Genomic DNA, 142,014 nt, shown 5'->3' with positions numbered 1-142,014 from the left:
TTTTTTTCTAACTTCTATTTATGTTTTCATTTCCTTGGAGTAATGCTATTCTAGGTTGTTCCAAATATAATGTGGGTTTCACTTTTTTTTCCCCACAAAAACAGAGAGTAGTGAACTTATAAAGTCAATTACATTAGGACAGTGTGTTTCTTACAGAAGCAAACCATAGACTCCTTTTTTTCTTAAAACTACTTAGATAAACTGTATTCGTGAACTGCATGCTGGAAAATGCTACTATTACCCTAAATGATGCTAAGCAACATTAAAAATGTGCAAAACTAATAAAGATTACATTTTTTATTTTATTGTTTGCCCAGTTACTTTTTGTTAACAGCATTTTATAGTAAGACAAAGATATTTTTATTCTAAAAATTGGAGGAGAAGGGGAGCTAAACACACACACACACACGGACCTACCCGGGCTAAGAAGAAAAGCTAGGGTAGAAATGGGATTAGGGGGAATGTAGACCCAGGGGCTACCAGCAGCAAGTGTGATCTCTGTTAGAAAAAAGAACTGGTGCCAGAGCATAAGCTGGTACCTCCACGAGGAAAAGAAGTACAGGAACCAGAGCGATGGTGGATGGACATTTGAGCTACAAAAAGAAGCCCTTCAATCTTCATTAAACAATTCAAAGTTTTCATGTGTGAGTGGGATACTTTGTTTGCTCCTCCAGAATAACCCTCCATGCTTCTCCATCCTGCTGTCCTTACCAGGAGGGTGACTTTTATGCATTGAAATGGGCTCCCTTACCCTTAGCTCCCAATTAGTTTGGCCAGTGGGAAGCACCAGCAGGAAAGCAAAGCTCCAGTGGGAGAAGAGTGAAATAAAAATATTTATTTTGCAGGGTTTTTGTTTTTGTTTTTGTTTTCTGGGTTTCCTGGGCTGTTAGTGGCTACATTCCTAGCCTGAAAGTCATACTTGCAGTCATAATGCCCCTCCTACAACTAGAGCTACTTCCTCAGGGGTCTCCTAATCACTCCCTTGCTCTTTTAGCCAGGTTGCTAGACTGGGTGTGTGTTCCTATTCTTGTAGCTTTCCCCTAACCTTGCTGACACCTTTGTAAATGGTTCCTTCATGAAAGCACTCTCTATGCCTTGTTTCCCACATGCCATCTGTCTCCCACCTGGCTGATACAAAGTGATTAAACAGCTTTTGAGAGTTGGCAAGAGGCAAAAATGTGCCTTACGTCAGCTTAGAGGCTTAATCTAACTGGCTTTGGCAGATAGAGAAACAGAAACTGGGGGGAATCACAAAGAAGTCAAGCACAGAACTCACAGAGATCATGGGAAGGTTACTAGAGTGGTCCAGATAGTACAATTAATAGTCTAAACAAATTTATCTAAATTTCTGAGGAAAGAGAAGTCTTCACTTGTCATCAGAGTTGCACCATCTGAGTCATCAAGCCAGAAGGAGGGCACGGCCTTCACCAGAAAGGAACAGTAACGGCAGTGCTTTTCCCATCCTTCTACAACTTACTGACCTCATCTTTTCATAACATCACCCTACAACAACACGACAATTAATTCTGATTTATTAGTGGCTGAAAGAATTTCCCATTGCTAACCAAAGTAAATAATAATTATAAGATTAATCCCACAGATTTTTTATACTGCACATTCATACCAGTACTCACCAATATCTTTCCAAATACAAAAAGAATTGGAGAAATATAATCATACAAATCTCTATATTCATTGTGGTATTATTTTGCGTAGTATTTGTTCTGTCAACAAGTAATTAATCCTTAAAGAACAATGAAGTCACAGCAATAGGGCACAGGAACCAACTAGAAGAGGCTTCCCACAGCCAAATATGGGGCAACTTGAGCATCAAAATAAATAATAATAAAAGATTATAACCCACTTATAACAATGTAGAAGAAATAATAGAGTTAGAAAATCACCATTTGGCAAACAATAATGACAATTGATTCAAGCAAGAATCATCACTGAACATTAAGACTTATGGGTGAAAGTTTAATGAGGAATAGGAAATCTGCATTGTCTCAAAGTATCTCTTTTCTGTTAATTAAAATATAGAAAGAAAATTTACAGGTGTGAAATACAGCAGACACTACCTTCAGAGATATCGGTTATGGAACCAACTGATACAATGTGCCTCCTAATAAGACAGTAAAAAAGCCATATCACCTCATGGTATACAGTCAAAATTTCATATCCAGAATCTAACCATAGGAAAACTAAATTGAGGACATTCTATAAAATGACTGAACTCTTAAAAAATGTCAATGTCATGAAAAACAAAGAAAAGCTAAGGAACTGCATGAAGTTGAAGATCTGTGACAACTAAACACAACCTATAATTCTGGATTGAGTATAGGACTGGGAAAAAATAATGATAAAGAATATTATTATAAGCTAAGTAAATTTGAATGTGGATTATTGATTAGTTATTAGAATTATAATGGTGTTAATTTTCCTAATTTTCTTAATGTGTGGCTATTACATAAAAATAGAAAATGTCCTTGTTCTCAGAAAATGCTTGCTAAAGTATTTAGGGGTGAAAGCAATGATGTCTGCCACTCATTCTCAAATGGGTTCAAAGAAAAATGAATTACACATATATACGTATGCATGTAGATAGATATAGATACATAGACATAGATAGGTATGTGTGTGTCTTTGGGGAGGGGAGGATTTTTTTGTTGCTGTTGTGTTGTTGAAGTGTCTATGTATGTGTGTTCAAGCTATCATCTATTTCTTTTGTACTGGACTTTGTGATTTCTATCCTCAAAATTAGATCTATTATCTCTAATTACTTCAAAGTTAATTGCTATTTTGTTTCCTGAAAGTTATCTTTCTGAAGAGTCACTTAAAACGATTATATTCCTTGCTTTTCATGATTATCCCTATTTGCTAAAAATAAGAATATTTTAGGAGATGTCTGTGGCATAGTGGTTAATACCCCAGTATTTGAAGCTGAACTGATTTAATTTGGATTTTTGTGATCTACACGCTGGTGCTTCTGTCCGTATGGTAATAGGAGGTGACTTCTTGGCTGGCTAAGCTAGGGCCCAGGCATTGCGTGTGTGAATTAATAACTTCAAGTACAGTTCCACAGAGCAGCACCCTATGGCATGGTCTTCATATGCCTGCAGTTAACCCAGGAAATTAAGAATAATGTTATAAATGTTATAATTCTGAACATATTCAATTTAAAAACCTTCATTCTAAAATTGTGTCTTTTACTCTCAAGACTAATATCATTTAATGTTGAAATATTCTTTAGAAATGATATTGTTTATAAATGATATGGGTTACTTGTTTCAATATTTTATTTGTCCAAGTGAAAAATCGGTAATCCTATTTTGGTCCTCTCATTTGTATTCTACTGGTCCTAGACTTTTGAGTGAAATCCGAAAGCGTAGGACTTGTTGAGATAAACTCAACCACGTAAGTTTGTATGTTTGTATATATGAGTATGTACCACAAAGCTTAGACATTAGAGTTACATAAACTTTTTATATTAAAGGCAACAAATATGTCCTGTAATTGTATATTATGTGTGCACTGGAATTTTATATTATTATGTAAGAAAATAAATGTGTTTCTGAGTCACTGTAAATGTAGTAATATGTTCATAATAAAAAGTATTATTGCTTCAGTAAGGTACAGCTGATGGTACTGTTCTTCCTGGCACAAGGGAGTATTCCATGGAGGTTGTCAATTAGCATTGATTCAATCAGTGCAGCAGCACAGGCACTCCAGGAAATCAAATATAGCTGGAAAAGTTGCATCACCAAGAAATTCTTAAAATCACAAGTAGATAATGTACAGTGTCAACTGATCACTCAATATTGCTCAAGTTCCTTATCATTCCCTCAGAACTTCCCTCATATTTGCAGATAACTCTGCCTCTTACTTCGCCAAGAAGTGAGGACATCATCGTAAACTTCCTCAACTTTCCTATCCAGTGAGAAATATCTAGTCTTCTTTCCCCTCCCTTGTCTTCTCTTTCCTTCCCTTCCCTTCCTGTTTTTTTTCCTTTCTTTACTTCCATTCTTTCTTTTTTTCCTTTGCTTTCTTTCCTTTCCCTCCCCTCCTTTCTTTCCCTTTCTCCCACCCTCAATTGTTCTGTCCTTTCTTCCCTTCCTCTGTCCTTCCCTCTCTGCTTCCCTCCCTCTTTCCACCTCTCTTCCTTCCTTCCGTCTTTTCAGGTATCAGTTTTCAGCATTCATTTCTGCATTCTCCGATACCTTGCTCCATGAGTCGTTCCCTTTCTCTTGTATTTTCATTCTCTCCCTCTTGACTGATCCTTTTTGTCTGTTTTGCACTTTCAAAATCATTTTTTTTTTAATTTTGAGAAATAACTTTGCTCAGCCCTGGTTCATCTCTATCCACTGTTCCATTATCTCATTATTTTAAGGATTACCTTCTAAAACCAGAGCTCTGTACTCATGACCTCCACTCTTGGTTAAAGTTAAAAGAAGTACAGCTCCCAGTAATATTAATGAGAAAATTTGGCTGTGAATAATTTTGTTAATACAAGGATTTTGAGTTTTCATAATGCTATGCTAGCTATTATTCTTCCCAATAACATTAAGAGCAAAGGGCTGGAATATAAAAAAAAAAAAAAAAAAAAGGTGAACATAGGAGCAAAGAATGTTACCCATACCAAGCAAGGCTCGGCATACTTTGTTTCTGGTTATCATGAATTACACTGTATCCAGTGTTTACTTAGAAAGGCATTATGGTCACAGAGCTACCCAATTGTGAACTACAGCAGTTTTTGTTTGTTTGTTTTCTGTCTTAGGAATGTAACCTTTATCTATAAGGATCTTAAAACCAGTAAGTTCTTAAAGTAAAATTATAGAAAATTATATTTTTAAGATAAATACTTCATGAAAAATATATCCTTATAAAAAATTTAATTTCCTCGCTAAGCTATAAAGAACTCACTCTCCCTGTGTTTTTTGTTTGTTTGTTTGTTTTTTACTTTTTTATTTTTATTTTTATTTATTTATTTTTTAACTTTTATTTTGTCGATATACATTGTGGTTGATTATTGTTGCCCCTTACCAAAACCTCCCTCCCTCCTCCTTCTCCTCCCTCCCCCCCAACAATGTCCTTTCTGTTTGCTTGTCGTGTCAACTTCAAGTAATTGTGGTTGTTATATCTTCTCCCCCCCCCCCGGGGTTTTCTGTGTTTGTGTGTGTGTGTGAATTTATATATTAATTTTTAGCTCCCACCAATAAGTGAGAACATGTGGTATTTCTCTTTCTGTGCCTGACTCGTTTCACTTAATATAATTCTCTCAAGGTCCATCCATGTTGTTGCAAATGGCAGTATTTCATTCATTTTTATAGCTGAGTAGTATTCCATTGTGTAGATGTACCACATTTTCCGTATCCACTCATCCGATGATGGACATTTGGGCTGGTTCCAACGCTTGGCTATTGTAAAGAGTGCTGCAATGAACATTGGGCAACAGGTATACCTTCGACTTGATGATTTCCATTCCTCTGGGTATATTCCCAATGGTGGGATAGCTGGGTCGTATGGTAGATCTATCTGCAATTGTTTGAGGAACCTCCATACCATTTTCCATAGAGGCTGCACCATTTTGCAGTCCCACCAACAATGTATGAGAGTTCCTTTTTCTCCGCAACCTCGCTAGCATTTATCGTTCATAGTCTTTTGGATTTTAGCCATCCTAACTCGGGTTGGATGGTATCTCAGTGTGGTTTTGATTTGCATTTCCTGGATGCTGAGTGATGTTGAGCATTTTTTCATGTGTCTGTTAGCCATATGTATATCTTCCTTAGAGAAATGCCTGCTTAGCTCTTTTGCCCATTTTTTAATTGGGTTGCTTGTTTTCTTCTTGTAAAGTTGTTTGAGTTCCTTATATATTCTGGATATTAATCCTTTGTCAGATGTATATTTTGCAAATATTTTCTCCCACTCTGTTGGTTGTCTTTTAACTCTGTTAATTGTTTCTTTTGCTGTGCAGAAGCTTTTTAGTTTGATAAAATCCCATTTGTTTATTTTTCCTTTGGTTGCCCGTGCTTTTGGGGTCGTATTCATGAAGTCTGTGTCCAGTCCTATTTCCTGAAGTGTTTCTCCTATGTTTTCTTTAAGAAGTTTTATTGTTTCAGGGTGTATATTTACATACTTAATCCATTTTGAGTTGATTTTAGTATATGGTGAGAGGTATGGGTCTAGTTTCATTCTCCCTGTGTTAATAATTAAATTTGCCACTGTGCATGTGTGTATTCTGTTGGAAAGCATTAAGATACAGGTCTTATCTTTCTTTTCATGCTGTTTGAAATAAATTATGGCTCTGACAGATTCAAATACCAAACCAATGCTGAATCTTCTTCCAAAACACCTCCTCTCTCTCTTTAATGCTTTCAAATCTGCCTTCTACTCCTACCCATCCACAGTTAGTCAAATTCAATGATCTTTATTCAGTCTTCCTCATATTCGGTAGATTTTTAGAATTTGATGGTGTTGATCATCACCACTTCCACCTTTAAATTGTGTCTTTGTCTTCCATAAAACTAGATTATCCTAGACCTCTTCCTACATCTTTGATTCTTTGCCTTTACCCTTTCTTAGTTTTTCTCTTTTTTTTAAGATTGATACTGCAGCATCAGCCTTTGTGCTGAGCTGGTGCTACTCTTTTAACTGTCTGTTGGTCTTTTACACTTACATATTTGGCTTTCACTTTCAACTTAATATGTTCAAAAATGATCTCTCTATATTCTATTCTTCTCAGTCCCCAACAAAACAAGTCAGCTTGCTTTCCCATTAAGTATAAATTAAAGAGTACATTGAAGAACAGATGAGTAACTCTATGTGAGGATACAGGGAAGGTTATAACTGGATAACTTCTCATCTTGATTTGAAGAATGAGATGGGTAGAACACCCCAAACAGCAAAAATGTCATAGAATAGTGGTCAAAGGCATAGACTCTAGAGTCAGATTGCCTGGATTCAAGTATCAGCTATACTTATATTACTCACTAGCTGAACGACCTTGAAAAGTTCCTTAAACTCTGTTTGTCTCAATTTTATTATCTGTAAATGGTAATAATAATTCTTATGAGGACTAAATGAGTTAATAGAAGTAAAGCTTTCAGATCAACAGTTCCAGGCATGTAATAATTACCATATAGACCTTCGTTCTGATGATAACAATCAACGGCACCTATGAAAATGAGACACAGGCTGGCATATTCTGAGCCTTTGCAACAGCTCAACACTGCTCAAGTGGAACATGAGCATGGTCAGTAACTGGGAGACAAGCAGGGTCCAAATGAAAAAGGGCCTTAAACACATGGTGGGGGCTTTGGTGATGAAGATCCATTTAGAGATCTGTAAAAGAGGTGAAAGTGGGTGTGGTGTGAGTAGATTTTGACTTTAAGGCAAAAGAAACAGGAAGCAGGGAAATAATTTTGGAAGTTACTAGGAGAATTCAGGCAACAATAAGAAATAAATACCTTCTTCATCTCTCTTTCTTCCCAGTGAAACCAAAGCTTTCCTTCAGCACTCAGTGATGGCTTCCTTGTTTCTTATTACTGGAAGAGAATTTTCTCTCCTATAAATTCCTGTGGGATTTTGATGTATATGTCCTAACCAGAACATTTTTGAAGGTGATGGAGGACAACATTAACAATTTTGCCAAAACAGGCATAAACCAGGACTCTCCTAAGCACACCAGGATATAGAGTCACCTTACATATTCTATTTAATGGCACTTAATCTGCCTTTATGTGTGATTTGGATTGCAGCTTTCCTCTCATCACCTTCGTCTTTCCCCCTGCCACAAGAACACACACCACATGGTACCTGACAGGCAGAAACAATTCTCCATAGGGTTTTGCATACATGGGTGCTCAGGAGCTACTTAGTAAATGAGCAAATAAGTTAATTTTTAGCATCACTGTGAGCAGTTCTTTTTTCTTAAAGTTATTTAGCCCCCTAAAATCTTTTTGCCTTTACTTGCAAACTATATAAGAGGGCTGTCATTACATTACATCTTACATATAAAGTAACAAAACATCACAAAAGTTACAAATGAAAATCGACCTTGGTATATTATAGTAATACTGGATATACGTAAAGAATATTTAAATAAACATATATGCATGAGTATATACACTACCTGTTACCTATAAAGAAGTGGGCATAAATGTAAGCATAAGTATAGGTACAGATATGTATCTACATAAATTTTTCCAAAATATGACTCCAGACATTGGTTTTTAACTCTTTAGAACTTGAAGGTTCTATAGTACTCACCTCATTCTTTGCTATGGCGGAACTATCGAGCATGCCATTTTAAATTTATTTATTCCTATCTTCTAAAAGGAATTAGGGCTTCTGGACTTGTTTTCTCTTCAACATCACTTGGCCTGGTTCTTATCTGCATTATTAATGTTCATCTTTTATCAAGGATGGTGAAGAAATGTCTTGCTCAGCGGTATTTCTTGCAGTTATAGAAAACAAACATTTCTATAGGCAAACAAATTGTGCCTTTCATCAGCCTCAGTCACAAGTGCAGCCACTTGCCCTACCTTGGGGGAAATGTCTGTTAGTTATTCTGACTGATAACCTGAAGTAGGTGAAATGCTAGAGCAAAACATAGTAACTATAAGACTGTGATTATATAAATATATAAGGAGGTGGATAGTAGGATTTATGGGGAATAGTTAAAGTACCTCAAAATATTTCTTTCAGAGGAGAATGAGGTATGACACCCTTTGAACACAGCAGAGCTTGTCTTATTTGCTATATGTTATGATTCGCTAAAATAAAACTCACTAGGAATTAATTTAATGAAATTCAGTATAAAGCTAGCCAGGTATGTCTTAGAACTTTATGACACTACCTTTTCCCCACACCAAAATCTAGATATTTCCATGTCCTTCTCTCTGGACCATGCTTTAAATGCCCAAATCATCCCAGGATAACTCCAATATGCTGGGCTCCAAGTTTCTTAACCTAACATGTAATAGTTCTTACTTTTCAATAATCTTGAAATACTTTAAAACAAACAAACAAAAAAACAAACAAATAACGACAACAAAAAAAACCCTCACATAAGTCTAAACATTTACCACAGTGATGTTAAGAATAAGATTCCAAGCCTCACTTCAAATTAAATCAGAATCCCCAGGAAAAAGGGCCTGTATGTCTATTGTGATTTACTAACAGAATGAGATAGGAGAAAGATATAGAAAGCTCTCCAAGAAAATCTTGTGATCAGGCAAGTATGGAAAACCCTGGCTTAGTGGTAGATAGCCTGGTAAGGTTCAAGGCCTTCAGAAACATCATCAATGGATATAGTATGTGATCAAAACAGCACTCAAAAGTTAGAATATGCCAGCATGACTAAGTAGCACCCCTGAGTTACAGAGTTTGATTCAGTGTAACACCATTGTGTGCCCGAAGACTTCTCAGCAACATGGGTTAATTAAACAGAACAAAACTGATTACTCTTGAGCATGTGATTTAGATTTACTAAAAGAAAACATGCCCTAATATCAGAGACACAATGAGCTCATACAGAGCTTTGTAAAAATTAGGGAGAGGTCCCCTTTTCTGCTCTGAAGGAAAGCGCTGTGCACTGGGACAAAGGGTTCAACAAGTGAAACATGGGCTGGGGTTCAGCAAGGCCCTTGTGCAGGACGATCTGAACAACTGCCTCTATTTAGTGATAGAAACTACCAATACCAACAGAGGTCAAAGAGGAAAGATTAACTTTTAAGCCAATGACTATTGTAATATTTCGAGGATATGGAACCCTTTTTTCTACTCAAATAACATTATATGATAAACATAACAGTTATACAATTAGTATAGGGAATGGGTCCAGCAGTCAGGTATTTGCATCAGGTCTGTAAGCTTCATTGACCTTTGCTGTTGTTATTTTGGTTGGACTGTAAAAATAATAAATTTATTATTTAAGGAAAAAGACTAAAGTCGTATAGAAGGGTATAAAATACTATTATCTCACTCTCCATCAAGAAAAGTTTCTTGAAGAACTGCCCATTGTTTAACACATACGCAAATATATTCTTTATTATAAATAATATAATATTTTCCTGCATCTTGACCTTTCAATTAATATATCTTGGACATATTCCCATGTAACATATATAAATCTACTTCATTATTTTTAAATGGTTCATAGTGCTCCATTATATAGATTTAATTAACCAATCACTTATTGATGGACATTTAGATTTTTCCAGTTTTGCTCTATAGCTTGCAAGGCTGTAATGAATATCTTTGTTCCTGTATTTTTGTGCAATCTATGATTATTTCAATAAATTCCTGAAACCGAACTTGCTAAGTCAAAAATATTCACATTTTCCATTTTTTTTGTTTTTGTTTTTTTGTTTGTTTAATTTTATTAATTTTTTTTTTACATTCTATGATGTTGTTGCAGGGCAATTGGGAGGGAGCGGGAGAGGGGAAGGGGGAAGGAAATGTGATGGAAGAAGGAGAAAGGAGAAGGGATGGGATTGAGGTCTGTGGCACCTCCCTCATTCCCACAGAGGAGACAGTGGCGGGGGGTGCTTCAAGTGGTAGCTTGGTCATTGCTGGGCTGGGTACAGATGTTAGGGAGGTGTGGCAAAAGCCCGTGCTCCCCACCACCCCAGCTCAAGAACATGGGGCCCTTCTGGCTGTGGCTCGGTGGTCATCGCTGGGCTGGCTGCAGGTGTCAGGGGGCCATGGCTGAGGCCCAAGGCCCCCACTGCCCTGGCTCAGGAGAGCCTGGGTCACTTCCCGTGGCAACTTAGTGGTTGTTGCTGGGCTGGATGAGAGTATCGGGGGTGCATAGTTGTGGCACTCAGCCTCCGACTGTCCCAGCTGGGGAGAGCCTGAGGTGCTTCCTGCAGCAGCTCGGTGTTCATTGCTGGGCTGGTTGCATGTGATGGAAGGGCATGGCCAATGCCCTCAGCCCCTCCTCTCTGGACTGGTTGTGGGTGTTGGGGGGCATGGCTAATGCCCCGGCCCTCCCCCCTTTCTGGCTTGATAGTCCAGGGGACTTCTAGTCCTTCTAGGTATTACAGGTGTTCTTTGGTGAAATGAGACCTTTACTAGTTAATATCAAACTTGGTCTTTGGTTGTGTGTACTTTGTTTTTTCTTTCAGTTCTGTGTTGGATTATTTGCTGTTCCCCCTACATAAACTCTGTGCTGGAACTAATTTGTTGTCCTTTGCTTACTTCTAAAATGGGGGAATTTCCTGTGGGGACCAGTATTTGAGCTCTGTAGTTGAGCTAAATTGCTGCTTTGCTGCTGATTCCCCAGGGAAGGCTTTTTATGCAGTTCAGGTTTTAATGGTTGACTTCATAGGTACTTCCGGGTCTAGAGAAATCCAGTGGTCTTATGTTGTATAGAAATTCTGGTCTGGGCCTGAGTCCTTTCATCAAACTGCACCTCCTGCAGTTCTGTATTCCTGAACAGTCTCCACTGAGTGGTCCTATGCTGATTGGGGTGCAGATCAGCTGTCATTGCTGTGCCCTAGTGTTCTCCTGGTGAACCTGTCTCCCCACTGCCCAGCATGCAAACACTTCTCATGGGATGATCTGTGCTCCAGTCCCTTGTGATGGCTCACTGGCCTCTGTTGTTGTGGCTCCTTTTTTAGTTGTTGTGGGTCCTCACTCCTATGTGGGTCCACAGGAACCCTATTGTGGTCTTGCTGGCCTGGGGGCTACCTGCTATATGTGCTCAACAGCTCCAGCCTGGAAGTGGCTGGGGCTCGAAATGGTCAGAGCAGTAGTTTATTTCTCTCATCATGGCTTCCGTAGGTCTCTCCTCCTCTTCCCATGGCTGTCATTGTTTTGTAGTTGCAAATTGGTTGATTTGTGGGAGAGACTGAGGCTGGGGACCGTCTCTTCCACCATCTTGACCAGAAGTTCCCACATTTTCCATTTTTAGATGTGTTAAACATAGGTACTTCTCCTTGAAGCAGAGGCCATCACAGGATACTCTTTACTTTTTAATCACCCAACATCTCTTCTAGAACAAATAGTTCTGCAACCATAACATCTGTGATGGCAGGAACCATGTCTGCTTCACATAGCATAGAACAGTGCCAGGCATTGTACTTTTTAAAAAAACTTGAATAACATCTTTTTAAATAAACAATCTACCAACTTGAATAGAAATTGCAAACTGCACTGAAAACATCCTTCACAGTTTCTTGGCATTTAAGAAAACAAAAACAAAAACCCAATTATACCTTTTTTTTGCAATGAATCCAACACAAAGCAGCATGTACAACAACGTAATTTTTTAGATGGGGGGAAGCTGCATGAACATCACATTGTTATTTGAAAAACTGGCTGACTTGAGAATGAAAGTGAAGACAGATTTAAACTGAAGAGTTATGGTATTTTAGACAGGTGGGGCTGCTATTACAGAATACCATAAACTGAGTGGCTTATAAACAACAGAAATTTATTTCTCACTGTTCTGGAGGCTGGAAGTCCATGATCACAGCTCCAGCAGATTCAGTGTCTGGTGAGAGCTACCCTTCTGTATCATAGATGGCACCTTGTCACCGTGTCCTCACATGGCAGATTGGGTGAGAGAGCTCTCCAGGGCCTCTTTTATAATGGCATTAATCCCATTCAAAGGCATAACCCTCATGACATAATCAGCTCCCATCTTCAGATACCATCACATTGGGTATTAGAACTTCAACATATGAATTTTGGGGGGACATCAAAATTCAGTCTACAAACTTTCACCCCTGGGTCTCCCAAAATTTATGTTCTTCTCACATGCAAAATATATTCATTCCATGCCAACAGCCCCAAAACCCTTTACTCATTCTAGTATCAACTTTAAAGTCTAAGTCCAAAGACTCATCTTAAGTATAATCTAAATCAGGTATGGTGAGACTCAAGGTACAATTTATCTTGAGGCAAATTCCTCTCCAGCTGTCAAACTGTGAAGCAAAACGTATGTGCTTCCAAAATACAATGGCAAAACAAGCAAAGGAGAAAAATTCTTATTCCAAAAGGGAGAAATACAAAAGAAGAAAGGAGTGACATGTCCTAAGTAACACAAAACTTAACAGGGCAATCAACATTAAACCTAAAGCCTCTAGAATAACTTTAGTGGGATGCTCTGTCTTCTAGACCCATTAGGATGGAGGTCTCATCTTCTGGACTCACTGGGACAAAAGCCTCATGGCTTTGGTTGGAGGATATCTTGCCTTTTGAGAGCAAGGCAATGGTCACTCATATAGAAATTGAGAAGGCAGCACTGATAATCTCTGAGTTGTCTTCAGGGTCATTCTCTCCTTGTCTTGAATAATAGTGCATTTTTGCAGCTAAGTGGCTCTTTAAACCCTCTGTAAAACACATTCAAACATCATTGGCCATTCAGAATATAGGTGAACTCACAGCACATCACTCTTCCAGAAGACCAGAAATACTGTTCTTCTAATAAAATTTGTAATGCCTTGACATTTCCTAAATGTCAAATGGTTGGTCAGTTGGCCACACCCTTAGTGTTCTCTCCCAAACAGGCTTTCTTATTACTTTCAATATGTACAGTCCAAGAATTTTTGAAATCTTTAAGTTCTAGACTGCTTAAAGTAAAATTTGAGAAGAGTGGGATGACTTAAAGATGGAATTGTTAAGCAGTCAGGAGGAGCCAGGCTGTTTGTTCAACACTAGACTTCAACACTTGGAGATTTTCACAGCCAAATATTCAATTTTGTGGTTTGCAAGTTCTACCTTTCACAAAACACTAGAACACAAACACAATTCAACCAAGTTCTTTGCCACTTTATAACAAGGATCACCCTTCCTCCAGTGTCCAACAGCTTGTTCCTTATTTCTGTCTGAGACCTCATCAGAATAGCTTTCACGTCCATATTCCTACCAATTCTGTTCAGGATTATTCAAATATACTCTAAGAAGAGTGAAGCATTCTCTATAACTCTCCCCTTTTCCTTCTGGGCTCTCACCAGAATTACCCTTAACATTCTGTTCACAGTAATATAGGCTTTTTCTAGCATGCACCTCCAAACTCTTCCAGTCTCTACTCATTATCAAGTTCCAAAGCTGATTCCACATTTTTAGGTATTTATTATAGCAGCGCCCCCACTTCTGGGTACCAATTTCTCTCTTAGTCTATTCAGGTTACTACAACAGAAGACTACAGACTAGGTAAGTTATAAACAACAGAAGTTTATTTCTCACAGTTCTTGAGGCCAGAAGGCTGTGATCAAGCCTCCAGCAGATTCAGTGTCTGGTAAGGGCCTGATTCCTTGTTTATAGACAGTCATTTTCTTACTATGTCCTCACATGGAGGAAGGGGTGAGGAAGCTCTCTAAGTTACTATTACATATGGGCACTAATGTCATTTATGAGGGCTCCACTATTATGTCCTAGTTCCTACCAAAAGCCCCAGATTCAGATATTATCACATTGGGGGTTAGGATTCCAAAATATAAATTTGGGGGAGGTATAAGCATTTGGTGTGTAGCATATAGCAAATACTATTAGCACATTTGATGCTACTCAATTCCCACTTATCCCATGAATTGATAAATAGCAACATAATTTAAATTCATTACTTATTAACAATTTATACTTGAAAGAAGTCAGTCTCATTCAGTGGTAACATTTTATTTTCAAACATTGAAAGAGATTGCAACAGATTTTTCTAAAATATAAATTATCTCTATTTTTTTTCATTACCATAGCAAACATGATTGTTTTAACAAGATCAAGACTCCAGAATTTAGGTAGTAAATAATGAGAAGCCCAAAGATAAATGCTGCTAAAACTTTGTTCATTTTTTTTTTTTCTTGAGTTGTTACTACATGCAACGCTAAATCAAAAACATTTACTCAATCTTTCAAACTCCCTATGTCACTGTTTCTCAATCGCTCTTCTGGAAGACCAGAAATACTGTTCTTCTAATAAAATCTGTTAACACCTTAAGCTAACCATTTAACTTTTCCAAACTCTCAATTGAACTCTCATATACAAAATGAAGGCTTTGGACAATACGAATTTTCAAGGTCTGCTGTAGTTTCAAACATTATTTTTTTGAGAATAAACCATTTTTTTGGTAACATAAAACATTGAACTATCATAATTAACGTGGTAAACCAAGTAAATTTAACATTAGTTTTATAGACTTTTCAGATGATATACAAGGAATTTATTCTAAGAAGGGATAACTGCTGTCTATGCACTGATTTGATTAAACAACTGTCTGGGGGAAATGACAGCAACATTACAGAAGGGCATCCATTTCTTAGGAATCTGTGGAAGATGGTTTTCATTTTACTCTGATCTGCAAGGCTGTCTGTCATCAGGAAGCTGCATATCTTAAGAGCTTTTCCTAAACCAATAGTTTGGGGGACCAAGCTCTCCCTAAACTGAAGCTAATTTAGTCTCAGAAGCCTTTAAGTATTTGGTCTTAAGCTTCGCTGCTATACTCCATCCACTGTACACCTTCTCTTCAACTACGTAGAGACTATGAGTTCCTATGGATATGGATAGCTCCTACTATCTGCATTCAAAAGTGATACAATTACACACAACATTCTTTTTTTAAGTTTATTTATTTATTAACATTATTATTTTTTTACATTCTATGATGTTGTTGTGGAGCAGCTGGTGGGGAGGGGGAGAAGGGAAAGGGGAAGGAAATAGGGTAGGAGAAGGAGGAAGGGTGGAGTTGTGGCCTGTGGCACTACCCTAATTCTTATATGGGAGACCAGGGGGCTTCCAGGGGTGCCCCAGTCATTGCTGAGTTGCATGCAGATGTCAGAGGGGTGTGACTGAAGCCCTCACCTCCCCACCACCCCTGCTTGGGAGACCAGGATGCTTCCTGCAGCAGCTAGATGGTTATTACTGGGTTGGTTGTGGGTGTCAGGGGGCTGTGGCCAAGCCCATCGGACCCCCACCATTCCAGCTCAGGAGAGCCTGGGGTACTCCCTGTGGCGGCTTGGTGGTCATCACTGGGCTGATTGCGGGTGTCAGGGGGGCCATGGTTGAGCCACTTGGCCCCCCACTGCCCTGGCTGGGGAGAGCCCAGGGCACTTCCTGTGGCTACACACAACATTCTAATGCAAGATAAAGGCTAGCTGTTAGTACAGTATCCAAATTGTTCTTGGTGTCCATTATAATACCTTTATAATGAAGCAGTTTGGGTCAATAAATAATCTTAATGCCATTTCTAAAGTTTTGTACTAAAGCAATGTTTCTCAAAGTGTGATCCCCAGACCAGCACCAGCAGTCCTTAGAAGCTTGGTAGAAATTCATATTTTTGTGTCCCCCTCTTCGCTACTGAATTAGACTCTCTGCAGGTATAGGCCGAGAAATCTGTGTTTTAACAAGCCTTCCAGGTGATATTTTTTAAAAAAATGTCTATTATCTTTATTATTTTTTAATTTATTTTTTAAATTGACAAATAAAATTGCATGTATTTACCATGTACAACACATTGTTTTGAAGTATATATACATTGTGGAATAACTAAATCAAAGCTAGTTAACACACGCATTACCTCACTGGTATTTTTATGGTTGGGACAATTTGCTGTACAACATGGTGACAATAGTTATATATTGTGTTCTTAAAAAATGCTGAGAGTGAGTATAAAGCGTCCTCAAGGTGATGTAAAATCCTTCAGATGATTCTGATATATACTCAAGTTTGAGAACCATTGCTCTAAAACCTTCTTTGTCTTATGTATGAGGCAACAATGTCCCCCAGTGGCCAAAAACATGTACACTTTTTTTTTTTTTTAAGTAATTGTGTTTCTATACTGCATTTCAAATAATCCCCAAAGACAATTTTCAATATATTTGTAAGTCAGCTTGAACCCAATCCCTGAATTCATGTGCGAAAGATATTTTTATTTCTTTCTTCTTCTCCTTCTTCTTCTTTCTTCTTTCTTCTCTCTTCTTAATTAAATTAAATCCAAAGCTGGGCATCAGTCCCACTGGGTTGGCAGGAAATTAATTCTTAGTATCATGACAACTTTCTCTCCTAGGACTCAACCAGAGTCCAAAAGGCTTACACGATGTTCAGAAAATGGGAGAAGTTTCTTGGTCTTCCAGTCCATTGTAGCCCTCTTGTGGATCTCCTTATTATCTAAACTGTATTGGATCCTTGAGCTCTGTGTCCTAGACTCAGCTTTACCGGGCATACCAAGCCACCATTTCTCTAAGGTTCTACTTCCTTCTGGGTGCACTGCTACAGATCAGTGACTGGATTCCTAAAGATTACAGGATCCTATAGGTCTTTGTCTCTGTCGTGCTTTCTGGAAACTGCTACTCCCTCTCTTTGCCTCAAAGGCACTTCTCTGGCTCTTCCTATCCTCTAGGAAACTCAGATTCATTTCCTTAATAAACTTAGTCTTTTACAAAAGATCTGAAAGGACTCTAAACTGCTGTGCAATAGAACCTCATGAGATGATGAAAATATTCTATATCTATGCTGTCCAATTCAGTAACCATTAGTCACATGTGTCTATTGAGCATTTGAAATGTCGCTAATGCAACTGATTAATTTTTAATGTTATCTAATTTTAATTAATTTTAATGTAAATTTAAATAGCCTCATGTGGCTAGTAGCTACCCAGTAGAAACACAGTTCTAAAAGTATTTGCTTCCACCCTGCTGCAAAAATACTCATGGTTTAGCTATCTACTTGAAACAAGGAGAATGGAAAACACAAAGACCCATACATAACAGTGAAACCACCTAAAAGTAGTTGAAACTGGTTTATTTCTTCATCTCACATTGGTTTAAGAGTTGCCTTGCAGGATGTAAGCTAAGGATGCACAGAGAGAAGGACCTTGCCCTCCAGATGACCCTGAGCACCACAGGAACCAAAAATCTCCCATGAGCAAAATGCAAAATCTGAAAATTGAACCACTGGAGTCTTTTAGGAAGTAAGAGGTCCCTCAACAAGGAAGATCCAGCATCCAGAAGTTTCATCAACATAGATGGCCTGACACAAGAGCTAACCAATCAGTTCTGCCTGGTACTCATTAAAACTGCGCAGCCTCTAGATATGGGAGACAGATTTAAGAGCTGTTAGGAAAATGGAACAATTTAATCAGGCCCTCTCGCCTCTGACCCAGTTGGGGGTGGTGCAGCATTCTTTGTAAGCAAGTTGTGCGTGGGTGGAGCTGGTGCGCATGTGCGGTGCTGCGGTTTGGCTGGCGACTGCCTCGGACAGACGCCCCTCCCGCACAGCGTGCTCTGGAACCTACGGCTTCCGAGGACCTGTTTGCTGGTTACCTAGCTCATAGACCTGTGTGAAGGGGTCTGGGGACCCAGCCTGGCGTGTGAGGGGTTTGTGGCCCAGTCTGTGAATGGGCTTGAGGGGTCTGGAAGCTCCAGACCCAGTCCTGGCTCGACAATCGGCCCAGTCGGCAGGGTTAGGGACAGGTAAAAGAGCCCGACAATTGGCGACATCGGCAGGATTCCAACATTAACCGTAGCACGACAAGCGCACCTTGTTTCCGCCTTCTCTTCAGTCAACCTCACAAAATAAAGCCTTTTCTTTTCTCAGAAGACTGGTGTCATAGTACTGGCTTCAGCACGCATTGACCAGCAAGACCTTGCTCGGTAACAAAAGCTTCTCTAAAGTGTTCTGTGGTGGTGAGTATAGGGGTGTTCATTGTACTCTTCTTCAACTTCTCCTTATGTTTGAAAATTCTCAAAATAAAAATTTGAGGACAAAACATATACTGCCACAAATTAAAGCCTACTTATAAACGGGTGTATAAACAAGGATCCTGAGGTGCGAGCTCCAGCTGTTCCACTCAGCCAGTTTGCACAAGTGAAGGGCTGATAAGAAGGGTCCAGTGCATGAGAAAGCAGGTGTTGGATACAAAGAGAGAAAGCTAGGATGCTTTGGGGTGAGAAAGAAATCTCAGTTGTAAGAGGAAACTTAACCTCTACCTCCAGGCATCACTGGAGTGGGAAAGATTCTGTTCCTGGGAGAGATGGAGTCTGAGTGCCCTCCTGAGGGAAGAGGAATGCTGCACGCATCAGTGTGAAGTGGTGCTCTCATGGGCTTCTGACCTAAGCCAGTCAGAGCAACAAGCTGAGAAGAGGCATGAAGGGTGGCAGCATAAGCCACCCCAAATATGACACTTTGATATAAGGATTATTTTGAGCTAAAGGCACTTGAAAAAGAGCAGATGCAAGATGGCATTCTAATCTCCTGTCTTTCTGAAAAGAGGTAAAAATTCCCTGTGAAAGAGGTCCTCACGGTACCAGGAGAAAAGAAACATTATTCAACATGGAGTCATAGCCAAGAGAATTCTGTACAAACAGACCTTGTTAAAATAATTCTTCCAGTTAGCTTCCCTACATAGTTTAATGACTTTCCTATAATTGTCTTTCTTTGTTCAACTTAATATATTTAGCTTTTAGCTTTTGTTACTTCTTTCGGTCTTCATTTGCTTATGAAGGCTCCTGTGTCATGTAAAACTTATTAAAGTACATTTATATACTTTTCTCCTGTTAATGTCTTATGCCACATTAATTCTCAGGATCAGCTAAGAGCCTAAGAAGGTACAGTTTTGCCTCCCCTACAATTAATTTGGTGGAGCAGTGGTATCATATAGTGGCTACTAATAAACAGATGCTGAAACGGATGCCAGGAAGGGAGGAACTGATGAGAAAAGCAGGGAAAGGAAGATAAGTGAGAAAAATTAGACAAACACACCCAAAGAAGACCACACTAGAACATAACAATCTGCATAAACTCAAGTCAGTTGGGCATGAACTCGCTATTCACTCCTTTATTTTGCAGACATTTTGCGTCAACCTGTGTTGCCTTTAAAGAGTGTTGGTGATTACTTGGAAACATTGCTATAAACAAAGTTATCAAGAATCAGACACCTAGAAAGCTAAGACCTGATTTTTCTCAACCTTAAGACAGAAATTAGAATGGAGCTTTGGTTATCTCACATTCAAAAGTAATGAAGTGTCCAGGAAGATATGTAGTGTGGATTTCACATTGGGTAAGATTTTTCAGATGTGAGCTTGGACCTAAGTGAGTAAAATAAAAAATAATGTATTGTCTTTCTTAATGTCACACCAAGCAAAGGAGGGAGTTATATCTGTTCTTTCTTCTTATTCTGTCACCCAGAAAGAGATTCTTTAAAGATGCAGAAGGAAAGATAGTTTGCTTCTTATCTGAAGATGTTCTGTACATTGCAGTTGTAAACATTTAAATAATTCATTCTTTCCATTTCAAAGACCTGATTCTTTTTAAATGTATTTTTCTGTGTCTCCTCTGTCCTACTTTTGCATAGATGAAATGCCAAGATCTAAGAAAACCACGACAAAATAATTCTCCTGGTAAGTCTCTGTCATGATATTTCAGTAGAAATATTCATTGCATCTGATAATTCAGGTGAACGGGAAGTAAATTCACTGTTATCAGAAATTCATTGTTCTTAGACATCAGATATGTAAACTGTTGGGTATTTTTAAAGACAAATACAGTGGTCTGTAGAAGTTAATTGTAGGAATTGAGTCAAAGGATTATGAAAAGTAAAGTAAATTTCACTTCATACTTGATACATTGACCCTCAAATCTTGGCAAAGTCTACTGGATTTAGTCTCTTGTTTAATTGTACTTCCTAAAAGTTATTACAGCTGTCATAATTTGTAATCTATTGTAATATATTAATTTTGTGAATATTTGTTCAATGTCTACCTTTACTAGATTTTAAACTCCAGGAGGGCAAGAATTTTGTTCTCTACCATAGGCACTCATTAAATGTTTGGTGAATGAATGAATGAATGAACGATTAAACACATTGTGAGTATTCAGATCACTTCCTCAATTTTCACCACAATGCCATTTAGTGAAGGAAATGTGAAAGGCAAGTGACTGGCCACTACCCTCTTCTCCCTAACTGAAATGAATAAAGAATTGCAAACGGGTAAGTATTGCAATCATCTTAGTTTTTGCATCAGCAGCCACTGTACTTCATACACTATTCAATAGTATGGTATGTTTGTACTGTGTTGTTTGGAAAAGAAAAGAGCCATAGGTAGGACAGGCTAGATCCTAATCTCAGAGAGGTAAGATGGCTCGCCCCATAGCTGAACAGCTCATTAGTTAAGGAGATTTCTTGTAACTGTGCTATGAAGCTTTCCTGTAAATGCGCTATGAAGTTTCACACAGTGCTTTTTAATTTTTGAAACACTTTCACATAATCTCAGTCTATACATTGACAAAGCAAATATTACAATTCCTATTTCCAATTACCAATTACAAATATATAAACTAAAGCAGAAAAAAGGTAACAACTTCTCCAAAGTTGCCCAAAGTTGTTAAGGGACAGAGCCTTAATTCAAACCCAGCAATTCTGTGTTTGGTTAACCTTCTAACTTTTCCATGATGTTGCCTCTAAGACTGAACTGTGTGCTGGTTTATCTGGGTTTCATACCATTTTAACTTCTGAGTATCGTGTTTCAACTTTATAGTAATAGCCTTGAAAAGAATAGGTAAACACTCTTCACTGTACTATTCACAACTGCTTTGAAGGCTAGATTGAGAAGTAGAAAAGTACAGGACCTTGGGCAGATTATTTCATAGCTTTGGACTTCATTGTACTTCTTTGTAAAATAAAGAGTTTGGACAAAAGTCTCTGAAGTTCTTTCCAGCTCCCAAATTTAATGATGACATATCCTTATCTTTTTAATTTTCATCTATTTACTTTACTTTTGTCTTCACCAGAACCACCTAGTTTTTCTAAGTGTTTTCTTTTAACTTGAATATATGATGAAATAATACAGGTATAAGTAGATCAGTGTAAAAATTGGGGAAAAGAAAACCAAACACAGACATGACTGAAAGGACCCATCAGTGCTATAAAACTTACTAAATGCTTATGGAATCAATACTGTACTGTTTGGAGTAGTTGGGAGTACAACTAATTATATATAACAGTTCAGTGCTTCCCATACACCTAATATTGCTCTGTACTTTAAGTATTAATTCATTTAATCTTAATTTTCTGAGGTATGAGTCTCACTTTACAGCTGAAGCACAAAGAAGTTAAGTAACTTTTCTAAGTGAACAGTTAGTGAATGGTGGTATTAGGGTTTGAACACAGATGCCCTGTCTCCAGGCACCAAGCTCTTAACCACGACACTATATTGTCTGGCTTTAAGGCGCTCACCATCTAGTTGGGAAGAGCAAACAAACAAAAAATGCTCCATAACTATAATACAAAGAATATACAAGTGTGGTAAGAATAACAGAGCACTACATGTTTAATGGAAACGATTTGTTATAGAATGCCTATTATGTGTCAGGAACTTTTCATATGCTTTTTAGGCATTTAGTTTCTTTAGCAAATAAGGAAAGTGAGGCTCATGGAAATTACTTCCTCAAGCCATAAAGTAAATAGCATAATAGGAGCTCCACCTCAGGTGTGGGGACACCATATTCTTGCCACTACACTGTGCTCTCTCTCATATCCATCCTGTTACATATCTCTCATATCTATCCCTTAAAGACTTCATGGAGAATGAGATTTGAGATGAACTCTGAAAAAAAAAAAGTACATTTCCTCAGGCGAAGAAAGAGCTCAGAAAGAGTTCAGAACAAAGAAGGGGATAGAATTCCCAGAAGTAGAAACTGTTGTCCCATTTACCTGGAATAAAGGCTCCTTGAAGGGGGAATTAGATGAGGCTTGACAAGACAATGAGATGAAGGGTCTTGGATGCCAGACCAAGGGAACTTCCCACCAAGTCACCATGAGTGTCAAAGCAAATCCCAAGGTAGTTTTTTTTTTTTTTTTTTTTTTTTTGTGACCGGTAAGGGGATCACAACCCTTGGCTTGGGCGAGTGCACCGGCCATCCCTATATAGGATCCGAACCGTAGCGGGTAGCGGGAGTGCCGCTGCGCTCCCAGCGCCGCACTCTCCCGAGTGAGCCACGGGGTCGGCCCCCCAAGGTAGTTTTAATCTAACAAACACTCATGAAGTGTCAGGCATGGTATTTTGTGCTAAAGAATTTAACTTTAGAACAAAATTCAGTGAATGAAATTCTATAAGGGGCTAAATTAATATGTTCCAGTGTGCAGCCTTCCAATGGTCTGACTAAGCTCAAGTTCATATTTTAAACATCTCGGAAAGATAGGTTGCTCATCTGTTTCTTTAACCATGATCCTTAAATATTTTCTTCCAGATGAACTTTTCCCTTGGAACCAAAGTTAAACGTTCAAGATTATACACTTTGATGAGCACCTTGGCTGGTGGTATTCTCTGCTGCATAGCAAGTACAGATTAATCCATAGCCTTGAAAGTTAGATCAGTAGGTATTACCAGTTGCCCATCACCACAAACGTTTAGCTAGACCATGAATGTTAGAAACAAACAAACAAAAAACAATCCTCATGAAAATAATATGTGCCCCACTGGGTGGAGTGCACTTTAAAGTGAAACCAATGAGAAAACTGTTTTGCCTTAAAGCCTGCGAATGTTGTTACCCTTTCTCTCATGAATGTCATTACATAACCAACTGGCATGGAAAAAAGTTAATGTTCATAGACTCATTCAGAAACTTAAAATCTGAAAAAGGTAACTACATACCATGGGAACTAAAGTAAGATAATTAACACTAGAATTAAAGATTTAAATCCATGTAAACCACAAAAATCGCTTAAACCTCAAATCCTACTATTTTTAAAATTTCTTCAAGCAGAAATAGAAAATCTCTTAGTTCCTTACATTTGAATTTAATTCTCTGAAGGAACTTTTGTGTAGCTGACAGTTGCCTGATAGTGCAAATATAAAAGTTTGTAAAGTAGTAATTTTATTCTCAGCTTAAAATTAGCAGTATCATTGAAAACACACGCATTCATTAAAAAAAAAAAAAAAAAAAAGTTTCACTCATTTGTCTCTCTCATTGCCAGGAAGTTTGACTCATTTGTCTCTCCATTACCAGGGCTGGTAACAATGGACTAATTTAATATGCATTCTAACAACAAACACGAAATTGTAGCAATACCTCCAAAAATGGGTCCAATAAACACACAGTTTCTAAGAACTGTGATTTTTCTGCGCCACCTGGTGGCCATAATTCAACTACTGCGCGTGAAAGTTAAACGCCTTTCCCTGCGCCGGTCTAGCCGCATTGCGGGAATCCGCAGCTGCACCAACGAGCTGAAGATGATGGCTTTCTTTGTAGACGGCGAGGGTAACAGAGTTGCCCTTCCTCCCACTTCCTTCCCCATTTCCTTTATTCCTTAATACCATAGCCTTGGGCCCGCCCACCCACCGTCCTCCGATGGCCATTTTCCCGTTTGACCTTTTTATCCAGCCTATCCGGTCGCACCCCTTTCCCCAACTTCGTCCCTCCCGGGTCGCCCTCGCAGCCCTCCCTCCGGGTCCCCTCCGACGCCTGCTCCGCACCCCCCACCAATCCCTGCCGCAAGGGCCCGCCCCTTTCCGCCGGCAGCCAATGGCGGCGCAGCCCCGCCCCTCCCCGCCCTTCCCGCCGCGGCCCGGAGCGCGGGTGGGGTTGGGGCCTCGGCGGGACCCTGAGCCCCTGGCTCTTCCGCTGGGCTGCGACCCGCGCCTTCCCGACCCCTGCAGCCCCGCAGCCCGGCCTCGGGGCAGCCATGGACTCGGAGGAGCTGAAGGTGAGCAGGCGGGGGCCCAGACGAGGGTTGCTTTGACAGGTGGCGGTGGGCTGGGGGGCGTGGAGAGAGATCGGTGGCCTTCGGGAGGCCGTACTGCCCTTTGTGTCTTCGTTGCCCCGGCTCGTAGGCTGCCGCCAGCCTGGCAGGGTGGGCCCGTAGTTTACATCACCTGGTCGGCCTCCGTGGGCCCCACTTTGGAATCTTGAGGTCCGGGCCAGCCCTTCCGGCGCACTGCTTTCTGAGTTGCCGTTAGAGAGCTCGTCCCCACCTTGTTTGTTGTGTTTACTTTTACTTTTGCATCGTGTTTGCTGGAAGGCTCGAGTAGCCTATGACACTGCGCCTCCAGGTGCGATGTTTAAGTACCTACAACAAACTAGAGTCAGCTCTTCCACTGGACAGCAGAACGAGCACAGGTAGACTATAGGAAACCAGTTAAAGACACGAGGCTTAGAAGTGGAGGGGTCTTTGATTTTAGGGTGATGATGTTCTTTGTTTGTCACTAATCAATTCATTCAGCATGTGCTTTATGACGGTCCACTTAAATGATGATACGAAACAGAGACAAGAGACTTGAAAATAAAAGATGTTTCCTTTCAGATGATGGTCTTTATTCATTTGTTCACTGATTTACTCGTTCAACAAATATTTATGGAGGGTTCAAAGTATATCCATTAGAAGCTGGAAATACTGATGAGCAGAACTGAACAGTCCCTGCCTTCACAGATCTTAGTCTGATGCTGGAGAAAAACCTTAATGCATTCAACAAATGTTTATTGAATGCCTCCTGTGTATCTGGCAGTATTCTAAGCACTGCAGATGAGCAATAATAAAACTAAGAAAAACCCTTTCAATCTTGAAGCTTGCATTTGAGGAGGAAGCGTCAGACAATAAGATGAATAAAATGTGTACCCTGCGAGATGGTGGTCTTGGATGAAGGACAGTTGGCAGTGCAGGAGGTTAGGGAGTGCTCGTGTCTTGTTTTTTTGCCTGAGTTTTTACATTATTCTTCTGTCTTACATTTTTTAACCCCCTTTATCCTGTGCACTGCCACCTAAATGAACTCTGATAAAAACACTTTAATGCTAAAAATGTGGCTCCTCATCAAGTTTAACTCTTTATTATGAGACTGTTCTTGACCCTACCATCCTGTCTAATGTCATCATCAAGTACTTTCTGTCTTTTTTAAGCACCATGAACAAGGAATAGCGCTTCCTTTAGGGGCCAGATAGTACATATTTTAGGTTTTGTGGGCCATAGGGTCTCTGTCACATCTATGCTGCAATTCTAGCGTGAAAGCAGCCATAGACAATACTTAAACAAATGAGCATGGTTATGTAGCGATAAATCTTTATTTATGAACACTGAAACTTGACTTTCATATAATTTTCACATTGTGAAATATTTTTCCTCTCTTTTTTCTTTTTTTCCAGCTGTTTGAAATATAAGAACCATTCTTAGCTCACTGGCCATACAAAACCAGGCGTTACGGCCCAGCAGATATGGCCCACAGGCTGTAGTTTGCCAGCCCCCTGCTCTAGAATGTGGAATGGCTTTTAGCCCTCTCCATCATCACTGTCATCCCCATGTGCCACTGCTTATTTCTTATTCGTGTGTTGTTGCAGTTCCTCTGCCTGGCATGCTCCTCTGCCTGGCTAACTCCTATACCTTCGTTAAGAATCATGAAAACAAATAGGAAGGGGGTGTGTGTGAAGGAAGAGTGAGGGGTTTGCAATTCAAGAGTCAGCTCTGAAATCCTCCCCAAGAATCTTTCCCTTAATTTTACCCTTCCTTCCTCCCCACCCCACCCTCAGTTAACAAGGCTGTCTAAATGTTATTATCCTACATTCCCAAAGCAGATTATAAACTCTTTTCTTACATTTACTACATTGTATTTCAGTTAGTCTTTAGATTACAGTCTCATCTGAAAAAATGGAAACTTTTCTGGGACAGGGACTTTGTTGAACTAAACAACCTAACCTGAACTAAGGCAGAGGAAATAGGTATGGAGAGGTAGACTTAGAGAAATAGAAGAACCTAATGACTGTTAGACTCAGGGGGACTGAGCAAGTGGGAAGGGAGGATTCCATGACTCAATTTCTGGCTTGAGTGGCAAGTGGCAAATGGAATTTCGCCTGTATGTCTGAATCTGAAGCTTAGATGGGAGGTTTTGGCTGGATACGTTGTTTTTTATTTCATCAAACATATAGAGTTTGGAGGAACTTTATTTTTTTTCCCCCAAGGATAGGAATTTTACCCTGTGATTTCTTAATTAATCCTCACAACAACCTGTAAATTTGCTTTACTAACAACTAACAGCATTTTACAGATGAGCAAACTGAGGCACTGTAAAGTGGACCAAAGACTTGAGACCAGGTCTTTCACCTTTGAATCCATGTCCTTTTTATGGTACCATGCCACTGCTTTTCAGGAGGAATTTTGGTGCTGAGTGATACTCAATGCTAGACAGAGGTCAAGTAAGATAGTATTAAAAGTGTCCTTGGTTTTGGCCAACAAGGGATCATTTGCAACCTTAGAGAGTGGCTGCAGTTTACTGAGATGTGCTTTGAGGGGTCTGGGAGATGGGATGTGGACCACACTTTCAAGAAATGTGACTAAGAAGGGGAATAAAGAGCAGTAACCACAAGGAAGGAAGCAGAGTAAAAGTTACAGAGAACATTTGCCTAACTGATCTAGAGGACATGGACTGTAGCACTCCAGAAACAATAAACTGTGAAACAGAGCTGTCTAGGCATCTTTGTATTTCAGACCTGTCAGTCAGCACTTCATCCATATTTCTTATTCCTGCTGAACCAGCCGGAGAGTCACCGTAGGTAGGTATGGGATGGCCCAAACTGGTTTCTGGAGGTGAATCATCTGTATCATAGTTGTGGTGAAAGTGTGGCTTCCCTCCTTGATTGAGTCAGCAGTCAAGCCTTAGATATGATCCTGAGAAAAATGGTGTAAAGCACAGGTCCAATTAGTCAGAACTTAGTGTCTCCTGATAGCAGTTTTCAGTCTTACAAATTGTAATAATATAATTTTGAGAAAAGCTTAAAGTCATTTCCATTGAAAAAGTTTATTTTACTGATGATTATTTTTTGTAGAACTCACATAGAAAACAAGTAAGATAACATTTGACATAAATTGCTGAGTTTAATTTATCATTACTTGGTAATGCTATAATAACAAAATAGCTATTTAAAAAGATTTTTTTATTTAAAGAAACCTATGGTCTGGCAATGGAAGCCTCTTGTCTTTTTTTTTTCCTGTTATTTTTATTCCTGTTGTTTGATTGTTTTCCTGTTTTCTAAAACCTTTAAGAAAATGTGGAAAAAAGAAAAGAGGTGTAAATAGCTTGATTGCAGTACTGTTAACAAAAAATTTAGGAAAGAAGATTGAAATTATTAGAAAACATTGAATTATTTCAATAGTTTTGTGTTCATTCTGTTTTTCAATCTTCAGTATTGAGTAGCACTCACCTTTAATACTGTTTTAATGAACTTAAGAAAAAAATCACATTACCTAAGCTTTAGATTATTCCAGATTTCAGATTAATACCTGCTGCTTAAAGTATTTCAGAATACCAGAATCTCTTTTAACATTTAGTCATTATTTCCTTTTAGACATTGATTAATTACTATTGTCAAGAGAGATATTTCCATCATGTGTTACTTGTTGCCAGTGAAGGAATTAAGAGGTATGGCAGTGACCCAGTCTTCAGGTTTTATCATGCCTATGGTACATTAATGGAAGGTATGTGCTAATTATTAAACATGTTCCATAAGTTTAAAATTCTTGCTTTGTGCTAAGAACAGTTTTTCTCACGTCATAATCTTGATTTTCAGGTAAAATTCAAGAAGCTCTTCGAGAATTTGAGGCTCTTAAAAATAAACAAGATGTGTCACTTTGTTCTCTAATTGCACTGATATACGCCCATAAAATGAGTCCTAATCCAGGTATAGTATTTAAGTACAATGCTTAGGAGAATTTATCCTATTCTATTTATTTTGATTTTTCTCAGTTACCATAACATTCAGTCTGATCATACTGTATTACATATTGTTTATAGGTACTAGTGTGTGTGTGTGTGTGTATATATATATATATATATATAATATAAGTTTTATCTTCTTGACAAGATTAGAAATTCATCAAGCACAAGAAACATGTCCTATACTACTTTCATATTTCTTATATTCTACGGAAGAGGTTCTATTTGCATATAAGGATTGAGTTAACTTAAAGGTGAATGTTATCATCAATTGTTATACCAGAAAAAAGCAGCCAAAAAAACAGGTATATACATAAATTGCTCTGCAACAGCCAACTTTACAATTTGTTATGTGCAAGTACTGTATAAAGCTATATGCGGTTTATCTCTTCTATATATTAAGCTTCTTGAAGGCCTTTACATCCCCCATGGGGGCTAGCTCTTGGAAGATATTCAGTAAATTTTTATCCATTAACAGTTTGAGAAATATGACTAGGTTATATAAGGAACCTTATGCATAAGCCAGCAATTAAAGTTGTGTGAACTGTCTTAGCGTATAGTGTTACTTACTGCTGAAGCAGAAGAATATCCAAATTATAGGATATTCTGAAATATATATATATATTTTTTCAGCAATAACTAATAGGATTGTAAATATAGATCCTGTTCAAATAATTAGACAGTAAACAAATGTCATAGAGTAGTTTTTTAAATGTCAGAAAAGAACTTTTTCTTAAGCAAAGTATCACATACCTCCTTCATTCCACACAGGCACAAATCAATAAAAAGTTATTTAAAGTAAACAAATTAACAATTATGTGCTTTCTTTCTGCAAGGGAGTGTGTCAAATACAATTAGAAGATACAAAAAAATTATATTAAGTGATCCACGACATCAGTTTATAATCTAGCTGAAAAAACAAAATTTACAATGAGTAAATTCCAATGTTACTATTAAATAAAATGATTTTAAAAAAAGAGAAACCAATGAATCCATAAATAATTGAAATTGTTATGTACTATTAATCCATAGGAGTAGGCTGGGAAAGCTTTGTGAGAGATCAGGACTTAATCTGGTCTTTGAAGGATAGGTGGAATTTGAATATGAAGAGTGTTGGCCAGACAGGAAATGGATGGGCAAATACTTGGAAGTGGTTCAGGCTTACGATCTTCTACAGATCCCCTTTCTCTGTGTTCCAGTGGGCATGTGGTTAGCTGGAGCAGAGAATTTACATAGGAGAACTGTAGTCAATAAGCCTAAAGGAAAGAAATTAGTACAAAATATTTACTTTCTACAATCAAGTTTTCATTTAATTGGTTGTTCCCAGCACTATTGATTCTGTTGGGAAATGTGATTTCCAGGATGCTGAAAAGGTGGAGACAGAAATATTATTTAGAGACATCTGAGTACTAACTCTGTTTTCCACAGTAGATGATGCCGAATGGACTTGAGATTTAGTAGGGACCCAGATGTCTGTATATATTGCCTAGGAAAGGCCTAGATTGTTAGTGTACATTCTTTCTGAATGTTGTATAGGCCATAATTATAAAAAGACAAATTGAGATCTGGCAACAATCAACTTTGTGCAGATAATCCCCAGCTAACTGATGCCCCATTAGGGATGTGATGGAAATCTGGCTGAAAAGTTATACTTTTTAAATTTAAAAGTGATACTTGATTCAGTTATTAGAAAATTTGTGCTTGGAATAACTTGAGTATATGTTTCTGCTTTTTAGCTACAAATTTTATGAAATCTAACTGCAAATCAAGTATTTCTGAAGAAAATTTAGCATCTTAATTGAGATGTGCTGTAAGTGTAAAATACACACCAAATTTCAAAGATTTTGTAAGAAAAAGAATGCCGTCTTTAATTATTATATTAATTATGTATTGAAATAATATTTTGGATATATTTGGTTAAATGAACATTATTAAAATTAATTTTACTTGTTTCTTTTTACTTCTTTGATGGGGCTACTAAAAAATTTTAAATTACGTATGTGGCTTGAATTTTATTTCTATTAGACAGTGCTAATATAGAGAGAAGAACTAAATTCTTTGCCCTGTTAATCACCTGACCTATTATAAACTGTTGATCTAAGTTTAATTTTCATTTAATGTTGTTTTCCCCTCCCAGACAGAGAAGCTATTCTGGAATCAGATGCCAGAGTGAAGGAGCAACGTAAAGGAGCTGGACATAAAGCTTTATACCATGCAGGCCTATTTTTATGGCATATTGGTCGCCATGAGAAAGCAAGAGAATATATTGACAGAATGATCAGAATATCAAATGGTAGTAAAGAGGTAGCTGTTTTTCTTTTTTTGAAATAATATTAAAGGAAGCTTATGTTATTTATATATTCAATAGCCTCTGTCTAGTTCTTTGTTATTGTCTACTCTACTTTCACTTTATAAATAATAGCCTTGTTTTAATATTATATGATAAAATAAGCATTCTCTAAGGTTGTTTATTTTTATGCTATTAACTCTTGAAAAGATCCTGATTCCTTCCCTCACTTTTTCTCTTTCCTTTTTCCTCCTCCCTCATTCCCTCCTTATCTCTTTACTTCCTTCCTTCTCTCTCTCCTTATTGAACAGCTCTAGATACAAGGCACCATTGTTTGCTTTACTTTCAGAATGAGTCATCAAGTAGTGGCATAGAACACATACAGCTAAGATTGTGAGAAAAATTACAAATGATAGGAGAGAGATGTGATTGAAATTCACAAGAAAATTGAAGCTAACATTAATTTCATGCTTACTTTGTGCTCCGCAATATTTTAAGTTCAGGAGAGACCACATCTATAAATGTTAGGGGAATGAAGAATTTTTTGAAGGAAGTAGCATTTGAGCTAAAACATGAAAGATTATGGAAAAGGGAATTAGATACTTCCAGGGGGGAAATAGTAGATAGAAATGAGACATGTTGATTCTGGGTGCAGTGAGAACCTGACATTTGATGGGAACACAGCACACATAAATGAAGAGGGTGGAAGAAAAGCTTAGAGAGGCAGATTGGAACAAATTGAAGGATCTTGACTTCTAGATACAAATATTTGTATCTATTTGATAGGCATTGAGAGGCCATTGAAGGTTTTTAATGATGGGAGTGCAAATGTAAATTTATTGAACAGTAGTTCATAGGATGAAATGGCATGGGGAAAACTAGAATGCAGGGAGAAAAAAGTGGTACTTTCTGGGAGAAAGTTTTGATGAACTACTCTCAAAATATTGCACAGTGAGTACACATTTGAGAATTATTAAATACCCATAGGACTTATCAACTGAAAATAAATAGTTGGGGAAAGACAGTGAAGTGTTATATCTTAGGGATGTCTGAGGTTTTAAGCCTCAATAATTCAGGAGTTAACATGAACAGAAAACTCGTCAGGATGAGATGCTAGTTCTGGAAGGAGGTGACTTGTCTTAGGGCATGCTGTATCTCAGGTGCTGGCAGAACTGAGGTGGAGATGGCAGATGAGTATTTGGAAAAGAAGAGAAAAATTTAGAAGAGATTTTGGGCTAGAAATATAGGTTGGAAATCATCCATACAGTGACAGTAGTTGAAACCATTAAGATGACACTGATCTAGTGAGTGGAAGTGGCATTGGTTAAGATTCTTATCTGTATTTTCAGGTGAATTAGTAGGTATGTCGAGTATGTTACAGGCTGGAAATACTGGGAGGTAAATATTAATATTAGTTAAAGGTTTATAAATTTGTGAATTCACTTAGATCTCTTTTAATAATAGCATATTTCTTAATTTTTTATTTGACATTAAAAAGAGAAATAAACCATCAGTTTCCGTGTTCTTTCCAATCCTACATATCCTAACCCATTGGTCCACCAACATTTATAAAGGTAGATATCCATGATTTCTTCAGTTTTTAATTTCTCAGTCCATTTTTCCTTTCATTTGAAACTCACTGAACTAGTCACAGAGGTTAAAAAGATAGTTGTCAAATTATCTGAATCTTTAATATATGTGAAGCAAGACATCTTCCTGTTTTTCCATCTTAGTTCATGTGGTCTGTTTGCCCACAAATAGGCAACATATCTTTATTTATATATTGAATTACCTGTTTAACAATTATTAATAATAATTTACTAGCAAAGTTTCAGAGAAGAATATTGGTTTTAGCATTGATGGGGTATTTGACAAGCTTCTTATTACTAATATTTAGCCCAATAATGATCTTAAAGGCTGAAATTCATAATATAGTCCCCAAGACTCTAGACTGGCTCAAAAGCAATTTTACTGCACAGAATTTTTTTGTTCATAACATTATTTCATAGAGTTCTTTTTGTTATTAATTATTTTAAAAAGACATTAAAGTTAGCTCTTTCATCAACATTTATTTCTTTCATTTCTAAAAAACAATGGAAGTATGATTAGAATTATTTATTTTACAGGGACAGGTTTTGAGAGCGTGGTTTGATATTACAAGAGGAAAAGAACCTTATACTAAAAAGGCATTAAAGTATTTTGAAGAGGGATTACAAGATGGAAATGATATTTTTGCTCTGCTGGGTAAGGTGAGTTGGAGTTAGGGTGAATAAATCATGTTTCAAAATTTATTCATAATTGAAACTCAACAAAACTAGCTCAAAAAAAGACTATAATTTTTATGTTACTGTTGTCAACTCTCAGCTGTAAGAGGGACTTGCATTTCTGTAGAACATTGAACAGTAAACTGGAGAAATGTATTCTCTACCAAGTTCCTTGTTGTTGTTGGTTCATGCATTCTGTGGACCTAAATCAAAGCTGTCAAGATGGAAATAGTTTCATAAAGGTTTACTGAAAGCCATGCTTGAGCATTGACTTGGGAAACACAAGCCAACAGAGTTGGGAAGTGCTCCGAAGTCAATTACAGGCTGGAAAGATTTTATGGGAAAGTTTGGGGACTCCTCATACTGGAATGTCCCATTTTCATTGGTGGGTAAAATACAAAAGTTATAATTATTGGCTACAGGTTACAACATATGGGCTAGAAATGTCTACCAGCAGAACTGTCAGTGAACTTGTATGTCAGTATGCCTCAGCTACTCTCAAAAACAGCTCACGGTTTCACTTAAAGTCAGTATGTTATACATTAATTGGTACATCAACAATTTCTGGAACTTACACAGATTCTTTACTTAGGAGCAAGATGTCGGCATCAAATCATAATACCTTTCCCCAAGGCAATTAGGTCTCAGGCATCCTGCTTGAATACACAAAATTTTATCACATTCTTTCCTCAAAGGACATTTATTTTATGTCTAATAGGTGCGAGACAACTCTAGATACTAGGGAGATACCCTGAGCAATATGAAACCTGCTTTAATATTCTACTAGTGGAGACAGACAATAAACAAAATAAGTAAATTATAAAATATATTAGAAGGTGATAAGTACAATTGAAAAATAAATAAAGCAGGGAAAGAGGGGAGGAGAGCTGGGTTATGAACTTGCCGTTTTAAATGAGGTGGTCAGAGAGAGTAACATTTGAGCAAAGACTTGTGGGAGGTGAGGGTTAAAGTGCTGTGGGCATCTGGGGGAAAGCATTGCCAATAGAGGAGTCAGCAAGTTCACATACCTTAAGGCATGATCAGGGCATATCAAGGAGGCCAGGAGGCCAAAGTAGAATGAGTGCAGAGAGTAGACATGAAGGCTGGAGGGAGGAAGGTGGGTGTGGGGGTGGGTGAGCATGGGAGAGAGGACAGGTGAGCCTATTCTGTAAGGCCTTTGACTTTTACTTTGAGTCAGATAGATTGGCAGCCAGTGAAAAGTTTTGAACAGAGAGATAACATGATCTGACTTACATTGTGAGGGATGAGCAATTGAAAGAGTCTAGAAATCATCTGTGGGTGGAAATATTTAACTTAGACCCTTTCTTCAGTCTCCACTGATGCCTTCTGAATGCCTTAATTTTTTTCTTTTTTTCAAATTTTTGATTCGGCAAAAAGAAATGAAATTTATATGTTAGGAAAAACAGTTTACAACACCATGCTCTAACCAACTGAGCTAACCAGCCAGCCCAGGAAAAACAGTTTATTAGGTAAGCAATTATTTGGGAAGATAAAAAAGAAAAAGAGAAGAAGATTAGTATTTTGGCTATCGTTAATGTCCCCACATCACTCTAATCCCTACCTGGTAGGGATTTACCTTTTTCTTCCAATACTCAAGATTGGTGTAAATTTTTTTTTCTGATACGACCCTGTCTTAGTCCATTTTATGCTGCTAAACCAGAATACCTGAGACTGGATAATTTATAAAGAACAGAAATTTATTTCTCACTATTCTGGAGGTTAAGAAGTTCAGGATCAAGGCACCAGCAGGTTTGGTGTCTGGTAAGGGCCCTTTCTCTGCTTCCAAGATGGTGCCTTAAATACTGCATCCTCTGGAGTGGGGGAGGAGGAATGCTGTTCTTCACATGGCAGAAGAGTAGAAGAGAGCAAACTGTCACAAGCTCTTTTTATAGTGGTATTAACCTATTAATAAGGGCAGAGCCCTCATGACCTAAGCACCTTCCATTAGGCCCCACCTCTCAACACTGTTACATTGGGGATTAAGTTTTAACATGAGTTTTGGAGGGGACAAAAACATTCAAACCGTAGTATACCTGTTCCAATTATGTACTTATTTTTCAGCTAATTCAGCAGAGGGACTGTGTTAGTCTAATCCCAACTAGGAATGATGTGAACCGAATACATAGCAAACTTAGTTTAGTTTAATATGGTACTTTGCATTCGCCTGGGAGGTCTAAGAAAGAGTATTTGTTGTGGACACACGTAAGGTAGCATGTGTTTTGTTTTGCAGTACCAGCTGTTTAGGTAGATTCTAAGGACAAATGTAATTTTAAAAATATCTACATTAATCTCTTTACAATTGTCAATTATTTAGAAACTTAAATACTAATTGATTCTGACATAGTGCCATCTTTGGGTGGTTCTCATACTTTCCTTTAATTATATGGGAATATAACCTCAAACTGATCTCAAGTATCGCAGTTTTACTACAGATCTATTTAGATTGAACGCTCATTTTTAACTGAGATACACTAGGACTAAATTTATTCCTGATAAGTGATAAGTGTGCTGCATTATCTGTTTCTAATTTACTAACTGTATTTCTAGCTTTATTTTTTCTGACTGTAAAAGTAATACATGGACATTATTTTTAAAAATTCAGAAGTTGTAGTAATATTTGAATGAGAAAATAAGTATCACCACTGTAAATAACAAGTTAAACTATTGTATATGACATTTAATCATTTTAGTAAATACGGAGCTACGTATTTGCATAATTACTTCTAATGACTACCTAAAATTTTATTGAATTGATATACTATAATTTAGTTACTCTTCTGTGGACATTTGGGGTTATTTTAATTTTTTTTGTTATAAACAAAAAATTCTATCACAAATATCACCTACATGTTTCCTTGTGATCTTCTCCAATTATTTTTTTTATTCTTTTATTATGAGTATATTCATTTTTACAAATCATAATTATTTTTCATGCCCCTTGCTCAACCAATCATGCTCCAACCCCCTCCATCCCCCAATCTCTAGTATCCTTAGGTTTGTTCTCTCCTTCTGAAAGTTTAATGTATTATAGTGGTCTTTTCCTTCTTTCTTTCTTTCATTTATCTTTTCTTCTCTCTCTCTCTCTCTTTCTCTCTCTCCTTCTCTCCTTCCCTCCTTCCTTCCTTCCTTCCTTCCTTCCTTCCTTCCTTCCTTCCCTCCCTCCCTCCATCCATCCATCCATCCATCCATCCATCATCCATCCATCCATCTATCCATTACTCAGTTTGAGTGAGGACATGTAGTATTTCTCTTTTTGTGTCTGGCTTATTTCACTTAACATAATTTTCTCCACACTCATCCATGTTGCTGCTTTGTGCTCCATGTTTTGTTGCTCCATGTTTCATTCTTTTTTATGACTGAGTAGTATTCCATTGTGTATATATACCATGCTTTCCTTATCCAGTCATCTGTGATCCAGTCATCTATAGAAAAACATAAAGACTCTACCAAAAAACTCTTAGAGCTGATTAACGATTTCAGTAATGTTGCGGGGTACAAAATCAACACCCAAAAACCAGTAGCGTTTTTATACTCCAATAATGAACTAGCACAAAAAGAAATCAAGAAAGCAAAATCATTTACAATAGTCACCAAAAAAATAAAATACCTAGGAATCAATCTAACCAAGGAGGTGAGAGATATATACAGTGAGAACTACAAAACTCTACTGAAAGAAATTAAAGAGGACACAAAAAGGTGGAAAGACATTCCGTGCTCTTGGATTGGAAGAATTAACATTGCGAAAATCTCCATACTACCCTAAGCAACCTATAGATTCAATGCAATCCCCATCAAAATACCAATGACATTATTCACAGAAATAGAAAAAAAGTCCTAACATTCATATGGAACAACAAAAAACCCTTAATAGCCAAAGCAATCCCAAGCAAAAGAAGTAAAGCCAGAGGCATAATACTACCCTACTTCAAATTATATTACAAAGCTATAGTAACCAAAACAGCATGGTACTGGCATAAAAGCAGATTCTCAGACCAATGGAACAGAATAGAAAACCTGGAATCAACCCACATACTTACAGCCAACTGATCTTTGACAAAGGCAACAAGAATATACATTGAGGAAGGGACTGCCTCTGCAATAAATGTTGCTGGGAAAATTGGACATCCATATGCAAAAGAATGAAACTGGCCTGTACCTCTCACCATTTACCAAAATCAACTCAAAATGGATTAAAGACTTAAATATAAGACCCAAAACCATAAAATTATTAAAAGAAAACGTAGGGGAAACACTCCAGGAAGTAGGACTGGGCAAAGACTTTATGAATAAAACCCCAAAAGCACAGGCAACAAAAGAAAAAATAAACAGATGGGATTATATCAAACTAAAAAGCTTTTGCACAGCAAAGGAAACAATCAACAGAGTGGAAAGACAACCTACAGAATGGGAGAAACTATTTCTAAACTATACATCCAACAAGGGATTAATATCCAGAATATATAAGGAACTCAAACAACTTCACAGTAAAAAAAAAAAAAAAAAAAAAAAATCCAATTGAAAATGGGCAAAGGGGCTGAATAGACATTTTTCAAAGGAAGACATACAGATGGCCCACAGGCACATGAAAAAATGCTCAACATCACTAATCATCAGGGAAATACAAATCAAAAGCACATTGAGATGGCATCTCACCTCAGTTAGACTGGCCATTATTAAAAAGACTGAGAATAACAAATGCAGGTGAGGATGCAGAGAAAAGGGAACCCTTGTACACTGTTGGTGGGACTGTAAATTAGTGCAGCCATTATGGAAAACAGTATGGAGTTTCCTCAGAAACTACAGATAGAACTGCCATATGATCAAGGAATCCCACTTCTGGGTATATACCCAAAGGAATGGAAATCATCGTGTCGAAGGGATACCTGCACTCCCATGTTGACTGCGGCTCTATTAACAATAGCCGAAATATGGATCCAATTATTTTCTTAAGATAGTAACTAGAAGTGAAAATGTTGAAGTAGAGGGAGTTGTTTGAACTTTATTTGCTTGTTCTTTAAAATCATATTTAACCTGAAAGTAATTTTTTAAAAAAGATATAAAATCTCTAAAATCCCCAGGAAATATTTCATTTTAAAAAGATAATTTTTCTGTTCTGAATACAACCAGTCTTTGTTGTTTTTTAAAATATTTTTAAAAATTTTATTCTGTAATCGTATTTATCACCTACTAAAAGTGGATTATAAAACAAAATTTTTTATGTAAAATATTTTTTATTCTCTGACTTTAAAATGTTTTGATAAAAACTTATTTTGTTTTTTCTCATTATAAAGGATAATTACTACTTAATGAAAAGTCAGAAAATATTAAATACTAGTATTCTACCTACTCCAGCTTATGAGAACCTTGATATGTAAGATCACAGTTTGGTGTCACTTTTTTTCTCCCATTAGGCACAATGCCTTGAGATGCACCAAAATTATTCAGGTGCCCTGGAGACTGTGAACCAGATAATTGTGAACTTTCCAAGCTTCCTTCCCGCTTTAGTAAAGAAGATGAAATTACAGCTAGCCTTGCAGGACTGGGACCAGACCATTGAGACAGCACAAAGGTTAAGTAAAAAACAACACAAATATCTTTGGATCTGGGTTATAATTTTGAAGAAAAAGGAAAATCTGTGTGCATTTTTTTTTGTCTTAAGCTTTAATTTGATTTTTTCAAACAGAATTGAGGAATCACTTAAAATCATATTGCTTTTAAAAATGCAATTTATTAATGTGCATAAATATCTGAATACCTGTTCTAAGACCGATGGCCTTTTTAGGCAAATGGACAAATACCCCTGCCCTCGTGAAGCTTATATTCAAGTGAGAGGAACCATATACTAAGCAGACCAAATAAGTAGATAATGTAATATGTTAGAAAGTTATAAGTGCTACAAAGAAAAGGTCGAGCAGAAAAGTGAAATAGGGAGTGTTGTGGCATTTGAGCAAATACCTGAAAAAGGTAACGGAGGAAGCCATTAGGCATCTGGGTGAAGACTTTCCAGAAAGAGGGAAAAGCAAGTGCACAGACCCTGAGTCAGGAACACACATGAGGAGTGGGAAGCAGTAAGAGAGAGGAGTAGGGGTGAGGTGGAGAGGAGGGTGGGAGGGAGCCAGTGCCAGGTCAGGAGAGGTCTTGTGGGCCATTGTAAAGATCTGGGGTTTTATACTGAAGTGGGGAATCATTAGAGAGTTTCGAGCAGAGGAGTGCCATGGTCTCAATTACATTTTAAAAGAATTACTCTGCTGTGGGGAAAGAGCAAGGCCAGAAGCAGGGAGACCCTCTTGTGAGCCGTTGCTGTAATCTGAAAGAGCAGTGCTGGCAGCAGGGTCAGCATGGTTCTGGTGGAAGTGCTTTATAGAGGGATTGGAATCTGGATGTGCTTTGACCAGGAAGGTGAGAGAAAGAATAGTTGAAGATAATTCCGAGGTTTTTCACCTGAAAAACTACAATAACAGCAATGATGATGATGACAATCTGTTGTAAGGTGCTCAGAGTGCCTAGCACACAGGAAGTGTTATTTCTCCCAACGACAACCCTAAGAGGTAGGTACTATAAGTAACTATTTTGACCATAAATAAACTAAGGAATAGAAAAAGGTTAAGTAGTTTATCCAAAGGCACACAGCTAGTTAGTGGTGGGGTCAGGATTCAAATCCAGAGCACTGTAGTACCCAAGTCCGTGTTCCTAAACACTACCTATACTAGAGGATGGAGTTGTCTAGCAGAACAGGGAGACGATAGAATGAGAAGGTTTGAGGGGCAAGTAAAGAGATTAGTTTTGGACATATTAAGTTTGAGATGCCTATTAGAAATCAAAGTAGAGATGGATGTACCAGTAGACAGTTGATGTCTGACTCTGGAGTTCTAGACAGAGGTCTGGGCTGGAGATAAATATTTTGGAGTCACAGGTATATAGATGCCATTTAAAGTTATGAGATTGAGAATAAACCTGAGTTGTAAATCACTACTTTCTGACTAACAAATAAATTCAAGTCACTAACACACTATTGAAATTACAAAAAAAGTAAATTTCATAGGTGGTAAAAATCTGCTTTTAAAATCAGTATGTCTCAATAGAACTCATGCAAGTATTTGGCAGGATACTTTCAAGGTACAGAGAAAGCTTAAATTACACAGGAAGTCAGCTTTACTTAAATATGGAGTAAAGTTTGTAGTCTTAGAATCTTCCAAATAAGTGCATGCAAGCATGCCAAGTTTTTATCCATGTCTGACAAAATATTAATGGCTATTTTGGGACCTAACATCTTGGCAGCATCTTCATTAACATCTTCTATCATTTCCGTTAAGATTTTTCATTAACAACTGTTCATTTTATTGTTTATATATCAATAGAGGGAAAAAAAAATAGTTCCCTAAAGTTCTTTTCACATCCCAAGGTAACTAGTAATATTTTTTTAACCTTTTTATTATGGACAATTTCAGACATATGTAAAGCAGACAGAATAGCATAATGAAGCACCCTTATTCGTTTTCTGCTCCCAGCTACATCACCACATGGCCGAACCCCCATTTTCTTCCTCCATTTAGTTTCTATTTTGAAGCAAATTCACAACTCTATCATCTTATCTGTAGCTATTGCAGGATGTATAGCAAAATAAGATAATTATTTTTTCCTACAACATGATGACAATATCATCATCCCATCTAAAATAAAGTGTTTTTTTGATATTATCAAATATCCAGTCATGTTCAGATTTCTGATTACCTAATATTTGTTTTTTTTATTAATTGTTTTTTAATCAGGATCGAAATACGGCCCACGTGTGTGATTGGTTTATATCTTTTTTTTTTTTTTGAGTTTTTATTTTTATTTTTTTAATTTTATTTTGTCGATATATATTGTGGCTGATTATTGCTCCCCATCACCAAAACCTCCCTCCCTTCTCCCTCCCCCCTCCCCCCCAACATTGTCCTTTCTGTTTGCTTGTCATATCAACTTCAAATAATTGTGGTTGTTATATCTTCTTCCCCCCCCCTGGTTTGTGTGTGTGTGTGTGTGTGTGTGTGTGTGTGAATTTATATATTAATTTTTAGCTCCCACCAATAAGTGAGAACATGTGGTATTTCTCTTTCTGTGCCTGACTTGTTTCACTTAATATAATTCTCTCAAGGTCCATCCATGTTGTTGCAAATGGCAGTATTTCATTCGTTTTTATAGCTGAGTAGTATTCCATTGTGTAGATGTACCACATTTTCTGTATCCACTCATCTGATGATGGACATTTGGGCTGGTTCCAACTCTTGGCTATTGTAAAGAGTGCTGCGATAAACATTGGGGAACAGGTATACCTTCGACTTGATGATTTCCATTCCTCTGGGTATATTCCCAACAGTGGGATAGCTGGGTCGTATGGTAGATCTATCTGCAATTGTTTGAGGAACCTCCATACCATTTTCCATAGAGGCTGCACCATTTTGCAGTCCCACCAACAATGTATGAGAGTTCCTTTTTCTCCGCAGCCTCGCCAGCATTTATCATTCATAGTCTTTTGGATTTTAGCCATCCTAACTGGGGTTAGATGGTATCTCAATGTGGTTTTGATTTGCATTTCCCGGATGCTGAGTGATGTTGAGCATTTTTTCATATGTCTGTTGGCCATTTGGATATCTTCCTTAGAGAAATGCCTATTTAGCTCTTTTGCCCATTTTTTAATTGGGTTGCTTGTTTTCTTCTTGTAAAGTTGTTTCAGTTCCTTATATATTCTGGATATTAATCCTTTCTCAGATATATATTTTGCAAATATTTTCTCCCACTCTGTTGGTTGTCTTTTAACTCTTTTAAATGTTTCTTTTGCTGTGCAGAAGCTTTTTAGTTTGATATAATCCCATTTGTTTATTTTTCCTTTGGTTGCCCGTGCTTTTGGGGTCGTATTCATGAAGTCTGTGCCCAGTCCTATTTCCTGAAGTGTTTCTCCTATGTTTTCTTTAAGAAGTTTTATTGTTTCAGGGTGTATATTTAAATCCTTAATCCATTTTGAGTTGATTTTAGTATACAGTGAGAGGTATGGATCTAGTTTCATTCTCCTGCATATGGATATCCAGTTATCCCAGCACCATTTGCTGAAGAGGCAGTCCCTTCGCCAGTGAATAGGCTTGGTGCCTTTGTGAAAGATCAGCTGGCAGTAAGTGTGTGGGTTGATTTCTGGATTCTCTATTCTATTCCATTGGTCAGTGTGTCTGTTTTTATGCCAGTACCATACTGTTTTGGTTATTATAGCTTTGTAGTATAGCTTAAAGTCAGGTAGTGTTATGCCTCCAGCTTTATTTTTTTTGGTCAGCATTGCTTTGGCTATGCGTGGTCTTTTATTGTTCCATATAAATGTCTGGATAGTTTTTTCCATTTCTGAGGAAAATGTCTTTGGAATTTTGATGGGGATTGCATTGAATTTGTATATCACTTTGGGTAGTATGGACATTTTCACTATGTTGATTCTTCCAATCCAAGAGCATGGGATATCTTTCCATCTTCTTGTATCCTCTCTAATTTCTCTCAGCAGTGGTTTGTAGTTCTCATTATAGAGATTTTTCACCTCCTTGGTTAACTCAATTCCTAAGTATTTTATTTTTTTGGTGGCTATTGTAAATGGGCAGGCTTTCTTGATTTCTCTTTCTGCATGTTCACTATTGGAGAAAAGAAATGCTACTGATTTTTGTGTGTTGATTTTGTATCCTGCTACTGTGCTGAAATCATTTATCAATTCCAAGAGTTTTTTTGTAGAGGTTTTAGGCTGTTCGATATATAGGATCATGTCATCTGCAAACAGGGACAGTTTGACTTCATCTTTTCCAATCTGGATGCCCTTTATTTCCTTCTCTTCTCTGATTGCTCTGGCTAGTACTTCCAACACTATGTTGAATAGGAGTGGTGAGAGTGGGCATCCTTGTCTAGTTCCTGTTCTTAAAGGAAAAGCTTTCAGCTTTTCCCCATTCAAGATGATATTGGCTGTAGGTTTGGCATATATGGCTTTAATTATATTGAGATACTTTCCCTCTATACCTAACTTATAGAGGGTCTTTGTCATGAATGAGTGCTGAACTTTATCAAATGCTTTTTCAGCATCTATAGATATGATCATATGGTCCTTGTGTTTGAGTTTATTAATATGGTGTATCACATTTATTGATTTGCGTATGTTGAACCAACCTTGCATCCCTGCGATGAATCCCACTTGATCGTGATGAATAATTTTACGTATGTGTTGCTGTATTCTGTTTGCTAGTATTTTAGTGAGGATTTTTGCATCTATATTCATCAAGGATATTGGCCTGTAGTTTTCTTTTTTGGTTATGTCTTTACCTGGTTTTAGTATCAGGATGATGTTTGCTTCATAGAATGAGTTTGGGAGATTTGCGTCCGTTTCAATCTTTCGGCATAGTTTGTAAAGAATCGGTGTCAATTCCTCTTTGAATGTTTGGTAAAATTCTGCTGTGAATCCATCTGGTCCTGGGCTTTTCTTTGTTGGGAGCCTTCTGATAACAGCTTCAATCTCCTTTATTGTTATTGGTCTGTTCAAACTTTCTTTTTTTTTTTTTTTTTTTTTTAAATTTTATTTTGTCGATATACATTGTAGCTGATTAATGCTCCCCATCACCAAAACCTCCCTCCCTTCTCCCTCCCCCCCTCCCCCCCAACCATGTCCTTTCTGTTTGTTTGTTGTATCAACTTCAAATAATTGTGGTTGTTATATCTTCTTCCCCACCCCCCCGGTTTGTGTGTGTATGTGTGTATGTGTGTGTGTGAATTTATATATTAATTTTTAGCTCCCACCAATAAGTGAGAACATGTGGTATTTCTCTTTCTGTGCCTGACTTGTTTCACTTAATATAATTCTCTCGAGGTCCATCCATGTTGTTGCAAATGGCAGTATTTCATTCGTTTTTATAGCTGAGTAGTATTCCATTGTGTAGATGTACCACATTTTCCGTATCCACTCATCTGATGATGGGCATTTGGGCTGGTTCCAACTCTTGGCTATTGTAAAGAGTGCTGCGATGAACATTGGGGAACAGGTATACCTTCGACTTGATGATTTCCATTCCTCTGGGTATATTCCCAACAGTGGGATGGCTGGGTCGTATGGTAGATCTATTTGCAATTGTTTAAGGAACCTCCATACCATTTTCCATAGAGGCTGCACCATTTTGCAGTCCCACCAACAATGTATGAGAGTTCCTTTTTCTCCGCAGCCTCGCCAGCATTTATCGTTCATAGTCTTTTGGATTTTAGCCATCCTAACTGGGGTTAGATGGTATCTCAATGTGGTTTTGATTTGCATTTCCCGGATGCTGAGTGATGTTGAGCATTTTTTCATATGTCTGTTGGCCATTTGGATATCTTCCTTAGAGAAATGCCTACTTAGCTCTTTTGCCCATTTTTTACTTGGGTTGCTTGTTTTCTTCTTGTAAAGTTGTTTGAGTTCCTTATATATTCTGGATATTAATCCTTTGTCAGATGTATATTTTGCAAATATTTTCTCCCACTCTGTTGGTTGTCTTTTAACTCTTTTAATTGTTTCTTTTGCTGTGCAGAAGCTTTTTAGTTTGATATAATCCCATTTGTTTATTTTTCCTTTGGTTGCCCGTGCTTTTGGGGTCGTATTCATGAAGTCTGTGCCCAGTCCTATTTCCTGAAGTGTTTCCCCTATGTTTTCTTTAAGAAGTTTTATTGTCTCAGGGTGTATATTTAAATCCTTAATCCATTTTGAGTTGATTTTAGTATATGGTGAGAGGTATGGATCTAGTTTCATTCTCCTGCATAACGATATCCAGTTATCCCAGCACCACTTGCTGAAGAGGCAGTCCCTTCCCCAGTGAATAGGCTTGGTGCCTTTGTCAAAGATCAGATGGCAGTAAGTGTGAGGGTTGATTTCTGGATTCTCTATTCTATTCCATTGGTCAGTGTGTCTGTTTTTATGCCAGTACCATACTGTTTTGGTTATTATAGCTTTGTAGTATAGCTTAAAGTCAGGTAGTGTTATGCCTCCAGCTTTATTTTTTTTGCTGAGCATTGCTTTGGCTATTCGTGGTCTTTTATTGTTCCATATAAATGTCTGAATAGTTTTTTCCATTTCTGAGAAAAATGTCTTTGGAATTTTGATGGGGATTGCATTGAATTTGTATATCACTTTGGGTAGTATGGACATTTTCACTATGTTGATTCTTCCAATCCAAGAGCATGGGATATCTTTCCATCTTCTTGTATCCTCTCTAATTTCTCTCAGCAGTGGTTTGTAGTTCTCATTATAGAGATTTTTCACCTCCTTGGTTAACTCAATTCCTAAGTATTTTATTTTTTTGGTGGCTATTGTAAATGGGCAGGCTTTCTTGATTTCTCCTTCTGCATGTTCACTATTGGAGAAAAGAAATGCTACTGATTTTTGTGTGTTGATTTTGTATCCTGCTACTGTGCTGAAATCATTTATCAATTCCAACAGTTTTTTTGTAGAGGTTTTAGGCTGTTCGATATATAGGATCATGTCATCTGCAAACAGGGACAGTTTGACTTCATCTTTTCCAATCTGGATGCCCTTTATTTCCTTCTCTTCTCTGATTGCTCTGGCTAGTACTTCCAACACTATGTTGAATAGGAGTGGTGAGAGTGGGCATCCTTGTCTAGTTCCTGTTCTTAAAGGAAAAGCTTTCAGCTTTTCCCCATTCAGGATGATATTGGCAGTGGGTTTGGCATATATGGCTTTAATTATGTTGAGATACTTTCCCTCTATACCTAACTTATAGAGGGTCTTTGTCATGAATGAGTGCTGAACTTTATCAAATGCTTTTTCAGCATCTATAGAGATGATCATATGGTCCTTGTGTTTGAGTTTATTAATATGGTGTATCATATTTATTGATTTGCGTATGTTGAACCAACCTTGCATCCCTGCGATGAATCCCACTTGATCGTGATGAATAATTTTTCGTATGTGTTGCTGTATTCTGTTTGCTAGTATTTTAGTGAGGATTTTTGCATCTATATTCATCAAGGATATCGGCCTGTAGTTTTCTTTTTTGGTTATATCTTTACCTGGTTTTGGTATCAGGATGATGTTTGCTTCATAGAATGAGTTTGAGAGATTTGCGTCCGTTTCAATCTTTTGGAATAGTTTGTAAAGAATCGGTGTCAATTCCTCTTTGAATGTTTGGTAAAATTCTGCTGTGAATCCATCTGGTCCTGGGCTTTTCTTTGTTGGGAGCCTTCTGATAACAGCTTCAATCTCCTTTATTGTTATTGGTCTGTTCAAATTTTCTACGTCTTCACGGTTCAGTTTTGGGAGCTTGTGTGTGTCCAGAAATTTATCCATTTCCTCCAGATTTTCAAATTTGTTGGCGTATAGTTGTTTATAGTAGTCTCGAATGATTCCTTGTATTTCAGATGAATCAGTTGTAATATCGCCTTTTTCATTTGTAATTTTTGTTATTTGAGTCTTCTCTCTTCTTTTTTTTGTTAGCCATGCTAATGGTTTGTCAATTTTATTTATCTTTTCAAAAAACCAACTTTTTGATTCGTTGATCTTTTGAATTGTTTTTTGGTTTTCAATTTCATTCAGTTCTGCTCTGATCTTAATGATTTCTTTCCGTCTGCTAACTTTAGGATTGGATTGTTCTTGTTTTTCTAGTTCTTTAAGGTGAAGTGTTAGGTTGTTCACTTGCCATCTTTCCATTCTTCTGAAGTGAGCATTTAATGCAATAAATTTTCCCCTCAATACTGCTTTTGCAGTATCCCACAGGTTTTGGTATGATGTATCATTGTTTTCATTAGTTTCAATAAACTTTTTGATTTCCTGCTTGATTTCTTCTTGGACCCATATGTCATTAAGTAGAATGCTGTTTAATTTCCATGTGTTTGTATAGTTTCCAGAGTTTCATTTGTTATTAATTTCTAGTTTTAATCCATTGTGGTCTGAGAAGATACATGAGATAATTCCAATTTTTTTGAATTTATTGAGACTTGATTTGTGACCTAATATGTGATCTATCCTGGAGAATGATCCATGTGCTGCTGAGAAGAATGAATATTCTGAGGTTGTTGGATGCAATGTTCTGTAGATATCTGCCAATTCCAATTGGTCTAGAGTCTTGTTTAGATCTTGTGTTTCTCTACTGATTCTTTGCCTAGATGATCTGTCTAATATTGACAGTGGGGTGTTCAGGTCCCCTGCTATTATTAGTATTAGTGTCTATTTCCTTCTTTAGGTCTAATAGAGTTTGTTTTATAAATCTGGCTGCTCCAACATTGGGTGCATACATATTTATGATTGTTATGTCTTCTTGATGGATCAGACCTTTTATCATTAAGTAGTGTCCCTCATTGTCTCTTTTTATGGTTTTTAGTTTAAAGTCTATTTTGTCAGATATAAGAATAGCTACTCCAGCTCGTTTTTCTTTTCTGTTTGCATGGTAAATCTTTTTCCATCCTTTCACTCTTAGTCTATGTGAATCTTTATGGGTGAGGTGGGTCTCTTGTAGGCAGCATATAGTTGGGTCCTGCTTTTTGATCCAGTCAGCCAGTCTGTGTCTTTTAATTGGGGAATTTAAGCCTTTTACATTAAGAGTTGTTATTGAAAGGTGTTGATTTATTCCTAGCATTTTATTGGTTGTTTGGTTGTCTTAGGTGTCTTTTGTTCCTTGCTTTCTGATTTACTGTTTGTTTTCTGTGTTTGTTGGTTCCTTAGGTTGTAGATAGTGTTTTTGTTAGCCTGTTTTCTCTTCATGAATGCCATTTTTATTAAACTAGCGGGTTTAGATTTTTCTTGGGTTTTTATGGCAGTGGTAGTTATTTTTCAGGAACCAAACCCAGTACTCCCTTGAGGATTTCTTGTAAGGGTGGTCGTGTGGTAGTGAACTCCCGCAGTTTTTGTTTGTCTGAGAAATATACTATTTGCCCCTCATTTCGGAAGGATAGCCTTGCAGGGTAGAGTATTCTTGGCTGGCAATCTTTGTCTTTTAGTATTTTGAAAATATCATCCCATTCCTTTCTAGCTTTTAGGGTTTGTGCTTAAAAGTCTGATGTTAACCTGATTGGGGCTCCTTTATAGGTGATTTGACGCTTCTCTCTTGCAGCTTTTAAGATTCTCTCTTTGTCTCTGAGTTTTGCCACTTTGACTATGACATGTCTTGGAGAAGGTCTTTTTGGGTTGAATACGTTTGGAGATCGTTGAGCTTCCTGTATCTGAAGATCTGTGATTTTTCCTATACCTGGGAAGTTTTCTGCCACCATTTTGTTGAATATGTTTTCAATGGAATCTCCATTTTCCTCCCCTTCTGGAATACCCATGACTCGGATATTTGAGCGCTTAAGGTTGTCTGATATCTCTCTCAGATTTTCTTCAATGTCCTTGATTCTTTTTTCTTTCTTTTTGTCTGCTTGTGTTATTTCAAACAGCCCATCTTCAAGTTCAGAGGTTCTCTCTTCAACTTTGACAAGCCTGCTGGTTAAACTCTCCGTTGTGTTTTTTATATTGCTGAATAACTTCTTCAGTTCAGCAAGTTCTGCTACATTTTTTTTCAGGACATTGATTTCCTTGTACATTTCCTCTTTCAGATCCTGTATACTTTTCCTCATTTCATCATGATGTCTAGCTGAGTTTTCTTGTATCTCATTCAGTTTCCTTAGAATTATCACTCGAAATTCCTTGTCAGTTATTTCAAGGGCTTCTTGTTCTACAGGATCTAGAGTTTGAGATTTATTAACTTTTGGTGGTGTACTTTCTTGATTTTTTGTATTTCTGGTATCTTTTTTTTGGTGTTTATTCATTGTGGCAGGGGGTTTCACAGTCCACCGGTTTGAGACTAATGACTAACTAGGATGTTGCTGTGGTTGCCAATTTGGTATGGCTCCCTCCGTGACTGCTCAGTTGGCCTCTAGTGCCTTGTGTGTGTGGTTGCCTCGGGTCTTGGGCTTCTCCGGGGAGCCACCTTTCTGGTCAGCTTGGACTCTGCTGGGCTGGTGGATCACGTACCACAGGGTGTGTGATCTCTGTTGAGCTTTCACTTCCTGTGCAGGACTTCTCCCTGTTCCGTGTGCTCTGGCCCAGGCTGTTAGATCGTGCAGTGGCGACCCCACCAGGTGTGTGGTTTCTGTTGAGTCTCCGCCTCCCTGGCCGCACGTCTCCCCACTCTGTGCGCCCTGTGCTGGGCTGGGGTGTGTCTTCTGCACCCCTCGTCTATCAGCTGGGCCTTCAAGACCCTGCTTAGCACCGCCTCGCCCAGGGAGTCTACCAGGTTTCTGCTAGGCACAGACGACCGGTCTCTCTGGGTGCCTTTGTAGCACTATGTAGATCTTTCTCGGGTCTTGTTCACCTTTGTATCCCCCCAGTATAATCTGAGTCTAGCGCCCACCTGCAGCCTGGTCTCCGGCAGGTTCAAGCAGACCTGGGAACTCTCCTACCACACTATTCCCAACCAGAAATTCATTAGGGTTTTTTCCAAACTGGTGGCCGCAGAGATGGTATCTGCCTCCCAGTAACAGGGAGTTTACCTGGGGCCGGAGTCCAGGGTGTGGTGGAGTGACAGTCGGCCCGCCCGTACTTCCTTGCCCTCCTGACACTAGCCGGGGACGCCCTCCACCACCAGCCCCGCCAGAGAACTGCGGAGGGAGTGGGAGGGGAGGCCGGACCGCAGGCTCCGGAAAGCCCCGCGCCAGGCCAAGCAAGTGGGAGGGCTCAGTGATGGCTGAGCTGGGCGGGGCTGCCCGCACTTGGGAAAATGGAGGCAGCACCGGGGCAGTGAGTGGCCTGGTGGTGCAGGCGGGAGCCGGGTGGGCATCCACCCCCCGAACAGAGCTGTGCCAGGGGTCACTCACAGTGCTGTGCCAGGTCAGGTGCTCACTCTGTCTCTGGTTTGTTGCCTTCCCAGTTCTCAGCCACTGCCGCCTTGGGCTGTTCAGTCGCGGCGCGGCTCGGGCGCTCCCAGGAATCTTCTTTAATGCCGGCCTGAAACCTTGAATCCTGAATAGGGCAGCTGGCCGCCTTCAGCGCGGCCCCGGCCTCCAGGATCCTGTCTGCATCCACAGCAGCCCTGGCACCGCGTTCCCTGTTTCGAGACTCGCTTTTGCAGCTAAGAAACAGTTCTTTTCCTGCTCCACACTTCAAAGCTGTTGCCTGTAAATGAGGCAGCCTCTCCTGCCGGGGGCAAAGTGGCGGTCACCCCCCACGACCGGCCAGCAGCAGCGGTCCTCCCTTAAGAGATGGCAAGAGGAAGGTCCACAAGTTTCCTGGCTGCCTGAGGCCCAGTGGCCACCTTTTCCACCTCAGCTAGTCCGCGCCAGCTGCCGCAGCCACCGCCATCTTGAAAAACAGGATTGGTTTATATCTTTTAAGTGTATAAATTCCCAACTCATCTCTCTTAGGAATTCTCTCTCTCATCTATTTTTCTCACCCTTCCACTCTAATTCCCTCCTTTCTCATCTTACCCCCCTTTCTTTCCCTCCTTCTCTCTCCCTCCTTTCCTTCTTTCCTTCTTCCCTTTCTCACCTCTACCATCCTGCCTTCCTCCGTCTTTCTCCCAACCTCTGTCCCTCCTCTTTTTCTTCTTGCTGTTTTTTTTAAATTAAAGGAACCAGTATTTTTGTCCTGTAGCGTTTTCCAAGATTGGTATTTTGTTGATTGCTTGTCATGGTGTACTATAACTTGCTGTATCCTCTGTATTTACTGTAAATTGGTGGTTGGATCTAGAGGCTTGGTTAGATTCATGTTCAAGTTATTTATTTATTTATTTATTTTGGCAACCCTTAAGTGGTGCTTTGTTCTTGTATCAGAGAGACATAACGTCTGCTTATCTCTTTTTTTTTTTTTTTTTTTTTTTCCCTGATGTTAGCAGCCACTCATGCTCAATACCTAGGTGCTTGGTTCATTAGGGGTTACTGTGTGGTTATATTGGGCTTCTATCATTCTTCATTTTTATCTGGAATACTTCTATAAAGAAAAACTTCTCATTTACTGATTAGTTACCTAATGGTACAGTTCATAAAGGAAAAGTAGGATAAATGTTTGTCTTTTCCTTTATTTCTTGGTTTCAAAAAAACCGAAAAAGAGAGAGTTCCCTAGCATCCTTCAGTGGTGATTGATCAATTGTTTGGGTTGGTTTGTTTGCTTGCTTATATGACATGGATTTAAACTTGAGTGCTTCATTTCAGTTATAATTTCTCCAACTGTCTTATTTTGGGCCATTAAAAGTTTCTTCAAGTTAGTTTTTAAGTGCTTTTGACGTGATCCTAGTAGTCTTTGATAGTTACCTTGCTGTTTAATATGACAAGTTGTACCAGGCTCATTTTGTGTATTTACTGCCCCATGTAGGCATGTATTAGCCATTTGTGTAGGGCAATCTAGTATCTTATAGAGGGAAATGATATTTGTAGGCCATAATTTGGGCACTAGTAATTTTTTGATGTTTATGTCTTTCCAGATATTTTTTATAGGCACTGTGTGTATGTTAGAGTGTGTGTGTATGGTTTTTATATAGTATATAAAAATATATGTATATACTTTGGGGGGTGTTTTTAAAATAAAAAATAGATTCATTATATAGTTTAAACTTGTTTTTTTAAGTATTTCATAGGTATTATTTTACATCCATTCACACATATATACCTAATTATTTTTAGAACAGTTCCATGTTCACAGCAAAACTGAATAGAAGGTACAGAGATTTCCCATATACTTCCCTGCCACCACACATGCATAGCCTTTCCCATTATTAACATCCCCACCAGAGTGGTACATTCGTTACAATTGACAAACCTACACTGACACATTATTATCACCCAACGTCCATAATTTACATTAAAGTTCACTTTTGGTGTTGTACATTCTATGGGTTTGGACAAATTTATGATAACATGTATCCATCATTATACTATCAGAGTATTTTCACTGCCCTAAAAATCCTCTATGTTTCACCTATATCCCTCCTTCCCACCACTCCTGTAAACCACTGATATTTTTAATGTTTCCATAGTTTTGCCTTTTCTAGAGTGTCCTATAGCATGGAATAATACAATAGGTAGCCTTTTTCAGATTGGCTTCTTTCACTTAGTATTATGCATATAAGTTTCTCCATGTCTTTTCATGGCTTGATAATTCATTTCTTTTTAGCACTGAATAATATTCCATTGCCTGGATGTACCACAGTTTATTTACACATTCACCTACTTTGTTGCTTCCAAGTTTTGGCAAATAATGAATAAAACTTAAAAACATCCATGTGCAGGATTTGGTATGGACATAAGTTTTCAGCTCTTGTGGGTTAAATACTAAGGAGCATGATTGCTGAATTATATGGTAAGAGTATGTTTGGTTTTGTAAGAAACTGCCAAACAGTCTTCTAAGGTGGTGTTTCCATGTTACATTCCCACCAGCAATGAATGAAAGTTTCTCTTGCTCCACATCCTTGCCAGAATTTGGTGTTGCCAGTGTTCTGGATTTTGGCCATTCTAATAGTTGTCTAGTGGTATCTCATTATTATTTTAATTTGCATTTTCCTGATGACATATGATGTGGAGCATCTTTTCATATGCTTATTTTCCATCTGTATCTTTTTTGGCATGGTGTCCATTAAGGTCTTTGGCTCATTTTTTAATTGGTGTTTTTCTATTGTTGACTTTAAAGTATTCTTTGTATATTTTGGAAAACAGTCCTTTATCAGATATGTTTTTTGCAAGTATTTTCTTCCAGTATGTGTCTTGTCTTCTCATTCTCTTCACAGTGTCTTTCTGAGAGCAGTTTTAACAATTCTTTCTTTCATGGATCATGCCTTTTGTGTTGTATCTAAAAAATCACCACCAAATTCTAGATCATCTAGATTTTCTCCTTTGTTATCTTCTATGAGTTTTATAGTTTTGTGTTTTAAATTTAGATCTGTGATCTATTTTGAGTTAACTTTGTGGAGAAGGTGACATCTGTGTCTATATTCATTTTTTTGCATGTGGATGTCCAGTTGTTTCAGCACCATTTGCTGAAAAGTATCTTTTCTCCATTACTTTGCCTTTGCTCCTTTGTCAAAGATCGGTTGACTATATTTATGGGGGTCTGTTTCCAGGCTCTCTATCCTGTTCTGTTGATCTATGGGATTATTCTTTCACCAGTACCACACTGTCTTGATTACTGAAGCTTTATAGTAAGTGTTGAGGTTGAGTAATGTCAGTCTTCCGACTTTGTTCTTCTCCTTCAATATTGTGCTGTCTCTTCTAGGTCTTTTGCCTCTCCATACAAACTTTAGAATCAATTTGTTGATATCCACAAAGTAATTTGCTGGAATTTTGATTGGGGTGGCACTGAATCTATAGATCAAGTTGAGAAAACTGACCTCTTCACAATATTGTCTTCCTATCTGTGACATGGAACAGCTCTCCATTTATTTAGTTCTAGTTTGATTTTTCTCATCAGAGTTATAAAATTTTCTTCACGTAGCTCTTATACATATTTTGTTAGATTTATACATAAGTATTTCATTTTGGGATGTGCTAGTGTAAATGGTATCTTGATTTTAATTTCAAATTCCACTTGTTTGTTGGTGGTATATAGGAAAGCAATTGATATTGTATATTAACCTTGTATTCCATAATCTTGCTGTAGTTGCTTATTAATTCCAGGAGGTTTTTTGGTCCATTCTTTTGAATTTTCTGCATAAAAGTTGACTCATCTGTGAACAAAGACAATTTTCTTTTTTTCTCTAATCATTTTTAAACAACTGAATAGCATTTGATAAACTGAACATACAAGTAGTTTATTTAATTTTTTCCAATTGGTGTGTATTTATGTTGTTTTAAATTTTTACTGTTCAGTATATTGTAGTGAACACACACACACACATGCATATATATACATTTGTAAACATATAGGAGTAGTTCTGGAGGAAAATTTCTCAAGTGAGAGATTGCTGAATCAATGATATTGTATTTGTTAGGGTAGGCTAAGCTGCTATAAAAGTAGGTCCAAACATATAATGGTTCAACATAATAGAAATTTTTTTTCCACATGTAGCTGTTTTGGATGACTGTTAGAGTTGATCAGGCAGCTTTCCTTCACACTGTTATTAAGGGAGCTAGGCTCTTTCCATCTTGCAATTCTGCCATCTCCTAAGACCTCACAGTGTTGGTATTCAGCTGGTAGATGGGGAAAGGGAATGTGGAAGAGTCATTCCACTTTTCTTAAAAGCCCAGGCCCACAAATGGCCTACATTATTTTATCTCACACTGGCCACATCTGACTGCAAAGATGGCTGGGAAATGTTGGCTAGCCATGTGCCCAAGCAAATAAGGGGAGTGAAAGAAAGTGAGCCAAGATGCCAGGTACCATTCAAGCTTTATTAAAGAAAGAAATCTGTCAGGCTGTGCTCAAAGTGGGGAACAGCCCGGGGCTGCCTTGAAAATGGGGGACAGCACCTAACATAGGGCAGTTGGAGCTTATATTGGTATGTTGGTGCCAAGAGCTGGGTGATGTAATTCTGGGGTAGGGATTGAGTTAGGTCATGGGGGTGGAGAGTTCTGCACATGTGGAAACGCCAAAAGTTTCATTTTCTCCGAAACCATGAGGCTTCTTGTAAAAGAGAATGGGAGAGGGGAAGGGAGGAGGTGGACAGCAACGTTTTGTACTTGGGCTTGTCTAAAATGGCACTGGTTATGTTGCAGATCTAGTATTCCTGCCTTTTAAGTATAGGAAAAAGGGGAAAAGGGCAGAGGTCTCATTCTTCTGAAGCTACTTCCTGCTGGAGATGGGTAAAGATATGGAAAAATAAAAGATTTGTGTTGGCAGGTAAAACATAAGGTGTTTAGGTGGTGGGTTATTGGTTTCATGTGGGGAGGCTGTATTCCTCCAGGGAAGGGTCGCTGATTCTGAGGGGCTGATATCTTCCTCACAGGAACAATTTGGTGACCTTTTGGTTGGTGAAAGCCTGCATACGTTCCTGCAAGAAATTAGAGAAACACCAAAAGAGACAGGGACCAAAAAGTAGGATGAGGCACAGTTAGGGGTCCTAGCAGGGGCATAAGCCAGGGTATCCAAGGGTTCAGTGAAATGGTTTAAGTTGTCTTGGATCACCCTGGACCCATTTACATAATAACAGTGTTCCTCTCCCAAGAAGAGGCAGGAGCCTTCCTTCTTGGCTGTAAGGAAGTAAAGGGCCTGATGGTTCTTTAAAGTGACTGTAAAGCAACTGTCACGAGTGAGGTGACCTATCACTGGAGGGAGGAGATTCTATGTATACTTAGTTCTTCTGAGAGTTTTTGATAGAATTGAGAGGCAGCAGCAAGGCCCGTTATGCCAGTTCCAGTTGCAGGAAGGACCCCTGCCCCAATTATAAAGGTACAGTTAGTGCCCTACGGGAGCGGGGGGCATTTCCTGGGGGGGAAGGGAAGTTAGTCCCAGTCCTGTCTCCATCTCTCCATTTGTCTGGAGGGTGATGATGTCAGGGACGAGCCAAAAGAATATGCAAGAAATCGCGTTGGGGGGGCAGGCAACAGGATAACGTAGTTTTACAAAGGAAATATTCTCCGGTTTTAGGGCATGGATGAGGAGGGGGTAAGTGAGTGGTAGCATTTGGTGTTAGTGAGGCAGAGCGTGGGCAGGCCCCACATAACACTGACAGTCCCCACTGAGGTGAGATTAGAGGAAAGTGAAGAGACGTTTGTGGAAATGTTATGGGCTGCATCGACAGGGAGGGGGTGACCACAAAGTTTCTCGCGAAGTGGGAGACAGATGAGTCACTCGGGGACCAGTCTGATTCGCTGAGGACTGCATCGTCCCTGCGGACCTGGAACCTCCATGGTCCAGGTAAGGGGGAGCACTGTGATAGGAGGAAAAACACCGGAAGGATGCGAAGGGTTATGGAGCCAAAAGAACTTAAAGGGCACATTGTCACAATGACATTGCTAAGAAGCATCCTACTGATAGGAGGTAAGGAAGTGCCGGGAGAAATCTTCCTATAATGTTACACTCCTCTGGGGCAGCTGCTGCCAAATCTGTAGCAAGTACTAAAACAGGTAGTATAATAGTAGCTTTTGTACGAGGGACGTGAAGCAGGCGTGCAAGAGTGAGAGGATAATCGCCAGGGGAAAGATCATCCTTTTTCTGGGATCGGGGGAAGAGTGAAAGTCCTGGAGCTTTTCAGTTTTGTGGATCCTAAAATGGATGAAGTGTGAGGAGATGTCAGGTTGGGGTAGAACAGGGGGACCCCTCTGGCTTGGTTTTAGCAGATTTTTGAATAAAGTCTTAGGTGCTGGTTTTACCAAGGATAAGTGATACCAAGCAGCCTTTCTTAGTACTTATACTACCATGGGGGTGGTGAGAAATACTGTATAAGGCCCTTCCCAGCATGGTGTGAGAGGCTTTGGTATTCAGGTTTTAATATACACTTGCTGTCCCTGGCTCAGTTTAAAGTCTGAGAGGGTGGTGGGGAAAAGTCGAGGTAATAGAAGGTTGGCCTTTTCCCTAAAATCCCTAATGAGTGAAAGAGTAGGGAGATACTGGCCTGAAGGCGATGAACTGGAAGGGAGAGGTGTGAGAGTGAAGGGCCTACCATACATAAGTTCAAGGAGGCTGAGGCCTGTGGGCTTGCAGGGGGGCAGCCCGTAGGCGAGTGAGTGACTGGTGGGGAGGCCAAAACGAGGGATGGTTTCTGAGGTGAGAGCATGAGTTACTGCTGTAGCATCCTCTGAAGTACAGGGAAAAGCCTCAATCCAACCTGAAAAGGTATCTACTAAGGTTAGAAGACAGTGTGTACCTTTGTGGGGAGAGTAATATAAGGGCTGACGAAGGCGTAGTAGGAGTTCATAGCCTATATGAACTGAATTATGGAAATCTAAAAGGATTTGCTCAGCTTGTGTGGTAGGGAGGGCATAGACACTGGAGAGAGTATACCAGTTGTCCTTCCTCTGTGCTCCCAACTATTGGAGGTGTTGTATCTTTTGGGGTGTGTATTGGGATAAGGGTATAGGGGCCATGAGAAGGACCTGAGCAGGAGAGGAAGAGTGGGGGCCTGGTGATTGAGTAGCCTGTTTTGCAGTTAGATCTGCCAGTTTGTTTCCCCGGGCTATGGGGTTGTTGGAGGTTTGGTGTCCTCTGCAGTGTATAACCCCAACCTCCTTTGGGAATTGTGCAGCCTCAATAGCTTGTGTTAGATTTACTATGGCATAACCCACCTGGGGGGCAGGTGTGGAAGTGGCGCTCCCATCTATGAACCGTGTAATAGGATGCGGGGAGATGTGTGGAAAGGGATTGAGAAAGAAGTCTAAAGCCTCCATGCAGTAATGTTTTAAGGGTTGTGAGTGCTTTGGGATGAGAGTGGCTGGATTTTAAGGGAGGGCAAGGTTTAAAGGATAACTGGGAGTTTTTAATGAAAGTAAAGTGAATAAGTTGTAGGCAGGAAGGGGAGAGAATTGACTTGACATTATGGCTGAGGAGGTCTAAAAGTTAGTTTAGAGCTTTCTTGTGCTAAAAGGGTGGCTGCCACCAAGGCCCATAAACAGGGGCCCAGTCTCGATTTTTAGAGAGGTTTGTAACTGGAGAGAAAATATCTCCTGCCTTTTGTCCCAAAACCCCCACTGCCAATCCTTCGGTTTCGGTGACAAATAGGATAAAAGGATGAGGTAGGTTTGGGAGAGATAGAACTGGGGCTGTGAGGAGAATGGCTTTTAATCGCTGGAAGGGAGAATGAAGAGCTTTGTGGGATCTAAGGGAATGGCAGGATCCCTTTGGCTGCCCCATAAAGTGGCTTTGCTAGCAGCCAAAGTTAGGAATCCATAGGCAAAGATACCCTGCAAGCCCCAAGAAAGAAAGGATTTCACCCTTTATGGTAGGAATAGGGGGTTCAGAAATTAGACTCTTGAACTGAAGGAGAAGAAATTTGGGCCTTGCTGGGGGACACCTGTTACCCCGGGAGGCCAGGAAATTAAGGAGAGCAACAGTTGGGCCTGTGAATCCTCATAGGAGGGGCTACAAAGGAGGAGGTCATCCACATATTGTACTAAAGTGCTAGAGGTTGGGGGAAGTTCAGATAAGTCTTGAGCTAAGGCCTGGCCAGAAAAGTGGGGACTATCCCAAAACCCCTGGGGCAGTACTGTCCCAGTAAGTTGTTGGGAACGACGCGTGTCAGGATTAGTCCTGTACTAAATGGTATGAGCCATTAGGCCTTATAACTAGAAGGATGGGTGTACTGAAAGGCGAGTGGGTAGGCTGTAAGAGATGAGAAGAAAGGAGTTTGTGTATGACAGGTTTAAGCCTATTAGGTGTTTGTTAGCGATAGGGTTCTGTGGGACATTAGGGAACAAAGAGGGGTTCAGCAATTTAACAAGGATAGGGGAATGGTGCATAGCAACAGACAGAGAAGAAGCGTTCCATACTAGGGATTGACCTTGTCTGAGGGGGAGGGGAAGGTGGAAGCCTCAGGGGTCAGGTCTGGGTGCGGCCTGTAACAGCAGTATTGTAGTTGGAATTAAAGTGTTTAGGATAAGAATGGCTTTGAATTTGAAAAGGATGTCCTGTCCTAGTAAGGGGGCTGGGCATTGAGGAATTATTAAGAATTCGTGTGTGAATTGGGTGTGATATAGGGTGCAGGAAAGGGGTTTGAGCGATCCGTGGGTGGTATTCTGATCCCATGACCCCTACTGTTGTGATAGAGGATGGGGTTGTTTGGCCTGCATATTCAGGAAGGGTAGAGTAAATGGCCCCTGTATTGATGACTAAAGAGATTGGCTTACCTGGTATGAGGCGAGGTACTGTGGGCTCATGCGTGGTGATCTCCGTAGGGGCCTCAGACCCTGGGCATCATCAGTCCTCCTCCTGGGCAAAGCCAAGAAGCTCCGGTAGGGATGGCTGTGAAGCCAAAGGCTGTAGGTTGGGGCCTGGGCCACTCCCTCTCTGGCAAGTGGCACAGTCAATCCCCCAGTGACCTGGCCATTTGCAGTAAGGACAGGTTACGACAGGCCCGTGCCGAGTGGCCTGGTTGATCACATTTGAAGCAGTTGTCGGGTGGCTTGCCCCTAGAGGCAGCCAGCTTTGGAGTATGTGAGCCTTGAATGGCATTAGCCAGGAGCTGGTATTTGGCCTGATCTCTTTTATAGTTTTTTGAATATCAGGGACTGATTGGGTAATGAAATGAGAGTGTAAGAGGGCCATGCATGCAGGGGAGTTTGGATCTATACATGTGTATTCATGTAAAGCCTCAGAGAGGCGGGTTAGGAACTCACTGGGATTTTCAGTGGCTCTCTGTGTGATCTCTCTAAGCTTGTCATAATTGACTGATCATGTTATCCTGGAAATCCCGATCCCCGTGGCCAGCCTGGTGGTCTCAGTTTGGGTCTGTGCAAGGAACAGCAATGGCTCCCACAGGCCGCCTATTATTTTGAGCATGTACCTGAGCCACCATCCAGACCTGCTCCCTGTACATGGACTTGGACAGTTCCTTCTGTCCCAGCCATTTCACGAAAGGGTTATATAAAGGCCAGAGCTGAGTTGGGGTTGTTACTAGACAAAGGAGGAGAGAAGGGGAAGAGTTGGGCTGAGGACGAATGTCTGGAGGCCAGGTGTGGGGAAGAGAGAGAAATGTGGAGGGCTGATGGATCAGGAGAGTGATCCAAGTCTAGAAGGAGAGGTCGAGCATGAGCTAGGAGAATTTGAGACATAGGACAGTTTTGACAGGGAGAAGCACATGTTCAGAGATAGGAAAAGGCCTGAACAAGGAATCTCTACAGCTTTTGCCATTTTGGTGAGTGTCTAAGTCGAGTGACATCTTGTGGCCACTGGGATCCATTGTAATGAGGTGTTTGAGTTTTAATGTCTCCCTGGAGGCCAAGAAATTGGCCAGGAGACGCCCAAGGGCATAGAGCATGGAGGTTTGGATTGTGGGGATCCCATTTAGAGGGTGAGAAAGGGCAGTTAGTCCTGGTAGAAGAAGCATGCCAACAAAGAGCATCCTCTCTGCTGTCCACCTTCTTTTTGAGAGAAAAGCCATGACCCGCTAATAAAGCATCCTTCAACAGCTGGGAGCACAAGAAGTGTTCCCTTGGCCAGGCACCTGGGCTTCGTAGAGACCAAAGACATAGAGAGTAGTCGGGGGATCTTGTAGAAGTAGGCAGGACAGACCCACTGACTCACACTGAATTGAGGCCGGTGTTGGATGTGTTGGTCTGAAACAGCCAAAGTAGAGAGTTTCGGCAGGTCTTGGAAGGGCGGCTGGGAGCCAGTCAACCCAAGAGAGGGGATCGACTGATGGTCCAACCAAGACCCTTCCTGGGTTTTGGCACCATAATGAAAGAAAGTGAGCTGAGATGCCGGCTACCGTTCAAGCTTTATTAAAGAAAGAAATTTGCCAGGCTGTGCTCAGAGTGGGGAACAGCCCAGGGCTGCCCTAAAAATGGTGGACAGCCCCAACAATGGGTTTGCGAGAGTTTATATTAGCTTTTGGGTGCAAAATGTACAGGGGGAGGGACCATTAGGTTGATGTAACTGGGTGGAGAACTGCGCCAATGTAGAAGCTGGAAAGTTGTTTCTGTCAGGAGGCTTCTCGTAAAGGGAAGCGGGGAGGGGCTTGGTGCTGGAGTGGAAGACCAGGCCAGTGGCTATTTCATGCTGGTCCTTATTGTGTGCACCGCCGCGCCGGCCTCGTCTAAAATCCATCACTTTTGTTCCCTTCCTTTTAAAAATGTCCTTGAATAAAGTTTTATAGGAATTTTTATAGCTTTTTCATATTTCTTACTAAGTTTATACTTGCTTTTTTTTCCTTTTGGTTTTTGTTCCTATTGTTAATCGGATATTTTTCATAATATTTTCTAATTTGTTTTTATCACATAGGAATCTACTTTAATGTTGTGAATAGCGTTAATAGATTTTTTAATGTTTGGCCCATCTACATTTCTGGCATAGCTGTAATAAATCAGTATGGTTGAGGTGAAATATTCTTTTAATATACAGTTGTATATGGTTAGCTAATACTTTAGTATTGCCACAGGATTTAATGAGACTGGTACAATCTATTTATGTCTTTTTAAAACATATTAAAAATTAAATTCTAGAGACTTTTTTTAGTTTAGATAATGAGGTTGATATTTTTCATAAAGCAGATGTCATTTTACTAATTAAACTTACTTATTTGAGCAGCAGGATAGTCAGACTAGCAAGCCAACTTTTCAAGTCCTCAAATAAAGGAGAATATGTAAGTTTATTTCAATATTAATTAAAATGTTTTCCTGCAGGTTACTGCTCCAAGATAATCAAAATGTGGAAGCACTAAGAATGCTGGCTCTTTATTATTTGTGTAGGGAGGGGGATATAGACATGGTAAGTTGTATAGTATTATTTAAGTTCCCTGTATTAAAAAATATATTTTCTTCCACACGCACACATACATTTGTGCACATACATACTTATACATATACATTGGAACCTTGAAGTTCTCTTTTAGATTTTATGTCATGGTGGTTTTTAGTTGATTACTAAAAATACATCTTAACAAAGAGGTTAGCTCCTTAAGTCAACTAGTAAAGCAAAATATTATTTAGTTAAAATTACTCTCTAAAATCCTTTAAATCATTAATTATAGTATATGTGGTTTTCTATGTAAAACTCCTGTCCATTAATATATGTAATTAATATAACCAATGTTAGTAGTATGAAAGAGTGCACATACAAAATATAATTTATAGTATTTTTGCAATTTAATTGAATTTGCATAAGTCAGAAGTGTTTAGGATAAAATCTTATCCTTAAAGTAAAGTGCATCTATTTCTGTGGTAGTGAACACATTGACTATATACTGAATTATGGAGTGCCAAAATCCACTTTGAAGCAAATAGTATTGTAACAAGTAGCAAATTTGCACTGTGTTTGGTGTGGTTAAATTGGCTAATGTGACAGTGTCTGATAAGTACTTAGGTAAATACTAGAAGAATCTTAGTAGGGGAAAAATCTTTAATAAATTTCTGAGGCATTTTAATTACTTATACTAAGTATCTTAATGATTTTTCTATTATAGAAAACATTTTAAATATAAACCAGTCCATCCATATAGGCAATTCAAGGGCTGATCTCACATAATATGTAAATATGTTATCATTCAAATCTCATTTGTGTCGTGAATTATTGGAGAGGATGTGTGGCATGTACAGTTAATTGAATATTATGGGTATCTTTACCCATCCAGAGGTTTGCGTTTGATAACAAATATTAAAAAAAAAAAAAAAAAAAAAAAAAAAAATTCTAGAACTCAGGAGTTCTTTATAATTATTGAGCTTTTTAAAAGAATTTTTAATATGTCTTACAACATATTCTATTGAAAAAAGAGGAATTTGTAAAAGCAAAGGTCTTTAAAAGTATTAGCAATAGTATATTTTATTAGTGTATATATGTGCATGTATTATGTTCTTTTTTATTTTTAGTATATTTTAAAAGTAATACTGATTACTTTTGTTTTAGGCTAACACCAAGCTGGAAAGCTTAGGCAATGCGTTGTATGCCATGGAACCGCAAAATGCTCAGCTTTTTTATAAGATGACAATAGCCTTCAGCAGAACTGTGAGTGCCTACTGTGTATCAGTGTTCTGTTATCTATAGTAGAGAATATAAAATAAGTCAAAAAGTCTGAGGCACCAAAGAGCATATGGCCTAGAGTGAAAATATGATATGTGTTAAATATATGATACATTCCTAAGAAAAGTGACTCAGAAAATATGGTTTCTGACTATAAGAGGCCATCATGGAGGCTTTATAGAGGAAGTGGCACTTGCTGAACCTTTATGGGTAAGGAAATGCCTTCTAGGCAAAGGAAATAGAAAGTGGTTTATTTTGATCAGAGCATAAGTCTTATAACAAGAGTTATTCTTTACTTTTTAAAACTATTTGAAAAAAAAAGTTTTAAAGTGGGTAAGACTATTTTCGTAGAGGAAATTGTTGGGATCATATTTTTTTTTTATAAAAACAAAGAAATGTTTTTATTTTAAGCACCTAATAAAAAGTAATCAGGAAAAGAGTAGAAAAATACAGCAGACTCTCCAAATCAATACAAGGAATGAGAGGATTGAAAAATTAATTAAACTAGCCAAAAATAGGGAAAAAGATACATGTAAGTAAAATAATGAGGAAAGTTGAAAAAAAATGAGGATTATTATTAAATGACACAAATATACTGAGTTCTCTTACTTAAATCAAAGATTGTCAGATTGTGTAAGTTAGAGAAAGAAAAATCCCTGCTATTACAAAAGTTTGAATTAGGTAGGGTATTTACCCTTTTTTATTTACCTTATTGCAAGACACATTATTTACATTAGTTTTTTAATAAACTTACAGAAGTTATTTAAACTTTTTCAAACATTTAAATAAGTATTTTACTCTTGAGTTGTTTTCAAAAGTTATATACTTATTCTTACAACATTGCCATTTTCTTGGATATTTTTGAAGTTCTTTTCAAGAAGATTCTAAGGCGTGATCTTTTTAAATGTCCTCAATGGGCTTCACAGCTTGTCTTTAGGGGGAAAAAAGTTCTTAGTCCTAGTTTTTGATTCAATTATATAGATATCCTTCAAACAATAGTTTTCATGTCTAATTTGTAAAACAGTCATAAGACAGTTTGAAAAAGGAGTTCTAGAAAATACGTTTGTGCAACAAAATCATTAGAAGTGTACTTTTCAAGCTATTTTGTTAAAGCACTATTAGTTAGGATATATAAGTTCTGGTAGGATATAAACTCTTTCTTGATACGTTGTCTAGATAGTTAATAGAGGTTTTATTTTTCTTTGTTAAATAATTTTATTCCTTTGCTCGCATGAAACACAAGTAATGTATGTATTTAGGAAAAAATAATCAATCTGAGTAGAAGCGTTTGACTTCTTGTCTCATTTAATTTTTTTTTTTTTTCTTTTTAGTGTGGACGTAATCAACTCATTCTTCAAAAAATGCAAGCATTACTAGAAAGAGCTTTTAGCTTAACCCCTCAGCAATCAGAATTTGCTATAGAACTTGGATACCAGATGATTTTACAAGGAAAAGATAAAGACGCATTGAAGTGGTATAAGACTGCCATGACGCTTGATGAGACTAGTGTCTCTGCACTAGTTGGTATGACAACTATTACTATAATGTTTCTAATATAGGTGCAAGTAATAATTGCTTTAAAATACCTGCCATTAAAGAAAAAAAATATTTTTGGTGGTTTTCTAAAATTAAACTGATATCTCCACTATCTATGACAATAGAAAAAGTTACGCATATTTAAAAATAAAATTTTTTCTTCACTAGTTATAGAGTAGATTTTTATGAGGTAATTCATATAAATTAAAATTTTTTTTGGTAAATGATTTTGTACTGTTCCAAGGCTACTCATTTTACTTTCTTTCATCCTTTTCTTTTTCTTCTCATTTTTTGTTGTGTTTTTTTAATCTAAAACTTTAAGTATTATGATGGGGAGGAAACCTGTTTTTTGTTGTTGTTTTTTTTTTTCTGATCGGTAAGGGGATTGCAACCCTCGGCACGGTGCTGTCTGCACCACGCTCAGCCAGTGAGTGCACAGGCCATCCCTATATGGGATCCGAACCTGCGGCGCTGCACTCTGCCAAGTGAGCCACGGGGCTGGCCCGAAAACCCGTTTTATTTATGCTGTTTATGTTAGCTTGAAGTGTACATGCTTGAATTGGTGTAGTCTTTGACTATTTTTGTCTGGTTTTAGGATTTATTCGATGTCAATTAATAGAAGGGCAATTACAAGATGCAGATCAGCAGCTAGAATTCCTTAGTGAAATTCAGCAGTCCATTGGAAAATCTGCGGTACAGTATTTTATTTTAACAGATTGTAGTTCCTAGCTACTATTTGTAAAATACGAAATTTTAAATTAGTCTTGTTATTTAGTAATGGCTTTAAGGGACAAGTGTACACTAGTTTTAATATGTAATTGCACTTATTAATTTAACTCCATGCAAAACTAGAGTTTAAAAATTCTTTTGAATGATTCTAAATGTCCAAGTTAATATTTAAGTTTGAGCATATAATTACATATAAATACCACTTCATATACATTTGAAATCTAGGTAGAAATAAATGTCTTTATAACTGAATGGAATAATTTGTGAAAACTATTTATTTTCCAGGAATTAATCTATTTACATGCAGTTCTTGCTATGAAGAAAAATAAACGGCAGGAAGAAGTTATTAATTTGTTAAATGACGTCCTGGACACTCATTTTTCACGCTTAGAAGATTTACCTCTTGGCATACAGTATTTTGAAATGCTAAATCCTGATTTCTTGTTAGAAATTATAATAGAATACCTGAATTTCTGTCCAATGCAGGTAAGTAATTCTGGGACTTATTTTCAAGGATTCATTTACATGATGTTTTATAGAAGATGCTATATGTAAAAAAAAAAAAAATGTATAAAAGGTGCTAATAAGTTAACTTTGATGCGTTAGACTGTATCAGCATCTTAAAGTGGTAGTATTTGTCTACATTAGTTGAAATCAGAATATTTAATTAGAATATTTATAGTAACAACTGCTAGCAACTAATAAAAGTATTGATTTGTAAATATTAATTTGTAATTTCTAAAATCTTAAAATCTTCAGTTTAGAAGAACTATTAAAAATCATCTAATTTAGATACTGACCTTATATTTGAATCCACTCTGTAACTTCACCATCAAGTACCCGTTGTGCCTCTGGACACACTCAACAATGGAGTTTTTATTGCATAATTATGATTATTAGTCTATATTTCCTATATTAAGTCAACTCTGCTTTGTGTTAAAAAAAAAATTTAAAAAAGGACCATTTACTGGTTCTTCTGTTACCTGCAGTGACATAGAGCAAGTTCAATTACTTAATCAAAACAGGTGTCATTCCTCATACATAAAACAGACTTTCAGATTTTGGATATTAGTTGTCATGTTCCCCCAAACAATTCCGGGTTTTTAACTGCTTATTTTTTTTTATGTGATGTAGGTTTGAGAACCCTAGTTGTGAACCTGATTATTTTGTCTGTGCTTCCTATTAAGCTTACTATTCCAAATATGGGTTTGACCTGCAAAACCTAGAGTAGACCCTTTTCTCCCTTATTCTGGATGTCTATCCATAGTTCTTCTTGTGAATCACATTACGTTATAGAACCCCATTGAATAAACAGTAACTAAAGTCCTTAGATCTGTACCTTTGTACTCAAGTGTAGGACTGTACATTTATTCCTATGAAATTTTGTCTTCTCATATTTATCCCATAATTCCAGATTATCATATTGTCATCTATTTTTTTTAGCTTTTGTGGTTTTTTGTTTTGTTTTGTTTTGTTTTGTTGGTGGCTGGCCTGTACAGGTGATCCAAACCGTTGACCTTGGTGTTACCAACACCATGCCCTAACCAAATGAGCTAAGAGGTTGGCTTTTTTTTTTTTTTTTTTTTTTTTGGCAGCCAGCTGGTAACAGGGATGGAACCCTGGACCTTGGTGTTATCAGCACAACACTCTAAGCAACTGAGCTAACCGGCTAGCATCATCTGTTTCATATGGGTCTTTATTGTCTGTCATCTAACATCTGCTTTATCTAGCTCTGAGACAATCATGATAGTCTTATCCAAGCATTAACAGTTTTGAACAGAGGATGGAACCCTGTGTTGTACTATCAGAGAGTTCTTTCCAAATTGATGCAGATCCATTAATCAGCTTTTTTTTGTTACTGATAGTAAGCAGATAAAACCAACCTGACTTTATCATACTCAGCTCACATTTCAACACAGGAATATCAGGAGGGGCACTCTCAAATTCTTCGTTGCTAAAATCAAAGTTCTTACCATTCTCCATGATCTACAGTTTCAATAACTATTAACAAGAGAAATGAGATAAATGATGTTCCCTTAGGGAACCCATACTGCTTTTTATTGATTATCATGTCCTTTTCCTGGTTTTTATAACTTTTTAAAAATCTGACCCCTCCCAGAATCATATCTGGGATTGATCTCATTATTCCCAGTCATGATCTAATTTCAGTTGCTTGGAAGTTGGAATGTATCTTTCAGTATTCATTCACTACTCACAATTCATTCCACAAATGTTTATAAAGTACCCAGCACTCTGCTCGGAGCTGGGGAAATATTCATGTAAAACAAACTACATCCCTTGCCCTCTGGAAACATATATTTCAACAGGAGAAGACAGATAATGTAATTAAGTTGATTATATAATAAGTTAGAAGATGACAGAAGAAAAGAATAGAGCAGGTGATGGTAATTTTAGATAAAGTAGTCAGGGTAGGCCTTATTAAGAAGGTAAGATCTGAACAAAGACTTGAAGGAGACATGTAGAAATATGGTATTTCAGACAAAGTTAGCAGTTGGTGCAGAAGCCCAAAGAGACACAGGGAGATGATTGTGGCTGGGACAGATTGAGGAGGAGGGAGTAGTCACAGATGAGGTCATAGCACAGGGAACCAGACAAAGTCGGGCGATAGAGGTTGTTGTAACTACTCTGGCTTTAATCCTGTGTTGTATTGGGTGTCACTAGAAGGCTTCCAGCACTATCATAGTCAATAAAAATTTTAAATTTAAAAACTTAAAATTTTAAAGGATTTCTCTGACAGCTGTGCTGAGAATAAACTTTAGTGGGAGCAAGAAATAATGTTATTAAGTGGTAGTTGGGTGTCTAATTCAACTAGACATCTTATTTTTTCCGTAATATAACTTTTATCATCATGATAGAACATAATCAGCATTTATAATGCTGTTTTCGTTGGGAAATATCAGAAAGGCAGAATTGTCTCTCTAGCTCTGTTCCTACTTATTTGGCCCTTTGGTAGATTGTTGCTTTGCATTGCTTCGCCCCCCACAGATTTGTCACCCCACTTCCCCTGGGTGACAGAGATGCAAAGGATTACTCAAAGCCCATCTCTTCGGAGCAGTGAGAAGCCCCAAAGTGGTTAACTTTCCCAGGACCCTCCAGCAAGAGGGATCCCTTCCTTGGGAAAGTTAACGCCAAATTGGGGTTCTCTTCCTGCATTTATTTTCCAGACCAGGAAGTTACAGGAAGAGAACAAAGGTGGGGTTATAGTTTAACAATATAGGCTGGTAACTTTCAGTGAAACAAGACAGGTGACATTCCAGTAAGGCAGTTAAGTGGTCCTATCAACAACAGTTTGATCTTAGCAAACATTCCTTCTTACAGCAATTTCTTACTATCTTTACATAACAATCAGTAACTAGTCTGTCTTTGAGCCAGCAACCTTGCTGTGCCACAAATCTTTATGTTACACCAGAGACTTATAGCCTGAGGAAAATTTCCTGTCCTTGCAAGGTCAATATTTGAAACTGCAAGGCTTTGGAAAACCAGGCCCTGTGAAGTACATATGCTTTTTAGTATATTTCACAGTAGATATAGTTTTGTTTTGAATTTTAATTGAACAAATGTTGTCTTAATGCTTTCCTGTGTTCTTCTGTTTTTTCTTTTATTGCACACTGAAACTGTAGTAAAAATTATGGTCATTCTCAATAACTAATTCTTAGCAGGTGGCCAAGAACATTATCAGAACCTAACCATTACTTATACTTTTCAGTTATGCTGAAAAAAGTATACATTTTTAAAGAATTTATTCTGTATCTATTATATGCAAAGAAGCATAAAATCCCAATCCTCAATACACAGAAAGACCCCTAGTCCTATAAAAGAAGCAAAACTAAATGTGAAACTACTGTAGAACTGTATGAAATAAATTATACAACACTAAATTTTATTATATGTGCTATAGAAATTTAAAGTTGAAGTATTTTAGGCAACAGTAGTAATATTCTGAATATCTTTTTGAGCACACATTTTTTGTGTCTCAGCATAGGTGAGGAGATGTAGCACTTTCTTGTCTGTAACAATGGCTCATTATAGGAATGATTGTTTTTAAGAGGACACAGTCCAGCTATGTGTCTGGTGGAGGGTGGTGGAGAAGGGAAGGATCATCCTTCATATTAAGGAAACAGCATCAGTAAAGCAAAGCAGGGTGAATGAACATTTGATATTTAAATTCTAGTGTCACATTTAGAAATGTGTCACATTGTGATTGGATGACCATTGGATAAATGTTAGTTGGGTAGACAGCCATTATAAGAATAAGAAGAATTGAAGAGAGTAAACCAGTGTTCTGGTACTGCTTTAATTATTATACTCACTATTAATAAAAAGAAGAAAAAGAAAAAAAAACTTTGATGGTGTACAACATGCCAGGCAGAAAAGTGGGGAAAGTGAGGGTATTAGACATTTAGTATAGTACACGTGAGTGTTCTACCTTCTGATTTCTGCTAGGGAAAAAAAAATCTGAATTCTTTAAAAACTTACTGTAATACTTTAAGGGGTAGTAAAAGTAATTGAATTGAGTACATTACAGAGTAGGTCTAGAACTCAAATACTCATTACCTTGGCTCTATCACCCAGTAAGAAACTAACTTTCAGTTGCCTTTCCTTTGAACTGGTATATTTCTTTGATAAAGTTTTTGAATAGATATGCTCCATTCATATGTTATCAAATCATTAATTGTAAAATAGTTTCAAATTATTTTGCTAAACAAAAACCATTATTTGCATAGTCTGTTTATAGAACTCAGAGATAAATTAGTATAAGTCCAATCATAGTAAAAGGTTATAAAATAGAATAAGAGAAATTTTAGAAAAAAATATAGTTTTGATAGTCACACTAAAATTAATATATATTTACTTTTAGCTAAATATTATTATGAACTTATAAAATTACCTGCTGATTTGTTTTGTTTAGCCTGCAAGTCCCGGGCAGCCTCTTTCTTCACTTCTCAGACGTTGTTCCTCAGTCTTGGAGATTATAGTGAGAACTGTACCAGGTCTTCTGCAAGCTGTTTTCCTAATAGCAAAAGTCAAATATCTGTCAGGTAGAGTATATCATAATAACTTAAAATAACCTTTTTATTCTGACTCTGATAAAAACAGGTGTAAATACATTAAACACTCCACATATATGGAGAATAGTCACATAAAATGCACATGTTGCATGTGCATAAATAATTCTAATTCAAAATAAAATTGTGGAACTATTTAACTCTTTAAAAATGACTATAAACGTTTGTGGTTCAAGTGGATTGCTGGGAGAAGGCACATGTACCACTTTTTTAAAAAAGTCCATTAGTTGATACTGGGGACTGACAATAAGAATTTATAGTCTAATCCGTAGTCGTTGACTTATTAGCATACTAAATGCAATGTTTGCCAGGTTTCAGCCCCTAAGACGTGTACTGATTAATTCCTACTTAGTTTCTGTGAATGGTTGCGTATATGAGTAGCTAAAATAATAATAATAACAATAATAAAATAAACACAGATGTAATCTTAGCTTTTTAGGACACAGACAAACATAAGACTTTACACATAAAAATAGACCATCATATTGTGCTTGTGTATGTGTACCTTCACCAGCTGAATGCTGTACAAAGTAAATTAAGTTTGTAAAGTTGTAAGAACAAAAACCAACCTAAAGGTATGCTCATAAGTAGTTATTTCTTATATGAGGGGTCTTCAAAAAGTTAATGGTAAGATTTTTGTTATTTTCTATGAACTTTGTTGCCTTTACTGTGTTTTCTGGACTCCAGTTTTAACTGTTTAAAAAAAAATCTTACGTAATCTCAAAAGCTTGTTTCACCACTAAAATACTCTAGTTGTCACAAGTGACTCTGTAATGCCTCCTGATGGAGTTCTATTATTGAGTATGGAACCATGTGATATTTCTCCTTTCTCCCAATTGGAATGGATATCATCTGTTAGATGGTTAAACTAGGAGTTTGATTTCTGTGATTAATTTATTAAATATTCTGCAAAATGATATGAATCAGTCACAATCTAGTAATGCTTAATTGCTAAAGTCTCTAGGAATGAAAGTTTTATAAATTCACCCCATTTTTAAAAAGAACAGCCTTATATCATTTGAAATAGTACTGGCATGTATCTAAATAGTAGTGTTCTTGCTAAATTGCCGACCACAAAGCCTTCTGACACCAACTAGCTGGAGTTGAGCCAACATCACAGGTTAAAGGTGTAGTCCTCCATAAGACTGCCCTCACTTCAGACACCAGCCACAAGGTTGGGGGTTCTTTTGAATAGAAGAATTTTCACTCAAGTTTATTATGCTTAACTATTTCATTTCTATTTGCCTGTGCAGTTCTGTAGCACTTCTGACTAGCTGGCTACAAATTTGGGGGCTACTCCAATCCTCTCAGGTTCAATAATTTTCTAGAATGACTCACAGAACTCAGGAAAGCACTAGACTTATGATTAAAGTTTTATTATAGTAACAGTATACTTACCTGATCCAGCAAAAGGGAGAGATGCACAGGGCGAGGTCTGGGAGAGTCCCATATGATAAACTTTTGTTGTCCTCTACCCATGGAGTCAGGACACATCATCACCTTCCTGATGCATCGATTTGTGACAGTCAATGTAATATTGTGTAGTATTATTGTTTAGTATTACAAATTAGGGATGCTGACCCAATTTTGGTGTCCAGAGTTTTTGTTAGGATTTCATTAAGTAGGCATGGATTAAATCATTGGCCATATGATTGAACTCAATTTTCAGCCCCCCTCTGGCTGATATCACATGGCTCAAAGCCCAAACCTTCTAATCTCATGGTTGGTCTTTCTGGTGTGGCCAGCCTCTATCCTTAGCATAACCTACCTAGGGGCCCACCATAACTCCCAGGGCCCACCGTGAGTAACAAAGACGCCCTATCACTAGGGAAATTCCGAGTTTTGGAGGCTCCCTCCCAGGAACCTGAGACAAATGCCAAGTAACAAATGCCTTTATTACACGGGATCCTGACAAAGACAGATATGCGGGACAGAAATGTCTTCTGTTTTCCCTCAAGGGAAATTGGGCTGTTCTTAGATTAGAATGTGATGTAAATGTTCATCTTTGTTGACATGGTCTATTTTCTTCAGCGGTGATGACCCAGTTCTCATTTTTAAATTTTTTGTGGCCTCTGATGCTAACCCCACATGTCCTTCCCCTCACCCTTAAAGAAACAAGAAAGATTCTTATCTTATAGTCCTCATTTTCTTCAGTTTCTTATTTGCAAAGCCTATTTATTTTTCTATGTACTTTCCACCCTTAGTAATGACCTCTTTCTTCTAGTTATCTCCTTAATTCTCTTCCTTCCTAAAAGAATTTTCACTCCAATTTTTATGCTTCACCATTCCTTTTCTATTTACCTGTGCAGTTATGGGTGTTGGATTGCATCACAATAAAAAAGAATCTAACATTATTAATTACGCTTGATGGTTGATTGCCAAACTTTGACACTGTTTATTATTGTGCTATTTCAGCCAATTATTTGTCCACTAATCCTCTGTCTCTGAGAGAGACATTTTCTGTTTCAGTGGGTTTCTATTACCGGGACGTTGAGTCTTTGGGAAGTAGGAAGTTCTGTCTGTAAGCCTTATTTTGTCAGTTGTGGCATCAGGTAAGGTTAAGGAATCTATTTGAACAAAAAAATGGTTTAGGATCTCTTCTTTCTCCATTCTCCTAGCAAGGTTGAGTGGGGAGTTGGCCTAGCTGTGCCTACTTGAGGCCAGTTTATAAGATGGCGAAATGCAGATCCGTGTGGGTATATTATGAAAAACTTCTAGGGCCTAAAGTCTGCACTGATTTTTTCTCTGAAGAGCCTCTTCTGTCCCATCTAACAGCCCAGGGTTGATTCCACCGTTCTTGTCACTTTAATCTTAATCATTTCCTCCCACGTTAAGACTTCCAGATACATAGCAGGTGTTTTTCAAAGTGTTTGATATTGCAGTTTGTTTTTAAAGGCATTTTAAATCTATTACTCATATTTCTGAATCTCTGGAATATATCCTTATGCCTATTTTGTTATTTTCTGTGTAGTAATAAGGTTTTTGGACAAGAATGATTACTAAACTATATCCTCTTTGTTAACATAAGTGACACAGCAGAATTCTAGGTATTTAAATGGCTATGTTTTACACAACTTATTTTAATGAAATTGTTATTGAAACTTTTTTTTTGACAAGGAAAACAAATAGGGGCACATTTATAGGCCTCTAAGTAACACTGGTGATTGATTCTTATCTTTTCATGCTTTCCCTGATTTGCTCATGATGATCAAGAGCTGGCCTGACTTACAGGTTTATTCTTTCATTGGACTAGAAGGAAGCTAACTAGTGCAGGTGGAAATTAAACCATGGTCTTATGAATGAAGGACCTTTAGTTTAAACACTAGAATTATCCATAAGCTAAGCTCTTCTCTCTCAGATCTCCATCTCTTAGTCGTTTTCATTATAACAGTGTATTGTTTCCTTCATCAGGTGATATTGAAGCTGCTTATAATAACCTGCAACATTGCCTAGAACACAGTCCCTCTTATGCAGATGCTCATCTCCTAATGGCTCAGGTTTATTTGTCTCAAGAAAAATTCAACTTGTGTTCACAGTCTCTTGAACTTTGTCTGAGCTATAATTTTAAGGTAAATATTCCAGACTCAAGTGGGTAAGACATATCACCCTCTTTGAACTTTCTGCTTAAACTGTTTTGTATTTTGTCCTTTAATATTTTGCTGATAAATGCATTTTTTAATGGAAATAATTTTGGACTCATGAAAAATAGGAGAAAAAATGGAGGCAACTCTGGTGTGGTTAAAAAGCTGTACGGACTTGGTGACAGTAGACCTAGGGTTGATGTCTGGTCTTCCCACGTATCTCACTCTGAGCCCCAGTTTTCTTTAGTATAAAACTAATGTATAATAATACTTTACCATTACAATGAGAGTTACATGAATAATGTATGTATGTATGTAAAAGTAATTGTAAATTATAGAGCATTATGCCAAATATTTTTATGAATAAGGATAATGAATGTTATTGACTGTTTCTTTCTTGGACCTTGATTTTTAATAACTTTTTTAAAAATTCTTTTTCAAAGAATGTCAGGTCATTTTGAAAGTTATCTGGTTTGGGGATATAAACACACTACATATCTGTCTAAGATATTTTGTGTGTTATCTCCAGCACTAGGGAAAATCTTAGGTTCAGGTGCTTCCTGAACCACCTAGAGTCATCGAGGAGCTCCTTAAACTTTTGCTTTGGCTCACAGGATCCTGTTATGGTAGAACCCTTCAGTAAACTAAGAAATTCAAGTTCTAGGCAAGATTTGCAAAAAAATAACCCCTGCATCTTAGGACAGTAGTTCTCAAGACTGGCGGTGCATCATGACCCCGGTGCTGGTTACCCCACCCCTGGTGAATCGTAATCTCTGAGTCAGTGAGGAAGAAGCACCAGCAAAAGTAGTCACACCAAGCCCCCTAGGTAAAGGTGGTGCCTGGCCAAGGCTGAGAACCGCAAGCTTGGGATGGGTATCGACTTCCTAATGGTCAGCTGGTGCCATATCACCTCATTCTGGGTCATCTCCTTGTCTTCGACTTCTTTTTCCTCACTCATTTTATCATTCTCCTGTGTTTTCTGCATACGCTGTTAATAGCCAAAATGAAGATGGAAGCTTCATTACTAAATGTTTAGGAGGAGTATCAAAGGGTAGAATGTCCTAAAGTTTTTAATCTTCAAATTAAGAACTAAAAGAAAGGGGAAAAGCTGTGTTTCTAGAAATCTAATAACTTTATATCAGATAAAGAAATTCCTTTCCTGAAGGAAGGAAAGAAAGACTGCAGTGATGCGTTGGACTTGCAGAGGGAGAGAACATTCTTTGGGCTACAAAGTGGAGTGGGGGGGAAGGAAAGGAGGGAGGTTGGGGCTAATTGGGTGGGGCACATGGGGTACAAATGCAATTTGTGGTAATGGACATAATGCCAGTATGAATCTGCCCTTCACATCTTGGGCACTAGGGATGACAATCAGCTTTGTATCTCATGAATATTCATAACCAATAAAAAATAAAATAAAAAGAAATTCCTTTTCTTAAAAAAATCAACTAATTTCTTATAATGTATTTACTAGCCCTATGAACTTTGTCTGCATTTTGTCTTCTGTCATAGTAGAAATACCTAATCAACCTGTCATCAGGACTATGCTTGGTAGTAGCAATTTCCCTGAATCTGATTTAATACAATAAATGATCAGAAAGTTAACAAGAGGATGGAAATAGACCTTATATATACAATCACAGATAAACTGTCCTCAATGATCCCATTATTGTAATGTTTGAAATTATGTGCTCATGTTGTAGGCACTCGAAGGAAGTATTACTAAATATTATTTTTTTAGGTGAGAGAATGTCCTTTGTATCATTTGATAAAAGCTCAGTCACAAAAGAAAATGGGAGAAATAGCAGAGGCAATTAAAACTCTGCATATGGCAATGAGCTTACCAGGAATGAGGAGAATTGGATCTTCCTCAAAATCAAAATACAGAAAAACTGAAGTTGATACAAGTCATCGATTATCAGTCTTTCTTGAGTTGGTAGAGGTTCACCGCTTAAATGGAGAACAGGTAGGTCAAGTTTTAATTCAGTGGATCAGATCTGATCTTTGTTATTGAAGTATACATAAGTAGAAAGTGAAAAAGCCAAAATTATTCCCTTGACCAAGTTGTAAAGTTTAGAAAATTTATTTTTCATTACTTTGCACTAAAACATATACTTCCTGAAAGTTAAACATAGTGTGCTCCTGGATGACTTTATCTGTATGCTTATGTTGGCTACCATGATATGTAATAATATAATACATGTTTACCTTGGCTACCGTGAAAGGTAATAATATAATGTAGTTATAATCCTATGAATTCCTAAAAGGATTGACACGTGTACACACACACTCTAACACACACACAAGTACTACTAGAATAAAACGAAAGTACCAACCCGAAATTCTAATAATTGAGAAAATAAAATGCTTGATGAATACAGCTTTGGTAAACTCATAGGAATATCATAAAGTCAGGTACTTAAAAAAATAGTAAGAGATACAGACAGGCAGATGGATACAAAAAATGTAGTTTTGAGAGAATTAAAGCCTTGTACAAGATGAGGAACTTAAAGTCAGTCGTATCAATTTTTTAGAATATAGCAGTGACTGATCAGTTATTTTTATATTTTAATGAAAATTAAGAAGGCTGTATTTCTATATACTTACCAAATCACAAAGAATTTCTATTTCACTAATAAATTAAAGTATATTTAGAATTCTACCACATATGGTTGATTTTAAGATGCACTTTTTTCACATTTTAAAATTTCTGAAATCAATGTCTGGTGATCTCTAACGTTGAGATGAACCTTAAATGACATTTTAGATCCGTTGAGGTACACATTTGGAAACGAGGTAATATATTCATCTGAGGTATAAGAAAAATGATGTTCTAGTAGAGAGAATAAATTAATCTACATAATGAAGAGCGAATAGAGCCAATTCGTGCAGTGGTTCTGGACTGGGTCCCACCAGGGTTAGCAATGAACATGGCTAAGAAGTTAGGCTTTGGAGACAGACTGCCTGAGTTTGAATTCTGGTTCGATCATGTGTTAAACTTTTTAACTCTCTAAATCTGTTTCCTCACTGCAAGGTGGAGATAATAGTAGTAACTATCTTAGAGGGATTTTATGAGAATTATATTTATTTTTCTTGGTGAAAGGGCGGGACATATTCCATGTAAGAGAAAATTAATGCTTTTAGCTCTTGAGAACATAGTAAAGTATTGATGAATTAATTCAGTACTAGTATATCCATATTATATAAATATCAATTAATAAATAATTCAATGAGTTGGGTACAAAGCAAATGCTTATTAAATTGTAGTAGTAGTGACTGTGTAGCAACTGCTGTTGTCCTAGTTGTGAAAACATTTATCCAACTAACAAATATTTATAGCTTCATCTCATTTTGGTCTCTGAGTTTAGTTTTAAATTTCTGTACTTTTCAGAAAATCTAGCAATTTATTTCACAAATACCATTACTCTAGTAGCATTTATTATTCGTTCTTTTTATTTCTAGTGTAATTTGGTGAATATTTTGAAACGATGATATTTGAATTTCATCTTTACAGCATGAGGCAGCAAAAGTTTTACAAGATGCCATCCATGAATTTTCTGGAACATCTGAAGAATTGCGTGTTACTATTGCTAACGCAGACCTGGCTCTGGCCCAAGGAGATGTTCAGCGGGCTTTAAGTATGCTTCGAAATGTTACTACCGAACAGCCTTATTTTATAGAAGCTAAAGAAAAAATGGCAGATATTTATCTGAAGCACAGAAAAGAGAAAATATTATATATCACTTGTTACAGGTAAATAGTTATTTCAACCCGTTATATTTTGAACCATTTACCTTCTCAAATTAATTCCCAAGTACATATTTTTTGTCTTCTTTCAATTGCTTTACAGATACTTTATATTTATATACACTTTCCTTAATGTGGTCTTGTTGCCTTCTTCTACCACCAACCACAATCATTCTAATGAAATTATTTTCTTTCCCTAAAACATAATTATGATTATTACAAACTATGCCTTCCTCTAGTTTCTCAGCTCTCCTCATCAAATGTTATTTCTAGACCCCAAATCTTCCTGTTTGAGAAGGGAAAGAGTAACAGTTACATGTATTCTAGTAACTTAAGAGCATTATTTAATGTAACAATCTAGGAGATATTCAATAGACAGTGTAGCAGTTGTAACAAAAGACAGTTATGGCTTAATATGCACCACACTGAGGTATGGATTACAAATTTTTTTTGGTGAAAGGGCAGGACATACTCCATGTAAGAGAAAATTAGCTCTTGAGAACATAGTATTGATGAATTATCTCAGTACTAGTATATCCATATTATATAAATATCAATGTTCAGAAAGCTGCTAAGAGTCATTGTAAGTGCTGAATGAGTCAGAGAAACTGTTTAGATGGATGGAATGGAGTTCCTAGATCATATTTTTAAGCTATTTCAAAACGGTCAGCACTATCATCTCTAGTGATATGAAAATATTTTAAAATAGGGTTGATTTGTTTTGGATGCACTATAATATAATAGTTAAAGCATACATTTTTGTTTCAGGCAGATCTGACCTGTTAGCTGTACCTTTAACTTTTAACATCATTTGCAGAGTTGGGATAATATCTTTCTCATAGAGTTTTTGGACCAATTAGATGAGATATTATATGTTAAAGATTTAGGCACTGCATTATTTTTCAAATACCTTTAGTGTTTTGACCTTTAGCTGTCTAAAATTTGCTGGTAAAAAATAAGCAGCAAATATTGAAATGGAAGATTTTGTATTTTTATAGTAACCCAGTATGTAATTTTACAGCATGAATATCAGAGCTCAAGGTGCATAGGAAGATAATAAGGTTTTATTCCTTCCATCATTTCTTGGTACCTTCACTCCCACATCATTTCCTAATTAAAGATAGCAAAACATGTATTACTGGATAATGAGAATTTATGTGTTTATATCTACCCATGTTCTGTTTCCTGCATTTCATAAAATGGAAAGATTTGAGGAAAAATAATTGATCTAGCATAAACAGTCTGGGTGTTGGTATGGGTGAATTTTTTCAATACTACTACACTGTTGGATATGTAGAAGGTACTCTGAAGGCTACTGGCTGATTGAAATAAATAAGTTTACCTTTTATTGGTTTAGAAGAAGGTATTTGTATACAATATATTAAGAAGAATTGGTCTGATTTCCAGAGAAATTGCTGAAAGAATGCCCAACTCTCGGTCTTTTCTTCTTCTTGGTGATGCATACATGAATATTCAAGAGGTAAAATTTCTGATGCTGCTGAACTTAGATTTTTAAAAAATTCTTTGTGATTAGTATAACTTTCTATTAAAAGGAATTTGTTTTTTGGATAACGTTTATTTAATATTTGAAGATCCAGTCATCACAATAAAAGGGAGATATCCATTATAATTAAAAAAGTACTTTTTTTTCTCTTTTCAAATTGAGATTCAGTAACTCAGCACTATCGTTATTTGAAAAAGAGATAATAACGGAAGCATTAGAAGTCTCCTCTAAACAGAGGATGAAGAAATATACTGGCTAAGATAGTATTTTCTTCAAAGGGCAGCAATCCTCCGACTCCCTGTAGCTGGTTATGAGGACTGCCAGACATTAAAAGTCAAGAAGCTGTCTCCTAGTTCCCATATTGTTATTTATGTAGACAGGAGCACAGTTAACATGGGAGGGATTACACTAATAAGTTGTACCTCCCCTCCTTGCTATCACCTTTCTGAAATTGCTAAGGTTCCTGAATTTCATTATGTTTTTAGTCTTATGAAGTATTCCAAATATAGAGCTTCATTGTAAGAATGTGGCTTTTTAATGGGATCCATTTAAGCTGTTTTTACTACTTATTTTTTGTGCCTGATAATATTAGCCTGAAGAAGCCATAGTAGCATATGAGCAAGCATTAAATCAGAACCCAAAAGATGGAACGTTGGCAAGCAAAATTGGGAAAGCACTTGTGAAAACTCACAACTATTCAAAAGTAAGTACTGTATAGTTTGAAATACGTCTGTTGGATCAAATGTATTAATACATGCTCTAGAGAAGTTTTCAGCAAGCATCATTTGCATGTTTGATGGTTGTGAATTCCAGATTTGTATTCATGAATTGGGATTTGCATTAAAGGCTTTCTCAGGGTCTCAAATTCTTCCTTGCTTCATTTTGTGAAGGTTCTTTTCTCCCTAGAGATCATTTCAGACTTCATCATGCACCTAAATCCTTGCCACCAAATCAGTTATCATAAAGTTGCTATTCTTACATCTCTTTTATTATATGACAAAACATGATAAATGTCCTTTCTTTTGATCCAGTTTTGGCAAGCTATATGCTTTGAGTTATTTTTTTCTAGTAGAAATAACAGATGTTCCTTTAACTGTTATATTCTTTCCCTGTTCCTGATAACTGTTGAACATATATTCAGTAGCTGTCAAAGTATATGAATTCAGTAGGTTCATTGGCCTGTATAATAAAACCTGTAATTTTTTTTATTTTTTATTTATTTATTTTTTTTTTGTGAAGCACTGATCTTTAGCCACTTAGCATAAGAAATGTTAGTCACCTGTGTGATGTTTGATCCTCTAAGAAAAATGGCACACTTAACTGATAGTACAGGTACACTCCTAGGATCCTTCTTACATTATTTCCGATTATGTATATGCTTTAAGTCTGTAATTTATAAAATATCTATGCTTGAATGCTATTCTCATTGCCTTTTTTTTCCTAACTGAAATGGGTTTTGTTTAGGCAATCACTTATTATGAAGCTGCTCTAAAAAGTGGACAACAGAATTATCTTTGCTATGACCTGGCTGAGCTCTTATTAAAATTGAAATGGTATGACAAAGCAGAAAAAGTTCTTCAACATGTTCTAGCTCATGAACCTGGTATGAAAGTTTTTCTGATTTCAAAAAAGTATACATGATAAGTCTGATCTGTTTTGTTTTTATGTTAGATAAATAAGTATTTGTAAATATGTGTGGTTGGTTATATAGATGCATATGTATTTTTTCTTATCAGTTGCCACTTTACTAAAAATGAAGTATTTTAAAATCTAATAACAGATATATGAAACAGTTAATGGTATTGGAGAAAGATATTTTACTTTCCAAAATGATATAAAGTAAGTTATCTGTGAATTGCAACTACCTCGAGTGTTTAAACACTGACATTTTTATAATCTTTACTTTTTAAAGAAGTAACATATGGTTCTTTTTAAAACTTCAAGCACTGTAAAAGAATGTAATTTATAAGTCACCTGTTTTTTACTTCAAATTGCACTTTCCCTTGGGCAATTTGTGCTTTAATGTGTATTTTATAGGTGTGTGTGTGTAATTGTAGTTAGTGTAATTTTTCTTTTGAAAAATGTATCGTTCTTTTTTTTCTGCAATCTTTTCTGTCCACATGTCCCAGATATAGCTTGATTTCAGTGTATCCATATCATTCAATCTCACAGCATCATAATATTTCATAACTCCACAAGTTCTTTAATTTTCCCTGAATTACTGGTCATTTAGTTTGTTTTCCATTGTTTTCATACTATAAACCATGTTACAATAAATATCCTTGTATCCTATTTCTTGGTGTATACTTACTTGTGGGATGCTGAGTGGGTGGGTTTGTGCATTTAAAATTTGTATGAATACTATCAAATCGCCTTCTTACAAGTTTGCACAAATTTACTTTATTAAGATCTTTATTTTTTAATAAAATCTGATGCTTTCTCATTGCCAGAATTTAAAGATTACAGAAGTAAATGAAAGTTGTTTCCTCTCACACTCTTCAGAGAAAACCACATTTAACAACTTGTATATCATCCTAATTGGTTTCCCCATCCCCATCTCTTTGTCTCTCTCATACACACACAATTACATATCACTTTTTTCTACCTAAATGGATTATAGTATAACTAATTCTGCAATATGCAGTTTCCTTTTAATAACTTTTTTCCTTTTTGGTAAATATAGAGAGTATTCCACTGTATGTTAACATCATAATTTACTTGATGAGTCCCCTGTTGATGGACATTCAGATTAGAGGAAAGTGGAAACAGTACTGAAATAAAATCCTTGTATACCTCTGTGTACAGCTTAGAATTGGGTTTTTGCCTTCCTAGAATGGAAGTACCCCAATGTTTTCTTAAGGCTAAAAATTTCCCAGCATTATATAGTATTAATCATGGGGGGAAAAAAAACATTTATTTTAATTTGCATTTCTTTAAAGATTGATAAGTTGATAAGGTTAGGCATTATTTTGTTTATAGACAGTGTTTTCTTCTAGGAATTGTTCATTTACATCGTTTGTCTTTAATCCTTCATCTGTTTTTCATGTTTTTAGATGTTTTCTCCCAGGCTATTCTTTCTTCATAAGATATTTTTTATTGTATCTTTGGTTAGATAGAATATTTAATTATACATTATTTCTGCCTGTCTTTTCTTTTTTCGGCTTCTGAATTTCTTAGAATTCTTTGAAAAAGCTTTCCTAAACCTAATGTTATAAAGATATTTTCATATATTTTTCTGTCATTTTTGTTGTTGTAATTTTTATGTTGAAAACTTTAACCATGTACTTTAATCTACATACGATTTTTACTATATAGTTTCCACATTGGATAGCCAATTTTATTTTAGTGCCATTTATTGAAATGCCACCTTTATCATGTCAACTCCTTCATATACTCATGTATGACTCTGATTATGGGAATCTTTTTTGTTCCCCTAAGTTATTTTTCTTTTCTTTTACCAATACCATGTTTACTGTAGCTTTAAAATATGTTTAGATACATGATAAGACAAGCCTGCTCCAGGTTTTCTAATATTTCCAAAATGTGATGTGATTAATTAGCTGTGATGAAGTTGGTGCTTAATTTCTCCTAATTATGAATGCATTTATTGTATAAAGTGTCATTAGTTCCATAAAAATATGTGCATGGGTCTGTCAGACCTTCCTTTGAATCACTCAAAAGGCCTTAATGTCGATATGCATTTTGAGAAGGTTGTGGAGGAGAGATTTAGTTATCATATGTCTTACTTACATTGAGTATATTACATTTACATAATATAAATGCTTTCATTTAATAAATATTTGCCGAGTACACACCGTGGTATATTCAGATGTCTTCATATACATTTCATGTATTATTTTATTAGTACTCACATTAATCTTTAAGGTAAATATAATTATTCCCAGTTTTAAATTAGCAGTCTGAGACTCGGTGTTCTTAATGTGTCCAGGTTTACTAAGCTAAATAGCAGCACCTAGGTTCTAACAAGCATTTTAAAACTAACATGTCTAAAACTGAATTCCTGATCTACCTTCCCAAATCTGCTTTACACGCAGCCTCCTTCATCTCATTAGTAACAACTTCATCTTTCTTTGTAGTTGCTGAGAACCAAAGTCTTTGCCCTCACCCTTGCCTTTAGGAAATGCTGTGGACTCTACCTTCTGAATATGTTCAGAATCCTACTGCTTCTCACAATTTCCACTGCTATCACCCTTGGCCAAGCCTCCATCATCTCCTAACTGGATCATTACAGCAGCTTCCTCGCTGGTCTCCTGGCTTCTACCCTCAACCCCACACCCTGCCACAGCCTCTTTCAATCCAGCAGCAGCTTTAAGCCTTTTAAACAATGTCAATCTGATCATGTCTGCTCACGCTCACCCCTTTGTTCCTTTTCTTCAGTTAAGCACATCTTCACAGTGGCTTACGTGACCTTTCACACCCACCTGTCCGTGCTTCTTTGACCTCTCCCACTATCCTCCTGTCACCCACACAGCCTCCTCCTTTTTCCTTGTGCCCACCTTAGAACCTTTCTTACCTGTAAAATAATGATGATAAAATCTGCTCTCAGGCTGAAATTTTAAAGAAATAATGTATATGAACACCTGGAACAGGGTGTGCAATGGATTGTGCACTCGATAAACTTATTTAGAAAGACTTATTTTTGTTAATTATCTAGGTTCTTTTATTACTCTTGGATCATAAAATATTTGGTATTCACTAGATATTTAAACGGCACTTGTGGTATACCTGATTTTATTTGAATTGCTTTGCATATGATATAACTTATTTAATAACTTACTAGCTTTTTAAATCTTACACCAGTGCTATGAGGTAGGCACTATTATTTTTCCTGTTTTCCAGATGAGAGGGAAGGACAGAATGGTTAAGTACCTTGCTCAAGATTAAGTGCCTAGAAAGTGGTAAAGCCTAGATTTGAAATCAGACTGGTTGGCATCAAAGTCAGTGCATTTAATGACTGTACTTTATTGCTTATCAAGTACCTATTTTTAAAAAAGAGAAGTTATCTTCTTTTTTTGTTGTTGTTTTTTTTTTTTTTTTTTTTTCGTGACCGGCACTCAGCCAGTGAGTGCACCGGTCATTCCTATATAGGATCCGAACCCGCGGCGGGAGCGTTGCCACGCTCCCAGCGCAGCACTCTACCGAGTGCGCCACGGGCTCGGCCCAGAAGTTATCTTCTTAATTGCATGTAGCAACAACTCTATCTTCTTTTGACTTTAATAAACAGAAATTTTTATACACTTAAGAGTAAAAGTTGAAATTCTTATTCGTGTTATTTGCTTGTTGTCTCTATATATGTCTAAAAAAAACCTCTAGTCGCATCTAGTCCATTAACTTTTCTTCTATCCAGTTTTTATCATAAATCTTTTTTTAAAATTTGTCCATTCTTCAGCTAACTGACTGAAAAATTTTTAACTTTAGTGTTTTTCAGAATCATTTATTCTAACGACCAGTTTTAAAAATTATAGAAAAATGTAAACATTTATTTAAGATGAGTGTTTTTCCCCATTGCTTTTCATTCTTTCATAGTAAATGAACTGTCAGCTCTCATGGAGGATGGACGTTCTCAAGTTCTTCTAGCTAAAGTTTATAGTAAAATAGAAAGACCTGGTGATGCGATCACTTCATTACAACAGGTAAACGTGTTTGTGAGTGTGGTGGTGAGGTGGGAGATGGGTGCAGAGGGAATATGCCACATATAAGAGGAAAATGATCTCTTGTGGCCCAGCAGTCACAGAAAGTATGCCCAAATAGAAATAATGATTGAATGCTTGTGGATTTTACAGTTTAAATATATTATTTCCAATTATTCTTACAATTAGGGAAGGTTGGTATTTTTAATCCTATTTTACAGCTGAGGAAACTTTGTTTAATAACTTGTGTGAAGTAGTATGTCCAGTGTCAGAGTCAGGATTTGTACTCAGTGCTTTCTTCCTCCATTTATTTAGATCTTCTTTCTTGTCTCCTAATATTTTGTGGTTCTCAAAGTAGAGGTTTTACACACCTTTTTTTAGATGTACTCCTTAGTGGTTGATGTTTTTTGATGACTTTTCAATATCTGATTTGCTAACAGTTTTTTTTATAAGTGACTTCAATTTTATCAAGTGCACTCTCTGTCTATCAAGATGGTCATATGTCTTTCCTCCTAGTTTTTTTTTTTTCTTTTTCTGTTAATGTGGTGTATTAAATTGATTAATTTTCAAATGTTAAATTACCCTTACTTTCCTGAAATAAATGTCACTTCATTGCAGTTTTTAAAAGATTTAAAAATTACATCCTTTTTTTTTAATGTCTGCAGTGCTGTAAAAAATGACCTTTTTTATAGTCCTGATATTGTTAATTTTATTTTTCTTCTTTTTTAAATTATCAGTTCTGCTAGGGATTTATTATATTATTAACATTTTCAAAGAATCAACTTTTACCTTTTCTGACCTCATTAAATGTTTGCTTTTTACCTCTTAATTAGTTCTGTTTTCTTTGGGTTTGGTTTACTGATCTTTTTCTAGCCTCTTGAAATAGTATGTTAGGTAATGGATTTTTAACCTTTGTTATTTTCTTGTTCATTTAAAGCAACACATGTCATTCTCAGCATTGCTTTAGCTACATCCCACAAGTTTATTGTTATTCAGTTCAAAACATTGCCTCATTTTTATTTTGATCCCTTCTTTGACCCTTGGGTTATTTAGGAGTGTAGTGTTTGATTTTCAAGCAGTTCTGATTTTCTTGTTAACTTTTTAATATTTATTTCTAGTTTAATTCCACTGTGGTCAAAGAAGTACTTTGAATGATTCAATCCTCTGAAATTGTTGAAGCTTGCTTTATGTCCTACATTATAATCAGTTTTGGTAAAGGTTCCATGTGGATTTGAAATAATGTGTTTCTGGCATTAGTAAGTGTTTAGTTTAGCATATGTCAATTAGGACAAGTTCATTAATTGATTTATTCAAATCTTCTCTATTCTTAGGGTTTGGTTGTTATTGTTTTTTTTGTTTGCTGTCTTTGGTCTGCTTGTATAATTTTCTGTTATGGGAGGTGTGTTAAAGTCTTCCAATGTGTTTGTTGATTTGTCCTTCTCCATTTAGTTTATGTATTTTTGCTTCATTTATTTAGAAAATATATTATTGGGTTCAGATTTAGACTTGTAATAACTTCCTGGTGAATTAACCCCTTTTTATAATTATAAAATGGCCTTCTTTATTTGTAGTTGTAAAGCTAGGGTTGGGTCTGGAGCTCACAGACTCTTTAAGCTCATTGTCCAGAGAGGGTCACAAACCCTTCACATGCAGGTCTATGAGCTAGGTAACTGGCAAAAAAGTCCTTGGAGCCATAGGATGGAGAGCATGGCTGTGTGGAGTGGATGCCCGAGGCAGTAAATACTAGCCAGGTGGCAGCGCTGCACATGTGCACTAACTCCACCCACACACAACTCATTTACAAAGAATGTGCTGCACCACCCCCAACTGGACCTAAGGTGATTAAATTATTCTATTTTCCCAACAATCCACCCCTTCAGGGTCCCTCGCAGTACAATCTATGCTTTCAGAATCTTCCATGATGTTCCCTTAGCAAGGATAGATGACCCTTACATTCACATATTACACATTCCATCCCAGTCCCAAAAGTCTTTAGCTTGTTGCAGAACCAACTCAAAAGTCCAAAGTCTCATCTGAAACTAAAGACAAAACTCCTTTCAGCCGTGAACCTATAAAGAGTCAAAAACAAGTTTATCTACTTCCAAGATACAGTGGGACAGACATTGGGTACACATTCCTATTTCAGAAGGGAGGAATAGAAAAGAAAAACAGGCCCCAAACAAATCCTAATCCCAAACAGGGCAAACGTTAGGCACACTGGGGCACCTGGACCCCTAAAGCGTTGGGCATCCTCGCTCCTACAGCTCCACCAAGTGCAGGCCATTAAGCTGCCCTGGTGCCTGCAGCTTTTCCAGGCTGGCACTGCACACTGCCAACAGCCCCATGGTTCTGGGCTCCTGGTGGCAATCCTGCCATTCTGGCTTCACTAGACATTTCCTCAGTGGGGGTTCTCTGTGAGGGCTCTGACCCCACTTTTCTGCTCCACATTGCTCCATAGATGATCTCCACAGTGGCTCCACCCCTGCAGCAGGTCTCCACCTGAGTCCCCTGGCTTTTTCATACATCTTCCAAAATCTAGGTGGAGGCTGCCATGCCTCCACTGCACTCATACTGCTGGCCTGCAAACTTAACACAATGTGAACGCCACCAAGGTTTTCGGCTTTTTCTCTTCAGAGGTGCTGAGGCAGGTTTGCTCCAGCCAGAGTGGCTAGGATGCAGGGAGCAGTTTGCCAAGGGCAGCAGTGCCCCAGGTCTGTCCTCCAGAGAAACTCAGTCTTGGCCTCTGTGATGGGAGGGACACTCTCCCACACGTATGAAATGCCCTTGGGGCCTTTTCATTGTCTTGGCTATTAGCATCTAGCTGCCCCATCCCTGGCTCCTGAAGTACTTGTATCAGCTCAGCTTACACCAGCTATTCACTCACAGTCTCAGGCAGTTCTGCAGCGTTCTCCCACAGTTCGAACAACTGCATTCACTCTGTCACTCTTTTCTCGGGTGCCTTATATGGTACTCGTCGAGCCATCTGCTTTCTCGGGTTTATATGGCACCCAGCCAGCTGTTAGGTTTAAGTGGCACCCAGCGAGCCATCTGCCTTTGGACAAACACGATGTGCATTTACTACATCGTCTCCAGAGCATGTTACACCATCCAACCATAGGTCCCATAGGCTGCTTGTGCTTCACTTTAATGAGCAGGTCATTCCAGGAGATGCACGATCTCCCCCAGCTCACCACTGAGTTTGTCATCTTCTGTAGCGTGAGAAGCAGGAGTGGCCAGTTGCTGCATGCCATCCTCCAGGACATTTATCTGTGCTTTCAACAACTCTGCTTTCTGCTGCAAATCTCTATCAGTTTGCAGCATGGTGAGCAGTAGCCAGGCCCTGGTCAGCAGAAAAGTGGCCACTGGGCACCAAATGCTCAAGGATAGCCACATTTTCTCCCCGTCCCAAGAGGTTTTCTGCTGTAGTGCCTGGTCTATGCTGCCTTGCAGTACAGTGAGCAACAACCAGATCCTGGTCAACAGGAAGGCAGCCATAGGGCAGAGCATATTCAAAAGTAACCACATTTCCTCCTTCTTCCAAGGGCTTTCAGCTCCTGTACCTGCTCAGAATCCTGCTATGACTATGCCAATTGTTGAGCTAGGGCTGGTTCTGGAGCTCACGGACCCCTCAAGCCCATTGTCCAGAGTGGTTTACAAACCCTTCACACACAGGTCTATCAGCTAGGTAACTGGCAAAAAGGTCCTTGGAGCCATAGGATGGAGAGCATGGCCATGCAGGGCAGATACCTGAGGCATTAAACGCCAGCCAGATAGCAGCACTGTGCATGTGCGCTAATTCCACCCACACGCAACTCACTTACAAAGAATGTGCTGCACCACCCTCAACCAGACCTGAGGTGAGGGGGCCTGATTAAATTATTCTATTTTCCCAACACTAGTAATGCTTCTTGCTCTAAAGACTCCCTCGTCTGTTATTGATATAGCTACTCCAGCTTTTTTTTTGGTTCGGGTTTCCATGGTATATCTTTTTGCACCCTTTTTTCAACTTTCCATGTCTTTGTGTTAAAGATCTGTCAGCATATGATTAATTTTTTTAATCTACTCTGACAATCTTAATCTTTTCATTGGAATATTTATTTTGTTTACATTTGATATAATTGTGGATTATGTTTGGATTTTTATCTGCCATCTTTCAATTTGTTTTCTTTTTTAACTTTCTTTACTTTTTTCTGCATTAGTTATTTTGTTTTTTCCTGTTTGTACCTCCTTGTACTATTTTTTAGTGTTAGCTACATTACAGCACATATCCTTTTTAATCCAAATTTCATTACTCCACCTTTGCCTTTTCCATTATTGTTGTCATGCATTTTAAACTAGTTGCTTGAAACTGTTTATAATGAACACAGGGTGATATATTTCACTCTAGAGTCAAACACTGAAGATTTTTAAAGAATCTTTTGTGTAATTAGCAGGTAATAATGAAATATCTACTTTTATGTGAAAAGGGATTTTAATGCATGTATGTATTTTCTAGCACCTATGCTTTTATTTAGTATTTTGTGATTTATTTCATATTCCACCCATCCTCCACACCTCCATCTTATATCTAAATATCTAGATATCTAGAAACACATCCCTGTATGTTACCTGTAGAACTATTACCACAAGAGGTAGAAATTGTGACAAAAGAAGTTACTGCTGGTACACATTTTATTTGCCCGTGTAGGAACCCCAAATACCCCAGCAATGAGAACAAAAGAGTATCACCATGGGAATACTAGCTTTCTGCTTACTCTGGTCCCTGTGATGTGGTATTTATTGTAGTTACCTCACTTTTTATCCAGACCTTACCCACAGACACAGAGTCTCAAAACTTAGGTCTGGTCATTAACTCAGAGAGTTGAATGCATCATGACAGAGTTCATAAGAAACGATACCAATTTATGATTGAGCAGATGCATTCTTATTGATCTGACCACTCTCTTCCTGAAAGCATACTACATGCAGAATCAAATGCTTAAAAAGTTTCCTGTTAAACATGAAATCAATAGTAAGAGCCTTTTGGGGGACTTGGATTCCTTTCTTACATTACATTATACTGGAGAAATGTTATAGCACATACCTCACCCCTGAACACTTCGCACATGAATGCTGACAAACTGAGTAGCTCCCAGTTTCTATGATTGCATTAACCATTACCACCTGTTCCTCTTAGGAATAGATCATTTATTCTTGAAATGTAAGAACCATGAGGTTTTCAGAGCTGTTAGGACTAGTAGGTACTCTCTCTCATTTAAGTGATTTTGCCTCTCTCTTCCCCTGATCTATTATGTGTTTATTTCATAAGTTAACCCTGACAAGGATAACCTTACTTCCCAAGTTCCTTGGAGGCATTTAATGGTCCCCAAATAGGATCCATTGTATTGGTTTGGTTTGCAGTTGTCTAGTTTCTGGATATAAAGGTGAAATGGTATTTGCCCATTAATAATCACTTACCTTCTTAATACTTTATATTTTTGAAAAAGACTTCCCTGATTTTTATCTCATTCTATTCATTCTGTATCTGTGAGCTCCTGTGATATGTTGGAAACAACAGGTCTCTGAGGTAAGCACATAGGTCATGTATGACTATGCCCATTTTCCAAATGAAGCAGGAACCCACAGAGTATTTGCCCAAGATTATACAGCTGGTTAGTAGAAGAGCTTGAAGTAGAATGAAGAGCACCTCACTACTACCCTATATGCTTTCCAGTATATCATTTGACTTGATTTCATGAACCCAGAAGAGTTCTGCATTCTACAAATAATCTATCTAATGTTTTTGTTTTGAGCTTTATGTAACAGTGGTGCGTGTGTATGTGCATGTGTGTTTGTGTTTGTGTGTCTGTGTTTCAGTGGCAATGTCCAAAAATTTTTTTGCTGTAGTTGTGAATGGATTGAGTTTAGACTACTAGATTTCTGTGATATTCATCTAAGTTTACGATATCATTAAAAAATGTAATCTTCAACAATGTTAATATTTTATTATCCTTAATTGTTGTTATCTTTTAATCCCTATTTTCTGAATCACATGATAGAGAATTGTATCTAATTCTAAATTAGCTAACAGTAGCTACAAGGTGAGTGTGATTTTGGTACATGTAGACTTTTAAAACATTTTAGAAGTGAATTTGGCTTATTTTATTCCTCTATGAATATCATTAGTCCCTGCTACCCTGGTTGCATGAACCCCCTATACAAGGGTACTTCAAAAAGTTCATGGAAAGATTAATATTATCTTTCAATTCTATTTTTCCATGAACTTTTTGAAATACTGACATATTATATGAGCAGATACCTTGATAAAATGAACACATATAAAAAGAACAAACAGCGTACTATGGCTAGACAATACCAACAAACCAAACTCTAAGTAGTTTTAGTTTATATGTTGTAGCACAGGGATTCATCTTTCATAAAATTTGAAGAGCCATAAGATTCTTCCCAACTATAACGTGCTATACATTCAGATCAACAACAAGGCAGATTTTGAGGTGCAGTGCAAACAGGAACTGATAAGAGGAATCAAAGTTTTTGATATTTTATATTCGTATATTTAGCAACCATTTATTGGAATTAATTCTCCACATTATATATATTTGGAGTTCCATCATAGTATTTTTGCATAGTTGCTTAACATTTATGGCAGTGGCAGAACTGATAAATTTAGGGAAATCCCAAGTCTTATGAATTCTGCTTTCTAAAAATTTTACCTTTATGAAATAACTGCACATTTCTTTATCCCTCTCTCATCTCTAGCCATTATTATCTTTGCCCAGACTCCTGCAGTAGCCTATTGATTGATCCCCATCCTCTTCCAGTCTGATTTCTCTAATCAGGTCTTCACAACAAAACCAGGGTAGAGTTCTCAAAGGCAAACCTGATTCTGTCATTCTACTGCTTATAAACATGTCGTAGTAGCTTTCCGTTGCCTCTTGGATAAAATGTACGTTATTTAACAGGCTTACCTCTTGTGTATTCTCTGTGTCTTTCCAGCCACTTTTTCTTCTAATTCTTTGATCAAGCAATGTATCCCTTACTTTCTTTCCTTTACTTGTGATTCCTGATGGCTGCGCCCCATTCCATCTCCTCATTCCTTTTCTCTCCTCCAAACTCACCAGGGTGTAACTATTCGTCATTCTTCAAACTTCACCTGACCTCCATGACTGAATTAGGTCCCTATTATGTACTCCCATGGCAACATGTATTTTTCATCCATAAGAATCCTCATAATGTTCTGTTATTACTTAATGGTCTGCTTTCTAGTTAAAATTAGAATTTCTATGAGATCAGGTATGGTCCTGTGTTTTGTGACCCTAACAAATGCTTGCCTCATAGTAAGTCATATTAGTTTTCTATGCTGTATCACAAATTACTTCAAATTTAGTGGATGAAAACAATACATACATTTATTATCTTATAGTTTCTGGGGTCAGGAGTCTGGGCACAGCTTAGCTGAGATCTCTGCAAGGCTGCATTCAAGGTATTAGCCAGGGCTGAGTTCTCACCTGGAGACTTGTCTGAGTAAGGATCTGCTTTCAGGCTCACACAGGTTGTTAGCAGAATTCATTCCTCAAGGCTGTAAAACTGAGGGCTCCAGCTTCTGGTTTGCTGTTGGCTGGAAGGCACCCACAGCTCCTTGCCTGGTAGACCAGCTAATCTGGCCACTTAATTCTTCAAAGCCATCAAGGGAGAGTCTCTACAGCATGTCTGCTAGCAAAACAGAGTCATATTTACTGTATATTTACTGTAATCATGTGGCATCCCATCACAGTTGCCCTATTCTACTGGTTACAAGCAAGTTCCATATCCCTCCTGCACACAAGGGGTGGGGATTATACAAGGGCGTGACCAGCAGGAGGCAAGGATCATGGGAGCCACTTTAACTTCTGTCCACCATGATAGGTGCTTGAAAATTTTTGTCGAGTGACTGAAAGTAAATCATAGATGATTTTAACTCTCTAATTCCAGGAACAGTTACAGAAAAAAAATCACCTTTTAAAAATGTATTCACTATCTTTTCTATAAAAATAAAATCTACATATAAAGAAACTCTATGACCTAAAACACTAACAACTTTATAACTTTTAACTTTACACAGTTGTAATTAATATTGCAGATTATATTTGGTTTTGCTTCTTTCATTTAACATCTGATTTTTCCAATGTGTGTAATAATGTATTCATCATATAAAAAGTAATATGGTTTTTCTATTTAGTTGGTATATTTTATTTTGAGGTGGTCTTTGGCAAGATATGTATGTAATAAAGCTATTAAACTAGAAAGAGAAAATTAAGAAGTCTATGAAATAAGATGTTTGTATCTATACTTCATTCTACTCAAGGATTAAAAGGAGTTTGCAAAACATATAAAATAGGAAGGGGGAGAAGAGTAAATGTGTTGACAATCAAGGCTAATATAGTTATTATAATGGATGATTAGATTTAGCTCTGACCAGTCTGGAAACCATAAAAAAAAATGGAATCATATCAGTTCTTCAGGAAAATTTTATTGCTAATACTGAATTCTACCTGCAAATGTTTCTTAATGATCATTATATATAGAAATTGAACAGAACATTTTCAAGTAAAATGTTTTAATAGAAAATGCAAAATACTTTGACTCAAAAATTCCCTCAACTATTTATCTTTAAGAAAGTGGCAAAGTATCACAGAAACATCTAACTTATAAATGTGTTTCTCTACAGAGCTAAACTAATGAAGTATACATATTTGGCTTTCTAGAGATTTAGTTGATGCAGGGCTAAAACTCAGACTACTTAGAGAATGAATTGCATATCTTTTATACCTAAGGTGACTATATAGTTTATCATTCAAAACAGAGTGCTTTTTAAAGGATGGGAGGGCAATATTAATAATTAGGCTGAGCCACCTATAGGTGTAACCACTGAGGCTTTCTTCAAGGCCCAAGATTCAAATTTGATCAGTGCTTTTCATGTTGGATAAAGGGACAGCTGTCCACTGGGTGCAGTTTCTCTTTCATTTTCACTTTCTTTCTTACCCTTCCAATTCAAAGTCCAGATGCAAAATGTGGTAGGGCCATAAAGATGGGACATGTCTCAGCAAAATGCTTGGAGTCAGTGGCCTGGGAACTTGGATTCTTGGGTGGGGACCCTTACCCCTGAGGTGCTGGGGATGGGCTCTGAGGGTCTCTCCCTGCTTTCTGCTTTTGTTTCCTCATGGCCAAGCCATGGCAGAGGAGGACATCTGGGTGTGTGGAGGTGTAGGAATACCGGGATGCAAGGACCCCTTCCTGCCAGGCAGAGATCATCCTATTTAAACAAATTGTTTCAGAGGTTTTTGATTACGAACACATACGTATGTGTAAAACCATGAATACATATATATGCATTTATTTAACCTTAAAGATATCTTATGTAACCTTATTATACTTTATGTAACCTTAAAGATACAAATGTACACATACTGCCACGCTTATACTTGTAGAAACACACATTCGTATAACCAAAATAAAAATTTCATGAAATAGTATTAATCTTTAAACTCATGCTATATACACTCATTTTCTAATCCTTTCTCTTTCCTTTCCAAAAGAATGCTGATAAGACTCCCTAAATGTGTGGTTTGAGAAAAAAAAATTCTGCTTTAAACCATCTTTATCAAGTGCCAATTGCCAACCGACATTTTGACAGAAGTCCCCTGAAGTGTTCCCTGTGTGTAGCATAATGTGTGGCACATGGTGGACGTTTACTATTTGTTAAATGCACAAATACATTAGTGCATGATTATCTCTAGCTCTAAATTAAATTTTATTTGTGAAAGCCTAAAGCATAGCAGTTTTCTGTCATTCATTAAAGGAAGATCTCAATGTTCCAGAGATCAGATGTATGGGTAGACATGCTAATATTCTTCCAATTTAGGAACGTGTTCTACATTGTAACCCCGAGGAAGGCCCTCATCTCCTTTCAGAATGTCCTCACACAGTACAACAGCATATATACATCTATCATCAATTGATTAGCTATCTGTCCATCATTTAGACATTTAGTTTGCTTCCAGGTTTTTTGGTTTTTTGCTGTTGTTATTGTTTCTTTGTGTTGACAACAAATTCAGAAATTGTTTTTTTCTAAATAACTTCCTTAATACCTTCCCAAGAGTGAAACAACTAAGTTCAACAGCCCGGCTAGTTTTAGCAAGTTGGTATGCTTTGCTAGAGTGCTCCCCAGAAAGAGTGAACTAATTTGTTATGCCATCAACACTATATAAATGTACTTACTGCCTGAAACCTGCCAATATTTGATTCAATAATTTTTAGATACTTATCATTTTATTAATTTAATGACTATTTTCAATTATTTAATTACACCATGTAGATATCTTTCCTAAGTATTTGTTTCACGGTCGCATTTCTTCCTTAGCTTTCAGTACGTATTCTTATCACAGTGGGACAAGAATTGGTAATTTTATAGTACTTCGGTTGGAAAGAAAAGTGCATATTTGACATCTCATTAAGACATTTTCTTTGGATCAGGCTTTGTTAGATCAAGGGCCAATAGTGTTTAAATAAATCTTCTGTAAAATTATGCTGTGTATGAGTTATTGAGAATTATTTAGTTTCTTTTTTTTTTTTTTTTGAAATTCCTTTTTATTCTTATTTTTTTCTAGGCTCGAGAATTACAAGCTCGAGTACTAAAACGTGTTCAGATAGAACAGCCAGATGCAGTTCCCGCACAGAAACATTTAGCAGCTGAAATTTGTGCAGAGATTGCAAAACATTCTGTTGCTCAGCGAGACTATGAAAAAGCAATTAAATTTTATAGAGAGGCTCTGGTTCATTGTGAAACAGATAATAAGGTCAGTACTTTTATAAAATTTTAAACACCTTTTATTCCAGATGTCACCCAATTTCCCCAAATGTAAAATTCTTACCAGCTTTTTTCTAAAAAAGATGTGAAAAGAAATGTACCAAAAATATAAGTTAAAAAAAATACTGTTTTTAAAAAACTTTAAAAATATTTACATGATGCCTTAGATTAAGAATATTAGAGTTTAAAAATTATCGTGGAACAAGTAATATAAAGCAAATTTGCAAGCTCTTTGTTCTTAATATTCATCTATGTTTTAATAATCACTTTAAAACAATTTCTCTATCACAAATAAACATCTGGACTGAGATGATTCAATTCAGTTTACTGAAGAGCTATACTATACACCTCTGTATTTCATTTGCTGTCTAGTCCTGGGAATGCAAGAATGACTAGACCAAATTTTATGACCTCAAGTGGCACAGTGTGAGAATAGATGTAAAGATACTTTTAGTATAGTAAGATATAATTATAATATATTTATATATGTAACTATACATATTATACATATATATGTAATTATATACAATTATAAACTAATATATGTACTTATAAACTTATGTAAACTTACATTTGGACATAGCTAGTTATATAAACTAAAATGTCATTACTCTGTCAAGATTTGAGATCTGGATAGATGATTAATTTTTTAAAAATACTCCAGTAAATGGCTAAATACTTAAATTTATTGCACTCAGAACAAAAGGCAATCATATCCATACTCTAAAATGTAAAGGTTAAGGTTGAACAATTTTATTAATATAATTCTTTCAGATGTAGGGCAAAAACAACCTTTAGTAAGGCGCATAACTGAACAGGTACCTTTTTCAGTGTTGGCTAATGGAGTTGAAATCCTAATTTGAAATCTGAAGCATACTTTAGAGATTGTCTGCTTGAAACTTTTTATTTTGCAAATGGGAAAGCAGTGTTAGAGAGGAAAATAGGCACTTGAGTTGGCCCCTTCATGGAGGAGATGGAACCAGAATCCCAGTGTTCTGATTTTAAGACCAGTGTTCTTTTCACAATGCCTTATGTTGCTCTACTTTTCAAGTAAGTTACCACCTGTTTTTCTATTTTTTTCCAGTATAGGAGAAAATAGAGATAGCATGCCTGTAGTTTTCCTTGCCTATTATGCTTGGCATTTTTATTGCAATAACATCTGATTAACTAAACTTTAATCTGTGTTCAGACATTTTCTTCATTCACTTTTTATTCCCAAACTAGTAGTGACTAATCTTGCCTTTTGCTCTATAGATAATGTTGGAACTGGCACGATTATACCTGGCACAAGATGACCCTGATGCTTGCCTGCGGCACTGTGCACTACTTCTCCAGAGTGACCAGGATAATGAAGCTGCCACCATGGTTAGCCAAGAGACTTTAGTGGAATATTCAAATTTTACCCCGTAGACCTAATATTAGATGGTAACACATTGCTCATATTTGGAAGAAGTAACATATTTCTAACATTAGTACATTTTGGAAGAAGTAACATATTTCTAACATTAGTACATTTTACCAATAAAGACCAAGAATCATTAATGTTTTATTTATAAGAATGATGATAAATTTTGGTCAGGCCTTTACTTGCCCTTTGGGGTCTAGTCAGTTTTTCTTTATGAAGGGGATGCCCAGTCAGGTGAAGTGCATGTGGTGAAGCAGCAATTTGCTGAAAACTAACTTTCAGGTACTTACTTAGACATGCTGAACAAACTTAAGAGTTTCAGTGGAACTTTTCAAGTTACAGGGAAAAACTTCATATATCATTTTAAGAGAGTCTGTTTAGATAGAATTTTGCTTTTATTTCTCATTTTCATTTGAGTTGAAGTATTTATTAGCTTTTCAAACAGCTATATGGATGACATTTTGTGAGGTTCATTCAAAGTTATAAATAACTAAAAAGAAATAGAAGAAATTTCCCTTTTAAAACACATAATAAGACAATCTCAGTAGATATTGCTCATTTTAAATTCCTTTGAAATATTTATGATGTAAGGTTTTTTGTTTTTTGTTTTATTTCTTCTCATTGTCATTTTAGCCAAGTTCAGTGAGGCATCGCTTCTACAATAGCAGGTGGACTGTGCAACGTCCTTTAAATTTCTGTTTTTAAGACAGCAACTCAAAAAATATTTTTTGCTAAACACTTGAACAAAGCAATCTATTTCACATCCTTGATTATCTTGTTAGGCTGGTCTCTAAGCCATTCCTCTCAAGGTTTGCTTGAACTTTAAATGACTCCCTTTTATAAAACTGTGCCCCTCCTCACATTTTTCATATGTATTTTAATATTGTTAAATCTTGATGAGAAGAATATGCTTTACAAAATATATGGCAGTATTTTTAGTACCAACGTTTATCTTTATAGATGATGGCTGATCTCATGTTCAGAAAACAGGACTATGAACAAGCGGTATTTCATTTACAACAGCTTTTAGAACGCAAACCAGGTAAATACCCACAGATTATATATTTTTAATGCAGTCAGCGCTGTTTCTCCTTCCTCCTCTTTTTAGCTGTTAGGCTCTTGGAAAACCTTGGTGGAGCATGACTCTGCTTATTCCACACGTGGGCTTGAGTAACTGAAATGGCTGTAAGGAAAAGGTAACACTGTTGACTGGTCTCACTTTAAATTATGACCACAAACCTCAAGTGGGCCCTGGGGAGCTGCCTGGCAGTACTCCCCTGTTTCTCTAATGAATTCACTCACTCCAATGACTTTTCACACTTCCTCTTGTCTCCTCAAACCTCCAACACCCTTTCCCCCTTTCTTACTCTCAGCTAAAATCCTTGCCACCTGCTTCACTAAGAAAACACGAGAAACTGGAAGAGAACTTCTCTATCCCCTTTCACCAAAATTTACCCACCCCCCAGCCTTTGTCCTCCCAGGTCTGTGACCCCATCTGTTGCCAGTTTCTCCCTGTGTGCACTGGGTACAACCCCTCACCTACCAAAGGGCTTTCCCTCTGCAGTTCTCTCTCTCTCGCATCATCATGGTTTTCCCAATCAGCATGCAACCATTGCTGTGACATCTCCCCACTTGAAATCAATCAATCAGTTAAAACCAGCTCTTAACTGCCACCCCCTTTCAGTTACCACTCCCTTCCTCTGTTCTTCTTTACAGCAAATTTCCCCCAAAGAATTTGGAAGCAACGCTGGCTTCACTTTGTACCCTCTACTCCTGAGCTCCAGAGAAGTCACTTCTGCCTGGTGGCCGGTGACCTCCGTGCTGCCAGTTCTCAGTTCTCTGCTTATTTGACTGGTCATCATGTGTGGCACAGTTTACCCCCCTCCTTCATGGAAGACTTACTTCTCTTTGTCTCCGAGATGGTGGACTCACTCGGTTTTTCTTCTCCCAATTGTCCACTCTCTTTCAGTCTCCTTCATTAGAGCTCTCTTCTCTTTATGACCTTTAAATATCAGAACACTAGGCCTCAGTTCCCAAACCTCTTCTCTTTTCATATGTTCACTCCCTAGGTGGCTTCATCCAGGCCCATTTGCTTTAAATCTCATGTATGTGCTGATGTGTCCCAAACATATGTCTCCAGCCCAGGCTAATCTCCACCTCTGCCTGTTTGCATTCCCACTCAGATGTCCTCAAACTTAACGTGTCCAAATGGAACGCTTGATCTTTCCCTTCTCTCTAAATGTCCTCCACCTCCCATTCTCATCTCAGCAAACAGCGTCACCGCTCATTTCCTCATACCCCAAACCTCACAGTTAGCTTTGTCATGTTTCTCTCTCATACACCAGAGCCAGTTCGTCAGTAAATCCTTCTTAGTGCCAACTTCACAATATAATGAGAATCCCATCACTTTTTACCACCTCTAATGCTACTACCCTGGTCTAAGCCACCATCATCTTTCACAAAGATATCACATCATCCCCATAACTCATCTCTTCCGTTCCATGCCTCTAACTAGTTTAGAAATGCTTTCAGCTGAAAGTAGCGCAGAACCCTCCCCCAACAAAAATTCTAGCCTAAATGTTGTCTTTCTGCTGAACACAGTGCCACATTGAATAGAATCAGAATCCTGATAGTAAAGAAGAAAAGGACAGTGGAAATTAGGGAAGCGACAGCCCAAGCAGATACTGCCTTGAGACTTAAGTTGTTGTTCTCACTTCCTGGAATATGCTCCTCCCAAATTTTCATAAGGCTACTGCTTTGTTTTCATTCAGTTCTTTGCTCCAGTATTGCTTCTTCCTTAGAGAGCCCTTTCCCAGCTCTCCCATAGCAAAGAACACCTCTTATTGCTCTTTATCCTTTTATCCTGTTTTCTGTTTATCTTTTGGGTTTTGAGGGGATTGGTTTTTTTGTTGTTGGTTTGTTTTTTGTCTAGCATTTGTGAAACAAAACAAAAGAAAAACTATAAATCCTAGAATGGAAGCATCAGGTGGCCAGGAACTTTGTCTCGACTACTGCATTCCCAGAATTTAGAACAGTATCTGATCATGTTGGTACTCAGTAAATATTGGAGGGAAGGAAGAGTGTGGGGAGAAAGGGAAGGGAAGCAGGGAGGTAGGGGAGAGAGCAGGAAGAGGAAAGGAAGGGGGACTTTTCAACTACACATGACTTTATGTTACTTAACTGTGTTAACTAAAGTTTGAAATGGCAGGGTAAGTCCTAGAGTAGCAATCACATAAGATTTCTGGTTACTGTGCTGTATGGACTTACTCTGAAAGATGCAGACAGAGTACTCCGAATAAAGAAAACCACCATTTTAATATGGGTGTGTTACCGGATTCAGGTCTGGCTGCCTGCCCCCTTTAGAAGGAAAGAAAAAAACCTCAGAAGTCAAATGGTTGGTGTTAGAAAAGCAGATATATTCAGCTGAAGGAGATAGTAGGCTATCCCATCTCAAAGATTTACATTTACTGAGGGGTTTTTAAAGGAAGAGTTGAGGGAATGGAATGTGGGAGGTGGAAAGCAGTAGAGCAGGAGATGTGAGTTACGAGGGGTCCATTTCTATGGGTCAGGTACAAGGTCTTGCCAAGGCCTCATCTGGTTTCGGTTCTCATCTTCGCTGTTACCTCAGGACCTTGCAAGATTTTGATTTGCGCTGGTGTACTTGGCTGGTGCCCAAGGTCAGCTTCAGTAATTTGGCCTTAATCACTTCTCAAAACTCTACAAGTCTCAAAGAAAGAACTATTAGCTTTGCAAAGTACTAATTAGCTTCTCGGCCTTGTTTTCCTACTTAGTGAGCAAGATAAGCAAGTCAGGGGATGGGAAGAAAGAGTGGAGAGAAAAAACCCGTCCTTGTAAAAGTCTTCCCCTCTCCATAGCCCAGGCAGGTTTAGGTCCCAACATGGCTTCAATCCTGCTCACTCCAACAGGTAGATAACATGGTATCCTTTATACTGCTCAGCGGCTCCTATGGGAAACCACCCCCCTGATTCCCCAGGCAGTTAGGAATTCTGTGCTTTTTAATCCATAGGACTGCATTCCTGCCTTATCACATCATACTAATTATTTTGGTATCTTACCACTACCCATCAATAAAGGTGGACCAGCTAAGTATTTTCAGAGTGTAATACATTTAAGTTTTTAATCGATTTTATAAGTGTAGAAATTTGCCTTCTGTCATATTTCATGGTTAACCAAAAGACAAATAAATGTAATTCAATCTTTCAGTGATAACTATAACTTGAACTAATAACTAATACATTTTTGTAATATTGTAAGGTGAGAATTATTTAAGAAACTGGTCTCCCAATATTAACTTTAGATAATATTAGCGATATCATTTATCATACACATTAGCAGTATCATGCAAAAAATTTTGGCCAAGGAATTTTAACCTTTAGATTTGTGCTTAACCAATATAGCTTCCAGATTCTGTGGCTTTATTATGTGGTAGTCATCCTATTTCTTATTAAAACTTTTGGAAGTGTAAATGTTCTATGACATTTTATAGAGTTTATAAATTTGTTTCATGCCTTTACTTTATTTGATTTCCATAGCAATAAGGGTCAACATTATAATTGTATTTTAAGAAAATAAGTAATCTTAGACTCAGAGAATTTGAGTAATATACTTGAATTCACATAGCTGAAGGACAAGAACCATAGTCTTATCATGCTGTACTTTTTAGGAATTCCAAAAAGCAGGAAAAACAAAATCTGTAGACTCAAGATTATGTGTTCAAGGGAAGGCAAATATTGATATTGTCAACCTGGATTATTTTGAAATCATGTAATATAGTAGATACAAAGCCTCCAGTGATTCTTTTTTTAAATAATATTTTTTATTGTTGTAAAACATGCATAACAAAATTTATCCTCTTAACCAATTTTAAGTGTATAGTTCAGTGCCATTAAGTACATTCACATTGTCGTGTAAGCCATCACCATTATCTATCTCTAGAACGGTCACTTTATGTTGCTTCCACCTCCCCATGGATTTGTCACCCCACTTCCCCTGGGTGACCAAGATGCTAAGGATTACTCAAAGCCCATCTCTTCTGAGCAGTGAGAGACCCTGAAGTGGTTAATCTTTCCAGGACCCTCCAGTGAGAGGCATCCCTTCCTTGGGAAATTAATCCCGAATTGGGGTTCTCTTCCTGCATTTATTTTCCAGACCAGGAAGTTACAGAAAGAGAACATAGGTGGGGTTATAGTTTAACAATATAGGCTGGTAACTTTCAGTGAAACAAGCCAGATGACATTCCAGTAAGGCAATTAACAAAAGCTTGATCTTAGCAAACATTCCTTCTTACAGCAATTTCTCAGTACCTTTACATATCAGTCAGTAACTAGTTTGTCTTTGAGCCAGCAACCTTGCTGTGCCGCAAATCTTTATCTTACACCAGAGACTTTATACCTGAGGAAAATTTCCAGTCCTCCATAAGGTCAATATTTGAAACTGCAAGGCTTTGGAAAACCAGGCCCTGTGAAGTACATTTGCTTTAAGAATATTCCACATAGAAGTATATCTCTGGAGAGATAAGGTTTATCACTCACAACTGTAAATCTGTACACCAACTCCTTATTTTCCCCTCCTTGTACCCACTGGCAACCACCATTCTATCTCTATGAATCTGGCTACTCTAGGTACTTCATGTAAGTGATAACACACAACACTTGTCCTTTTGGGTCTGTCTTATTTCACTTAGTGCTGTATAATGTTTTCAGAGTTCATCCATATTGTAGTATATCAGAATTTTCTTTCTTTTTAAGACTGAACAATATTCCACTGTATGTACATACCACATTTGTTTATCCATTTACTCGTTGATGGATACTTGAGTTGTTTATACTTTTTGGCTCTTGTCAGTGATGCTGCTGTGAACGTTGGTATACAAATACCTGTTTGAGTTCCTGCTTTTAGTACTTTTGGGTTTATACCCAGAAGTGGTTGCTGGGTCATATGGTATCTTCTCTTTTCTTGGAAAATAGAGTCAAGGATAAATTGCATTAAAATGGTTTTTCTTTTGTTGTGTGTATATTTTAATTCTAGGAATTCACCCTAAGAAAGTGATCAGCATAGCTTATATCAGGATTTTTACAAATTCTCTGCTTTGAATCCTGTGCTAACTAAAACTTGAGAGCCCAAACACCTAAAAATCACAACTATAGAGAAATGAATAAAATGTGAACCATTAATAAAATAGACTGTTTTGTAGCCATTAAAATCATGTTTTTGAAAACCATTTAATGTAAGTTGGGAAATGTTTACTATATAATGTTGAATCAAAATCAAATTCCCAAGTGTGATTCCAATTTTGTATATATGTAAGCAAAGAATAATTTTGTATAAATGTAAATTTAAATATTTATGGTTGATGTTTACTTATAAATATATGAAAGGAAGCACACTAAAATGTGGTAATCTCTATCTGGTGGGAATATGAGTGATTTTTATCTTCTTTATACTTCTCTGCATTTTTTCTTTTTTCTAAAGTGTCCATGCATTATTTTTACAGTCCTAAAAAATGTTTATGAAATCACTCCCAAAGTTTAGTATTTTAGTAATAAGAGAGAACTGGATAGGTATGGGAGAAGAAGGCTTTGTAGGAACCTGCCAGGAAATTATACCTGAGACCAAAGAACTGGATTACTGTAATTCTTTTTCCTTAGATGAACATAAAATAGAACCAAAATACTGGGTCTAATATAAGGGTACTTTAAAAAGTTCATGGAAAGATTCATATTATCTTTTAATTCTATTTTTCCATGAACTTTTTGAAGTAACCTCGTATTTTAGGGTTATGCTATGGCAAACTAGTTTCTGGTGTGTTCGATTCATACACTTATTAAAGGAAGTCTGAAGTAATTTCTAATTGCCCACCCCAAACATTATTGTCAAAATATCATGTTCTCACCCGCTTCCCAGATATAGTAAGTGGGAAAGGGAGTCTCAAAGATAAACAGTGACTTGCCCTGTGCATTCAAATCAGTCCTTAATTTTATAGTTAATGAGTCTGGATTACCTAGGGAGATACTGTTTCTAGAAGGTTTTTGGTCCCAGGTAAGCTACAACAAATGTGCATTTTCCTAGATTTGTCTGTTTGTAACCTTATCTCACTGTGAATAGTCCAGCCCAACCTTTATCATTCAATAGATCATCCAATTGGCCATACATCTCTTTAGGGACTTACAGCACCTGAGGCATCCTTCACACATATTTAAATTGTAATTCATTTTAAGTAAATTATACTTTAACAAAGTAGGATCATAACCATCCACACAAAAGATATAAAGTGTTCTCCATACCTGAAGTATTATTTGTTTCTAGATAATTATATGACATTATCACGTTTGATTGATCTCCTAAGAAGATGTGGAAAACTTGAGGACGTTCCGAGATTTTTCTTAATGGCTGAGAAACGTAATTCCAGAGCAAAATTTGAGCCAGGATTTCAATACTGTAAAGGATTATATCTCTGGTAAATCTATTGGCAAATAAACCCTACAAATAGTATTTTTTCTCATTCTAGATAAAGTAAACTTTTCTTTGTAGTCAACAATATCTACGTTTTAAAATATCTTAGTAGTTTTATTTACCAGATTATAAACTAGTATAAATTTTGTTGTTAATGATTAAAATAAATACATTTTTTTTAACATCTAACAAGGTATACTGGAGAACCAAATGATGCCCTTCGACATTTTAATAAGGCTCGGAAAGACAGTGACTGGGGCCAAAATGCCCTTTATAATATGATAGAAATCTGTTTGAATCCAGATAATGAAACTATTGGAGGTGAAGTATTTGAAAACCTGGATGGAGACCTGGGGTGAGTAGTATTTGTTCATTAGCCTTTTTTCTAAAAAAAAAAAAAAAACACTTGTCGGGGATAATAAGCAGTGATACTTTACAAGTGAGAACTAAGTTCCAGGATAGCAAAAATGAAAGGTCAGATGAATAAATCAGAGCTAAAATAACTATTTTCTGAAGCAGGCATGAAATGCTTTCAGGAGGTTTCCAAAATCAGAATAGACATGTTATGAAGACACTCCTCTAATTACTCTGTAGAAAATAAATTGTAGAATTTGACAATTATGGCAAAAATTGTCTATATAATAATAGTAACTGTTTAACAAATGGTAGTTATGTGCCACATCTGTGCTCTATACTTTATATACACAATCTCATTTACTCCCTACAGCAGTATTGTGAAATAAGCTCACGGTCAACTTGTTAATGTGATAGTTAATAATGACAGAGGCAAGAATAGAACCAAGTCTACCTGGCCTCAAAGCTCCTGTTGTTAGTCACTTTGGCGTGCTGCTGGTGAATGGTTATATTTCTCTCCACCTGCATTTGTTGCTTGTCCTTGCCTCAGAACTCGTCAAGGCATGGAGGTAAAGGGAATGTAAAAGGGAGTTTCTGCCTTTAGGAGCGTGTACTTTACCTAGGAGGCAAGAACAATACCCCAAACCAATCTGCAACAACATAGAAATGGGTCTCATTGAATATGAAGTATTGTAGGAGTTCATAAAAGTCATACCAGTGCAAAGGACTCAGAGGAAGATGCATGGAGGAGTAGGAGAAAATTAGAACTAGATTGCTGAGAAGTTTCAGTTATAGATCCCATTCACCAGCAATAAACCACAGTGACTAACAACAGGAGCTTTGAAGCCAGGTAGAACTTGGTTTGGTTCTTGCCTCTATCATTATTAACTATCACATTAACAAGTTGACTCTGAGCTTATTTCACAATACTGTTGTAGGGAGTAAATGAGATAGTGTATGTAAGGTGTAGAGTGCAGGTGTGGCATATAACCACCATTTGTTCAGTAGTTACTATTATTATAGAGATAATTTCTGCCATAGTTGTCAAATTCTACAATTCATCTTATTTTCTATGGAGAAATTAGACTTGGATTACAGAGACCATTGGAAGTTTTAGAGCAGGGGAGTGGTGTGTTTATATTTGTTTTAGAAAGGTTAAGGTAACACACTGTTATGCAGCTATAACTATCCAAGTGGAGATCTTCAGCAAGCAGTTGAAAATACAAAACTAGAACTCAGAAGGGAGGTGACAGCTGAAGATACAGATTTAGGAGACATCTGCACAAAGTGGATAGTTGGAACTCCATGAATGGCCTCTTTAGGAGTAGAATGTAGCAACAAGTCTGAGAACTAAATTTTGGGCGTGCTAACATGAAGGGGTCCGGAGGAGGCTGGGAGGTCAGAAAAGGGCAATCAGTGTGGTAGAAAGAGAACTGAAGCTGTACAATGTTACAGAAGCCAAAAGAGAGGAGAAGGTAGCCAACGGTGTGACATGTTTTACGTAAGATAAAAAGCCTGAGAAAAAGACCAATTTCCTTTACTAATTGCTATACATATATATGTATATGCGTATGTATATAAAAATAGGAAAATTGCTATTAAATATTCAAGTTGGTATTGTACTTGAAATTTACAACCTTTTTATTTTTCTTTTGGCATCTAGTCAGGACAGGGATCACACCTTGGACCTTGGTGTTATTGGCACCACATTCTAACCAAGTGAGCTAATTGGCCAGTCCCAAATTTACAACCTTGTGACACACACAATTTCTTTTCTGAGAGTCTGATAGGTAACATGGTGAGGAAAATAGAGTAGATTTCATACATCTGACAAACTTGAATTCAAATCCCAGGTTTACCATTTATTAGCTGTGTGAACTTTGATAAATTACTTCACTTGTTTGAGCCTTAATTTTTTCATATGTAAAATGGATTCAACATAGATTGAATGAAATAATACAGTGCTTGGCCCTTTTCTGTCCTTAGTTTCTTCTTTTTTTGTTTGTTTGTTTGTTTTTACCTTCCGAGTAGATACACCATTTGAAAATTTTATGATTCTACTTCTATTCTATTCTAGTTTTATATTAGCTGAAATGAACACATTTACCACACATAGATATATTCCTATTTTTGTCTTCATTCTAGAGTGAATTAATGTTTAATGGTATTTTACTGAAGCTATATTAATTTTGTTTAAAAAATACATTATAACTATGCTTCACTTTGTATTAGAAGAGAATGACATTCTTCATAAAGGATTACTTTTAAATGAATGACAACAAAAGAAACCAGTGTACCCTAAAGCTCTGATTCTAATCTCAGTGAACTTTATGCCATGTAATAGACATAAGTGATTTATTTTTAATTGTATACAGTAATTCAACTGAGAAGCAAGAGTCTGTGCAATTAGCAGTAAGAACAGCAGAAAAACTCCTTAAAGAACTAAAACCTCAGACTATTCAGGGTCACATACAGCTTCGCATAATGGAAAACTATTGCCTGATGGCTACCAAACAGAAATCTACTGTTGAGCAAGCATTGAATACCTTCACTGAAATAGCAACATCTGAGGTTAGTAGATTTTCTTTTTCAACTTTATGTTACCTTTCCCTGGTAGCATAGAAATATGTATTTTGTGAAGACTGACCTAATTACTTTTTTAAAAAATTAGATACACAGTTTGGTGTAATTTTACAAAATGAACCTTTGTTTCCAGAGGAAACCTTTGTTTCCTTTGTTACTGCTTTGATCTGTTGTTGACATGTTTATCTTTTCTGGAATGTTGAATTCAAGAGAAATGGTATTTTTCAAAAAGGGCATAAATTAATTCTTAAGGGAATTACTTTATCCTATGGAGAATTTCTATGTTGAAGATGCAGGCTAGGTTAACGTACTAAGTGAAAACAAACACCTGGCTGCCTTAGTAGCTTACCTTTTCACCCTTGTGAACCTGTAGTTTTTTCTAGGGCTAAATAAGGTCTATACTGACAACTTACAATTCAGTCATGCAAATAATGATAGTATTCTTTAGCAACACTGAAATAACTCCCTGCAATCTTTTTATTATTATTTTATTATTATTATTCCAACAGGATCAAAAACTTTCTTCTCTACTTACCCCATTCAAATCTACTTCCTTTCTCAGTCTTTGTGTGTTCTATTTTTCCTTCCCTCGCACAGCGCTCTATTTCTTCAAATACTTGATAGTAAGAAAGGAATTTTAGGTACCCACCCCATTAACAGGTAGTTCTAAACATACTTATTGGATTTCATGTTCATTCTTCCACTCAACAATGCTGTAAGCCACCAAAAACTCATAATTTTGTGTGTCTCCGAGGAAATACAGAATTTTGCTGTTTTCCTGTGGTTCAGAGGTCACAGTGATAGTAGTAAACTACCCCATACCCTCTACAGTGACCCTTCTCCCTCGATCTTTCAAAACCTTGGAGGAGATTTAGATGTCTAGAGTTTGGGAGACTTACAACTCTTATGTGGTTTGGGTACAAGTATCCTACATGGTAGCTTTGTTACCACCGTAGGCCACCCTTAGAACACAACAGCAAGGTAACATCAGCTGCAGTAACCCCCTAGGGCAGAGCCCTTCTGTGCACATTGCAGTAATATTCTCAAGGGTCATGATCTGATGAGTTGGTTTTGTGCAACAGATGGATGGCAGCCGCTGGATGAAGGGAGAGCAGAAATAGGACAATCATGTAAGTCTAAGAAAATCTGTAAAAATATGATGAAGCACAATTCAAGTAAGGTGTCATAGCTACTGAATGTTGTGAAATGGTGTTCTATCACGTAACAATGAGAGTTTGTTTTGAGTAAATCCATTATTCCTACTGTGAACTTTAAGAGAGAGAAAAGCCAAGAGCAGTGAATGCCATTACAGCTATTTCCTAGAAAGACTTGCCAGTTTCTGTGTTGATGAGAGTGCATTATATTTTATCATCTTTATGTATGTGATTAGTAATATACTACCCTCAGATCTGCTTACTGACCATGTTATCTAAATGATAATGATGTATGAGCTGAAGTTTCATAAACACTGAATTTTATCTCACTTTTTTTTTCTTTTAACGCATAGGCTACGTATATTCAATATTAATGACTAATCACTAAGCACCCAGTGGGTGCTAAGCATAGTGGTAATCACAAAGATAAATACTGTATTTATCAAACTTTTTTCAAGTTTCTCATGGTCTACAGAAGATAAGACAAGCACACTGACTACTCTAATGACTGTAATACAAAGCAAAATATCCTACAGTTGCAAATAAAAGTGCTGTAGGAGACAGTTGGGGGACCCTTTTGTGGAGAAGGTATGATTTAAGAAGATCCAGAATAAATTGCTTTTTCATAGGCAGAGATAGAGAAAGTATATTTTAGGTGAGGGGGAAAATATGAGCAACAGCAGGGAGGCAGAAGAGCATAAGTATATTCACAACCCTGTGTTCACAGACAACACTGTGTGTCATTCAAAGGGGTTGAGAAAGGTGGTACGTGACAGGACGTCACGGAGGACATGGTGGAAGATACATGGAGCCCAAGCTAAAGTCTCCACTTGCTTTCGTAGCATCACCCTGATCCATAAAATTGTGATGTTCATAATATAGCTATATTGTCTGCACCTGAATCTTGTCCTTTGCCATCTAAAGTTGTTGCCATTTAGACTGACTGAGAGTGAGAGAAAGAAGCTGACTGAAGTTCTTAGGATGTCTGCACCAGAAAAAGACATCATAGCCCAACAGATCTGGGATTAGAACTCAGGCTTGCAGTTTTAGAAACTATTCTCCATTTCACTGAGGAGAGATCAAGCTGTGATGAACTGATTCATACTAATCAGACTCCAGGTGTGTAGTTTTAAATCAGAGCCCTTATTTATAAGTGTGTAGTGTGGGGTGTTCTTGTGCATGTGAATAGGTGTGGAATGTTTATACAGGACCTCTATCTTCCTTGGCCATCCTAGGAGCTGGCTGACAAACACAGAGCAGGCATCTACCTTCTCTCCTCTCCTGTCCCACCTGGGGATGGGGATTGGAGGTGGGGCCCGATAATTGATAGCATCCCATACATGTCTTCAAAATCTACTACCAGTTGGTTGGATTTTGCACTCAAATGGAACCCTTTTGCCATTCATTACCTAGGGGAACTAATTACATATCCAGTTTGTTGGTAGACATAGAATTAAAGACAAGGAAGTTTCATATTCCTAAAAGCTGTTTTCATCAAGCCCTAATGAGTTGCCCTTTTCTAATCCAGCATAATTTCTGACTTCCAACCACAATCAGTGTTGGACATTAAACATTTTACTACTCTACTCTGCTTTTGCAATACTCCTTATTAGTTACCAAGTTTGCTGTCTTACAGTGAACTATTATTATAGTCATGATTTTACAATTTCTAAGTCACAGTTTCTCACTCTTTATTTGTATTTTAAGCTGAGGTCTTCCTCTTTTTAAAAGTGTCAGTCCCTCTTTTGAAATTTAAGAAGTACCCTAGCTTAATCAAGGACATACACATTATTGCTTATGTAAGTTAGTTTCTTGATAGATCACTAATGGCCTCCATTTCATACCAATTTTATTAGCTTTTTGGTTTCATGGAGTGACATTTTCTGACTTTGAACTCTATGTAAAAGAATATCGTGCTTTATAGACCCTGTGTGGAAGCTTCAGCCTCAAAATCCAAAAGCATATTTTATGGCATGAGTTTATTTTATATAATTTCCAAATGATTAACTGCATGCCTTATTTATGACATTTCATTGGTCAAACTTCATTGGGAGAAAAGGTTTTTGAAAAAAATGAGAAAAAAGGAAAACAGAATAATAGAAGTCAATATGGATAAGGACTATCATTTGCAGGTAAATCATTCTGTTATTCCTGTTTGACAGGTGAAAGAACTAAGGAGACAAAATGTTAAATCTGAAATACAAACTGCTCAACAAGGATTAGCCTGAAATAGAATTTTATTTATTCTGTTTCCATACAAAACTAGAACAGCCAGTTAATCCCATTAAAGATGGAGTCATGCTGTTAGAATTGTGTGGTTATGACAGATGCATAGTTATTGAATTAGCTTGACCATACAGAGCCTGACCAAGTTTGTTTCTTCATGGTACCTCGGGGTTGACTGATGTGTTAAATAATGACCACAATCACAGTTATCTGTGATGGAGTGAGAAACAATCCACAGACCAGTTCTTATATTATATAGCATTTGCTGCTTCCCATGTGTTTTTCTTTTAAACAGAGTACACTTCCGTTTGTGTACCTGGTGGTCTGAAGTTTTGTTTTTTTGCAGAAGGATCATGTTCCAGCACTTTTGGGAATGGCAACAGCATATATGATCTTGAAACAGACTCCAAGAGCCAGAAACCAGCTGAAGCGGATTGCAAAAATGAATTGGAATCCTATAGATGCTGAAGAGTTTGAGAAGAGTTGGCTGCTACTTGCCGATATTTATATTCAATCTGCAAAATATGACATTGCAGAGGAACTATTAAAACGGTGCCTACGTCATAATAGAGTAGGTGATTGAAGAGTGAAAAATAATTGTTAATCTTTGTTGCATAAGCTTTCCATAATAGGTTATTTAAGTGTTGGTCCATTTCAAAGAATTCCTGTGTGTCCTTTAAAAATTAAATGTTTATTCTTACCAAAATCAGTCCAGAAACATTAATAGTAAGAAAGAAGCCATTTGCCCTTGAAAGTAAAAAGAGATTTATGCAATTTCAAGTTTCAGCTGTAGTGATGCCCTACTTACAGAAAGTGTTTTCTGAATGTCAAGCGTTTGCCTGTGATTATCCTTCTTATCCCAGAACTAATGAAAATTGCAGAAGAACATTAATTGCGGACGTCTGTCCCTCCTGTTAAGAAATGCTCTTGATGAATTTACTGCAGCTGCATGTCCTTTCCTCATTAGAATTTGCTATGTGTAATATATTTTGTGGAGGAAAGTCTTTTCAATTTTTAATTTGTTTAATAAAAAGTTCTTATCTTTAGGTATAAAACTGAAAATCTTAAAGTCCTTAGAATTTAAAGCTTTTTACTAACATTTTAGTGTTTAATTATAAAAAAGACATTTTATTATAACAGTTTTCTCAGGTTAAGATTTATGTTATTTGTTGAAAAATAATTGTTTTCCACTTAGAAACTTGAGGATATTTATCTTCACAGATCCATATCAATTACTTCAAAGTCTTAGTCACAGTAAATTGTTTTATAATTATTGTCTTCGAGAAAATTAGATTACAAAATGGATCATTTATTTTTTAAAGAGGAATTATGATTATTTAGTACAATTAAGATACTTTCTTAGGAACTTAAAAACCTAAAACATCCAGCCACTTATAAATTTATAGAGTATTCGAAATTGATCAGTTATATCGATTTTAAGTTAACTTGGCCTTGAAAAACAGAATAATCATTAATAGGATTTGAAGATCTAAACTGCTGAGTAGTTGACCCTTATATGCCTAGTGTAGGATTATGCAAGATTGCTTGGGAATTCAGGTTTTGATGCAGACAGCATTTCAGTTTCCCTGAACACTGAGAGCAATACATTGCACGGTAGAACAGTGACAGCTACTTTAGAGACTTTGTTTGGCCCTGCTGGTTAGGCATGTTCACATTGGAAGCATGAGATTCAGGAGCTAAAGCTTAGGAGCCTTGAATTATATAATTAAAAAATGGAAATCATCCAGATCTGGGGCAGGAAATGTACAAGATGACACCAGAGCATCTTGTTATACCAGATGGCAAGGAAGCTATCAAGGATGATTAGAGTCAAGGACTTAGGAGCCAACTTGAAGACACTCCCAGGAGCCAATGTTGGGACACTTTAAGTATCAATAAGAATGATCACTGCAGTAGATTGAAACATTAAATATGTTTAATCCGTGACTTCACAAAGATTCAAAAAAGAAAAAAAAAAAAACTTCATCAGTCACCACTGCAGTTTGCATTACTATTATTACTATTATTTCTAAAGCTGGCAAATAAAGGGAAAGAATGAAGCATTTATCCTTCCTTTACTATACAAACTATACTATTGGGTAACCAAATACTAGATAAGATGTTTGTCATTATAGACATTTTCTAGCTAATAAATGAAGAAAGACTAATAGAATATCACCATTTTTCAAACCTGATGAATTTATGAATGGGTATAACATCAGAAAAAGAAGGGAGAATAAGACATTCTGTGCTTCCTGATGGGAGAACACAACACACCATCTATGACAGGACAGGAGCTTGGGGCAGACAAGCGAAACACTCAATAATCAAGAAAAATAATAATTTAATGCAGTAATTATTTTAAAAATTAAATGAAAAAATCAAAACATCAAAATGTTAAATAGGCAGGATCTGACTATGCTGTGCCAGCCATGTTGGAGGCAGAATGAAAAGGGAAAATGTGCATCCCTGTATTTGTGTTTTTATGTATATGTTTAATGGGTAATGGTTTTAATGAAAATATTATTGATGAATTTTTTTCCATTAAGGTGAGGAAAGTAAAATTATAATAAATTTGGCTTAGATGTAAATAAGATATTCAAACTTAAAGTAATGTTGTAAGTTTTATATACCTACTTTTCAGTTCTTCAGTATTTTTAACTAATGTTCTAGAAGAAAATTTCAATTTAAAAATACATAAAAACATGCATGTAGGGTTGTGCATTTTTTCTTTTGCCTCAGGCTCCATTATGGCTTCTTATAGCACTGATATATGAAGTAGATTCACCTTCTCACCCCAAATCAAAATCAAACCCAAACTTCTAGACCTAATTATAATTGCCAGGAAATATCAGTGATATAGGCATATATTATATAAACAACAGAAAATGATATTGAGACAATTTGAAATTTGAATAACGACTGGATATTTGGTGATATTAATGAGTTGTTACATTTTAGGTGTGATAAATTGTGATGATGTTTAAAGAAAGTTCTTATCTTTTAGAGAGGTATACTGACATATTTATGGATAAAATGATGCAACATCTGAGGATTTTTTTTCTGATAATATGGAAGGACAAGTGTGTGGGGTGGAGGTGAAAAGTATTAGTCATGAGTTAGTTGTTGAAGATAAATTATGGTTTCATGGAGTTTATCATACTGTTATTTCTATATTTGTCTGTTTGAAATTATTTATAGTGTACATGTGTATGCATAAAATACACATGTTCTGATATGTATTTCTGAATCTGTAAAAGAAATAAACCCTGATTCTGTGGGTTTGGGATGGAGACTTGGCATCAGAATCATTTAAGTTCTATAAATAATTTGATTGCATAGCCAAGATTGAAAGCCATTGTTTATGTGCTATTTAAATGAGTTACTATGATTGATCTCTAGTCATAAACATCCTATAAAATCTTAATGGTATCAAGTTTAGTCTATTGATACATCTTCCATTTTTCTTTAGTCTTGCTGCAAAGCTTATGAATATATGGGATATATTATGGAAAAAGAGCAAGCATATACAGATGCTGCCTTAAACTATGAGATGGCTTGGAAACACGGCAATCAGACAAATCCAGCAATAGGTGAGTTTAGCAAATTAAACACTAGGTTTTTGCAAAAAACATATTTTATTTGCAAATCTTTATTTGAATGCATTTGTTTCTTTTCAGAGCAAAATATACATTAAGTGCCAACTTCCATCATCAATCTTTCTGAAAAGATAATAAATTATATATTCATAGTACTATAAATTATTAGCTACTAATAGTTAAGTATAACTTTTTGAGGTAAGATAATAAATTATATATTCATAATACTATAAATTATTAGCTACTAATAGTTAAGTATAACTTTCTGAGGTCCAAACTTACCCTCAGTCACCTCAGAGGACATCTAGTCTAATCCTGCCCCTTTCTCTCCCTCCACCCACTGCTTTTTCAAAAATGGTAACGCTGTGGGGGAAAATGTTCCATTGTTAGTTACACCTAGAAACATCATACAGTTCCAGTGTTTTGTAGACTGTTAGTTTGAGGAATGCTGATCTACAGCATGCCTGACAGATAGGCGGCATCTGAAGTAGACCTAGTGACTAACCTCGCCCCTCCTTGTGAAGGACCTCATCCCCGTGCTCTTCTCTTTATATTGAGCTGAAATATGCTGCATGGACACTGCCCAGGTCTGTTCTCTGGACCAACCCACAGAGCCCTTTCACTCTTACAGATAACGGTCTTCTGATTTCAAATCCCTGTTATGTCTCTCCTAAACTTCTCTTCTTATTGTGCTCCATAACTTGTCCATTCTTCCTAAGACTTGGATTCCAGTCTTTCACCCTTCTTGCTGCTGTCTCCTGAAAGCTCTAAAATAGTGTTTCCCACATTGTGCTTTGGGACACTCGGTGAAATTTTAATATTTATTAATTAAACTTAAAAAAGGGGAGGGGGGTGTTGAGCATGAAAGGGTTGGACTCCTTGGCCAAACAAGTTTGGAAAATGCTGTTGCATTTGCTCGTGTCCTTTCTGGTCCATTGTGCCATAAATGAATAAGTTTTCACATATGATTTGGCTAATTTGAGGTATATTGGATGTAATTTTTTTCTTTTGATCAGGCATTTTCTATTTGTTAATTCAGCCTCAGATTACTTCAGTCTTTTTAGCAGCTGTATCACACCATGGACAAGATGGGTCATCTCCATAGCCACTGCCATCAGTTCAGATCCTCTCTCACCTTGTATTACTCTGAGTTCTCTTATTTTACTAGACTTATATAAAGCACAGAAGCTAATGATTGTTGTAGTAATTTACATTCTCAGACATTAAACATCGTACAGAATAAAGTCAGGTTGTGGAAATGAAAATTCCTTAAATATCCTAAAAATATATATAATTTTGACACTTTATTTCACAGGGAGAATGCATTTAGCAGTTAAATTGTGTACATACTCTGTTACTTGGGAGACTTCAACATATACCTCAGAAACACTGCAGGTTTGGTTCCAGACCATCACAACAAAGCGACTATTGCAATAAAACAATTGTCACAATAAAGCAAATATCACAATAAACCTAGTCACACAAACATTTTGATTTCCCAGTGCATATAAAAGTTATGTTTACACTATACTGTGGTCTATTAAGTGTGCATAGCAATGTCTAAAAAAGCAGTGTACATACCTTAATTCAAAAATACTTTATTGCTAAGAAATGTTGAAAAAATGGTGCTGATAGACTTGCTTGATGCAGGGTTGCCACAAACCTTCAGTTTTTAAAAAATGTGGTATCTACAAAGTGCAATAAAGCAAAGCACAATAAAACAAGGTATACCTGTATAGAGATTCCAACTCAGCTCTTTCACTGTGTCCTCATTGTATTTTATAGATGATTTTATCAGTTCATTCGACTTTGCTTTAGTAAACATTTCTCTGAGGCTCTCGGTTCTTTAGTTTCTTCCATAAGATTGTCATTGAATCCAGCACCCCCAGCCTGCCTGGCCAAATTAACAATGCATTTCACTTTTCCAATTTTCAAGAAACCCTTAAAATTATGAACATGCTCTTTCCATAGGATTCAAGCTTGAATAGTGTTGCTGTGAAAAGCACGAGAATGAATAGGATAATTTAACTTCAGTAATCATTTCAATACATATTGAATACATATATATACACACATATATGTATATAAGCATCATGTTGTACACCTTAAATGTATACAGGGAAAAAAAATGGCACCAGGAACAATTGAAAGCCAATGAGAGAAGAACCACCTTTATGTTTCTCCCTTCACACCCATTCTCAGGTTACATGACAATCACTACTCTGTTTACATTGTTCCTTTTCTCTCTGTCTTTGCTGATTGCATGTGACTGAGTTCTTATAAGTTTGACAGGTATAATGCAGCTGCAGTGCATATGTTCCTTGCCCTTCCTAGCCCTTCATTTCCTTTTGTACTAGATCATCTATCACGTTTCTTCCAACATTAAAACTCTGTGGTTCTTATTTAGTGTTTCTTTACACAGAAAAAAGGGCTAACATTTTGTGGTACTCCAAGGTTTTAAAAGCGTTTCACAACAAGCATTTCATTTGATCTTTAAAATTACACAAAGAGGTTAGAGGGAGGAGTTGCTATCCCCCTTATATGGATGAGGAAACTTGCCAAGAGACTTGCCTAAGGTCCCAAAGTTAATCAGGAAGCCAGAATACAAAACTAAAATCAAGCTTTTGACTAGTTTCCATGTGAAGTATCTTTGGCATGACATCTTAAATTGTTATCCTTCTAAATGTCAAAACTCTATTAGTCCATTTTAGAATTCCTTGGTAATGACATCGAGTTTACCTCTCTGAAACTTGTCATTTTCATCTTTGTAAGTTCTGCATATGTGTGCGTGTGTGTGTGTGTGTACATATTCATATATATATGTGCATATATATACGCAGTCGTGTTGCTTATTATTGGGGATACATTCTGAGAAATGTGTCATTAGGCAATTTCACTATTGTGGGAACATCATAGAGTACTTAAATCTAGATGGTATAGCCTACTACACACTTAGGCTATATGGTATAGCCTGTGGCTTCGAGGCTACAAACTTGTATAGATGTTACTGAATACTATAGGCAGTTGTAACATATGGTAAGTATTTGTGTATCTAAACATAGAAAAGCTACAGTAAAAATACAATATTATAATCTTATGGGACTCTGTTGTACATGACTGACCAAAATGATGTTATGAGACATTAAAATGTACATATATACGTATATATAAAATATTGTGAATTTTAGATAATTTGTTTCTTCTTCCTACCATATGGTTATTTTATTCAGTAATTCTTTTCAAACATTTGTTTGAAATTTTAAAAATTTGTTTTGGTACTTCTAGTAGAGCCCAAGAGCAGCATTCATATTTTCTTATCTCATATTTCTAAGAGGTAAAGTGAAATATTTATTATTACCCATTATTTTACATTGTGTTATGTCTTATTTAGTGAGTACACAACTACTATTACTTTTCTTGTCTCCTTAGTTTCCTCATTTTTATAGCATTCTTACAGGCAAATAGCAATCATTTAAAAATGTCTTAAAACTTTCTTCTAATTGTTGATATTTAAAATGTGACATCTTGATATCGGTACTTTTGATCATTCTCAGTAATCATTGGCATGACCTACCACCGGTCTCTACAAATGTAGTTCCCTCTGCCTGAAAGTGGCCCTGATTCTCACCCTGGCCTGGTTTATTCCTCATCCTTCAAATATCAGTCATCCCCTGACACCCTCTTCCTCCCCAATCAGGTTCCTTATTATAACTCTCTTGGCTTAGCTTTTGGCCTGAATCTTTCATAGCATTTATCTCAGTTTTGAAATTATTCATTTACTTATAAAGTTATTTAAATAGTGGGCTTTATCTCCTAACAGATAAACCTCATGACTATAGGAATCAGTTCGCCTGATGTGTTAAGTGCTAAATAAATCTAAATCTATTCCGTATAAATAAATAGCTGTGTTGTCATTTACTGCCCTATGATGAGTTTGTATTATAACCTGAAATAAATGAGTCTTTTCTAATAAGTTATAGAAACCATACTTGTGGGACGGCAATCTACTAATCCAACAGTATATTCACTGTTTTTTGTTTTTTTTTTTCCAAGTCCATTTTCTTTTCTTCTTTTGTGTTACTCCACCTTCTATTATCACATCATTTCTCCCTGTGGTACCTCAGTCACCAGTCTCTGTTACAACAAAGGAGGAGGCAAAAAAAGTAATAGTAACAGTGTGCTCTATAAATAGTACTATATTGTTACGGTTTTTTTGTTTGTTTTTTTGTCTTAACAGGATACAAATTGGCATTTAATTATTTAAAAGCAAAAAAATATGTGGATGCAATTGACATATGTCACCAGGTAAACACTTAAATTTAGATTTTTAAAAATTATTCAGATGCACAATTTTCTTTTAGGTACTCTCAAGATGTATGTGAATAGAAGTATGGGGTGTAGTATTTTAGTTAAATGACTTATCAAATACATTCTGGAGAGATTATCAATGTTCAAATTTTAGAAAATAGTAAAGTTTACTTAAATCAAACATGTTTTTAGTTTGGGCTCAAAAAGTAAAATGTTTATGTTAATTTAAAGACAGAAGCTAGCAGGAAAAACATGTAAAATAAAATTTAATCTTTAAGTCAGAAGATATTTGAAGATAGTATAGATTCTCTAGGTTCTAAATAGACTTTCTTGTAAATGTCTGTTTGGATTTATAAATTGGAGATAAAAGGTAAAAGACATTCAGTAATTTAGAAGTCATTCAATTACATTTCTGTAATTCATTCCCTACTAAATGGTCCTCTACTAAAGTGACAAATATTTAAGGTGCACTTTTAGAATTTGCAGAGTTTCTTTATATATACATTGTCCCATTGATAGTACATGTTAGGCATTATATTAAACATTGTAAAATTATAAAACATCCAAAAAAAGCTCCGTAGAGAAGAATTTTATATGCCCCATATCCCAGGCAGGTATGTATCAATGTCATTATAGTGAATAATTGGCCTCATTGGTTGGTCTTCATTACTGAGTCTCTTTGAAAAGCAGTATTTCTCATTAAGGTTAAGGTTGTACATTAATGTAAGGTTATACATTAGAATCATTTGTGGAGTTATTTAAAAATATCTCACCACTCCTAGATTCAGTAGGTCTGGAGATTTGTATGTCTCAAAATCACTCCAAGTAAATCTGATGTGTGCTTCTGGTTTAAAAGTCACTCTCTATGGCAGTATTAATTATCATGAATAAATAGCTAAATTACAAAAATATTTTAAATCATTGATACATAATTGTTTTCCACAACTAATCTATTAAGGAAGCAATTATATTTGTTATATTTTCTACATGTGGTATTCATATTCTCCTGTTCTCATCTGATTACTATTAAAATAAATGGGTCATCATGTTACATCTAAGCTATCACCTGTATAAAGCGTTGCTGTAGTTGTAGTATTAATACAATGAACTCTCAACTGTAATGCTCATTCTAGTAAGTTTTGTAGCTCCCTAGTTCTCAATAATTAATTACAAGTTCTCATGGGTTTGTTTACTTGTTCATTTGTTTTTTCAGGTTCTTGAAGCACATCCGTCTTATCCAAAAATCAGGAAGGATATACTTGATAAGGCCCGCACATGTTTAAGACCTTGAAAATAATAATTTTAACTTAGTTTTTTGGTTAAGGGGGAAATGAAAGAAATATAACTTTTAGTTGTTCTAATTCAGAATAGGTTTTAGCTAATTCTTTGTAATAGAAGCATACTTTTCTTTCTCCAGCAGAGGCTGCTGCTGTACATAAAGAGAAGTACTATGTCTTATCAGTATTTTCTAATGTAGAAGATGAGTGAGAACTGGTCTATTTGACTCTCTTTTGATTAGATACAGATTTGGTGGCTTTGTAGTAAACATCATAACTCATTTCTGTAAAGAATATTTTGTTAAAATCTAGGCAATGAAATATCCTATATCTTTTCTAAGGAATATTAGTTGCTTATTTCAGGAAATGCATTGAAAATGCATTTTTCTCTGTTAAAACTTTTTTGTTATATTCTATGTTGTTTCAAAGGTTTGAGTAAATCTCCTTGTAAATTCTTAATAAAAACGACAGCATATATTTTAAATATATATTTTAATAAAGATTTTATAAATATATGGTTTATATTCCTCTTGGAACTCAAAGGGCATGGTAAATTTTGCAAAATCAGGGTAAGCTCCCCATGCAGTCTGCAGTGTTAATGTGACTTTCTTAGAAAAATTTTTTTGGAAAAGATAAAGAGTGTAAATTTCCCTTCTGTTTGTTGAGCACATTCTTTCTGCTCTTAATGCCAATGTGATCTTAAGAAATAATCAGTATCTGAAAGCAGTTTAAATAGGTAAACCCTTAAAGCAATACTTAACCTTAGCACAGAAGACTAGAACTTTTAGTGTAATTTCAGACACTGCAATATCTGGTGGAGAAGGGTGACAGAATACTTTAGGTCATCAGGGACTCACAAGCACACCATGTGAAAGCACTGCCTAGCCAACTTTGCCTAACCACACCCTGACATAGCAGTTCTCTGCCTTTTACATTAGATTTAACCTAATCTTAATAAACTTAATCTTTAGCATTGTTTTTAATTTCTTGTGTACATCTTTTTCAACTGCATTTAGAAATACAATAAGCACAGTACTCAATTTTATTTGCATTTGCAATAAACACAGGGTGTTTTTATTGTATTTTTTCTAAATCTGTTATTTAATGCATAATTAAGAGGCATACATATTATTATATTACAAAGCTGGATGTTTTTAAAGTCACTTGCTGCTTTATTTTGTGTTTATTTTGAGCTACATTCTCTTGTTTATGATCACTTCTCCAATTTTTCAAAGTCTAATTCCAATTATATGTTATAAAATTTTAATCATTTTTCATTTTCACCTACCGTTTAGTTATAGGATTTCATGAAAATGTTTAATAGTAAGAGCATTTATAAAGCATTTCATATCTGTTAAAACACTTCCATTTGTCTTGCATATTAAGTTTGATCCTCACAACACTATAGGTATTATCCCTGTTTTAGAGATCTGGAACTATGAAAAATTATCTCTTTCTCCCTAATTCAGGGGAAAGAAACACCTTTCAGCCTGAATGGACATTATTAACGACATGTTAGGGACTGAATGTTTGTGTCCCACCAATAGTCATATGTTGACATCCTCATCCCTAATGTCATGGTATTTGGAGATGGGGCCTTTGGAAGATAATTAGGTCATGAGAATGAAGCCCTCTAGACTGAGATTAGTGCCATTATAAAAGGGACCCCAGAGAGCTCTGTAGCTCTCTTTCCACCATGTGAGGATACAACAAGAAGTCAGTCATCTACAGCCCAGAAGAGGACCCTAATCAGAACTCAGCCATGCTGGGACCATGATCTCAGACTTCCAGCCTCTGGAAGTGTGAGAAATACATTTCTGTTGTTGATAAGCCAACCAGTTTATAGTGCATTGTTATTGCAGCCAGAGAGGGAGAAATCACATAACAGAATGAATGCTTTTAGTAGTTCCAGTGAACTTGCATCGTGGGATGCTGGAATCTTGGAAATTGGATAGAGAAAGGAGAGCATCTGTTCTCCCAGCAAGATACTTCCAAATCAGTTTTCCGGTCTGTAAAATGAGGGTTTGTTTTTGTTTCTTATGCAGCCATTTTGGGGGGTTTTTTGTTTTTGTATCTGCCATTTCTTAGATGTTATTCTAGGGACTTTCCTTGCTTTATGTCTTAATTCTTACTCAGCTGTCTAGAGATATAATATTGTTATTTTTCAGATGAGGATTCCATACTGGCCCAGCCAACTTCAAAGCCCACACCTTATTTACTATGTTAAGATGCCTTGTGTAGCTAAGAGACAATGTGTCCTAAGATTCTCCTGTCTACTTCTGACTAGCAGATGAATGTAAGTGTTGTGTCACAGCAACAGCTAAGTAATGAGGAACAAGATGAACTGAGTGGAATGATGAGTTCTTACAAATGTAGAAACTCACAAAGTCTAATTGGGGAGCAGTGTAGTGTAGCAGTTAAGAACATGGATCTGAAGCCACACCAGGCTGGATATAAAAGTTTTGGCTCTACTACTTATTAGCTGCTTCATCTTTCTCAAGTTACATAGGCGCTCTAAGTCTCCATTTTCTCATCCATAAATAAGCATGTAAAGATGATAACCTGCCTCAGGTGGTAAGGATTAAATGATGGAGCATATATAAAACCTGTAATGAATCTGACTCAGGCTCTTAATAAGTGGTAGCTCTACTTATTTATTATGAGCAGAACAAGGCCAAGTAGTAATTGCAACTGAGAAGAGACAATGCAGTCTAAAGCCAGATGAAAAGGACAAGGAAATGCCCCTAGAGAGCCCAGCCATACAGGATTTGAGATTCCCATTCATTTCCGCCCTTCCTCCCTCCATACCTTTCTGTCTCCGTCCCTTTCTTTCTCCTTTCTCTTCCTCCTCCTCTTCATTTTTTTCCTCCTTTTCCTCACTCCCTTTCTCCATCCCTCTTTTCCTCTCCCCACCCATCAAACATTGTGCTAGACTCTTTACATGCAGCATCTCGTTTCATTCATCTCAAGCATACTTTTGCCCTACCCTCCTCTACCTCTCTACTGTCTCTCCCTACTCACCCCCCACTTCCTGTCTCCAAGCTGCCCTCTCTAGGATTGCTTTTTCTTTTCATCAAATACCAGCTTACTACCACATCCTCAGAGAGGCCATATCCATGTCTAGGCCCCCAATCTAAAGCAGCCAACCTATCATTCTGTATTATATCCCCCTTTTAAAACTCTGCATGCAGCATTTACTACCCTTGGATGTTTTTCTTCTTCACTGAGGATTGGTTTATGTGATATGCCCAAGATTCCGAATCTGTGAAAGTTGAAACTCAAACTAGGCAGTCTTAATTCCAGACTGCTCTGAGCTGCTACCTCTTAAAGGAACTGATGCTCACGACATGTTAAATGAGAGTTTGGGGGTCTATGCTCAATGGAAAGGTGAGGAACACAACAGGAATAAATGAATTTTCGGTAGATCTGGGATCTTAGATACCATCCCACTTCTCCTCCGTCCATAGAAAGTAAGCAGTTATAAGTTTAATGTACTTTTGACCTTAATCCAGGTAGTGTGGTGAACTAGGTCCCAAAAGGAAAGAGCTTTTTTCCCTAGAACTCAAGAACCTAGAGCAAATCTGGAAGGTTTTTATGCATGGAAAGCTGCAGAAGCTAGGTTGAACTTTGTACTAGGGTACAAGTAGATAGTGGAATCACTATGGAAACCAAAGGACCAATTAAGAATCTGACAGAAACTCTCCTAGTTTGGGACAGGAGATGACTAGTGGATAGCTTTAAAATAGGATCATGTAACAGCGTAAGTGCTGATAGAGTAGCATTTTTTTTTTTTTTAATGCAAGTTTGGCAAAGGTGAAGGAAACCACCACATCCACACACTGCTGGTATAAGTGTAGTGCAGCCTTCCTGGAGGGCAATTTGACAATATGAATTAAAAGCCAGTCCTTTGACCAAGTGATCCCACTTAGAGAGATTTATCATAGGAAATAAAAATTTTCTCAAGGTTTTTCATTTTTAAAAAATTGGAACAGCAAATTTTTTGCTGTTTTTTGTTATTAACCAAAACACCTAATATAAAGGAAGTGTTCAAATGTATTAAGATTTATTTAATAAATGGTGTGCTATGTAGTCATTAAAAACTGTTTTCAAAGATTTTTGACTGCTAAAATTCTCACAATATAAGCGAAAAAGCTGAAAGTATAACTGTTCAAATAATACATCCATTTGCCAAAAAATATAGATATGCATAGATAATAGATACACACACACACCAAATTAGATGAAACTATCCTAATTGTTAACATAGTTATATTTGATAAAATACCTCAGAGTTTTTGTTTCTTTGCCATTGTAAAATTTAATTGCATTAAACATATTCTACATTAAAAATAAAAGATTTTTGTTTTTGTTTTTTAGACAACAGCTTTCTCAAACTTGCTTTTTGCTGACTGTTTAAAGCCATTTTGCTGAGAAAAGATGAGTAGGAAAAAAAAAAGCTGACTTTCAACTCAATACTCACACTTTGCTACTAATTGTTCATACGAAGTGTAGTTTGATTACTTCAATTGCTAGAGGAAAACACGCAGGAGTGTTAGTAGTAGTGATAGACCATAGGAGTTAATGAGGGGGTAGACAGAGTATCTCTTGCCAAAGTAGGAAAGGGCACAGCCTGCAGCTACAGAAAGAATTGAGAGCAAAACCAGTTCTCTGTACGTGTAGTCAATTACTCTTAAAAATAGTTTTAGTGATGATCCTACCAAATTTAGTAAATAGAAGCCAGTAGAAGTAACTGAAATCTTACAGGGCCGCAGTGTGTGGTTGTGCAGTGTGTGTGCTGCACAGAGTGACCCAGCTGAGCAGGTGGTGAATGGGGGCTGAAGTCCTCCCAGTCTTGTCGCCTGCAACTGCATCCCCTTGGAGGAAGAGTTTTCCCTTTTCTAATTTGAGCAAAGCTTTCTCGCCGGTCAGTGGTAGCCTTGTGAAGGAAGGTGAGGAACTAGACAAAGTATAGAAATATTTTTAGATATAGGGCTGAAGGTAGAGTGATGGCTATAGGAGGGTATGAGAAGTTTTTGTTTGTCTTTTAAAGATAGGAGCTAGTTGAGTATCTTGAAATATTTATAGGGAAAAGCCAGTAAACACTGAAGGTATAAGAAAGAGAAGATGGTTAAGAGTGTGGTGCTGATAACACCAAGTTCCAGGGTTCAATCCCTGTACTGGCCAGCCACCAAAAAAAAAAAAAAAAAGAAAAGAAAAGAAAAAGAAAACCTGAGTAAGAAAAGAGTGGAGTCCATGGGATGTTTAGAAGAATCAGAGTTAAGAGGGATGCATGATTTTTGTAAGGGGAGTGAAGGAACCAAGTAACTGCAGAAAGAGGCTCTGCATCTGCATATAAAGCTGACCTCAGGAGCCCTTATGCTAATTGGCCCCAGTAGTTTTATAATAAATAGAATAGACTTTGACCTAAAAGCAGTACCACTCCTTCATATGCATAGAACCTTTGGGCCTCTGTTTTCCTTGGACTCTGCAGTTTTTATCACTTATTGCCAGGTTACTGGTTGTGGTTGCTGGAAGTCTGCCTGCCAGATTAGAAGGGGGGGGGGGGGGAATTACTGTAACATAATAAATCATGGTTATGAGCAAAAATGTACCATCCACCTTCTCATACTCCTCTTAAGAACCAGATGTTTTCTAGAAAAATGCTTCACTCTACAGTCTGCCTTACAGTGCACATCAGTGAATCTGGCACGATACCCATAAAAACAATTTGATCCCATAAATGAGGAAAACTGGGTAATGAGTGGGCTCTAAATGTCTTCCTTCCCAGTGGTATAATCTTAGAATCAATGGCAATCTTTAAACCAGGCTGTTTTCAAATAGTACGTATGCTATTTTTATCTTTCTTCAAACTTTTTTTTTTTTGGCAATGTGAAAGAAACTCTTTTTAAAAAAACCAAAAACATAAGGATATTTTGAGAAGGTAATTACTATTTCTGTTTCCGCCTAATGCAGCCTTGTTTTATTTTTAAAAGGTAAATGATGTAAGAACCTTAAAAAACGCTTGAAGCATGAAGAACAGGGCTATCAAGTATTCAGTAGTATACTCATTTATGAGTCTTGATAATAGGTCCTATTTCACAGAGATTAAACCTTCTTTGAAAAACACACTAAGCTTAAGAATTTACAAGGAAAGAAATGCACTAAAATGCTAAGCAGTTGCATAAATGCACTGTTCATACAGCTTAGGTTAAATACTAGAAGTTGCTCTAGTCAATACATGAAAACTCCCTGATAGGTTTTTGAGAGGTTTCTGTCCAATTTTTTATGTTGACTTAAGTCACAAGTTGCAGAGGATAGTTTGAAGGGGATTATACTAGGGCAGGGGAAAGTAGGATGTTGAGAAGACCCAAGAGCAAAGTTGAAATGATTGAACACACACCACATGAAGAGGCAAGGGGAAGAAATGGGACAAATGAAGAAATGTGTCAGGATTCTGATGTCATTTCTCTGTGTTAAACACATAAATCTACTGACTCAAAAAGTGTAGTATCTTATCGTATTTATCAGGTTGTTTTCATCGATTTGTTAAAATGTCAAATATTCATTATTCCGGTTCCAATAAAAATTATTTTGTCTCCACAAAAAAGAGAAAACAAATTTTGTTTTAACTTTTCATTTAGAAATCATTTCAAACTTACAGAAAGTTGCATGAATAAGAAGAGTGCAGAGAGCACCTACATACCAAGGTATGTATTTACCCAGATACATATTAAAATATTGCTAATATTTTCCCCCATTTGCTTTATCATTTGTGTTTTCTGTGTGTACACAAATTTTCATGTGTACAGTTACACACACACATATATACAAATGCATTATGTATAATTATTTTTTCTGAATATTCTGAGACTAAGTTGCATATATCGTACACACCTCTGTACACCTAAATACTTTAGTGGTGTATTTCCTAAGAATAGGAATACCCTCCTGTATAATCAAAGTACAGTTATCAACTTCAGTAAATTTACCATGGATACAGTACTATAATCTACCACCATTTACTGCCAATTGATACAATAATATTCTTTTTCTCCCTCCAGTCAGAATCCACTCAGGGAACATCTATTACTTGTGTCTCTTTGGTATTTAAGCTGGAGCATTTCCACAGCTTGCCTCTGTCTTTTATAACATAGATAGATTTTAGGACTATAGTCCTCTGTCACACACTCTTCCCCCTTTTTTAGTAAAATGTTCCTTGTTTGGGATTTGATATTTCCTCATGATGCCATTTGAGCTAAGCATTCTTGGCCATAATACCGTATAAGTGATTTTGTGTCCTCAGGGTATAACATCTAAAGTACATATGTCCATCTGCCTACACTGGTGAATTAATTTTCATTATTCAAATTTCTCCACTATGTAATTATTATTTTTCCCTTGCAACTAATAACCTATATGCAAGGAGACACTTTTAGATCATACAAATATCTTTCTCTTTAAAAATTTCCCCTAGATTTATCATAATTCTTGCCTGATCCTTTCTTTACTATGATGGTTATAAAGGATGGTATTCTAACATCAGCACTTTCTCCACATGTACCCAGCAGTCAGCACCCAGCATTTTACTATAAATAAGAACCTCTCCTTTGCTTACTTACTATTATTGGGTTATTTTTACTTTTAAAATTTACCTATTATTTAATATCATATAGTCTCATGAATTCCTATTTTCTCAATGGCTCATAGTTCGTTAGTGCCCGTAATTATTTTGGTGCTCAAATTGTTTCAAATTTGGACAGCAGGAGCCCCTTCAAGCTGGGTCCTGTGTCCTTGTGACATGTCCCCATCATTCTTTATTTATTTATTTTTGGATTACTTTTTTATTTTCTAGCATAGCAAGATATCCTATCCTTGGTATCAGCCATTTCTTCGAGGATCCCTGGTTCCCTTTACTGGGGAGTTTATTAGAGATCAGTATTGAGTGCTAAGTCTGCTCATTGCTACTAGTGTTTAATTGCTTCTAGGCCCTTTCAGCAGATAGAAAATATGCTTTTATATATACATATGCATACACATATGTTCATAATCATATATGTTTGCACATACACATACATACACACATACTGATACATTTTAGAAATCACAAAATTAGACCAATTCCTCCAATTTCAATTTATCCCTAAAGAGCTCCTTCTAGCTTCCCACAATTTTTATTGTATCACCCTTCTTCCACAGTGAAACCCTGGATCCTAACAACCTCAACATATTTATCCATGTTTCAATCCTATAATTCGTCTAATTTTAGAATTGCCTCACCCAAACACCCATAACAAAAAGCAAACCTATGAAAAGGGACTCAGGGTTTGCAGTCTGCCACCTCCTACACTACCACCGACTTTGATTTTAATGTTGATAAATTTAACAACCTATCTTAAGATATTACAATAGCCATTTCCCAGTGGTGTGAGGCATTTAAAAATTCAAACTAAATAATTCATTACTGATAAGAGTGTGTGCTCTACTCTGTAGACAAGCTTTGTAGTTTCCTTCTAAATTCTTACCTACTTGCAAAATAGATGCCATCCCTTCGCATGCCAACCAGTGTCATATTAATGATGTAATGGTAGGAAGGAGAGTAGGAGACTCTGAAGCTCAAATCATGTAGTGAGGATTGAGAGATGAGCTTTTTGTTAAAAATGTGTAGATCCACATTATTATAAATTGATTTATTTTTTGTTTCACCTTAAGTTTTTTCAGACCCATTGCTGTGATAGGTTACATGGCAGTTATAAACACATCTCTAAAATAATAGTGGAGAAAATTTTCTTTCTATATTATTCAAAATACAAGTTTCTGGTTTATAGTGACTAACACTATTTTTTCCCTCAACCTTCCCTTTCAAATTCCTGTGTCTTTTTATTGAATGAATCCGGTCTTTGCTTGAAAAATTAGATTTATTTCCTCTATTCTTTATTTTTGTATTTATATGTTATGTGTATTTTCTTGGTCCTACAGCCTAATAAAATGGTTTTGAATAGCAGAGCTGCAGAGATGATGGGGAGGTCAGCTATGTTAATTTCAAAGCACCCCAGTCTTCGTGTGAGGTTGCCTAGCAACCCATCTCCCAGGCCTCCTTTGTGGATGAGAGAAGAAAAAGCAATTCTTCTATACACTCAAGCTGAGATGGTTTTTATGAAGAGAAAAATCTTTCACAAAGCGTCCAACACAGCCCCTGTTTCCCCTCTTCTGCCCACCTTGTGCACCTCACATATGATGAGAGAAATATTACACCCTTTGATGCCTTAGATCTGGTACAGATGTAAAATGGAGTTAGACATGATATGGTCAAACAGTGGACGTGACCTGCACCCTTATGTTAAATTGAGACATATCAATTAAACCACTCATCTTCTCCCCTCTCTTATATAAAGCGTACTTTCCCCCTCAAGTTCTAAAAGCCACTTATGTTAAATGAAACTGCAACTGTCTGCTGAGCCTCGGTTACCATAGCGACGTGAGGCAGAGTGGTGTTTTTCTCCGTGGGCACATGATGGCTGAAATATGTTCAACCAGGGGACTCCAGCAGCACGCTGACTAGAAGTCATGCATCTTGGAAGCACCTACTCAATTCCTTTTTCTACACACTAATGTAAAAAAAAATAACTAGCCCCTCTGCTACCCCTTACAGCTGTTACCTTTTTAGCACTGAACTTCAGTGGGTGGCAGAAGTGCCCTACCTTAGGCATCTAGGAGAAGGGGGAACAATGATCCATGCCAGCAAAACCCACAGGAACAGCTGAGACATCTAAAGAGGGCGATAAAAGATACAGTGCCCTTTCAGACGTCTCTGAAAATACAAAGTGAAAGTAACAGCTAGAAATTCATGCATTTCACATTGTGAAAATACTTATGTACAATTTTTGAACCATTTATAATACCCTAACTTTATTATCTAGGCAGATGATGCTATTCAGGAGAACATTGTGGTTCAAATTGATTCTATTTTGTAGAGGGTCTTTATAATTTAAAACAGGTATAAGGCAAATGTTCTGTGCTATTCTCACTTGCCTCTGATTACAGCTGAGAGGGGCAATATAGCATAGTGGGCTTCGGAGTCAACCCTGGTTTGTGTCCCCTGTCACTTATTAACACTGTGATTCAGGGCAAGTTCCTTAAGCTCTCTCAGTTTGTTTAAAATGGGCTAAAAAGAGGATTGTTGACAGTGTGAAGTTAGAAAATATATGTAAAGCGCCTGACTCAAACATCAATGACTATTACTATGAATTCGGCTTTATCAATCACCCAGTGCTTACTGACTACCTGATATGTGCCCCACATTCTGCTTGATGTGGGAGGGAAATTGAGGTACCATTGAAAAAAATGGAAGCCAAGTTTGGGTATCACAATTGCAAGTTACCACCTTCTGACACTTCAGTTCGGGGTGTCATCCTCGCCAATGTTCTGTGCATACTGACGTGGCACTCTGTGTGGGAATCCTCCAGGGTCAGTTCACAGGGAAAACTCTCACTGCTATTTTACAGCTAAATTTTGCTTTTCTACCTAAATTGGCATTATCAGCACCATTGATCATTATGTTCATCAGACTACACATCGGCCTGTGTGGAGAGAGTTAAAATAATGTGCAACCACCTCTGAATGCACTTTCTGAAGGAGCTGCCGATTTGTTTTCAGCAATGGCACAACATGGAACATATATCAATTCCCAAAGTGCCTATCTTGGGCACTCTTTTCTGGCAACAGTGTACCTTCTGATGATTTACTAAACAACCATTGACATAATTTCCTGAAAAGCATATAACTCTTAAAATTTCAGATCATTGATCAGGTCAATGATCTCTAACGCCTTCATTTTAGAGATACGGAGCTGAGACATTGACTGTTTTGCCCAGTTTATTTGTATATATGCATTTATATCTATCTATATGTATACACACATAATATTTTTAATATATACACATACACCCATGCACACATACTCATATTTAAATGCACACATATGTAAAGGAAGAGAATCAGGTTACACAAATACATAATTTTTTCTTTCATGGTTGTCTCAATGTAGACTCCAAGCTTCCTCAAACTAAAGGTCATTATTATTAGTGATTGCTCTACAAATTGCAAATAATAGAAACCAACTTAGGATAACCTGAGTTATATGTAAGCTTTCAATGATCTCATAAAGTCTACTCAGGTCAGCACTGGAGCTGAGAGGCAGGAAGGAGCTGGAACCAGGGACTGGAATGTGGGCAGGAGTCTACACCCTCATTCTCCTACGTTCTGCATGTCAGTATTCATTCACCTCTTGTTTTAGTCTGTTTTTGTTGCTTATGGCAAAGTATGTGGAACTGGGTAATTTATAAAAAAAAAATGAAATTTATTGCTTACAGTTTCTGAGATTGGGAACTCCCTAGTCCATCTAGTTGTGGCAACAGTTACCCAAGGGTCTCACATTGCAAGCAGAGAGAGCAGAGAGACAGAGACAGACTCTCCTCTTCTTTTAAAACCCTTAGAACCATGCCCTGACCACCATTTTTAATCCATTCACTACCGCATGTCCTACAATCCAATCACCTCTTCAAGGCTCCACATTTCAATTACCATAATAGGATTTCCCACCCTCTTAACAGTGGGGGCTAAATTTCTCATACATAAAACTTGAAGGACACAATTCAAGCTTCAGGAAGTTTTGGGAGGACGTAATTCAGTCCACTACACCTATCCTTCCACTTAACGATTTCAAGTCATTCAACAAATATTCACTAAAGACCTGTTCTATGCCAGGCACTGTGCCAGGCAGTGGGAGAGCCCTTATACCGGGCAGACCTGCTTTTCTCCAGTTCTCACAGACATTTCACTGCTCCAATGTTGCAGGTTTAGCCACATGCAGAGACTAACGTGTAATCCCTTAATCCCCAATCCCTGCCACTCTGGCCAGCTGGGAGGCCACCAAGTGAAACAGCCTACTCAGATCCACCTCTCTGGATCAGAAGGTTGCTGGGAAGACAGCCCCAAAGTCTCCACTGCAAGATGCTGTATAATCCTTCTGAAGCTTTCCCTCCACAATACTTAGTTCAACATTAAAAAAAAAAATTTTTTTAAAGGCAGGTGCTATAGCTGACCAACTACATAAACAAACAAAAACTCAAATTTTAAAATTTAAATAATGGGAAAAAAATTACTCAAATTTTATTGATAAAGCAATTTGCAACATGGTAAATTATTAGTTCAAAGATATAATTCTTCCATTTGTTTTCTTTCTACCAGATGTCTAAGAAACCCAAAACAGGACAGTACAAGGGCTGTTCCACTTTAGTATTAACTGCAAGTATAGTGGGGCCTACACAGCTGAGAGCATCAATGACTTGATAGCTGCCCAGGCCTATATTTTTCTAAATCAAGGAAGCAGCAGCCATAAAGATCCATGTTCCTCCATATCAATTAGTAAGCTATTCTCAAAGACTTTGTTGATATACAACAAGACCTGTAACCTTTATATTCCTTCTTATACACACCCATTTTTATTATCACGTAAAAAAGATCCATTAGTCATTGTCCCAGCTCATGTGAAAGATGGGGAGGTGCTGGGACGGGACCAAATAAGGCTGGATCCAGTTAGCCCCAAGGATTCCTTGTTATTCCCCAGCCCGTGCAGTGTCTAGAACTCCCCATCCTATTTTCTTGGTCTCACATATGTCCTGGAGCATTGTGAGGTGAGAATAAATCAGACAGAAACTAAAGAAAACTAAAGGAAATGGCTAGGCATCACTTCTTCAGGGAGGTTAGCAAACAAGATGCTAATTGATGGAGTGAAATCCTCAGGAGAGGCAGAGGCAAATGCAGCTAACTGAGCCCCCAGGGGCAGGAGATGCCCATCTGGATAAAAGCTATGACTTCTCCCACTGATGACTCTGCTCCTATGAAGTCATTGGTAGTAGAACCATATCTTGCTGTCACACATTTGGGGCAAGAATATCTTTGCAAGGTTGCCCAAGGGCCCATTTGCTTAGCTGTAACACCTCCCCATAGCCTGTTTCCCTCACCCCCCTACTTATATACACATGATCCTTTCCTATAACTTTTTCTAGGCCATCCCCATGGAGAACGCCTTTGTTGCTTAGAGTAAAGCCCTGTTCTCTTCTGTTTCTGTTCAAGATATTTTGTTGATGCTTTAAATCTGGCCCTGGCTTCCAGCCAAGGCATTTTGTCCTCTTCCTTATAACTACTGTAAAAATAAAATTCTTCAACATTCAACTTTTGTATAATGAACCTTGATGGCCTATCAAACTCAGATGTCTAATCAATAATAAGAAAAAAAAAATGTCTATTGTTGCTTAAATGCAACAGGAGCTTTAAATTCCAAACTCTTCCAGTGCAGGAAGGAAAGAAAAGAAAAACAGAACAACTGGTTCCATATTCAAATAACAGGTATGTTCCTCTCCTGTCAGAGTTCAAATAATGTTACCGAAGAATCAGAAAATAAAAATTGTGCTTGTAAAAAGAGTTTCTGGACTGTGGTGGCCTTCCTTTATCAACCATTTCTCTCCTCCTTTTATGTAAGTGGCCCTGCCTGTCCTAGATTTCCATCTGTCATCAGGAGAATATGACCATCTGGTGTCAGTACAGATCATCAATCCTTCCACACATACAAGTTTTTAATTTTTTTTTAAAATAGGAGTTCCAGCTAAGATGGCAGAATAGACGGTCCCCAGTGTCACCCTCTCCCACAATCAGCCAATTTATAACTATTAAAAAGCAATGACTGCCAAGCTGGGGTCACTAGAGCTGAGGGGAAGAGGAGGAAGGACCTACAGAGTTCATGAAGGAGGAAGAAGCTGCGACAAGAGAAAGAAACGACTGCTCTGACCATTTGGAGTCCCCCTTTCCCCTGCCTCTCTCCCCGTTACCCCAACTGCTCCACAACAACATCTGAGAATGCAAATAATAAATAAATAAATAAATAAATAAATAAATAAATCTTAAAGACAAAAAATATTCAAAAAAAAAATTTTTTTTTTAAAGTATAATGCAACTGAGAAGTCTTTCTTCAATTCCTCTGGTGGCTCTGCTTGATTTCTGGTAGGGCTCCATTACAACTCCTAGCATGATGCTGGGGCAAAAGCCCTGCCCTAGGGGTCTGTTGCTGCTGTAACAGATTGAACAAACTGAGTGGCTTCAAACAATACAAGTTTATTTTCTTGCACTTCTGGAGGTCAGAAGCCCAAAATGGGTCTTACAGAGCTAAAATCAAGTTGGCGACAGAACAGTGTTCCTTCTGCAAGCTCTAAGCACAAATCTGTTACTTGACTTTTCCAGCTACCAAAGGTCACCTGCCATCTTTGGCTCATGGTCGCATCATTCTACCTCTGCTTCTGTCATCACATTTCCTTCTCTAACTTTCCTGCCTCCGTCTTTCCCTAAGAAGGACCCTTGTGATCACATTTGGGCACACCTGGATAATGCAGGCTACTCTCAAGATCCCTAACTTAATCACATCTGCAAAGTCCCTTTTGCCATGTAAATTAACATATTCATAGGTTCTGGGGATTAAGATGTGGACATCTTTAGGGGGAGAGGCATTTTCCTGCCTTCCACAGGGTCTGACATAATCAAAGCCCTGCTTCTTAGAAATCAGAGAGCCTGATTTCTGGTCCATGAGTAGGAATTTCGATTAGGAGAGTACATGAGGGATTGTTGGTACTTGCGTTTTACCTTTCACTTACTGGACTGTACCCCCAAATTCTGGCCCTAGTCTATAGGGTGTTATGATGAGGAGCACTGGCTTTAAGTCAGACTAACCTGTTTTTCATCACTCAGGAACTCTGAGAACTTGGAAAGTTTCTCAACTTCTCAGAGCCTCAGTTTTCACCTCTCTTTTACGGGGATGTCACAGGGGAAACAGACTCAGAAACAGAAACTTGCCTGCAGGAGTAGTCTTGGGAATAACACTGGTAAGGGAGTGAGGGAAGCAGGATGGGACTGCAATGAAGTCACAGAAAGGCTTCAGCTGACCCCACAAGGGTTTTGTTACTGGGATGGCCTTTAAGCATTGTCTCCCTTTAAGCAAAGGAGCCAGGCATTGGTAACCCTGAGTCAACTTGCCAGAGCTGGGACTAGAGTAAGGTGAGGGAGTCACTTGCATGGAGGACAAAATTTAGGAGATGCCAAAAAAACTCAGTAACCAAGACAAGTAATATTTTAATACATTTTTTTGAAATCTAAAATAATGCAAAAATTCACACAAAGCAAAATACTAAAATTTTAAAATAAGGATGGGGTCAGTAAGAGTGCTGTGAGAGCAATATTGGAGTTTCAGGCAAGAGGAAAAATCAATCATAGTGATATCTTTATTTAAAATTGTGACATTTTGATCATCACAGATTCTTTGTGTTTTGATTTTTAAAAATATTGCATTAAAATATTACTTGTCTTGATTGCTGAGTTTTTTTTTTTTTGGCACCCTTTAAATTGAGCAACCACAGCCAGTTCCTCACTTGCCACACCCTGGCTCTGGCCCTGTATCATATTATACAAGCTGGCCCTCCCCTCCTCTCAGGAGAGAAAATAATCTTAGGCCGAGGACAATTCCTGGAGAGGGCTTTCGCTGTGAGCCATCCGCAGCTAACACTCCTGGCATCTGGGGGAATGAGTGCCTTGACCCTGAATGGGGGTGGGGTCTACCATGGTATCCACCATGGGATGACAATGCCTACTGTAATGAGATTGTTTTCTCAAATAGTTATTCACTCATTGAGATAAAAAGATAGTCATGAAGCACTTGGAGACTTGTGTGGTTACTAAAGCTAAGTGTTCCAGGTGCTAGTGAATGTAGTCACAGCCCAGACTAGGTGTGAGTTCTTCCTTCCATCTTCCTGACAGACAAATATCTGAGCGAAAGGCCCAGATAATTTACTTAGATCTGAGGCTGCCATTAATATTACTGTCAGCACATCACTTTGGTCTATGGTTCATTAGCTTTGGTTAGAAATATTGAGCAAATAAGCCAAAGCGAAACTTCACTGTATCCCACGGCGTGTCTAGACCCTTAACCCCAGACAACCTTCTTAGGCTGGTGATCACAACCAAGCCGGTGCATAGGCATCAATCTTTTACTGCTACAAGAAAAAAGAATCAAAGTGAAATCTCTACCAAACGTGGATGAGTGAAAGTCCCTGGTGCATCTAGCACACACAAACCGTGTTCTAGAAGCGTGTTAACCTGTATAAAGAAAAAATATACGCTCTGTGTCTTCATTCAAAGGTCAGTAATTCTCAAAAGGGGAAGGAATTTATAATCCGTGGGAAGATTAATGATTCTCAAAAGGGGAAGGGATTTACAACCCCTGGGGGGTCATATAGACTCTTCTGAGGAAGATGCTTAACTCTGCAGCCCGTTCTCAACTTCCTGCTGGAGGGAGATTCTAACACTTAACATTGTCTTCTACCAAAAGTCTCCTGATTGTTGTTGTGAATCCCTATTACTGATAGGAAAATAAAGTTTTCATCAGGTGTGTTGAGACAAAAGGAAGAGAACCTGTCATAAGCTGAAATTGTTGACACAAGAGCACATGAAATAAAACAGTGGCAAGGTATTACACAATTAACTGACACGCAGAGTGGCATTTTTGCTACATGAGAAGCATAACTGCAGTTTTGTTAATGAGCCAAATTTCAATAATGGCTATTGATTGCTATTTAGAGTGCATTATTTGTAGAAATAACCTTTTTACAGAAGCACTGGAGATTTTTAACTTTTATATACTAGAAGAAGGACAAAATTGGTGCTTTGTTATGTTTCAATAAGCCCTCTCCATATTGGGAAAAGAACACTGTTGACCTTAGGTTTTTTTTTCTTGGCTTGATATTAGTCTTCTAGCTTTTTTCTTTTTTTTTTTTTTTTTTTTTTCTTTCTTTCTTTTTAACTACACAACCTTTACTAATGCAAACCTCACATTGATTCTGATGAAAGAAGCAATGGAATTTCTGGACACTGTGTACTCTCTAGATAATGCACTTCAACAATGAATCAATTTGTTTTTCTCATTTTTGCAGATCATTTAGCAAAGTGTACATTCAGAAATGTTTTGTGTAAATGCTTTTTCATCTGTGAGCTTACTGTATTTCCTTTGGAAAATTTTCTTTGTGATTTTAACATCCTCTGGGGGGTAGGGTGGTGACATTTTATATATTTTTGTTTGTTTGTTCTTCTCTGATTGCCTTTTAAATCCAACAGTCACTTCTCTTTCCTCGTGATAGTCATTTCTTTTATGGTCTGAAAGCTCTTTGTTTTTGTTCTCTCTGTAATCCTGGTTGATTATACAGTATCTTCATTGTCACACAGTACCCAGGTCTTCGAGGTTTCAGCTGCAGTGTCCAAATCATGATAAGCTTCAGTCACAGCCACTGATGGAACCTCAGGCTTTTTGGCTGATCTTTTGAACAACTTTATTTACTGCCTTTATGATGTCGGAAAGTTGTATATCTAGAGAACCTAAAGGAAGTTACACTTCAGAGTCATTCACTGGGAATGCCAGAGATTTATCTTCCTCTCATTCATTAAAGAGGAAAAAAGAAAGAAAACATAAAATGAACTAATTGAAGAGTCTGGATGACAGTTATCTTTTTGTGAGTATTTTCTTCTTTGTCCCCTCCTGATATAACCAAGATAGTATATAATGGAATGCCACTCACATTTTATATGTGTGTATTTTTAAAACAACTCCCCCTATATACATCAAGAGGGAAAAAATACTAATATTTTTAAAAAGCTGAGAACTTTTAGTCCTAGGATATTAAAGGGAAGTTGCAGATTAGTTAATCTTGCAAGTATACTATTAAACTGAGATAAATTACAAAATTAATTATCATAATATGGGTTAATTGCTAACTTTTATGTTGGAAAGATCTTGCAAGGATGATATTCTTCTTAAATTTCATGAGTTGTAGATGTGTTCATTATCGTTGTATTATGCTTTAAAAGTACCTTTCCACTGGCCATTCTTAAATCGAGTTTAAAAATATTAAAAGTTTAATTGTCATTACATCATTCTAACTTTTGTATACATGTATATAAGAAAAATATTTATTTTGCACCTATTTCTTTTTGCATTTGCCATTATTGAAAAAAAAGTTTTTATAGTATCACAGAATTCATCGAGTGTGGACTATTTATTTCTGTCACTAATGGCGAACTGATTCAATTATTTTCAATAGTTTTCTTCACTGAAAATTGTCACCTGTCAGTTTCTGGTGATCTTTATCTGAATGTTACTGCTCAGATATATGCCTAAATGCTTTGTGACATTTTAAGGAACAATTTTTGTCCCAAACTTCCACTTTTGGGGGACTATCCACTACATGTAAACTTGTGATGTAATCATATATGTGGCTTGAGAGTATAATGAAGATGCTAGATTTACACAGAAACATTGTGTCAGTATGTACACAGTCAATTGTACATTAGTATGTACAATTTAATAATATTAAAGAAATGTAGGTAGGAATTAGAAGATAATCTTCTAGCATTTTTATTTCTTTCAGGAAAGTAACCTGTGAACAAGGATCTTCTATTAATATCAGTTTAAGACATTATTGGATTAGAGTGTTGAGTGTGACTGTAGGAGCCCAGCATATTGCAATTCATGCTTTTAGACCTTTTAAGTGCTGCTCTCCTGGTGTACACTCTGACTGTGCTCACGTATTGAGAATTATTCATGCAGGCATTTGGCTGTCCTCATGCTGTTCTAATGGTCATTTGATTGAATTAGCCCTTTGTACAGAGCCCCAACCACCCAATCCTTCTTTAATAATTGCACTTCTTCAGAGAGGAATGGTGACCAAAGCTTAAGGGAGATTCTAAGTTGGGAGAATGAAGACCAGTTCAGAAATGGTTTTGCCACTGAGCTTGTCTAACCAGTTTGAGTAGTCAGATATATCTCCTTTGATGGTGACCAAGTGGATTCAAGTAGTTATTTATTTTTCCATTCTTAAAAATGAGATAACAATGTTTACTACTTAAGGTTATTTGAAGGATTAAATAAAAGGAAATGGTGTTCTGCTATTTATACAGTACCTACTATAAACAGGGCACTGTATTTGGTGTTTGAAAGACACCTTTGCAGTTCACACTTTAGGTATTGTTATTGTTGGTCATGCTAATAGCCCAACATCAGAGGACTTCCAATGAAAAAGTTGTCATTATAATTTTGTTACAATTCCACTGCTAAGTGTGTAGACATAGCCCCATTCATGAGGCTTACTTTATGTATCTGGAGAGTAGCATTCTAATAAGAAAAAAGGCTGGAAAGTTTTATTTATACCTCTTCAGATGAAGCAATGTTTGTACCTTCCATTGCTAAGTTTTACTGTTGCTATAACTAAAACCAAAGTAAGGAGAAAACAACTTCTCCACCTGGTTGTCACAAAACCCATGGAGTTTTTTCCTCCACAGCAGAGGATGTGACTGTGGTAGGCATGAGGATGGCCGAGAAAGGGTGTAAGAGCTAAAAAAAAAAATCGTAGTAGAAAAAAGAGAGAGAAGACAGAGAGGAAAGATACCAATAAAAGGCAGATTTGGTTTGTAAACATGTGAAGTTCAGGGTTATTTGTATAATGCCAAACCCTCATGCACAAATAGTCCTTGTAGACATAACTGTATTACTGAACATCATTACAATAGTTGACGGATACCTGGTATATAGTTAATGTCTACTCACTGTACAAACTAGAAAATGTTGCTGAAAACATTTAGATTTTATTAAAAAGGGGGGTGTGAACTAAAAAGAAGTACTCATCAGGTTAAATGATGAATCACATGTAAAACACCTCATTACTCTCAAAAAGTTTAGATAAACTCATTTCCTATTTACCTTATTTTTTCTTTACCTCTATCTGTCTGATACTTATCAAAATAGGCAAAAATTATTTTTAGTCAAATCATAACATTTATTGTGGGACATACTTCCTCAAATTTGTAGTCAAGGGTGATAACTGTATTTGTAGTCAAGGATGATAACTATATTTAGGACATATATCCTAAATTTTCTGTTTTGTTTGATTGCTTTGCTTTCATTTGTTTTTATTTATTTATTCGTTAATTTATAATTTCTAACTTCCTAAGTATGTTCTAAAACATTGGACTCAAAATACATTCTGGACTCTATGTCAACAAATATCAAAAGTATGTGATTGTTTGGAGAAGAAATATATCAGATATTTCTAGTAATTTCTTCCTTGTGAAATCAGATTGACTAGGATGAAAGAAATCATTTCCATTGGTGTGTTCTGCCTTTTCAGCGAGGTGTCTACATGGACCTCAGTGTTCAGGTCCCACAGCCCTTGGCTGGAGAGTGTATGAGAAACATTCGCAGCACAACCCAGGCAGAAAGACTCTTTTGGCTGTTTATATATAGAATAATGATCTACCAAAAGACTGTTCTGCTCAAATGAAACAATTTTGTCAAACAGATTTTCTTCCATTAAGACAAGACTAATGCAAAGTTCTAACACCTTGCCAAAACATTCATCATTATGTTTTCTCCAAGTACAAATCTAACGAATTAACCATTTTATTTTTAGAAAAAATTTCCATCTGTTCCCCTCAGCATTGGAGAGTGTGTTTTCCTAATGTGGCTCCTTGTCCCAGTAAAAAGTTGGGCACCTATTTTTTTTTTTAATTCAAAAGTCCCGGTCAGTATAAGCTCTTTAGCCAATAAAGATAGAGCTCATTCCACAGCATTTTTAGTTGTTTTTGGGGGCACCTCAAGTGCACAAAGATGAGTTAATCATACTCTCTAGTTCATAATGCACAATCATTATGTCTGGTCAAGGCTCCTCTCTTCATTTCCATCATATTATTATTTTTTCCAATTTATTCCTGACCTCGCTTCCATTTCCTTCTATCCCACATGCAGTCATCCTAATAAGTTTGATAGATGTCATTGAGCATGTAAATTTATTTAAAAAATACATAAACTTATTATATGCATGCATGTCTTAGTATACATAAGTGGTAGTGTACAATAGACCTCATTCTCTGTTATTCACTCAACACTGTTTTTAAGATGGTGCTTTATGTACTAAGTCATCACTTCTCACTGCTGCATGTTATTTTGCAGTATGCATCCAACAAATTTTACTTATCCATTTCCCTAATAATAGATCTTGTTAGACACCAGCTCCCAGCTCCTACAAACTAGGTAGTAAACCCTAGTGCTGAGTCTGTGGTACATATGCTAAGTTTCTCCAAATATTGCAAATTGACCTCATAGGTTCTAGATGTCCACTAACCTTCTAGAAAGGTTCGCAATTGTCATGGTGTCACCAACACTTGTTATTCTTGAAGGATCTAATTTTTACCAAACTGATAAGTATAAAGGAATATCTCATTTTAATTTGGATTTCTTTGATTACTAGTAAGGGTGACTATTCTTCCATATACTTATTAGTCATTTGGAGTTCTCTTCTATGAATTGCCTTTACACGTCTTTTCTCAATATTTAAATTTGTTTCACTCTATAGTATATTCAGTTTTTTTTTTAACAAAGGAGATTAGAATGAGTTAGGATGGTTTCCTGTTTAGCATCCTTGAGCTTAAAATATGGTATGAAAGTTGGAAATTCGATTACCTGGGGGGAATTTCCAGATAGCAAAGACTATTAAAAATATGAGTTTGAATCACAGTTTCACAACATAATTGCTAAGTGACTTAAAGCAAGGTACTTTCTCTCCATGTGTCTCTGCTTGTGTGCAGGTATGTGTATAAAATGAAGGAAATAATAATTGTGGCTTATCTTGAGAGGCTTGTTGTTACTTACTGTAAAATTACATATGTATCACTTCTCAGCCTTTTGGCTATGATCAAGTGAAAAATTACTTATGAAAAGTTTGCTGTACAGTACATGGACAATTGTAGGTGCTTCATAAAAATAAATTTCTTCCTATTCTGTCTGACATATATGAGCAACAGAATAAATGAAAGCCCATAATATTCATGTCATCTTATCATTGTCATTGTTTAGGAAGATTTAGGAAAAGACTTACCTAAAGACAAATATAGACCACGTGTCCACCTAAGATGTTTTCCATTTCTAGGTATTTATAGAATTTACTCATAAAAATTTGCATAGACTTTAGTGGTGATGGATTGTCAGATTTCTTATATTCCCTTTCTGGCCTGATAGATATCTGATGTTTGTAATTTTCCTGAAATCTTGTAAGAAAATCTCTTTGTTTT

The 142,014-nt window shown here is 37.0% G+C and overlaps 1 protein-coding gene across 3 annotated transcripts; it reads left to right on the top strand.

The window, feature by feature from the left end:
* The first annotated feature begins 24,507 nt into the window (after nt 1-24,507).
* On the top strand, nt 24,508-120,108 carry TTC21B (tetratricopeptide repeat domain 21B). Of its 3 annotated transcripts, XM_063097786.1 has the most exons (29): nt 24,508-24,640; nt 28,264-28,393; nt 28,486-28,596; nt 30,769-30,935; nt 33,045-33,167; nt 38,615-38,772; nt 61,413-61,497; nt 62,632-62,730; nt 64,077-64,269; nt 64,877-64,974; nt 65,296-65,496; nt 69,941-70,070; nt 73,509-73,666; nt 75,417-75,641; nt 77,190-77,428; nt 78,830-78,902; nt 79,519-79,629; nt 80,391-80,529; nt 84,474-84,580; nt 95,224-95,412; nt 96,678-96,788; nt 97,789-97,870; nt 104,155-104,305; nt 104,495-104,656; nt 107,031-107,226; nt 110,965-111,189; nt 114,091-114,211; nt 118,455-118,522; nt 119,739-120,108. In XM_063097786.1, exons 1-29 carry the CDS (start codon nt 24,620-24,622, stop codon nt 119,814-119,816), a joined length of 3,951 nt encoding a protein of 1,316 aa, XP_062953856.1. In that variant the 5' UTR covers nt 24,508-24,619; the 3' UTR covers nt 119,817-120,108. The 3 variants fall into 3 exon arrangements, with proteins under 3 accessions (XP_062953856.1, XP_062953865.1, XP_062953875.1); XM_063097795.1 differs by lacking the exons at nt 114,091-114,211; nt 118,455-118,522; nt 119,739-120,108 and adding an exon at nt 108,321-108,368 and having other exon boundaries at nt 110,965-111,035; XM_063097805.1 differs by lacking the exons at nt 107,031-107,226; nt 114,091-114,211; nt 118,455-118,522; nt 119,739-120,108 and having other exon boundaries at nt 110,965-111,105.
* The last annotated feature ends 21,906 nt before the right edge of the window (nt 120,109-142,014 follow it).

Source organism: Cynocephalus volans, chromosome 1, assembly GCF_027409185.1.
Source record: "Cynocephalus volans isolate mCynVol1 chromosome 1, mCynVol1.pri, whole genome shotgun sequence".
Lineage (NCBI taxonomy): Eukaryota > Metazoa > Chordata > Mammalia > Dermoptera > Cynocephalidae > Cynocephalus > Cynocephalus volans.
Note: the sequence above shows the minus strand (reverse complement) of the source record. Positions and strands in the feature narration are given on the sequence as shown.

Excerpts from the sequence above, each read along its gene's own strand:
- TTC21B (XM_063097786.1), top strand. The coding sequence starts at position 24,620 with ATGGACTCGGAGGAGCTGAAG. Across the intron at positions 84,581-95,223 it reads CGATCACTTCATTACAACAG|GCTCGAGAATTACAAGCTCG; the intron begins GTAAACGTGTTT and ends ATTTTTTTCTAG. Across the intron at positions 118,523-119,738 it reads CAATTGACATATGTCACCAG|GTTCTTGAAGCACATCCGTC; the intron begins GTAAACACTTAA and ends TTGTTTTTTCAG.